A 144,179-nucleotide genomic window follows, 5' to 3' on the forward strand; every position below is an offset into this window, starting at 1 on the left:
GGTTACCATTGTGTGATTTCCCCTTCAACAGAGCGGACACCTGAGGATTCACCCATTTCATACTGACCCTCTGGCTCATCTGCAAATACTGATCTGTGAGATTGGATTGTGCAAAAGCCACAGGTGAGAGAGATTCTCTGGAAATCACCGTTTGAACAGGTGGAGAGATCCTTCCTGGAGGTACGAGTGAAGCTTTAGAGGAACAAACTATAACACATCCAACGCTACTTTGATAAAAGGCAGAATGGGAAATGGAGCCTGCAAGAATACACAAGGACAACCAGAGATTCCACAAAAAGGTACTTGTACACATCATATGTACGACCGTTATGGTGCCGAAGCTATAAGGCAGGTCGAGAATTGGTATTTGTGGACAAAGGGACATGATGAGGAGTTTCCAAGAGATGGTACATTTGAGCGAAGTCGATTGGAAAGATTGGAACAAAGATTGAAAGCCAGGAAGAGACAGAATCTAACGGTAGACTGGCTTGCATTCCATCTTTGGGATGGTGAATCCAGACAACGGGAACAGCAAGAACGGATAACGGATCTAGAACTTAAAATAAAAAGGATACAGGATACAGTGGAGGAGACAAATGCACAACTGCCCTCGAAATTAGGAATGAAAGTGACAGTTGTCCCATCTGATTTCCAGTTGTCTCCCCAAAAAGGACGGTACAGAGAATTTTTTCGTGTTTCAGGAGATAACGAGAGATTGCAGTGGCAACTCAGGGATGTAGAGATGCAGCCCAGCAATACAAGTGCACAGGTGCACAGACCAGGCAACGACAGAAACCGGTGTTTCAAGTGTGGACGGATGGGACATTGGAAAAGAGGATGTCCGTATACCAAAAGGAAGACAAGTTCATAGGGTAAACCAAGATCAAGGGTACCAGTGCTGACCGATACCTCAGACAATGATTAGGCCTTCATTGCGACAAATCCCAAAGGACGATTGGCCTCAACAAATTAGATTACTGGACAAACATGAATAACTGTCGATGATTCTTGGGTCTGAAAAGTTTTCGGAGCAAGAATTATTCATTTTTCTTTTGCTTGTAAGCAAATTGATAATTAATTGATCAAATGCCGAAATTGGATCTTTTATGTTGGGCACAAAATTTTAAATTTACAAAGTTTGGAACAATTGCTTTGCAATTTTTTTTTTTTGGCAAACCAAGTGACAAGAGTCACATCATGATCAGGTGGGAATTTCGGACTATTGTTCCGCACGATTGATAGGTCAGTGGTCGACTGACATACAAATGGGTGGGTAGTCAAATTTGGATCAATTATTGTGGGAACTGAAAGGGTAATGTCAATGTGACGTCATAGGGGTTTTCTAAGAATAAACCTTTTGGTCCATTTGTGTATTAGCGCTTATAAAATTGAAGGACAAATTTTGAGAAATTGAAATAAAGTTGACACCCATCCGGATCTGTAAATAAGGGTTCCAACGCAAACAAATACGCATAATGCATGTGTGTGTGGGTATTTTGTGTGTCAGTGTTTTTGTTTTTGTGTATCAATCTTACAAGATTGTTGACACCGACAGTGTGCCTTGTCTGAAAATAGATAGTTCCATGGGGATGGGATCGCATATCGAGAGAATTCGTAAAATAAAAAATAGAAATATAATTTGATTATGAAAATTATCACTTTTGTCAAGGGAGATGGAGAATAAAGATTTGATTTGCTGAGTTATGAGCAGCTATTCATTAATAGTAAAAATTGGAAGTAATCTTGGGATTCCATTGTGATAGAATTTATATGAGAATCAAAGCTTTTTATGGATATGAGCTTCATAAAAAATGTGGGAGTACAAAATTAGCCAAATTTTGGAGAGGTCTTACACTGACTTCCCAGAGTACTCTGCTCACGGATTTTATATATATATAAACTTGAATTTTATCAGAATATAAATTGGGCTGTATGTATGGATGTGTATAAGGCATAGATGATATGGGAAAATAGTAAAGGAAATTTTGCTGGTTTGAACTATTGTGAGTTTTGAGTTCTGGAGTTTTTTTTTTGTTTTTTTTTTTTTTTTTTTGTATACAAGATCGAGGCTCGTGAAAGAGCGAACATTAATCACACAGAAAGACAAACCGACACATAAAACATATAACATCGGGAGCGGTAGACAAGATGGGGAGAGAGGGGGATGGACACAAACACAACATTTGAGAGCAGGGACCGAGAGACATGGAGACATCGAGAGATCTGAGAGAGGGCGAGGGCTTTGGGGGGGGGGGGCATGGGAAGGGGGCGGTGGGAGAGGTATAAAACATATGGACACTGCCAGGACTTCCAGGAAAGAAGTTGGAATTTCAAACAAGGTGGATCTGGGGTGAATTAGCGGGGGTAGAAAAGATCAAGGTTTTGGATGGGGGAAGATAAGAGATGGTGGTGAACAGCTGTTTTAAAGACCTGGAGGGAGGAGTGGGATTGAAGGGAGTGAGGGAGTTTGTTCCAGAGGCGGGAGAAAAGAGGAATGAAAGAGTGAAGGTGAGCAGAGAGCCGAGATTTCGGCAGTTTAACCATCAGAGGGTTGCTGGCAGATCTTGTGCGACCTGTAGGAATATTTGGGGGACAGAGCACAGAGAGAGCTGGGGGTGCAAGCAACTTTTGTTCAAGCAAAGTCACTGGTTAACAGATGAGAATGGATAGTAAATAAATTCTTCGATGCTGGGTAAATTATGTACGATATTACTAAGACTTATGAGAGCTATTGTTCTTCCTTACAGCAGTGCGAAATTATTGGGAAAAAAAATATATATATATATATATTAGATCCAACATAATGAATCTATAAATGAATGTCAGAGGGATAATATCCTCAATTTGTACTAATTATTTGATTGTGGGTAAAGGAATTAATTTATCATAGTGGATTGTTAACAGCAGCCTGAAAATGTCCTGAGAGTGCATCCATGTAATCAGAAATCCCAGATTTGTTTTTACAAACAACATTTTGGTAGAGGTCTTGTGTGGACGAGCACTTCCTTGGTAGATAAAAAACGGTACTGCATGCTGGCAGCCACTTTTGCGGCCAGTTAGGCCAAACAAATTGAGAGGAAATTGTAGTTAAATACGTAAGTTACACATGGCTATTTGTAAAAAGGAAATTTGTTGAGATGGGAAACATTTTTCGAAGGTTTATTAAAGTGTTATAATATGACATGTGGCAAGGCAAACTATTGGATGGGAAAATTTGATCTGGTTATAGAATAAATTTATTGACCCCTTGAAGTTAATTCTTCGAATCATTGTTTCACTGGCATTTTTTGTTCACATTGGAAATAGTTTGGTAGAGCTTTGTTTAAAACCTTTGGTTGCGGTATCTTGGAACGAAATGATAAACCATAGGAGATTGATAAGAATAGAAAAAAAATATGGACCCAAAATAGAAAGTTGGATTCATGCCTCTCATTGCAAGCAAGCACATGGGGCTAAGGTGGACGATCCCACAGAAAATGAGGCTGCACCTAGCAGCCCAGCAGAACATTCAGTGGCAGATAAATGATAGTCGTGATTTACAGTCATTTGAATTACATTTTAACACCCCTTGCATTGATAAACATTACATTTTCAACATGTGATATTCCTACTTGGGACAGTGACATTTATTTGCCTACATGACATACAATTACCTGCTGATATTAATACAACATGAGTGAAAAAATGTATCACAACTACACTCATGATCAGGGGATTGAGTTCAACCCCGGGAGATAGGGGGATCAGGGTAAGACAAATAATCTGATTTATGTTACATATTAAGGGATTTTCTTTATTTACCTTTTAGGAAGCTTGTTAGTTTGGTATATAATGTTGAATGTCATCGACCTATAATTATGTCATAGGTATGAATATATACAAGGAGTAGCAGACTTGTTTGTTGGTTTAGTAGTTATATTGGCAATTGTTTTAGTGGTGGCTTGCTTGAAAGCCTTAGTGACGGTGTGTTTGAATAAGGTAACCAACAACACGATGATAACGCATGAAGTGACAAATGAGGAAAGAAATGTGGAACCACAAGAGGAAGACTTTTATGGCGACATAAATACTGAGATTAAAAGATTAAATCAAGTGATGTTGCAAATGAATACAGTAGAATTAAGATAATGGCATAACGACAATGTTATGAGTTGTGTCAATTACAATTACAAGATCAGTGAACTCATATCACCACGAGTGACACACTGTAAAAAAAAAAAAAAAAAAAAAAAAAGGGGGAAAAGGAAAAGTGGGGAGGAATTATGGTAATAATACATTATGCTTAATTTGTTGGTTTGGGAAAATTTTTGGTGGGAATTAGATATTCCTGTTTGTGATTGTAATCATATACAATTTCTTTTCTTAGAGTAGTGCTAAAATACCTGCGCGAGTTAATTTTGAACTATATTAACCTGAAAGCAATTGTGGATGCTATTCTTAGTTTAGTAGTCAAATACATACCTGATTGAATATTACTTGTGTGACGCATATAAATGAATATAACTTTTTGAATGTTGTAAGGGAAAACAACAAATTGTTGAATGTGAAACTGTCGGAAGATATACATAATTATGCTGATTTCATGGTAAGATGTACCCTATCTGATTCAGTGTGTGTGGAAAGCAGATTCAGATGTGACTGAGCATAAGGATAAGACGAGATCACATTTGAAGGGGGTGCTAACGGAATTGGGAAGACGTTCGAGAAAGAAAATTTGTGGCTAAAAAAATGAAGTTAATCGTGGCATACACCCTCTTTCTCAAAGAATGATGAAGACATTCTCCCGTGTAACTTGGAGATGGATGCTTACCTTCACCAAGGAAATTTATGTGACCATTTGCCTGGATCACACTGCAACATATGAAAGAAAGGCGATCACTTACTCTTGTTCGAAGGCTTCGAACATTCATCACATCAGAAGTTGCAGGACAACGACATTTTACCTGCAACCTCTGTGAAATGCGGGGACATATGTTATTACTTCACCAACGTCCGGGGAACCAGCATGTAGCTGCAAAAAACGGCTGTGCCCTTGTCACAACAGCTGTGCACGATTCTGCTGGTTGCTCCTGGTATGGACCATGAATGACCTGAACACCATGGTCCCAACATCATTGTGGATGCATCCGGCATCCCTGTTCCACATCTTGCTGGCCAATCAACATTACACCAACACTTGCTGCCCACTCATAATGAGGGAGGAGGCAAGTCGACTACAACTGGGCGAAGGCCTTGTTCAAGGAATCATTATGGTTCACAGCAAGAGTGGCAAGAATGCTACATGGAGAGCAGGGTCAGTCTATGACTCCGCACCGTTACCACAACAGCGAAATCCTACACGAAGTAGTGCAGGTGTTTATAAAGACAGAAGAAAATGTTTCATACCTGAATTCAAACACAAGTGATCAGCCCTTCCTTTCAAACAAAGAATCAACGTTTGTTTGGAGGGAAACGTTTTTGCCAGATGTTGCAGATGCCTTAAAAACTTGAAAATGGTGAAGCAAAATTGTTGTATCTTGGTGATGGTGAAGTGTTGTTTTACAAAGATATTTGTGATGCAAATGAAATAGATTGAATTAACAATATGGAAGGAGTCAATGACCAACGAAATGTTTTGTGATCAGAGTCTTGCAGGATGACGGTGTATGCCTAAGGAAATTGTATTGATGTTTACTTGTAGTGATTGATTGTTTACTTATATTGATGTTTAGATTAATGGTTAATATAAACAAAAAACAAAAAGATGAGGGAATTGTGGAAGTGTAACTCAGTGTAACTCATTGGTTGGAACTGGTAACGAACCAAGGTACGAGCAGGTGGTCGTAAGAATGTCAGGAATGCATCTCGCCCTGTCGAAGCTGGGAGTCCTGTTGTGTAGCTTTAGCACGACCCCGGGCTAACACACATTCCCAAGCCCGTACTATTGTCTTTCATTGGGATGCAAAGAGGATGAAGCAAATTCCCAGCAGGGAGGAGCGAGTTGGTGCCAGGAAGGCGAGCAGGATGACTGAGTAACATTGCTGCGGAGAAGGGATTACGATTTCAGCGCACAGAGGATTAACTGAAGTTTGCCCATATAAACAGAAGAGACTTTGAGTCAAGGAGCACTCATCCTCAGAAGCCCTGCCCAACGGAATGAACGCGTACCACGAGTACGGTGCTGCGGAGAAGACATCGGCCACGAAAGAGGGACTATCAGGATAGAGTTACCTGGTCCATTGAGTTAAACGGTAGTTATTTGGTATTGGAATGAAGTGAACAACCAGTTAATAAAGTCTGGAACTTTGTAAACCTGTGACATCATTGGAGTCTTGAGTCTCACAACACTTCCACGACAGCAGCCTGGCGGAGGCATGCGCTCTAAAAGGTATGCGGTCAGAGGCATGCGCTATAAAAGGTATGCGGTCGGAGGCATGCGCTATAAAAGGTATGCGGTCGGAGGTATGCGACCTCTTCCAAAATCCCTTGCTCACCCTGAAGTAGATATTCTCCTCTATTGGAAGTTCCCCTCACTATTCATGTGTAAATGTAGAAACAAAACAAAAACGATTTAATAAGCCTGCCATCTCACCCTCATTGTCCACCAAATCTCCAATGCAATTCCTCAATGGGCCCACACGTCTGCCTTTATACCTCAATATAATAAACCTACCCTAGACCCTCCACATTTGCTCCTTGATGGTTGGCCATTTCCCTGATGCCGACCACCCACCCTGCTCTGAAATCACTTCTCTTACCCTCAAAGTTTGCCTTCCGAAAATTCAACAGCCTTACACCGTTATCCCAAACTTCACACCTCAACAATACAGTTGCGCTGACTCGTGTTTGCCTGTCACGAGCTAGATGTTCCCCGACCTCCACCACTTCCACCATATTGGCATAATTACTTCAAAAAATGTCTATCACTGCACACCCCCAACCCCCACACACCACGTGAGCTTTTCTACAAACTGTTAAAAACCTTGTCAAAATTGTGCTATCTTACTATAATTCACCAAATGTCTGTCTGTCTGTCCGTCCGTTCCCATGTACCGCAAAAACGGCAAAACCGATCGCAACGAAATTTTGGGTGGGTAATCCTGGGACCCCCTGGAGTAAAATAAGCTATATTGTTTTTCCAATTTCAGGTTTGGTCTCCAGCATTTTCAGGTTTGGACTCCCGCCTAACGTTATTGTCCCGGTTACCACAAAAACAGCTGCACCGATCAATTTCTGATATTTTGCCTTTTCATTTGGGCCTCCCAATAGAAGCCCCACCCGTAGGGCGGGTACCGTTGCTAGTTGAATATAATTTAAAAAGAGCATTAGAACTATGTAAGGAACCATATATTTAAGTTAGTAGGTAAAGATATCACAATTCAAGGCTTCCGAGTCTCCAGGTATGAGGCCTGAAAAGATCTGCCAAAATTAGTTCTGGGAGAAACTGAAGGAAATTTGAGTAAGTTAATTATGAAAGACAATTGTCTGTATAATTTAAACTAGAGAATTTGCTCGTAAGGATTAATGTCCATCAACTGCCAGCCTTGCTCTCTAACCCACTACTCCCACCCCTTCTTTCTTCTCACCAGTGGCCAGAACGTGTGTATCGTTGTGAAGCTGGTGTCACAGCCATTGCCTTCTCCAGTGCAGACCCAAATCTTCTTGCTGTTGGTAGCCATGATGGTATTATCTCCATCTATAATGTCCGGAATGTTGCCGACATGCCTCTGCTTAGCACCAGGTATGCAGAGACCTGCATTCGTTTACCATATATCTTTTGCACAATCTTTAAGACTCATGTCTGTTATTATCTCCTCTATCTCAAGATTCATAGAACACCTTAGTGTTCAAGTATATAATTCAAATGAAACAAAATAATGATTTTAAAAGTACAAACCCCCCCCCCCCCCCCCAAAAAAAAACGAAGTTTAGCGCAGTTGATGCACACTTATTAATAATACCTCCTTAGTTAACATATTCAAGTACTGCAAAACTGGAGGTTTTTTTGGAAACAACAAGAACATGGTTTGTGTTCTATTGTGTTCATGTATATAATTGAATTTAAATAAAACTAGAACGGCACTCAGAAGAGAGCATACCTCCCTCCACCTGGTTGGCCATATCACTCAATGGTGAAGAAAAAAGAAAAAGAAAAAAAAAAACACCCGTAGGGCGGGTACCTTGTGAAGGTCAATGCGAATATATCACTCAATGGTGAAGAATCACTTAAAAATTATATTAGCTGGATCCGGATCCGGATCTTCATCAAAATCAAAGCGAATCGTGCTTGTCAGACACCCAACCGGTCCACCAAATTTCGTCCAAATCTGTCCACAACGTTTTGAGATATCCTGCTATGTATCGTTTTTGGCCCTGTCTCCCAATGGTGAAGAATCAATTAAAAAATTCAAGTAGCCGGATCCAAATCCGGATCTTCACCAAAATCGAATCATTTCGTCCTTATCACATATGCTACATCTCTGCCAAATTTAGTTTCAATCTGCCCACAACGTTTTGAGATATGTTGTTCACAAACAAACAGACAGACAGACAGGTGAAAACGTAAATTCCATCCACCTTAGATGGCGGAGGTAATTAAGCGGTTTAAATTAAATAAAGACAAAACATCGTTTTTTAAAATTGAATTCTCATCATATAATCATTTTGAGTTAATTAGCTAATTATCTCACCATCTGGATGGAAATGTTAAAAAGGGCTCCATTCGTTTTTGTGCATTGATGTCATGAATCATCAGGCCGAGTTTCAAAACGATCTGTTGAGCTGCCACTTCTGACGAGGAGGGGAAAAAAATGAATAAATGTTGATGGACTCACTGATTTCCTGACTTCCTGACTGACTGAAGGACATTGTTAAGGCTTTAACAGCTCGTCTCGACTTCATCGTAGACAGTCAAATCAAATAATAATAACTATAGCATGGATCCGCGGAACATACGCGCAATGTAAAATGTGCCTTCAAGTCCTCAACCCCCCCCCCCCCCTGCCTCACAACCCGCAAGTCATCAACTCCCCCACCTCACAACCCCTTAGGTCCTCAACTCCCCCGCCTGACAAACCCCAACTCCTCAACTCCCCTTCCCAACCCTAAGGCTTCAATCTCCTCGCCTTAAAACTTCCTCCCCAACCTCTCACCACCGCCCACCACAACTCATCAATCCCTCAACCCCACTCCCCCCACACCGACACAGAAACTATGATCAAAACAGAGCAACAGCATGGCTCCTACATGTCATGATCCATCTAGATGTAATGGTCCATCTATGTGTCATGGCCCTTCCCATTTTGGTGCTGGATGTGAGGGAGTACCAGCACATCACTAAATCAGCTCAGACGTTACACCGAAGCATGGTAGCACCTGCCTCTCCCTCCCCGTCATCCCTCCACTCTCAACCCGCACCATTAAATTGTCGATTTGTGTACATACATTATTTCAATCTTGTTTTGTATTGATTTGTTTAATGTTCGTTTCTAATATGTATATACGTAAAGGTTAAATTAAGTTAGGGTGACTAAAAATCTTTCCCTGACAACGCATCTCCCCATTATAACACTATGTATATGGGAAAATCGTATCTCAATAATGTTGTTTTGCATAACGTCGCAGTTTTTACGAATACCTCCACCAACAACAACAACAACAACAACATGCATTTTAAGGCCATTTTCCCTGCTAGAGCGGGGGTTAGCCTTGCGGTCCCCATGACAATCTTCTCCATTTTGCCCTATTTTCTGCATCTCCCCTTGTTAACCCCCTGGCCCGCATTTCTTCTTCCACCATCTTTAGCCAAGTCTTTCTCGGTCTTCCCCATCCTCTACTTCCTTCTACATTCATTTCCATCACTCTTCTCAACCAGTCACTTTCATCCTTCCTCAACACATGACCAAACCATCTCAACCTGTTCATCTTCACAGCATCAATCACAGGCTCTATTCCCATCATCTTTCGCAATTCATCATTTGTCTTTCTCTCTCTCAATGATACTCCACACATCCACCGAACCATTCGCATTTCCACCCTTTCCAGCATTCGTTGCTGCTCTACGTTCATTACCCATGTCTCGCTCCCATAAATCATAACACTTCTCACACATGCAGCATACACCTTTCCCTTCAGCTTCAACGACACTCCCCTCCTCATCAGCACGCCACTCAGTTCCCGAAACTTCTTCCATGCACATCTCACTCTTGCAACCGTTGCCGAGTCTGATCCACCTTCTCCATTCAGCATGTCTCCGAAGTAGCATAATGTTTTCACACCTTCCAGCTTCACGCCGTCTCCAAGATCCAACTCAACATTTCCTCCATCTGCAGCTCCTTCCATGCACACCTTTTTACGAATACATCCACAACGTAAATCGGCAACATGCTTGTGTTACGGATTCGTCACTTCCGTTGTTGTGGTTTTCATCCACTGTAAATATTTTTGATTCCATGTACTATTATTGTTGTCGTTGAAAGGGAGATAGAGTTTACTATTTTCAAAAGGTAAAGAAGTCAACGTTTTGAATGAAACCGGAACCGGAAGATGACGAAGAGGAAGAGGAGGAGAAGAAGGTGGAGCGAGTGAGTCCGGGAAGAAGCCTAGCTGCTTCGAGGTCTGGAGCGAATGATTGGCGAACGAAAGTCACGAGTGATCTTTGGGTTTCCCAGGAAAGGGATTCCTGCGACAGAGTTGTTATCGCTGGGACAGATCAACCTGTGTGTCAGGATTTGCGGTCGATTCCGAAGAGAATCGTTGGAGTGCCATTACGCCACGAGAACCGGCCGTCGGCCATTTTTACCTCATGCAGGACTTGCGTTTCGCTCAAGGTTTCATCTTGCTTCGACCATTTTCACCGCATCCAGACATTGATCTGGTGTGTGTGTGTGTAACGTGGCTTTTGAGTCGAAAATCTACGTGTCGCCGATTTGGAGCCGTGAAACGTGCATACCCGAGGATGTAATTTCCCAGTCGCCTTGAGGGCGCCTTTGCGCAGCTTTGGCAGCAGGACTGTAACTGCCAACCCAACGGGATTCTGGTCTCGATTGAACATTGTTCTGACGATCGCTGGAGCGGATCGACTTTGGCTTGAAGCCGGAATCAACTTTGGCTTGAAGCCGGGATTAGAGACATTGGGAATCTTCTTCTTTTCGCTCACTTGGAGCACAGTGAGTTATATTGTACGAACCTGATGGTACCATCATAGGAAATATATATTGGTTGTACAATTGATTACTTTTATTATTGTTGTTGTTATTCTTGTGTGACGTTAATACAATATTCCTTTGTTGGTAACAATTGGTGTGGTTTCACCATTGTTTTTGACACAGCATAACACGTTTTTCTGCCTTGACTCCTCTCGGGGCTTGGAGGTACACCGTGACCAGGGGTTAGGGAGGAGCACATATCAGAAATTTGGGGCTCGTCTTTGCTGACAAAATTCCCAAAACTCTTCCGGGATAGAATTCCCTAACATCCTTATCCGGGATCGAATTCCCTAACATTCCCAAAATTCCCAATTTTGGAATTTTTCTCACTCCAAATTTTTCAAAAGAAAAAATTGGAAAATTTTTGTGTGAAGGTTAACAGGTGCTAACTAATAGTCACCATGGTGTTTGACGCAGAAAAGTTTGCAGCGTCACCTAATGAGGCACAGTTCCAAGCGTTAAAGAGATCGGAACTCTTGATATTGGCCAAACATTTTAACTTGGAGGTCCGAGCTCATATGAAGAAAGCAGAGATGCAGACATTGGTGGTAGAATCTCTGGTGGGACAAGGAACATGGAAAGAGGTAGCCTTGGATTGGTTACCTGAGGAAAAAGAAAATGTGGAGCTCCGGAAAATGGAGATGCAACTGCATAGCCAGGAAAGGTTAAAAGAGTTGGAATGGAAAGCCGAGGAAAGAAGAGCAGAGGAAAGGAGAGCTGAAAGGGAACTCGAGGAAAGAAGAGCAGAACAGGAACGAGAACTCGAGGAGAGAAGAGGAGAGGAAAGGAGAGCTGAAAGGTAACTCGAGGAAAGAAGAGTAGAACAGGAACGAGAACTCGAGGAGAGAAGAACAGAGGAAAGGAGAGCTGAAGAAGAGCGAATAGCAGGGGAAAGAGCAGAGGAAAGGAGAGCCAAAAGGGAATTAAAGGAACGTGACATGGAGTATCAGAAGGAACTTAAACTCAAGGAGCTGGAATTAATGGGAGAACGGAGAGAAGCAGTATCCATCCCGGCTAGTTCGACAACTAGTCAGAACACTTGGGATGTTGGTAGGCATGTGAGGCTGGTTCCACCCTTCAATGAAAAGGAGGTAGCCAAGTTTTTTTACACTTTGAGAAAGTGGCTCAAATGCTAAAATGGCCTGTGGGGTCCGGGACTATGTTAGTGCAAAGTGTTCTGGTGGGTAAAGCTCAAGATATCTATTCGGCTTTACCGATTGACCAATGTGCAGATTATGAGGTTGTGAAGAAAGCCATTCTCAAAGCCTTTGAATTGGTCCCTGAAGCTTACCGGCAAAAATTCAGGAATGCCAGGAAGAGGGAGAGTGAGACCCATGTGGAATTTGCCAGAATGAAGGAAACCATGTTTGATTGGTGGTGTGACTCGAAGGTGATTGGGAAAGACTTCAAACTGTTGCGACAATTGATCTTGGTGCAGGAATTCAAACAGTGTGCCCACGCGGACATTAAAGTACATCTGGATGAAAAGAAAGTACCAGAGTTGTATGAGGCAGCAACCGTGGCAGATGACTATGCCTTGACACACAGGATGGGGTTCCACAAACCTAACTTCCCACCTAGAGTTAGCCAGGGGAGTTATGGTAAATAAGGTTTGGAGAACAAATATTCATGAAGGCGGCCTAGAGATGACTATGAGGACAAATCTGATACCGCGACTTTTAGGGATCAGAAGACTACAGTTCCAAGACAGACTTATCTTCCGGGGGGCCCAAGGCAGATCACGAGTTTTTCCTCCGGACCTACTTGCGCTTTTTGCAAGAAACCTGGGCATTTGATGTCCCAATGTTACGCCCTGAAAAGGAAAAATCAGGAGCGGAGTCAGACTTGTACAACTCCGAATGCATTGGCCAATGCGAGAAATCGTCCTTGGAGGACAGTGCCTTGTGAAGGTTCCCATACCAGGCATACCAAAGTTACGGCATCACAGAACGACCTTGTTCAAGAGGGTTACAAACCTTTTATTTCAGAGGGTTTGTGTCACTGGATGGAGACTTAATGAACCAGAGACCTGTTAGGGTATTGAGGGACACAGGAGCACATCAATCTTTGATGCTTGAGTGCATTTTGCCATTGTCAGAGAACACGGCAACTGGTGTTAGTGTTCTTTTACAGGGGGTTGGTGGCGATGTTAAAGCTCCACTTCATGTCATCCATTTAAAGTCTGATTTGGTGTCAGGACCGGTCACCGTAGGTTTACAAGCCACTCTTCCTGTAAAGGGAATCTCTTTTGTTATCGGGAATGATTTGGCCGGTGGTCGAGTTTCTGGTAATCCGATGTTTGTTGAAAAGCCTAGTATGGAAAATAACATCGCACAGTTAGAGCAGGAGATTCCGGGTATCTTTCCATCCTGTGCCGCGACTCGTGCTATGGGTAGGAAGCGCTCTGAAGAGAAGGAGAAGGTACTGACGTCACGCTTTGCACAGTCACTTCTTGTCGAGTACCCTGAAACTAAGTGTCAGCACACACAAGTCATGGATGGAGGCAATGTTGGCAAGCTCTTTGTAGGTGGACTGAACTTTGACACAGGTGAAGATGTTCTGGACTCTATCTTTGGTAAATATGGATCACTCTTGGAAGTGCTGCTGATAAAAGACAGGGAGACGCAAAAGTCGAGATGGTTTGGTTTTGTCACGTTTGAAAACACAAATGACGCCAAAGATGCAGAAAAGGATTTGAATGGCAAGGATTTGGATGGTCGGACCATAACAGTAGAGAAGGCAGGCCATGGGCGTCGAGGGGGCTACAGAGGAGGAACACGTGGAGGTAGTTTCAGGGGTGGCTATGGCTCCCCGGTGGGAGTAGTAGTTTTGGTGGCGGCCACAGTCGTGATTACTACGGAGGCTCCCAGCAGCAGGAGCGCAGTTTTGGCAACTCTCGACGGGATGACTATTACGGTGGTAGCCAAGATGGGGACCGCTACTCACGTGACTACAGCACCCGACTTTACAACTGTGATTACGATTTTTATGATCATGAGAAGAGTTGGAAGCACTGAGTGCTCAGGAGCAGCTGAGCCAAGATTCCTACACGGATTAACCCTTGAACTCCACGTACCTAAATGCGTCCATGCAGTGAATACTTCCAGGCCTCACCACCCAACCACCATGAAACCTGGCTCTCAGCTCGGCATCCTTCAAAAAGTGCTGTAGATTTGCTTTGCTTTGGATTACTGATCACAACCCCTTAACCTTCATTCAAAAAATGAAAAAATAAAATCAGAGGTTGATGAGATGGAGTTTGGCTTTGCAGGAGTTCAACTTGGAAATTGAGCATGTAAAGGGCAGGGACAATGTCGTTGCTGATGCTTTATCCAGAGTGAACTAACTTTGGAAATTTCTGTAGGTTGTTTGGAAGTTTTGTTGCTTTATTTTGGGAAATATTAATTATCGTTGCTCATGGGAATTGATGATTTGGGTGTGAGTTTTACTTTTGTTTTTTTAAAGTTTTTGCCTGCAAAGAAAGTTTTCACTATGTTCAAACTTTCTTTCTTGAGGGGAGGGGGGGGGGGGGGGAAGTGTTATTGATTCGTCACTTCCGTTGTTGTGGTTTTCATCCACTGTAAATATTTTTGATTCCATGTACTATGATTATTATTATCGTTTAAGGGAGATAGAGGTTACTATTTTCAAAAGGTAAAAAAGTCAATGTTTTAAATGAAACCGGAACCTGACGATGACGAAGAGGAAGAGGAGGAGAAGAAGGCAGAGCGAGTGAGTCGGGGAAGAAGCCTAGCTGCTTCGAGGTCTGGAGCGAACGAATGGCGAATGAAAGTCACGAGTGAGCTTTGGGTTTCCCAGGAAAGGGATTCCTGCGACAGAGTTGTTATCGCTGGGACAGATCAACCTGTGTGTCAGGATTTGCGGTCGATTCCGAAGAGAATCGTTGGAGTGCCGTTATGCCACGAGAACCGGCCGTCGGCCATTTTTACCTCATGCAGGACTTGCGTTTCGCTCAAGGTTTCATCTTGCTTCGACCATTTTCACCGCATCCAGACATTGATCTGGTGTGTGTGTGTGTAACGTGGCTTTTGAGTCGAAAATCTACGTGTCGCCGATTTGGAGCCGTGAAACGTGCATACCCGAGGATGTGATTTCCCAGTCGCCTTGAGGGCGCCTTTGCGCAGCTTTGGCAGCAGGACTGTAACTGCCAACCCAACGGGATTCTGGTCTCGATTGAACATTGTTCTGACGATCGCTGGAGCGGATCGACTTTGGCTTGAAGCCGGAATCAACTTTGGCTTGAAGCCGGGATTAGAGACATTGGGAATCTTCTTCTTTTCGCTCACTTGGAGCACAGTGAGTTATATTGTACGAACCTGATGGTACCATCATAGGAAATATATATTGGTTGTACAATTGATTACTTTTATTATTGTTGTTGTTATTCTTGTGTGACGTTAATACAATATTCCTTTGTTGGTAACAATTGGTGTGGTTTCACCATTGTTTTTGACACAGCATAACACGTTTTTCTGCCTTGACTCCTCTCGGGGCTTGGAGGTACACCGTGACCAGGGGTTAGGGAGGAGCACATATCAGAAATTTGGGGCTTGTCTTTGCTGACAAAATTCCCAAAACTCTTCCGGGATAGAATTCCCTAACATCCTTATCCGGGATCGAATTCCCTAACATTCCCAAAATTCCCAATTTTGGAATTTTTCTCACTCCAAAATTTTCAAAAGAAAAAATTGGAAAATTTTTGTGTGAAGGTTAACAGGTGCTAACTAATAGTCACCATAGTGTTTGACGCAGAAAAGTTTGCAGCGTCACCTAATGAGGCACAGTTCCAAGCGTTAAAGAGATCGGAACTCTTGATATTGGCCAAACATTTTAACTTGGAGGTCCGAGCTCATATGAAGAAAGCAGAGATGCAGACATTGGTGGTAGAATCTCTGGTGGGACAAGGAACATGGAAAGAGGTAGCCTTGGATTGGTTACCTGAGGAAAAAGAAAATGTGGAGCTCCGGAAAATGGAGATGCAACTGCATAGCCAGGAAAGGTTAAAAGAGTTGGAATGGAAAGCCGAGGAAAGAAGAGCAGAGGAAAGGAGAGCTGAAAGGGAACTCGAGGAAAGAAGAGCAGAACAGGAACGAGAACTCGAGGAGAGAAGAGGAGAGGAAAGGAGAGCTGAAAGGTAACTCGAGGAAAGAAGAGTAGAACAGGAACGAGAACTCGAGGAGAGAAGAACAGAGGAAAGGAGAGCTGAAGAAGAGCGAATAGCAGGGGAAAGAGCAGAGGAAAGGAGAGCCAAAAGGGAATTAAAGGAACGTGACATGGAGTATCAGAAGGAACTTAAACTCAAGGAGCTGGAATTAATGGGAGAACGGAGAGAAGCAGTATCCATGCCGGCTAGTTCGACAACTAGACAACTTGACGATCTCGCGAGATCTCGGAGACGGTGGGAGGGATTTTCGAAGCTCCACACGGTCTCCACGTTTTTCGAAGTTAAGTCTGTTCACAATTGTATTTTGTCGAAACTGTATTTATCTTTCGGTGTGTGAAGTTATTGTGTGCAACTTTGGTTGTTTCTCGGTGTTTATCTTTCATAAATTGATCGTCTGTTTGCCGTGTCGCGAGCAAGGCCTTTGCCGCATCGCGAACGATTTGAAATCGAAGTTAAGTGATTGTTCCCATTTGTATTTTCGTTAAAACTGTATTTATTTATGGTGTTGTACGTATATTGTGTCCCGACGAAGATTTTTCGGTGCAAATCTTTCATACCTGTATTGAAAATCGTGTTAATTCGTGTCGTGTCTTGAGGCCTTGTACAGTGTGCACTGTACAACCTTGAGGCTTTGTTTTTCTCTCAGTGGTCTGTCGTTTGTGATCCAATAACTTTCGTTCTCTGTATTCCCAGTCTTTTCACCCATAGCCTCCTTCCTTGTGTAAATCTCAACTCAAAAAATAAACAAACAAAAAAAAACACATTTCCTTCTCTGTTCTCATTCGTTATTCATCCTTATTCGTTCGTTCGTTCTTCGACCACGTGTTTCTCCCCCATTTCCCCAGATAGTTTTCACTCATTAACCTTCAATGTTTACACTTTCCCCTCAAGTTATGTATTCCGTCATATTTTATAACACCTTTTTCTTCTTCTTCTTTAAAAGGCTGCTTTCGACTTGCTCACCAAATCAATTCATCCCAAAAAAAAATATCCATCTCCTATAGTGCCTTTTTTCTACATTCCCTAAACTCTCCTGCACTCCATCCTCCATCCAGCGTCCTTAAACGTATTTTTAACTCGAAGGTCACAAGAAACTCATTTTGCAATAAATGTTCGTTTCCCATAAATCGTACACTTTCAAAAATCCAATCTCACCCCTCCCCTCCAAATCTTCCCCATAACCCCTCCCCTCCAAATCTTCCCCATCACCCCTCCCCTCCAAATCTTCCCCATCACCCATCCCTTTCAAATCTCCCCCCTTGCCCCCTCCCTCCTAAACTACCCCCTCACCCCTCCCCGCCAAGACGCCCCCTCGCCCCTCCCCTCCTAGACTCCTGCCTCACCCCTCCCCTCCAAATCTCCCCCATATCCCATCCCTTTCAAATCCCTCCCCTTGTCCCTTCCCTCCCAAACTCCCCCCTCACCCCTCCCCTTCAAATCTCCCCACCCTCATTGCTTCTCAATTTCCCCCCTCTCACTCCCCCTCCTCAAAGCGTCCTCCCCGCTTCTTCCCCCTTCAAACTCTCACCTCCATCTCCCCCAACCTTCTGCCTCGCTCTTCCCCCTCCTCAAATAACACCTCATTGTGGCTCACCCAATCACCATCAAACCTTTTGTCCGCCCCATCCTTCCCTTTCTCCGAGCTATTCTGAAATCTCTGACACACCTTCAACAGCTCTCCCTACCTCTTCCACCTCTTCCACCTCTTCCACATCTTACCCTACCCCTCCTCCCCCCTGTTCTGTATCTGATGCTCCCCCTTCCTCTTCATTAACGGTATGGACCTCAAACATCCGGGGCCTTCGTTCAAACTTAACTGATCTCTCCATACAGGTTGCTTCTGTCAAACCAGACGTGATCTGCTTAACAGAAACTTTCCTCCTTTATGATGTCTCTGATTCCATAGTATCTCTCCCGGGCTACTCCCTCCTCCGGTATGATAGACCTGAGCCTCGTCCTGGAGGCGGGGTTGCTATCTTTATCAAAAACTCTCTTCCTCACTCGCCCTGCACTGCACTCTCTCCACCTCACCCCCAGGAATACCTCTGGCTACGGCTTCCCCTTCGCTCCCACCTCTTGTTCATATGTGTGTTGTACCGTCCACCAAACAGTGATGACTCCATCTACATCTCGCTGTCTGATGATATGGACCAACTTCTATCTACTCATCCCAACTCTCTCTTCCTCATATGTGGTGATTTCAACTGTCATCATGCCAGTTGGCTGGGTGTGGGTACCTCTCTCACCAGCCATGGCTCCTCAGCAAAGGACTTCTGCGACTCACTGGGACTGACACAATCTGTCAATTTCCCGACCCGGATCTCAGTCAACAGAACATCTTCTCTTCTGGACTTGGTTATGACTAACTTCCCTGAAAATGTCTGCTGCTCTTCTTCTGCTCCGATCGGATCATCTGATCATGTCCTTGTTAAAGTGGACATCTCTCTGACCATCCTCAGGGAGCCTGCTCAGCGTCGACGAGTCTGGCATTTCACTCAGGCCAACTGGCACGGTCTTCAAGCAGCCATCAATCATCTGGACTGGTCTCCGATCTCTACCACCTCTGACATCAACTCATCCTGGGAATTCTTCCAAAGTAAATTGCTCTCTCTCATGCACAGATTTATCCCATCTCGTCTTCAGTTGTCATACCCTTCCTCCCGTCCATGGTACACGGAATCTTATGGTGAGGCTGTTGCCCAGAAACAACTTGCCTTCGTCTCCTGGAAAGCAAATCCAACGGAAGGAAATCTCATTTCCTTTCACAAAGCCCGAAACAAGTGTGTGTCCACCCTCAGGAGAGCCAGGAAACAATATCTCTCCGTTCTCAAGACCGAACTCTCTTATCTGTCTCCCTCTTCCAAATCCTGGTGGCGTCTGGTCAAATCCGTTTCTGGTGTTTGTTCCCCCTCCATCCCCTCCCTTACCTCAAACGGCTACACAGCTGACTCCGCACGTGAAAAAGCTGAATGCCTCAACTCTGTGTTTGCCTCTAAATCTTGTGTCCCAAACCCATCCCTCTCTGTACCCACCATACCCAGTCGTACCCTGCTGCTCCTGGACTCCGTGTCCTTTCCTCCTGACAAGGTGGAAAAGTTTCTGTCAACCCTCGACTCTGATTCTGCAACTGGACCCGACGGCATCAGCCCACGGGTCCTAAAATCCTGCTCTGCTGCTCTATCTCACCCTCTCTCTGTTCTCTTCACCCTCTCTTTTGCTCAAGGTCAACTGCCATCTGCTTGGAAATCAGCCAACATCACCGCTTTGCACAAAAAAGGTGCAAAAACAGATCCTAGCAACTACAGACCAATCAGCCTTCTCCCAATTATCAGCAAAGTCATGGAATCCATCATTGCTTCGGATATGAAATCTTTCCTCTTCTCCAATGGCTTGATCTCTGATCATCAATTTGGTTTCAGACCAGGTCACTCTACTCTGGACATGCTGCTTCTGCTGTCTCAACAATGGATGGAGGTCCTCAATGCCAAACAGGAAATTAGAGCTGTCTCCCTCGACATATCACGTGCCTTCGACACGGTCTGACACCCCGCTCTGCTCACCAAACTCTCCTCCTTTGGTATCCATGGAAATCTCCACGCATGGCTGGCGGACTTCCTCTCTAGTCGTCGTCAACGTGTGGCCCTGAATGGGTTTCTCTCATCTCCTCTTCCTGTTCAGGCTGGAGTTCCCCAAGGCAGTGTTCTGGGCCCCGTGCTTTTTCTGGTCTTCATCAATGATCTCTCTGACTCTCTCGAAAATCCTCTCTATCTCTTTGCTGATGACTCCACTCTCTGCCGCTCCATTCCTCTTCCCTCAGATCGGCAGTCTGCTGCCTCCTCACTCTCTGAAGACCTGGACAAAATCACAGACTGGTCAAACAAGTGGAACATGTCTTTCAATCCTGACAAATCTCACACTCTTACTATGTCTCTCCGAAAAGATCGACTGGACAACCCTCCCATCTACTTTCTCAACAATCCTCTCCAAGAAGTTCTGTCGCTCAATATTTTGGGTCTCACTATCTGCCATGATCTTTCTTGGGAAAACCACATTTCCAAGCTGGCCTCCAAAGCCAGTCGCCGACTGGGCATCCTCCGTCGTGCGAAGTCCTTCCTCGGCACACCTGAGCTCCTCACCACATACAAGGCTTTCATCCGCAGCTCAATGGAATACTGTTCTCCCCTATGGGCCGGTGCTCCTGCCTCACACCTAGCTCAGCTTCACGCTGTTGAAACCAAAGCTTTCAGAATTATTGGAATCTCCCGCGATGAAGCTATCTCTGAGGGCCTTTCACTCACTCACCGCAGGCAGGTAGGTGGTCTTTCTGTCTTCTACCGACTCCTCTCCGGCCTTGCACCCCCAGCTCTCTCTGTGCTCTGTCCCCCAAATATTCCTACAGGTCGCACAAGATCTGCCAGCAACCCTCTGATGGTTAAACTGCCGAAATCTCGGCTCTCTGCTCACCTTCACTCTTTCATTCCTCTTTTCTCCCGCCTCTGGAACAAACTCCCTCACTCCCTTCAATCCCACTCCTCCCTCCAGGTCTTTAAAACAGCTGTTCACCACCATCTCTTATCTTCCGCCATCCAAAACCTTGATCTTTTCTACCCCCGCTAATTCACCCCAGATCCACCTTGTTTGAAATTCCAACTTTTTTCCTGGAAGTCCTGGCAGTGTCCATATGTTTTATACCTCTCCCACCCCCCCCCCCTTCCCATGCCCCCGCCCCCCAAAGCCCTCGCCCTCTCTCAGATCTCTCGATGTCTCCATGTCTCTCGGTCCCTGCTCTCAAATGTTGTGTTTGTGTCCTTCCCCCTCTCTCCCCATCTTGTCTACCGCTCCCGATGTTATATGTTTTATGTGTCAGTTTGTCTTTGTGTGTGATTAATGTTCGCTCTTTCACGAGCCTCGATCTTGTATACAACAAAAAAAAAAAAAAAAAAAAAAAAAAAAAACACTTGGGATGTTGGTAGGCATGTGAGGCTGGTTCCACCCTTCAATGAAAAGGAGGTAGCCAAGTTTTTTTTACACTTTGAGAAAGTGGCTCAAATGCTAAAATGGCCTGTGGGGTCCTGGACTATGTTAGTGCAAAGTGTTTTGGTGGGTAAAGCTCAAGATATCTATTCGGCTTTACCGATTGACCAATGTGCAGATTATGAGGTTGTGAAGAAAGCCATTCTCAAAGCCTTTGAATTGGTCCCTGAAGCTTACCGGCAAAAATTCAGGAATGCCAGGAAGAGGGAGAGTGAGACCCATGTGGAATTTGCCAGAATGAAGGAAACCATGTTTGATTGGTGGTGTGACTCGAAGGTGATTGGGAAAGACTTCAAACTGTTGCGACAATTGATCTTGGTGCAGGAATTCAAACAGTGTGTCCACGCGGACATTAAAGTACATCTGGATGAAAAGAAAGTACCAGAGTTGTATGAGGCAGCAACCGTGGCAGATGACTATGCCTTGACACACAGGATGGGGTTCCACAAACCTAACTTCCCACCTAGAGTTAGCCAGGGGAGTTATGGTAAATCAGGTTTGGAGAACAAATATTCATGAAGGCGGCCTAGAGATGACTATGAGGACAAATCTGATACCGCGACTTTTAGGGATCAGAAGACTACAGTTGCAAGACAGACTTATCTTCCGGGGGGCCCAAGGCAGATCACGAGTTTTTCCTCCGGACCTACTTGCGCTTTTTGCAAGAAACCTGGGCATTTGATGTCCCAATGTTACGCCCTGAAAAGGAAAAATCAGGAGCGGAGTCAGACTTGTACAACTCCGAATGCATTGGCCAATGCGAGAAATCGTCCTTGGAGGACAGTGCCTTGTGAAGGTTCCCATACCAGGCATACCAAAGTTACGGCATCACAGAACGACCTTGTTCAAGAGGGTTACAAACCTTTTATTTCAGAGGGTTTGTGTCACTGGATGGAGACTTAATGAACCAGAGACCTGTTAGGGTATTGAGGGACACAGGAGCACATCAATCTTTGATGCTTGAGGGCATTTTGCCATTGTCAGAGAACACGGCAACTGGTGTTAGTGTTCTTTTACAGGGGGTTGGTGGCGATGTTAAAGCTCCACTTCATGTCATCCATTTAAAGTCTGATTTGGTGTCAGGACCGGTCACCGTAGGTTTACAAGCCACTCTTCCTGTAAAGGGAATCTCTTTTGTTATCGGGAATGATTTGGCCGGTGGTCGAGTTTCTGGTAATCCGATGTTTGTTGAAAAGCCTAGTATGGAAAATAACATCGCACAGTTAGAGCAGGAGATTCCGGGTATCTTTCCATCCTGTGCCGCGACTCGTGCTATGGGTAGGAAGCGCTCTGAAGAGAAGGAGAAGGTACTGACGTCACGCTTTGCACAGTCACTTCTTGTCGAGTACCCTGAAACTAAGTGTCAGCACACACAAGTCATGGATGGAGGCAATGTTGGCAAGCTCTTTGTAGGTGGACTGAACTTTGACACAGGTGAAGATGTTCTGGACTCTATCTTTGGTAAATATGGATCACTCTTGGAAGTGCTGCTGATAAAAGACAGGGAGACGCAAAAGTCGAGATGGTTTGGTTTTGTCACGTTTGAAAACACAAAGGACGCCAAAGATGCAGAAAAGGATTTGAATGGCAAGGATTTGGATGGTCGGACCATAACAGTAGAGAAGGCAGGCCATGGGCGTCGAGGGGGCTACAGAGGAGGAACACGTGGAGGTAGTTTCAGGGGTGGCTATGGCTCCCCGGTGGGAGTAGTAGTTTTGGTGGCGGCCACAGTCGTGATTACTACGGAGGCTCCCAGCAGCAGGAGCGCAGTTTTGGCAACTCTCGACGGGATGACTATTACGGTGGTAGCCAAGATGGGGACCGCTACTCACGTGACTACAGCACCCGACTTTACAACTGTGATTACGATTTTTATGATCATGAGAAGAGTTGGAAGCACTGAGTGCTCAGGAGCAGCTGAGCCAAGATTCCTACACGGATTAACCCTTGAACTCCACGTACCTAAATGCGTCCATGCAGTGAATACTTCCAGGCCTCACCACCCAACCACCATGAAACCTGGCTCTCAGCTCGGCATCCTTCAAAAAGTGCTGTAGATTTGCTTTGCTTTGGATTACTGATCACAACCCCTTAACCTTCATTCAAAAAATGAAAAAATAAAATCAGAGGTTGATGAGATGGAGTTTGGCTTTGCAGGAGTTCAACTTGGAAATTGAGCATGTAAAGGGCAGGGACAATGTCGTTGCTGATGCTTTATCCAGAGTGAACTAACTTTGGAAATTTCTGTAGGTTGTTTGGAAGTTTTGTTGCTTTATTTTGGGAAATATTAATTATCGTTGCTCATGGGAATTGATGATTTGGGTGTGAGTTTTACTTTTGTTTTTTTAAAGTTTTTGCCTGCAAAGAAAGTTTTCACTATGTTCAAACTTTCTTTCTTGAGGGGAGGGGGGGGGGGGGAAGTGTTATTGATTCGTCACTTCCGTTGTTGTGGTTTTCATCCACTGTAAATATTTTTGATTCCATGTAATATGATTATTATTATCGTTTAAGGGAGATAGAGGTTACTATTTTCAAAAGGTAAAAAAGTCAATGTTTTAAATGAAACCGGAACCCGACGATGACGAAGAGGAAGAGGAGGAGAAGAAGGCAGAGCGAGTGAGTCGGGGAAGAAGCCTAGCTGCTTCGAGGTCTGGAGCGAACGAATGGCGAACGAAAGTCATGAGTGAACTTTGGGTTTCCCAGGAAAGGGATTCCTGCGACAGAGTTGTTATCGCTGGGACAGACCAACCTGCATGTCAGGTTTTGCGGTCGATTCTGAAGAGAATCGTTGGAGTGCCGTTACGCCACGAGAACGGGCCGTCGGCCATTTTTACCTCGCGCAGGACTTGCGCTTTGCTCAAGGTTTCATCTCACTTCGACAATTTTCACCGCATCCAGACGTTGATCTGGTGTGTGTGTGTGTAACGTGGCTTTTGAGTGGAAAATCTGCGTGTCACCGATTTGGAGCCGTGAAACGTGCACACCCAAGGGTGTGATTTCCCAGTCGCCTTGAGGGCGCCTTTGCGCAGCTTTGGCAGCAGGACTGTAACTGCCAACCCAACGGGATTCTGGTCTCGATTGGACATTGTTCTGACGATTGCTGGAGCGGATCGACTTTGGCTTGAAGCCGGAATCAACTTTGGCTTGAAGCCGGGATTAGAGACATTGGGAATCTTCTTCTTTTCGCTCACTTGGAGCACAGTGAGTTATATTGTACGAACCTGATGGTACCATCATAGGAAATATATATTGGTTGTACAATTGATTACTATTGTTATTGTTGTTGTTATTCTTGTGTGACCTTAATACAATATTCGTTTGTTGGTAACAATTGGTGTGGTTTCACCATTGCTTTTTGACACAGAATAACACATTTTTCTGCCGTGACTCCTCTCGGGGCTCGGAGGTACACTGTGACCGGGGGCTGGGGAGGAGCACGTAACAGAAATTGGGGGCTCGTCTTTACTGACAAAATTCGCAAAACTCGTCCGGGATAGAATTCCCTAACATCCTCATCCGGGATCGAATTCCCTAACATTCCCAAAATTCCCACATTTGGAATTTTTCTAGCATTCCCAAAATTTTTTAAAAGATATTTGGAAAATTTTTGTGTGAAGGTTAACAGGTGCTAACTAATAATCACCATGGTGTTTGACGAAGAAAAGTTTGCGGCGTCCCCTAATGAGGCACAGTTCCAATCGTTAAAAAGTTCGGAAATCTTGATATTGGCCAAACATTTTAACTTGGAGGTCCGAGCTCATATGAAGAAAGCAGAGATGCAGACATTGGTGGTAGAATCTCTGGTGGGACAAGGAACATGGAAAGAGGTAGCCTTGGATTGGTTACCCGAGGAAAAAGAAAATGTGGAGCTCCGGAAAATGGAGATGCAACTGCATAGCCAGGAAAGGTTAAAAGAGTTGGAATGGAAAGCCAAGGAAAGAAGAGCAGAGGAAAGGAGAGCTGAAAGGGAACTCGAGGAAAGAAGAGCAGAACAGGAACGAGAACTCGAGGAGAGAAGAGCAGAGGAAAGGAGAGCTGAAAGGGAACTCGAGGAAAGAAGAGTAGAACAGGAACGAGAACTCGAGGAGAGAAGAACAGAGGAAAGGCGAGCTGAAGAAGAGAGAAGAGCAGAGGAAAGGAGAGCTGAAGAAGAAAGAAGAGCAGGGGAAAGAGCAGAGGAAAGGAGAGCCAAAAGGGAGTTAAAAGAACGTGACATGGAGTATCAGAAGGAACTTAAACTCAAGGAGCTGGAATTAATGGGAGAACGGAGAGAAGCAGTATCCATGCCGGCTAGTTCGACAACTAGTCAGAACACTTGGGATATTGGTAGGCATGTGAGGCTGGTTCCACCCTTCAATGAAAAGGAGGTAGCCAAGTTTTTTTTACACTTTGAGAAAGTGGCTCAAATGCTAAAATGGCCTGTGGGGTCCTGGACTATGTTAGTGCAAAGTGTTTTGGTGGGTAAAGCTCAAGATATCTATTCGGCTTTACCGATTGACCAATGTGCAGATTATGAGGTTGTGAAGAAAGCCATTCTCAAAGCCTTTGAATTGGTCCCTGAAGCTTACCGGCAAAAATTCAGGAATGCCAGGAAGAGGGAGAGTGAGACCCATGTGGAATTTGCCAGAATGAAGGAAACCATGTTTGATTGGTGGTGTGACTCGAAGGTGATTGGGAAAGACTTCAAACTGTTGCGACAATTGATCTTGGTGCAGGAATTCAAACAGTGTGTCCACGCGGACATTAAAGTACATCTGGATGAAAAGAAAGTACCAGAGTTGTATGAGGCAGCAACCGTGGCAGATGACTATGCCTTGACACACAGGATGGGGTTCCACAAACCTAACTTCCCACCTAGAGTTAGCCAGGGGAGTTATGGTAAATCAGGTTTGGAGAACAAATATTCATGAAGGCGGCCTAGAGATGACTATGAGGACAAATCTGATACTGCGACTTTTAGGGATCAGAAGACTACAGTTCCAAGACAGACTTATCTTCCGGGGGGCCCAAGGCAGATCACGAGTTTTTCCTCCGGACCTACTTGCGCTTTTTGCAAGAAACCTGGGCATTTGATGTCCCAATGTTACGCCCTGAAAAGGAAAAATCAGGAGCGGAGTCAGACTTGTACAACTCCGATTGCATTGGCCAATGCGAGAAATCGTCCTTGGAGGACAGTGCCTTGTGAAGGTTCCCATACCAGACATACCAAAGTTACGGCATCACAGAACGACCTTGTTCAAGAGGGTTACAAACCTTTTATTTCAGAGGGTTTGTGTCACTGGATGGAGACTTAATGAACCAGAGACCTGTTAGGGTATTGAGGGACACAGGAGCACATCAATCTTTGATGCTTGAGGGCATTTTGCCATTGTCAGAGAACACGGCAACTGGTGTTAGTGTTCTTTTACAGGGGGTTGGTGGCGATGTTAAAGCTCCACTTCATGTCATCCATTTAAAGTCTGATTTGGTGTCAGGACCGGTCACCGTAGGTTTACAAGCCACTCTTCCTGTAAAGGGAATCTCTTTTGTTATCGGGAATGATTTGGCCGGTGGTCGAGTTTCTGGTAATCCGATGTTTGTTGAAAAGCCTAGTATGGAAAATAACATCGCACAGTTAGAGCAGGAGATTCCGGGTATCTTTCCATCCTGTGCCGCGACTCGTGCTATGGGTAGGAAGCGCTCTGAAGAGAAGGAGAAGGTACTGACGTCACGCTTTGCACAGTCACTTCTTGTCGAGTACCCTGAAACTAAGTGTCAGCACACACAAGTCATGGATGGAGGCAATGTTGGCAAGCTCTTTGTAGGTGGACTGAACTTTGACACAAGTGAAGATGTTCTGGACTCTATCTTTGACAAATATGGACCACTCTTGGAAGTGCTGCTGATAAAAGACAGGCAGACGCAAAAGTCGAAGAGGGTTTGGCTTTGTCACGTTTGAAAACACAAAGGATGCCAAAGATGCAGAAAAGGATTTGAATGGCAAGGATTTGGATGGTCGGACCACAACAGTAGAGAAGGCAGGCCATGGGCGTCGAGGGGGCTACAGAGGAGGAACACATGGAGGTAGTTTCAGGGGTGGCTATGGCGCCCCGGGTGGGAGTAGTAGTTTTGGTGGCGGCCGCAGTCGTGATTACTACGGAGGCTCCCAGCAGCAGCAGCATAGTTTTGGCAACTCTCGACCGGATGACTATTACAGTGGTAGCCAAGATGGGGACCGCTACTCACGTGACTACAGCACCCGACTTTACAACTGTGATTACGATTTTTATGATCAAGAGAAGAGTTGGAAGCACTGAGTGCTCAGGAGCAGCCGAGCCAAGATTCCGACATGGATTAACCCATGAACTCCACGTTCCTAAATGCGTCCATGCAGTGAATACTTCCAGGCCTCACCACCCAACCACCACAAAACCTGTCTCTCAGCTCGGCCTCCTTCAAATAGTGCTATAGATTTGCTTTGCTTTCGATTACTGATCACAACCCCTTACCCTTCATTCAAAAAATGAAAAAATAAAATCAGAGGTTGATGAGATGGAGTTTGGCTTTGCAGGAGTTCATGCGTGTCGCTGATTTGGAGCCGTGAAACGTCCATACCCGAGGGTGTGATTTCCCAGTCGCCTTGAGGGCGCCTTTGCGCAGCTTTGGCAGCAGGACTGTAACTGCCAACCCAACGGGATTCTGGTCTCGATTGGACATTGTTCTGACGAACGCTGGAGCGGATCGACTTTGGCTTGAAGCCGGAATCAACTTTGGCTTGAAGCCGGGATTAGATACATTGGGAATCTTCTTATTTTCACTCACTTGGAGCACAGTGAGTTATATTGTACGAACCTGATGGTACCATCATAGGAAATATATATTGGTTGTACAATTGATTGCTATTATTATTGTTGTTGTTATTCTTGTGTGACCTTCATACAATATTCGTTTGTTGGTAACAATTGGTGTGGTTTCACCATTGATTTTTGACACAGAATAACACATTTTTCTGCCGTGACTCCTCTCGGGGCTCGGAGGTACACCGTGACCGGGGGCTGGGGAGGAGCACATAACACTTGTACACTTTGTTAAAAGTAAACAATGACGTATGTTTTCTTTCACAATCTTGTGAGATTCCTGCATCTCCTCAGACAAAGACTTTTAAAATGACATGGGTTTTACAGTCTCGGGTTGAGACGTTTAAGAGAAAATAGTCAGAAACAGTCTGCCTCGCTCTGGTAAATATATAATAATCCAGATTTGAAGCAAAAACATGCCCACTTTCTGTGTGCATAAGTAATACATCGTGATGTATAGCTTGGATCGATTCCCATTGACACCTGAGGCCTAAAGCCTAAGGACTGAAGCATGAGGCCGATACTTGCTGTGGCCTTCACAAGACCAGTGACGCCTATCGGCTTCAACCTTTTGATATTTGATGATCCTTTCAACATTCGCTTTGGACGTTTTACACTGAAGGGAAAACTTATATTGAGGGCATGGCCATTGTCAATATGATAGCTACGAATATGTCTTTGGATTTACACGTCACCAACATGGTGGCCGTAAGATTTTTCAGTGGACAATTGTGGGTGGAGTCAGGCCTGCTGTCCAACCAATGGGTGGAAAGGAATGTTACACATGGACGGATTATTTTTAGACAATTGTATTTATATAGCGCCTTTTGGCAATGCTTATAAGACCAGTGATTATATAATTTGTTAAGCATTGAATTCTTGGTTAAATAAATTTGACTTCTTCAAAATATTGTCAAACAACATGGGCCCCCTAAATCCCCTTATAAGGCAGCCTGCAAAAAAATTAATGCACAGTAGCTATTTATAGCTCTACTACATCCTGACTGATCAATCATCAACAATGTCATCCTTTTTGTGTGTGCAACAGAGAATTACCAGGAAGACACATGGGCACCATATGGGACCTGAGCTGGGTTGATACAGAACTAGAAGCCGACATGGCCAGAGTCGACACGAATGAAGACTTGGTTTCTGTATCTGGAGATGGTCGAGTCACCAAGTGGTTGATTCACAACTCTCTGGACTTAAATGGTGAGTTACTCGTATGTTTTGCAACCACTGTATTATGCAAATGGTATTGCTTTACTTGTACAAGTTGATATTGCAGGTGGAAGATTTGGAATGACGTTTATTTCTTTACATATCCAGTGCGAGCTATTTAGCATTTCCAGCTGAGCACATAGTCAATATTGTTGGGATCTCAGGTTGAGATACCATATGCTGTGACGCTTTGTCCATCTTTACCTCTGCCACCAAAGGTGGATGGAGGTTATGTTTTCACCCCTGTCTGTCTGTTTGCTCGTTTGTCTGTCCGTTTGTGAAGAAAATATATCAAAAAGTTGTGGACGGATTCAGACGAAATTTGGTAGAGATGTAGCGTATGTGACAAGGACAGATTTTGGTGTACAAGGTCATTTTGGACAAGGACAGACAAATGATTTGGTTTTGGTGAAGATCCGGATTCGGTTCCGGCTACTTGAATTTTTAAAGTGATTCTTCACCATTGGGAGATTGGGCTAAAAACGATATATTATATAGCAGGACATCTCAAAAAGTTGTGGACGGATGTGGACGAAACTTGGTGGACCAATTGTGTGTGTGACAAGGATATTGTCACAAGGATATTGTCGCCAAAGCGAGATAGGGCTAAAACCAACATACAACAGGATATCTCAAAATGTTATGGACGGATTTGGACGAAACTTGGTGGACCAATTGTGTGTGTGACAAGGACGAATCGACTCAATGTTGACTCTCTCGCTGCACGTGCTTATTGAGGAGCCAAAGCGGGACTCTCTCGCTGCACGTGCTTATTGAGGAGCCAAAGTAGGACTCTCTCACTGTACGTGCTTATTGAGGAGCCAAAGTGGGACTGTCTCGCTGTACGTGCTTATTGAGGAGCCAAAGCCGGACTCTCTCTCTGTATGTGCTTATTCTCAAAGCGGGACTGTCTCGCTGTACGTGCTTATTGAGGAGCCAAAGCGGGACTGTCTCGCTGTACGTGCTTATTGAGGAACTAAAGTGGGACTCTCTCTCTGTACGTGCTTATTGAGGAACTAAAGTGGGACTCTCTCTCTGTACGTGCTTATTGAGGAACTAAAGTGGGACTCTCTCTCTGTACGTGCTTATTGAGGAGCCAAAGCGGGACTGTCTCGCTGTACGTGCTTATTGAGGAGCCAAAGCGGGACTGTCTCGCTGTATGTGCTTATTGAGGAGCCAAAGCGGGACTGTCTCGCTGTACGTGCTTATTGAGGAGCGAAAGTGGGACTCTCTCTCTGTACGTGCTTATTGAGGAGCCAAAGCGGGACTGTCTCGCTGTACGTGCTTATTGAGGAGCCAAAGCGGGACTGTCTCGCTGAACGTGCTTATTGAGGAACTAAAGCGGGACTCTCTCACTATAATTGCTTTTTGAGGAGCGAAAGTGGGACTCTCACACTATACGTGCTTATTGAGGAACTAAAGCGGGACTCTCTCACTATAATTGCTTTTTGAGGAGCGAAAGTGGGACTCTCTCTGTACGTGCTTATTGAGGAGCGAAAGCGGGACTCTCTCTCTGCACGTGCTTATTGAGGAGCGAAAGTGGGACTCTCTCTGTACGTGCTTATTGAGGAGCGAAAGCGGGACTCTCTCTGTACCTGTTTATTGAGGAGCGAAAGCGGGACTGTCTCGCTGTACGTGCTTATTGAGGAGCCAAAGCGGGACTGTCTCGCTGAACGTGCTTATTGAGGAGCGAAAGCGGGACTCTCTCTGTACGTGTTTATTGAGGAGCGAAAGTGGGACTCTCTCTGTATGTGCTTATTGAGGAGCGAAAGCGGGATTCTTTCACTATAATTGCTTTTTGAGGAGCGAAAGCGGGACTCTCTCTGTACGTGCTTATTGAGGAGCGAAAGAGGGACTCTCTCTCTGCACGTGCTTATTGAGGAGCGAAAGTGGGACTCTCTCTGTACGTGCTTATTGAGGAGCGAAAGCGGGACTCTCTCTGTACCTGTTTATTGAGGAGCGAAAGTGGGACTCTCTCTGTATGTGCTTATTGAGGAGCGAAAGCGGGATTCTTTCACTATAATTGCTTTTTGAGGAGCGAAAGCGGGACTCTCTCTGTACGTGTTTATTGAGGAGCGAAAGCGGGACTCTCTCTGCACGTGCTTATTGAGGAGCAAAAGTGGGACTCTCTCTGTACGTGCTTATTGAGGAGCGAAAGCGGGACTCTCTCACTATAATTGCTTTTTGAGGAGCGAAAGCGGGACTCTCTCTGTACGTGCTTATTGAGGAGCGAAAGCGGGACTCTCTCACTATACGTGCTTATTGAGGAGCGAAAGCGGGACTCTGTCACTATACGTGCTTATTGAGGAGCGAAAGTGGGACTCTCTCTGTACGTGCTTATTGAGGAGCGAAAGCGGGACTCTCTCACTATACGTGCTTATTGAGGAGCGAAAGTGGGACTCTCACTATATGTGCTTATTGAGGAGCGAAAGTGGGACTCTCTCTGTACGTGCTTATTGAGGAGCAAAAGCGGGACTCTCTCACTATAATTGCTTTTTGAGGAGCGAAAGCGGGATTCTCTCACTATAATTGCTTTTTGAGGAGCGAAAGCGGGACTCTCTCACTATAATTGCTTTTTGAGGAGCGAAAGCGGGACTCTCTCACTATACGTGCTTATTGAGGAGCGAAAGCGGGACTCTCTCTGTATGTGCTTTTTGAGGAGCGAAAGCGGGACTCTCTCTGTACGTGCTTATTGAGGAGCGAAAGCGGGATTCTCTCACTATAATTGCTTTTTGAGGAGCGAAAGCGGGACTCTCTCACTATAATTGCTTTTTGAGGAGCGAAAGCGGGACTCTCTCTGTATGTGCTTATTGAGGAGCGAAAGCGGGACTCTCTCACTATAATTGCTTTTTGAGGAGCGAAAGCGGGACTCTCTCTGTACGTGCTTTTTGAGGAGCGAAAGCGGGACTCTCTCACTATAATTGCTTTTTGAGGAGCGAAAGCGGGACTCTCTCACTATAATTGCTTTTTGAGGAGCGAAAGCGGGACTCTCTCACTATACGTGCTTATTGAGGAGCGAAAGCGGCACTCTCTCTGTACGTGCTTATTGCGGAGCGAAAGCGGGACTCTCTCACTATAATTGCTTTTTGAGGAGCGAAAGCGGGACTCTCCCTGTACGTGCTTATTGAGGAGTGAAAGCGGGACTCTCTCTGTATGTGCTTATTGAGGAGCGAAAGCGGGACTCTCTCTGTATGTGCTTATGGAGGAGCGAAAGCGGGACTCTCTCTGTATGTGCTTATGGAGGAGCGAAAGCGGGACTCTCTCTGTACGTGCTTATTGAGGAGCGAAAGTGGGACTCTCTCTGTATGTGCTTATGGAGGAGCGAAAGCGGGACTCTCTCTGTATGTGCTTATGGAGGAGCGAAAGCAGGACTCTCTCTGTACGTGCTTATTGAGGAGCGAAAGCAGGACTCTCTCTGTACGTGCTTATTGAGGAGCGAAAGCGGGACTCTCTCTGTATGTGCTTATGGAGGAGCGAAAGCAGGACTCTCTCTGTACGTTCTTATTGAGGAGCGAAAGCGGGACTCTCTCTGTACGTGCTTATTGAGGAGCGAAAGCGGGACTCTCTCTGTATGTGCTTATGGAGGAGCGAAAGCGGGACTCTCTCTGAACGTGCTTATTGACGAGCGAAAGTGGGACTCTCTCACTATAATTGCTTTTTGAGGAGCGAAAGCGGGACTCTCTCTGTATGTGCTTATGGAGAAGTGAAAGCAGGACTCTCTCTGTACGTGCTTATTGAGGAGCGAAAGCGGGACTCTCTCTGTATGTGCTTATGGAGGAGCGAAAGCAGGACTCTCTCTGTACGTGCTTATTGAGGAGCGAAAGCGGGACTCTCTCTGTATGTGCTTATGGAGGAGCCAAAGCGGGACTGTCTCGCTGTACGTGCTTATTGAGGAGCCAAAGCGGGACTGTCTCGCTGTATGTGCTTATTGAGGAGCCAAAGCGGGACTGTCTCGCTGTACGTGCTTATTGAGGAGCGAAAGTGGGACTCTCTCTCTGTACGTGCTTATTGAGGAGCCAAAGCGGGACTGTCTCGCTGTACGTGCTTATTGAGGAGCCAAAGCGGGACTGTCTCGCTGAACGTGCTTATTGAGGAACTAAAGCGGGACTCTCTCACTATAATTGCTTTTTGAGGAGCGAAAGTGGGACTCTCACACTATACGTGCTTATTGAGGAACTAAAGCGGGACTCTCTCACTATAATTGCTTTTTGAGGAGCGAAAGTGGGACTCTCTCTGTACGTGCTTATTGAGGAGCGAAAGCGGGACTCTCTCTCTCTGCACGTGCTTATTGAGGAGCGAAAGTGGGACTCTCTCTGTACGTGCTTATTGAGGAGCGAAAGCGGGACTCTCTCTGTACCTGTTTATTGAGGAGCGAAAGCGGGACTGTCTCGCTGTACGTGCTTATTGAGGAGCCAAAGCGGGACTGTCTCGCTGAACGTGCTTATTGAGGAGCGAAAGCGGGACTCTCTCTGTACGTGTTTATTGAGGAGCGAAAGTGGGACTCTCTCTGTATGTGCTTATTGAGGAGCGAAAGCGGGATTCTTTCACTATAATTGCTTTTTGAGGAGCGAAAGCGGGACTCTCTCTGTACGTGCTTATTGAGGAGCGAAAGAGGGACTCTCTCTCTGCACGTGCTTATTGAGGAGCGAAAGTGGGACTCTCTCTGTACGTGCTTATTGAGGAGCGAAAGCGGGACTCTCTCTGTACCTGTTTATTGAGGAGCGAAAGTGGGACTCTCTCTGTATGTGCTTATTGAGGAGCGAAAGCGGGATTCTTTCACTATAATTGCTTTTTGAGGAGCGAAAGCGGGACTCTCTCTGTACGTGTTTATTGAGGAGCGAAAGCGGGACTCTCTCTGCACGTGCTTATTGAGGAGCAAAAGTGGGACTCTCTCTGTACGTGCTTATTGAGGAGCGAAAGCGGGACTCTCTCACTATAATTGCTTTTTGAGGAGCGAAAGCGGGACTCTCTCTGTACGTGCTTATTGAGGAGCGAAAGCGGGACTCTCTCACTATACGTGCTTATTGAGGAGCGAAAGCGGGACTCTGTCACTATACGTGCTTATTGAGGAGCGAAAGTGGGACTCTCTCTGTACGTGCTTATTGAGGAGCGAAAGCGGGACTCTCTCACTATACGTGCTTATTGAGGAGCGAAAGTGGGACTCTCACTATATGTGCTTATTGAGGAGCGAAAGTGGGACTCTCTCTGTACGTGCTTATTGAGGAGCAAAAGCGGGACTCTCTCACTATAATTGCTTTTTGAGGAGCGAAAGCGGGATTCTCTCACTATAATTGCTTTTTGAGGAGCGAAAGCGGGACTCTCTCACTATAATTGCTTTTTGAGGAGCGAAAGCGGGACTCTCTCACTATACGTGCTTATTGAGGAGCGAAAGCGGGACTCTCTCTGTATGTGCTTTTTGAGGAGCGAAAGCGGGACTCTCTCTGTACGTGCTTATTGAGGAGCGAAAGCGGGATTCTCTCACTATAATTGCTTTTTGAGGAGCGAAAGCGGGACTCTCTCACTATAATTGCTTTTTGAGGAGCGAAAGCGGGACTCTCTCTGTATGTGCTTATTGAGGAGCGAAAGCGGGACTCTCTCACTATAATTGCTTTTTGAGGAGCGAAAGCGGGACTCTCTCTGTACGTGCTTTTTGAGGAGCGAAAGCGGGACTCTCTCACTATAATTGCTTTTTGAGGAGCGAAAGCGGGACTCTCTCACTATAATTGCTTTTTGAGGAGCGAAAGCGGGACTCTCTCACTATACGTGCTTATTGAGGAGCGAAAGCGGCACTCTCTCTGTACGTGCTTATTGCGGAGCGAAAGCGGGACTCTCTCACTATAATTGCTTTTTGAGGAGCGAAAGCGGGACTCTCCCTGTACGTGCTTATTGAGGAGTGAAAGCGGGACTCTCTCTGTATGTGCTTATTGAGGAGCGAAAGCGGGACTCTCTCTGTATGTGCTTATGGAGGAGCGAAAGCGGGACTCTCTCTGTATGTGCTTATGGAGGAGCGAAAGCGGGACTCTCTCTGTACGTGCTTATTGAGGAGCGAAAGTGGGACTCTCTCTGTATGTGCTTATGGAGGAGCGAAAGCGGGACTCTCTCTGTATGTGCTTATGGAGGAGCGAAAGCAGGACTCTCTCTGTACGTGCTTATTGAGGAGCGAAAGCAGGACTCTCTCTGTACGTGCTTATTGAGGAGCGAAAGCGGGACTCTCTCTGTATGTGCTTATGGAGGAGCGAAAGCAGGACTCTCTCTGTACGTTCTTATTGAGGAGCGAAAGCGGGACTCTCTCTGTACGTGCTTATTGAGGAGCGAAAGCGGGACTCTCTCTGTATGTGCTTATGGAGGAGCGAAAGCGGGACTCTCTCTGAACGTGCTTATTGACGAGCGAAAGTGGGACTCTCTCACTATAATTGCTTTTTGAGGAGCGAAAGCGGGACTCTCTCTGTATGTGCTTATGGAGAAGTGAAAGCAGGACTCTCTCTGTACGTGCTTATTGAGGAGCGAAAGCGGGACTCTCTCTGTATGTGCTTATGGAGGAGCGAAAGCAGGACTCTCTCTGTACGTGCTTATTGAGGAGCGAAAGCGGGACTCTCTCTGTATGTGCTTATGGAGGAGCGAAAGCAGGACTCTCTCTGTACGTGCTTATTGAGGAGCGAAAGCGGGACTCTCTCTGTACATGCTTATTGAGGAGCGAAAGCGGGACTCTCTCTGTATGTGCTTATGGAGGAGCGAAAGCGGGACTCTCTCTGTACGTGCTTATTGACGAGCGAAAGTGGGACTCTCTCACTATAATTGCTTTTTGAGGAGCGAAAGCGGGACTCTCTCTGTATGTGCTTATGGAGGAGCGAAAGCGGGACTCTCTCTGTACGTGCTTATTGACGAGCGAAAGTGGGACTGTCTGACTATAATTGCTTATTGAGGAGCGAAAGTGGGAATCTCACACTATACGTGCTTCTTGAGGAGCGAAAGCAGGACTCTCTCTGTACGTGCTTATTGAGGAGCGAAAGCGGGACTCTCTCACTATAATTGCTTATTGAGGAGCTAAAGCGGGACTCTCTCTGTACGTGCTTATTGAGGAGCGAAAGCGGGACTCTCTCTGTACATGCTTATTGAGGAGCGAAAGCAGGACTCTCTCTGTACATGCTTATTGACGAGCGAATGTGGGACTCTCTCACTATAATTGCTTATTGAGGAGCGAAAGCAGGACTCTCTCTGTACATGCTTATTGACGAGCGAAAGTGGGACTCTCTCACTATAATTGCTTATTGAGGAGCTAAAGCGGGACTCTCTCTGTACGTGCTTATTGAGGAGCGAAAGCGGGACTCTCTCTGTACATGCTTATTGAGGAGCGAAAGCAGGACTCTCTCTGTACATGCTTATTGAGGAGCGAAAGCGGGACTCTCTCTGTATGTGCTTATGGAGGAGCGAAAGCGGGACTCTCTCTGTACGTGCTTATTGACGAGCGAAAGTGGGACTCTCTCACTATAATTGCTTTTTGAGGAGCGAAAGCGGGACTCTCTCTGTATGTGCTTATGGAGGAGCGAAAGCGGGACTCTCTCTGTACGTGCTTATTGACGAGCGAAAGTGGGACTGTCTGACTATAATTGCTTATTGAGGAGCGAAAGTGGGAATCTCACACTATACGTGCTTCTTGAGGAGCGAAAGCAGGACTCTCTCTGTACGTGCTTATTGAGGAGCGAAAGCGGGACTCTCTCACTATAATTGCTTATTGAGGAGCTAAAGCGGGACTCTCTCTGTACGTGCTTATTGAGGAGCGAAAGCGGGACTCTCTCTGTACATGCTTATTGAGGAGCGAAAGCAGGACTCTCTCTGTACATGCTTATTGACGAGCGAATGTGGGACTCTCTCACTATAATTGCTTATTGAGGAGCGAAAGCAGGACTCTCTCTGTACATGCTTATTGACGAGCGAAAGTGGGACTCTCTCACTATAATTGCTTATTGAGGAGTGAATGTGGGAATCTCACACTAAACGTGCTTATTGAGGAGCGAAAGCAGGATTCTCTCTGTACGTGCTTATTGAGGAGCGAAAGCGGCACTCTCTCACTATAATTGCTTATTGAGGAGCGAAAGCAGGACTCTCTCACTATAATTGCTTATTGAGGAGCGAAAGCGGGACTCTCTCACTATAATTGCTTTTTGAGGAGCGAAAGCGGGACTCTCTCACTATAAATGCTTATTGAGGAGCGAAAGTGGGATTCTCTCAATATAATTGCTTATTGAGGAGTGAATGTGGGAATCTCACACTATACGTGCTTATTGAGGAGCGAAAGCGGGACTCTCTCTGTACATGCTTATTGAGGAGCGAAAGCGTACTTCACCCGTTGTTGCTCTCGTATCACAGGCAGGACGGTGGTCTCTGTTTTCTTCCATCTATTCTCTAACATTGCTCCCTCCACTCTCTCAGTCCTCTGACCCTTCCTAACAGCTCCAGGATGTCCCTGTTCTTCAAATACCCCCTCCTAGTATAGTTAAACGTTTAAAATCCAAGCTGACTGCACACCTCAACTCTTTTATTTCTCACTTCTCCAGTCTATATAACCGCCTTCCAAAGACTTTGTCTCATTCTTCCCTCCATGGCTTCGAGCAGGCAGGGCACCATCATGTCCTGTCATCCTTTATCCTGACCCATGATCTTTATTACCCCTTTAACCTTTCCTAACCCAATCCTCTTACTTGCTGATTTCAGTCTTTCCTCCCTTTCTGTGTCTCTCTTTTCCTTTCCTGTTCATTATCCCCTTGCCAATAGTACTCAATTGTTTCCCCACTACTGCACTGTCAACTCAACCTTGCTTATCCATGACCCGCACTCTTGGAGAAAAGAAAATAATATCAGTGTCAAGGAACAATTAATCAAGAATGTAATCTGCTTACTTATTGCAGGCAAATCATTTATTGGATGCATAACGTATATATAGGATGTTGAGTTGGATCTTGGAGACGGCGTGAAGCTGGAAGGTGTGAAAACATTTTGCTACCTCGGAGACATGCTGAATGGAGAAGGTGGATCAGACTCAGCAATGGTTGCTAGAGTGAGATGTGCATGGAAGAAGTTTCGGGAACTTAGTGGCATGCTGATGAGGAGGGGAGTGTCGTTGAAGCTGAAGGGAAAGGTGTATGCTGCATGTGTGAGAAGTGTTATGATTTATGGGACCGAGACATGGGTAATGAACGTAGAGCAGCAACGAAGGCTGGAAAGGGTGGAAATGCGAATGGTTCGACGGATGTGCAGAGTATCGTTGAGAGAGAGGAAGACAAATGATGAATTGCGAAAGATGATGGGAATAGAGCCTGTGATTGATGCTGTGAAGAGGAACAGGTTGAGATGGTTTGGTCATGTGTTGAGGAAGGATGAAAGTGACTGGTTGAGAAGAGTGATGGAAATGAATGTAGAAGGAAGTCGAGGATGGGGAAGACCGAGAAAGACTTGGCTGAAGATGGTCGAAGAAGCAATGCAGGCAAGGGGGTTAACCAGGAGAGATGCAGAAAATAGGGCAAAATGGAGAAGATTGTCATGGGGACCGCAAGGCTAACCCCCGCTCTAGCAGGAAAAATGGCCTTTAAATTGCATGTTGTATAACGTATGTATAGGAAGCATTGCGGCAATTATATATGATGTTCACTATCCAACAATTGTTTGCCTTTTCTCCTACCAGGGTTGTCTAGGATTGTTCCACAATTGCTTTTGCTGTATAATGATAATAATCATAACTTTATTTCCACAATAAAATTAGGTGGCTTACATCTATGATTACCTGTGTTAGCTTTGTAATTTGCAGTTGCTCCTGCTTCGAAGCAAATATATGTATAATACTATCCCAGATAAAAGTTCTGAGATGTCTTTATTGATTGTCGTTGCTGTCAGAAATGATTCAACTGAAGTGCTGTTGCCACAAAACGTCAAAGATTATAACTGGGAATCCGAGACGTCCTGAAGAGACCATATCTCACGTTACTGCTGGCTTCTCCATCAATTTCTATCCTAAGGTGAGTGATGACAACCTAACAACCACCACAACACATATCATCCATATACATCAAGCACCACCCATATCCAATTAATCAGCTCTCAATGAATTAATTTCCTTTTCAGCAATTTTTATTTAGAAGTGAAATCTGAAAGCACTTTACAAAAAAGGAAAAGGTAAGAAGAATAAAAATTACAAGTGCAACTGCATGAAGATTGGATTTTCAAACCTAATCAGTGAGGCTGTGAAAAGTTTAAGAGGCAGAATTTCGACAGTTGAGGAGCATACCTGAAGAATGCTCGATCACCAAAAGTGTTCATCTTCACATGACAAATTAGCAGGAGATTCCCATTGTTAGCCGACAGATTTCTTTCAGGCTGTACGATGTGATTAGGTTACAAAAATAGGCAGAAAGCAATTTATATTTGACAATAAAGTTCATCAGAATTTTTTTTAAAATCAGTGTTGGCATACTGAGTGCCAGTGAAGTGTTTTCTGGTTTATATTGCTGTTTATTGCTTTACACATATACAATGACCTATTTATTATTTCTATCTGAGCACAGGTTCATGATGTTTGTTTTTTGTTTGTTTTTTGTATACAGGATCGAGGCTCGTGAAAGAGCTAACATTTATCACACAAAAATCAAACAGACACACAAAAAATGTTGGGATCCAAGATTCAAATTCCATATGATATATTGTGATTTGTCCATATTACACTAAGAGCCTGGTAGCTTAGCTTAGTGGTTAGGGTGCCGGCTTGGGATCCGAGGATCCCGGGTTTGAATCCCGGTCGATCGCTGAATTAACGCCAGGGGGGTTGACTCAGCCTGTCATCCTTCCGAGGTCGGCAAATTGAGTACCAGTTCACTGGTAATTCCCTGTGTGTTGCAAGAGGTGACCAACAGGGTTGGCGGCAGGAAGGGCATCTGGCTGTAAAACATTGCTTCAAAAAGGGGACAAACGTGCCTGAAAAAGGGAAAAAGGGAAAAAGGAAACATTGCTTCAAAAAGGGGACAAACGTGCCTGAAAAAGGGAAAAAGGGAAAAAGGGCAACCCCTGCTCTGTGGGGAAAATGGCCTCCAAAAGTGGTTCTTCCATATTACACTAATGTCCTTGTAATTGAGTATCCAGTGCCCAACTTGGAGTTTTGAGTTAAAGGCTTAACTTTTTAAGTTGTGCATTTAATAGGGCCGATACAAAGTAACTGATCATAATTTGCAGCATCATAAAGCAAAGGAAAGAAGATAATCAACACATCGATTGTGATTTACAGAATAGTGTAAGTGGCTCCACCTCCAGGCTGTGCTGCTGGCCTAACATTCCTGCTGATATTCACTTCCCTCTAGGATTCTTCCACTTACCTGGTAGGCACCGAAGAAGGTGTGATCCACAAGAGTACATCATCCTGCAATGAACAGTCTGTGAAATATTACTGGGGTCACAAGGTGAGGCCCTTTATCAGAGGAGAAGAGAAATGAGGTGTGGCTGACATTTTAAGAAAACGTACTCTTAACTAGAACGAGCAATCGAAGATTGCAGACCCTCACCTGGACTTGTTTTGTGTGGAATGTATTTTATAGATATAATCACATTCTAAGTGTGCTGTACATACTTTATAGACACGCTCGCATTCTAATTGTACATACTGTACTGTAAAGAGGCACTTCATTGAAACAAAATAACGTGTACTACAGGCTACCACTGGGTGGTGCTTGTGGTCTACGTTAGCCCATTCTGTGCAAACAAACAAACAAATGGACACAAAGGCAATACCCTCTCCTCTGGCAAGAGTAATCATCAATCTTTAGTTGACAAAATCCTTTGTTTGTCTTGTCCACTGATGCAGACAGATACCATTATTCACAGAGAATAGTACACCATTGTCATGTGGGTTTATGATGGACATGGATTGGATTGTTACCCCGTGCGTGGTTGCGCAAAGTGGGGTAAAGCAATTGGTTCACACTGTCTGTCAGTCTATGATTGAGGAACAACTTAATTTCAATTTAATTACATATTTTGAACACTGTCTCCTCAAGGATTTGCCTGTATTTCGTTCCATTCATTCTTCCCTCTATCCTGCCAAGTGGCACACACTATCCTGCCAAGTGCCACAGTCCCTGCTGCTGAAAAGCATCCCCACAGCATGATGCTGCCACCACCATGCTTCATGCTATGGATAGTGTTAGATGCCTGATGAGCTGTACTCAGTTTCTGCCAAATGTAGCACGATGCATTCAGGTCAAAGAGTTCAATTTACATCTCATCAGACCACAGAATATTTTGCCGCATGCTCTGAGCCTTTCATATGCATCATGCAAACACCAGGTGTGTTGTCAGGTGCTTTTTTCTCAGGAGTGCCTTTTGGCCAGCCACTCTTCCATGAAGCTTCAATTTGTGAAGTGCTGCAAAGACTTTTGTCCTTCTGGCAGGTTTTCCCATCTCAACCAGGGTACTCTGTAGTTCTGTCAGAGTGGTCATTGGGTTCTTGTTCACCTCCCTAACCAAGGTCCTTCTTGCCCCGTTGCTTAGTCATTGGACGGCCAGCTCTAGGAAGAGTCTGGGTTGTTCCATATTATTTTCATTTCCTAATGATGGAGCTCACTGTGCTCTTGGGAAGTTTCATCACTCTAGAAATTGTGTTACACTCTTCCCCAGATATATGCTCCTCACAATTCTATCTCGGAGTTCTACAGACAGCTCCTTGGACGTCATGGTAGAGTTTCTGCTCGGACATGCATTGTCAACTGTGAAACCTTATATAGAAAGGTGTGTTTCTTTCTAAATCATGTCCAGTCTATTGAATTGATTCCAATCAAGTTGTAGAGACATCTCAAGGATGATCAAAGGAAACTGAATGCACCCGAGCTCAATTTGGAGTGTCATACATAGTAAGGGAGATGAATACTTATTGACTCAAGACATTTCAGCTTTTTATTTTTAATTTGTTTGCAAGGAATTTTGTAAGGAATTCATCCCCAGAGCCAGCTGCTCTGAGGATGACCATGCATCCGCTTGACATTATGGGGTATTATGTGTAGATCAGTGACAAAACATCTCAATCTAATCCATTTTAAATTCAGGCTGTATTACTACAAAATGTGAAAAAGGTCAAGGGGTCTAAATACTTTCTGAAGTCACTGTAAATGCATATATTTCTCAAAGATAGTTCCAAAATTGACAGTTTCTCTGAGAAGAGTTGGCATAAGGTTCAGCTGTGGACTGTTTCACTTGACCCATCAGCTTTGTATAGTTACCATCATGCCTGCTCTTCAAAGTTCACAAACAAAGATAAGGTAGATCGTGCTAGGAAATGCAAAGCAAGAGTTCGAAAGACACTTACCATATCCACTTTCTCAAGACTGTATGGGGTAAGGTGTTTTATGAACTCTGGAGATGTAATCACACCCGAGTTTCCGTCACACACTCAGAGTCTAGTTTCTCACAATTGTAGTTGGGCAAATGTAACTGACTTGTGATCCATTGGAGACCAATTCACAAGACTACAGTAAATTTAACCATCCAGGAATCCCAAATACAATTGATTGCAAAACAAATTGGCAGCAACATGAGGCAAGCCATTGTTTAAGAAATAAATAAATAAATTATTACACAGAACAAAGTATAAACCCAATTTACAAAACACGAAACCACATCCCCTGTAGCAGTCTACAAGTGTCAGCCTCCTGAGACTTACCAATCGCAGGCCACAAGGGTATTTTCCTCCTGAGGCTCACTAATGAAAGGCCTATACCTGGAGGGTCTCTACTCCCAGGGATTCCACCAATCATAGATCTCAGGGGTTCCACCAATGAGGCCTCATGACTCCTGTTCCGAAGCCTTCATGAATTTCCACCCTACTACACTCACCAATCCCAGCTGAGGCCCTTAGAAATCCCCACCCTGAGGCCTCCACAAATTTCCACTTTGAGGGCATTCACTAATCCCAACTTTAGCAATGAAAAAAATCCCTGTCTCTCTCTCTCCCGTTGATGGAGATCCCTCTGTTGGTGGGGGGAATGTGAAGTGTCGCTCTCAACCTCTCACCCTGCCCCACCCAGTTTTACAAAGGATAACCTGAGACAAGTTACATTAACCGAGCTATCTCTCCAAGCACAACCTCTTATATTCTTTGCAGGGAACATTTTACATTCACTCATTACCTTAAATATACACTTAACACAGGTAAGGAGTTCTAAAGTTGCACGACCACTGCTATTTCCTCATAAACATAATAATATACTCCCATTATAATTTATGCCTTTTCGCCATTACCCTTCCCAACTCTCAATTAATTTCCTGAATTTTTGAAGTATCAATTTTTATGCAATGTTGCTTCAGTCTTTACAATTGAAATTTTCATCCATCCCCAAATTCTCCTGCCCAAGGGTCCTGTATACAACGTTTTATGGTCCCCATTTCAAAAGGACATCTTTGCCAGCTGCTCTGAGGATGGCCATGCATACATATGGCACACAGACAAAGAGCATCCAGTGTTCGATCTCTACACTAAATTTTGTGCCTTGCAAGATATCGCATGGTCAACAGTGAATAGCACTGTACTTGCCACCACCTCACACGATGCTCTTCACCTTTGGGACCTCAACTCCAAGTGAGTGATGGGGATGGGTTGGAGATGGTGAATGTGAAATGAAAAACGGAAATGTAATCTAATTCTGCAAATCAAATAATTACAAGTCTGAATTTTGAGCCACACAGCAGTATATTAACAGGTACATAGAAACTACTATTTGCTTTTTTCAATCTATATATACTTATATACATATATATATATATATAGTCACGTGAAAAAGTAAGTACACCCCATGTAAAGTTTTGACTTTTTCAACATATTTCAACATACAGCTATTTGATCTTCATTTCAACAATATTGATAGATAAAGGTGATATAATATAACAAATATTATGAAACATTTACATTTTGTAGTCCATTGTATAATTTAAATAAACATAAATGCAAATTTCGCATGTGGAAAAAGTAAGTACACCCCTACATTTATCACTTCTTCAAATACCTAAAATTAGAATCAGGTGCACCAGCTCAGGTGCAAATGATTAGAACATCGTCAGAGAGGATCTTGGAGGAAACTATCTTATTTAAACCTCAGACATTTAGTTTGGTTTGCTCTTTGTTGTTGAAGTGTGCGGCGTCACCATGCCTCGATCAAAAGAGCTCTCCGAGGCCTTCAGAAAGAAGGTTATAGATGCCTACGAGTCTGGGAAGGGATTTAAAAAGATCTCCAAACAATTTGAAATCAATCACTCGACTGTCTGGAAGATCATCTACAAGTGGAGAAGATTCCAAACAACTGACAACTTGTTCAGTCCATGCCGCCCCAGCAAGTTCAGCCCGAGAGCAGACCGCAAGATGCTGAAAGAAGTCTGTAAGAACCCCAGAATGTCATCACGGGACCTACAGGTAGCTCTTGCCACTGTTGATGTCAAAGTGCACGAGTCTACCATGAGAAAGAGGCTGCACAAATTTGATCTTCATGGGAGGTGTGCCAGGAGGAAACCTTTGCTGTCCAGAAAGAACATCAGGGCAAGACTTAAGTTTGCCAATGAACACCTAGGCAAAGACCAGCACTTCTGGAACAATGTGCTCTCGACAGACGAGTCAAAGGTAGAGCTATTTGGCCACAGTATCAGAAGACATTTTTGGCGAAAACCAAAGACAGCATTTGACCACAAGAACCTGATACCAATTGTAAATCATGGTGGTGGAAATATTATGGTTTGGGGCAGCTTTGCTGCATCAGGGCCTGGGCAGCTCGCCATCATAGAATCCACTATGAATTCTTCATTGTACCAGAGGGTGCTTGAGGATAATGTGAGGCCATCTGTCGGAAAGTTGAAGCTCAACCGAGGGTGGACCTTGCAACATGACAATGACCCTAAACATACCAGTAAATCCACCAAGGAATGGCTGAAAAGAAAGAAATGGAGGGTTCTGGAATGGCCAAGTCAAAGCCCGGATCTAAATCCCATCGAGATGTTGTGGGGCGATGTGAAACGAGCTGTGCATGCAAGAAACCCCTCAAACATCACACAGCTGAAAGAATTCTGCATGGAGGAGTGGGCAAAAATTTCTCCCAGTCGATGTCAGAGACTGGTAGACAGTTATAAGAAACGCCTACTTGAGGTTGTTTCTGCCAAAGGGGGCAATACCACCTATTAGAGCCAAGGGTGTACTTACTTTTTCCACATGCGAAATTTGCATTTATGTTTATTTAAATAATACAATGGACTACAAAATGTAAATGTTTCATGATATTTGTTATATTATGTCACCTTTATCTATCAATATTGTTGAAATGAAGATCAAATAGCTGTATGTTGAAATATGTTGAAAAAGTCAAAACTTTACATGGGGTGTACTTACTTTTTCACGTGACTGTTTATACAGGGTGAGTCAAAAGTAGCGCCCGATTTCTGTTTCTATATATATATATATATATTTCTGTCAGTTGATTGTTTGTTTGACATTTGTATTACAGTGTACAAAAATATATAAATAAATGAAGGACATGTTTATCTAACCATTTATTCGGGGAAAAATTATTAAGGAAGTGTACCAAGCTGTTTTACTTGCAATTTTCAAAGCGCCCTCCGTCCTGGTCGATGCACAATTGCAGCCGAGCAGGCACAGAGTGGCACACACGCTTGCAGAGTTCGATATCAATTTCCTCAAACTTTGCAGTGATTTGAGCCTTCAATTCCTGAATGGTATGAGGCTTTTCATGATAAACAAGGTCTTTCATGAGCCCCCAAAGAAAGAAATCTGGAGGTGTAAGGTCTGGGGAGCGTGCCGGCCACTCGATCGGACCGCGGCGGCCGATCCACTTTCCGGGAAAGTTTTCATCAAGCCGAAAGCTGATAAACTTTCGAAAGCTGATAAAGATAAACATGTCATTCATTTATTTATACCTTCTTGTGCACTGTAATACAAATGTCAAACAAACAATCAACTGACAGAAATATATATATTGTTACGGATCGCGGATTAGATGTTATTTACCGAGCGGTGGTATTGCCGCGACCTAACAGTTCCCCCGATTCTTCCCCAACTTACCCGATTCCACCCGACGTTGACCAAATCGCGCTATGCTAAATCAATGATTGGAAAGGACACAACGACTGGGATAGATGAAACGACGCAAGGGGTACAGTTCTCAAGACCTCCGGAGGAGGATATAATTAGTGGTGGAGAAAAGGGGTAGATTACAAGGTAATGAGGTAAAGACACAGAAGAGATAGGCACTTAGACACAATCTTATCTAACCCAGACAGACCACAGACAAACGGCACAAGACTGACTTACACAGGGATTGATGGCAGGGAAGGACAGGCAGTCGATAGTACAAGGTGCACCTTGGCTCAGGGACAGGATAAAGCACGGTCCAAAAGATGCAGGGAGGTGTCACAGCGCTCGGTTGGTGGCGTCCTTCTCTCTCCAAGCTCAGCGCGCATCTGACGTCACCTCCCTCTTCCTGCGCATGCTCAGCGGGGAGTGACACGCCCTCGGCTCGTTGGCTCCGCCCCAGATGGGATCGGTCCGCCGCTTCTATTGGGTGCGGGGGTTACCGGGCTCCGCCCTTGACGAGGAGCTGACAGCGAGCCCCTACTTGGTAACCCCGTCGAGCACATGTTCGATGGCGGCTCGTTGGAAAGGCTTGGTGCCCTCCCAACACCCCCTACCAACCAAGCCGGAGTGAGGACGCACACTCCCCGCGCCGCCGCCGCTGTTGTTGTTGTTGTTGCTGAACCGTGAGGAAGAGCTGCGGGGAGGTATTGGGAGGTCCTAAACTTCCTAACGGTGCCATACAATCACATTCTGGTGCAACGAAGAGTCAGAATTAATGGAAACGAGTCCTTAACTGACATAGACTAAGAATAACTAGCAAGATGTCCTATAGTTGTCTACGTGAGATGCGGTGGACCTGGATGCGACATTTAATGGGGGAAATAGGGGGAGGTCGGGTCTACAGAGTGTTGTTAACAGAAAATGGGACTAAGGAATGGGGGATTGGGGATAGTTGGGAAGTATTGAGGAAATAGGGGAATATTTACAAGCGGATATGGATGGATGTAAATCCCATATCCGCAACATTGCACCCTTCTCTACCTCGGGGCGTCCCGACCCGATAAATTTTTACCTACTTTAGTGTGGCACTCAGATGTAGTTCCCTCTACTATTAACTCAACCCTGAGTGCGACAGTTTTACAGATGTTCACAAATGAGTAAATATGTCCCCCTGTGACGTTGCACCCTTCTCCTAACAGAAACACACCCACAGGATAACCGAATCGCGGAAAGCATCCTCAAACTAAACATACAGCCGGTAGGGAGCATTATTTACACAAGACTACACTGATATTTACACTACGATCCAGGACCTGTTCTTTGAGGAACACATGCAGATGTTATGCACAGAGAGAGAGCACGCATGCCAGCATCGATACACCAACCCACGAGTGCCCTGTGGCCCTACGGCCTTTAATAATGTGCAGAGCACCCCGTCCAAGCACCAAAAGCACCACCCCATTACACACAGTCAGCACCATCCGGTGCACCAATAAAGTGTTCAATAAAAACAAAAGCACAATCAAGTGTCCATGGTCACTGGTGGTGTCGCAGCCGGCCGATGTTCTGCCGCTGGTCTTGCCTTCCTGGAGTGCACTTGGCCTTCTGGCTTCTTTCGAAATAAAGAAAGGCGCCAACCGCGTCCATTTCTGAATTGTGGCCATCAGGGGGGCCAACTAAAAGTGGTTCACCTGTATGGCATAGGTGCCACGTTGACCCAGAGGTCCATCCACGGGTGGTGCTTGCCCGCAAAAGAACTGCGGTCCATTGTGGGCGGCCACCAAAATTGCGGTCCATATGGTGTATCGATCCAGGCAGCAAGCAGCGGAAGTACAGGCCCACAACTGCAGAGCCAGCACCTCTCTCTCCTCTCTCTCTGCCCCAAAGCCAGATCCTCGGAGGTGGGAGACAAAATAAGACAAATGAGCAAGGTGGTAAGGGCGCAAAAGTGCATGCAATACAAGGTAATGCACACTGGGGGCACATGGGAACCAGGTGAGACAGGTACGTTCCTACCGTACGCCCCCCCCCCCCCCACCAGGTAACCTACATTGCCCATCCCTTACCCCTTACTGTATCCACAAAACACAACACTACCCATAAACATCTACTTTACACATCAACAAACGTCCCTACTGTCTTCCCCGTTCCTCATAAACCAAATTCGTCTTCTCTCCCTCCTAACCAATCAAATTTGCCATTTCCAACTCAACATCAAAATTTGCCATCACCAATTCATCATCAGTCCCTCCTAAGGAGGGAGAGATGGAATCACCCCAATGTCTCATCCACGTCGTGATGCGTCTCACAAATCCACCCAGCAATTCTCCTTTCCTGCAACACAGAACAAAGGAACACAGGTGTGGAGTCATCATCATCACCTCAGGTAAGTGGCTGCGTATGGTGCGACAGGTTCATCAATCCTAACTATTTCCTAAATGACTTTAACAACTTTACATTACCCGGGGTCTTTCCCTGCCAATCCATTGGCCAACTTACACTATGGGTTCTAAAAACCAATTCCCATTGACCAAACTGTGGTGCTTCTCAAGTTGGGGTCTCACTCCCCCGATTCATCACTCGGTGCCCCCGCACAATTTCGGTGGCTGGGTCGTGTGACGCTCCTAGCTGGTCCGCCCACCTGCACACCTCCACCACTGTAGTTGCCACCCGAGCTTACCTGCTCCTCACCCTAACCTAACTAACTGGGGAAGGCCCTCTCGCACTCTCACCCCCTCAGTGCCCTCTCTGGCACGGGCTGCCCGATCCACACCCGGGATCCTCAGGCACCCACTGACACTAACGGCTCCCAGAGCCCACCTGCGGCCTCACCTGGCCGACATCCTCACAGTGGTGGAGTGCCCAAACCAACTACACACACTAACAGGCTACACGCCCAGCCATTTCCACAACACTAATGCACCCATCCACAATACCATTCTGCAACCGCACCACAAATGCCAATATCCAACCACAATTTACCTATACCCTCTACCTAACACTTACACTACCCGCCCCGGGTACTCGTGAAAGGGGTCCACTCTTCCCCCATCCACACCTTCGCACCATGCACACCACTCCATACCACTTACTCCATGTATTCCACACACCTGTACTTGCACACCTGTGCTCTCATACTTGGTGCCGCCTGCACCCTTCTCTCCCCCAAGCGCATTCGCGCTGATCCACAACACTCACTACTCCCTCACTGCTCCACACACCTGTCCAGTTCTCACACAGCATCATCTCATCTAACTACTCCCCTCTGAAACTTGCGCTTCCCAGTCGTCCCTTTAAACTATTGCGCTCCCTCGTCATTATCAAACACTAAGCTACTACGTCCCCACTACAGGTATCAGTCACTATCTAAACCTTAACGTTACCTAATGTCATCTTCGCTAGATCCCTACACACAATATCCTAACCCACCCGGGCTAGTTTTCACTGCCATACACCCCATAATCTATAGCGCATTTGCCCCCCCTTCATGGGAAGGGTGGCAGGGATGCCACCCTTACCCACCGGGCCCATCGCTCATCAATCCCCCAGTCCTCTGGCACTAATAAGCCCCCCTTATTCAGAGGTACTGGGTCCCGCCTCGGCATTTAAAGCCGAGGCAATCCACGGGGGCGCCTGCTCGCCGGTGTAAGGCCTTATCCGGTCGGCGTGGACGATCCGAGGGAGGGCTCGTGGCCCCATTTTGATTTTTACTACCACGTCACAGACTTGCGACAGGACGACCCCCGGGCCTTGCCAGGGAGAGGTGAGTTTCGGGCACCTACCCTTCCTCCTCCGGGGATTGAAGAACCAAATCTTCATCCCCGGAGTGTACTGACTCCCCTGGCTCCGGTGGTCGTACCTGCGCTTCATCTTTTCCCCCGCCAGATGGAGTTGGCGGCGGGCGAAGGCATGGACTAGCTCCATGCCTTCCTCTAGGTGACGTGCGTACCCCTCCCTCGGCGGGTTAACCAATGTGTCTGGCACGGGACCGCATAGCAAGTCGGCGGGAGCCCGTAACTCCCGCCCATACATAAGCAACGCTGGACTGCATGCGGTGGCCCCGTGCTGGCTGGTTCGGTAGGCCATGAGCAAATAAGGGAGATGTTCGTCCCAGTCATCCTAACGGGTGGCGGTGAACAGTGCCAGTTGTTGGATTAGAGTTCGGTTGAATCTCTCCACCATCTCGTCAGATTGAGGTCTTAAAGGCGTTGTTCTTGTTTTCCGAATTGACAGGAGACTGCACACATCTTTTAGCAATTTGCTCTCAAAATTTCGTCCCTGGTCGGTGTGCAACTCCTGTGGAATCCCATGCCGGCACACAAATCCTTCCATGAAGGCCTGCGCTACCACCCCTGCTTCTTGGTTGGGGAGGGCGTAGGCCTCCGGCCACTTGGGGAAGTAGTCCATCACAACGAGGATGTACTTATTACCTAGGCGGGTGCGGGGTAGTGGGCCTAGGATATCCATGGCCACCCGCTCTAGGGGGGCCCCCACCTGGTGTAATTGAAGGGGGGCCCTCATCCTCCGTGCTGGTCCCTTTTTGGCAGTACAGGCGTCGCATCTCCGACACCAGTCCTGTATGTCGCGCCCCATATTCACCCAATAAAACCTCCGGCGTACCTGCGATGTCGTCTTTGTCCTGCCCAAATGGCCGCCGGGGCGGGTACCATGCACCTGTTGCAATATATCGGTCTTAAATTTATTTGGGACTACCACCAGCCAGGAAGTTTTATCAGAGGGAACCTCCACCCACTTGCGATACAAGATGTTATCCTTCAATTCCAGGGTTTTCCACTGAGCCCAATATGCCTTGGTCTGTGCCCCGAGGGGGGTGACCTCTTCCCCATTAGGTCTTTGCCCCAATCTCACCCATTCGTGCACCGGCCCCAGTACGGGGTCCTCCCGCTGGGCCGCGCTCCAAGCCAAAGTTCCGAATTCCTCATCTGTGGTTAGTGGCAAAATTGGCCCTCTCACCCGGGTTGCCCGGACGACGAGATTCGGGGCGGAATCGCCCAATTGCTCCCTCTCCTCGTGTCTCGCACAAAATTTACAGTTTTCCCCCAGACAAGGACGCCGAGAGAGTGCGTCCGCATTACCATGGGCCTTCCCGGCCCTATGGGCCACATCAAAATCGTACTGCTGCAACTTTTCCAACCACCTTGCAATTTGGCCCTCCGGTTCCTTGAACCGAAGGAGCCATTGCAGGGAGGAATGGTCAGTTCTAACCAAAAATTTCCGCCCGTACAGGTACGGGTGGAAATGGTTCATGGCAGCCAGCATAGCCAATAACTCTTTGCGAGTGACACAATAATTTCGCTCGGGCCTACTTAAGGCCCGACTATAGTAACCAATCACTCTCTCCACGCCCTCCTGTGTCTGAGACAAAACTGCGCCCAATCCTTCCTGGCTCGCATCCGTGTCCAGGGTAAATGCCCCGTTGCTAGTGGGGTAAGCTAGAAGGGGTGCGGATGTTAGACACCCCTTCAATTTTTGGAAGGCCTCGTGGCACTCCCGTGTCCAATTAAATCGCGTCCCCTTCTCCGTAAGCCGGTGGAGGGGACGGGCCAACTCCGCAAATTTCGCCACAAAGCGCCGGTAGTAGGAGCAGAGTCCCAAAAATCCCCGCACCTCTTTGATGGTACGTGGTGCGGGCCACTCCTCTACCGCTTTAATTTTGTCTGGGTCCGTTTTTACCCCCTCGCAACCGATGACGTGGCCTAAATAGGCCACCTCCTTGGCAAACAAGGTGCACTTACTCGGGTTCAGCTTCAACCCTGCCTGTCTGAGGCACCCGAACACCTGGTCCAAATTAGCTACTGCCTGGGGGAACGTTTTGGCATGTACTAGGACGTCATCCAGGTACACCAGGCATGATTGCCATGGCATGCCGCCTAGTACATGTTCCATCAATCTTTCAAAGGTGGCGGGGGCGTTACACAAACCAAACGGCATCACAGTAAACTGATACAGTCCCTTACCTGTGGAAAATGCCGTTTTCTCCTTCCCTGCCCTATCCATCTCCACCTGCCAATACCCACTCTTGAGGTCCAAAGTTGAGAACCAATTTGAGCCCGCAACGGCATCGAGGGTGTCATCAATCCTTGGCAGGGGATATGAGTCCTTGAGTGTCACGTTGTTTAGCTGGCGATAGTCCACGCAGAACCGCGTGGTCCCATCCTTCTTTTTGACCAGCACAACAGGTGACATCCAAGGACTTCCCGAGGGCTCGATCACGCCTGCGTCGAGCATTTTTTCAACCTGCTCGTCAGCTTCCGCCCTCTTGCTCCAAGGGAGCCGTCGGGCGGCCTGACGAATAGGCCGGGCCTCACCGGTGTGGATCTGATGTTTCACCAGGCCCGTACGTCCAATATCCTCGGTGGACAGGGAGAAGAGGTCCAAATGGGACCCAACCAGTTTGTGTAAGGCCTCCCTCTGGGTACCTCCCAACTCTACGCTACTACGATTTACCATCTCGCAAATGGGATCGGGCCAATTCCTACTTCTTATTGAAGGCTCCCCCCGGGGCCGGCTCGGCTGGACGTTCTCGCCCCTCACTGTCGCGACTTCCTCAACTGGGGTGCAGCCAGCTACCCTCGTGCCCCTTACTATAGTGCGTGGTTCTGTATTTATATTTATTACTCGGACGGCCACTACCGGTCCGTCCGTTTTTACAAGGGTGCGGCCCACGATTAAACCCGGTATGGACTGCGCTGCCACCGGTTCGACCAGGCCGCAGGACTCCTGCCATGTTGGGCGAGCTGCCCACCGGGCCGGCACTATCGCCTCGGTCCTTGGGGGAATGGTCACGGCCTCGGAAGCCTCCAGCTCCGCTCTCTCAGCCGTGCTCACTCCCCCTAACGGCAGCTCTTCTACTCCCACCTGCAGGATCCCCCGGCACAAGTCGATTTTACAACCGCTGGCAGTCAACAAATCCAACCCTATTAAACATGGGTCGCACACCTCCGCCACCCAAACATCTATCTCCCTCCTTACCGACCCTAACTTGAGGGTCACAGAACCACGCCCTATGATCGGGGCCATTACCCCGGTAGCAAGTTGCAAACTATAATTTTGCAGGCGCTGGATCTTATCCCAGCCACCTGCGCTCGAATCAAGGACCACAGGGCTGATGATCGTGGCGCTAGCTCCTGTGTCCACTACGGCGTCTACCCCCACGCCGGCAATTTTGCATCTGATTGTCAGGCTACCGGTTCCAATCTGGCCACAATAAATGACCTGTCGCATCAATGAGGGCTCTCCTCCATCCTCTTCTGCCGAACACCGCCCTACGTGCCCGACACCTTCTAGTTTCCCGGGGTCTGGCGGGGGGGTGTCTGGGGTCGGCTAACCCGCTCCCCCCTGGGCGGAGTTGAGGACCTCAACCGCCGGGGATCATCCCGGCGCGTGGCTCGACAGTGCCGCGCCAGGTGACCCAGACGGTTGCAAGTATAGCACCTCACCTGATAAGGTGCTTGTCTCCGGAATTCCAAATTTCCCCCCCTGAAGGTCCGAATTGGATTACCCGCTCGTGGTCCACCGCGGGCCACCTCCGGGGCCACCTGCCATGGTCCAGGTCCCGCCAGGCGCTGGTCCACCAGCCTCCGGACCATGCCCGCCAGGTCAGGACTCACGTCGGGGGCAGGCCCCCTAAGGGGTCCGCCCTCCATCGGGGGTCCCACCTGGCGGACCGCCATTGCGTGACGCTCGCTCACCCGGGCCAGGGGCCTCGCTGCTTCCCAACGGGCCGCAGCGTCAGCCGCCTGGCTCAGAGTCTGCGGGCGCCACATGGCGAGCTGTTGCCGGAGCTCAATATCCGGGAGGGCCTGGATAAAATGGTCCAGCGCCAGGCTTTCCCGGGAATCCGCTGCCATGCTAGCATGTGCGATCCCCACTGTGCGGCGAATGTCGTGGGCAAGTTCCCCGATGGCTTCCTGGGGCTTGCGTTTTCGCAGCGCGAGCTGAGCTTTAACAAGCTCGCTCTGCTGTTCAATGCCGAATCGATTAATTAGGGCGTCGCGGAGGGCTGGCAGGGTGAGAGCACCCGGTGGTAATGCTGTCAGCACCTCCGCCGCCGCGCCGCGCAATGCGGCCACCAGGTGTACTCCACCTTCGTTCTCACCCCAACCGTTGCCCTTACACACACAGTCAAACTGCGTCAGGTACGCGCGTAGATCACTCTTGCCGTCATATGGCGCGAGTGGGACCTTGTGGGACCACCTCGTATGCGAGTCGTTGCCCGCCTGCCGGACCCCGTGCGTCGCCCCTTGCGGGGTCAGCGCAGGGCCGAACCGGCCGGGCCCCCACAGTACATTACCCCCAAGGGGCTCTCGTGCCTCCCCTGTCCCTCTAAAAATTACCCCTGTTGGTGTCGATGCATGGGTCACACTTCCGCAACCCGCTACCCATTCCATACCACCACAACCTTGCTCACTCACACCTCGCACCTCTCCGATCACCGGACCCTCTCGCTCGCACCCTCGTTCCATACCCTCCGGACCAGCCATACACCTCACTCTTGGCCTCTCACGAACATCCGGGTCCATCTCGACCCCCAAGCTTATTAAATCACCTGGCGCATCATACGCACGACCATATTGGTCACCACTTACACCGGGTCCTCTTTCTCTTCGCTTCTCCTCCATCACCTGCGAATCCCTCATCCGGTTAATGAGCACATCATCACGATCCGAACACAGACTTTGGACCAATTCTTTTACTTCCTCCTTTATCTCTTTCTTATCCTCTCTCCGTCGCTTCTTAATTTCGCTCACCCCTTCTTCCACTTCTTCTAATTTCTGCTTCACCTCCTTCATCTCCTCGTGCGCCCCCTTAAGTTCTTCCTCTAACTCCACCTTATTTTTTTCTATGTGCTCCCGCACCTCCCGCTCTTTAACCTCCATCACCTCTACCACCTTGTTCATTTTCCTCGTCAGGTCCTCATGTATCGTCTGACACTCTTTTTTAATTACCCCTACGTCCTTTTTCATCTCCTTCTGTGTCGATTTTAAACCCTCTATTACCGCTGTGTTCTTCTTTACCTGGTCCCCCAACTCCTTTTGTCCCACTGTCAGTTGTTCTACTCCCAGCGTCAACTCCTCTATACCACCTTGCAATTTTACAGGCCCCTTTCTCACCTCCTTCTCCATGCGCTCCTTACAGTGCCTCACCTCCTCGCGCACTCCTCCGACCTCCTCACTCACACCTCTTCTGATCTCTTCTCCCATCACCTGCATCTCCTGCCCAGATGCCACCCTCATCTGCTCCATTTCCTCCCTGTGAGCATCCAATTTAGTTTCTACCCCCATTCTGACCCCCTCTATCTGCTGCCCCATTTTTTTAACTTCCCTTTCCGTTTGGTCCCTCATGTCCCTCAATTTGCCTTCCATACTGTTTTCTAACCCCTCTAACCCCTTTTTCATCCCTTCCATTTGATTCTCTTGAGCGGCCATTCTGTTTTCTACCCCCGTTAACCCCTCCTGTATTTCCCCTAATCTATTGTCTAATCCCTCAAATTTGTTGTCTAGTCCCTCAAATTTGTTTCCTAATCCCTCTATTCTACTCCCTAACCCTCCGATCTGGGCCCCCATGTCCTCCCTCAATTTCTCGCTATTGGACCCCATCCTTTGTTCGAACCGTTCGCTATTCTGGGCCATAAGGGCCTTCATTTGTATAAAAAAAAGGTTCAAATCCACCAGCGGCGCTGCTACGGTCGCGGGCGCGGCAAAATTTGGTGCCGCTACACCCACGTGCGCGAGGACGCCACTTTGCGCGCCTGAAGCCTCGTGCGCGAGGACGCCATTTTGCGAACCTGCCGCCCTCACTGCTTCGCTCTCCTCTTGTCCCTCAATTTGGTCCTGGATCGACCCTGCCTCACTCTCCTCTACCGGAACCCAGCCGTCTTGATCTGCCATAGCGCGACTTTCAAAATTCGGGTTTTTATTTTAAAACAAAACAAATTTCACACTGCTTGTAATTTTGAACGCGTTAAGCGCGCTTCGGGTCCAATCTCACTCCTCGACACCAATTGTTACGGATCGCGGATTAGATGTTATTTACCGAGCGGTGGTATTGCCGCGACCTAACAGTTCCCCCGATTCTTCCCCAACTTACCCGATTCCACCCGACGTTGACCAAATCGCGCTATGCTAAATCAATGATTGGAAAGGACACAACGACTGGGATAGATGAAATGACGCAAGGGGTACAGTTCTCAAGACCTCCGGAGGAGGATATAATTAGTGGTGGAGAAAAGGGGTAGATTACAAGGTAATGAGGTAAAGACACAGAAGAGATAGGCACTTAGACACAATCTTATCTAACCCAGACAGACCACAGACAAACGGCACAAGACTGACTTACACAGGGATTGATGGCAGGGAAGGACAGGCAGTCGATAGCACAAGGTGCACCTTGGCTCAGGGACAGGATAAAGCACGGTCCAAAAGATGCAGGGAGGTGTCACAGCGCTCGGTTGGTGGCGTCCTTCTCTCTCCAAGCTCAGCGCGCATCTGACGTCACCTCCCTCTTCCTGCGCATGCTCAGCGGGGAGTGACACGCCCTCGGCTCATTGGCTCCGCCCCAGATGGGATCGGTCCGCCGCTTCTATTGGGTGCGGGGGTTACCGGGCTCCGCCCTTGACGAGGAGCTGACAGCGAGCCCCTACTTGGTAACCCCGTCGAGCACATGTTCGATGGCGGCTCGTTGGAAAGGCTTGGTGCCCTCCCAACACCCCCTACCAACCAAGCCGGAGTGAGGACGCACACTCCCCGCGCCGCCGCCGCTGTTGTTGTTGTTGTTGCTGAACCGTGAGGAAGAGCTGCGGGGAGGTATTGGGAGGTCCTAAACTTCCTAACGGTGCCATACAATCACATTCTGGTGCAACAAAGAGTCAGAATTAATGGAAACGAGTCCTTAACTGACATAGACTAAGAATAACTAGCAAGATGTCCTATAGTTGTCTACGTGAGATGCGGTGGACCTGGATGCGACATTTAATGGGGGAAATAGGGGGAGGTCGGGTCTACAGAGTGTTGTTTACAGAAAATGGGACTAAGGAATGGGGGATTGGGGATAGTTGGGAAGTATTGAGGAAATAGGGGAATATTTACAAGCGGATATGGATGGATGTAAATCCCATATCCGCAACAATATATATATATATATATATATATATATATATATATATATATATATATATATATATATATACATATATACATATACATATACATATATACATATACATATATATATATACATATATATATACATATACATATACATATACATATACATATACATATATATATACATATATATATATATATATATATATATATATATATATTTATATATATATATATATATATATATATATATATATATATATATATATATATATATATATATATATATATATATCAGTCAATATGCGACCTTCATATCATCAGTGGAGAACCGCCAACAAGGTGTCCCATACAGCTGCTGCTGCACCTTGCTGGGAGCGATACGCACCGCCTGCCACGCGGTGACGTTATCTCTGGTATCCACTCATCATATGGAGTCGACCTGGTTGCGGTTGGGAGTTACTAATAATGGTATCTGTAATCTGGTTCTCCAACCTAATGAGCGGACAACATGACGTCATCGCCATGCACGTCCGCCTTGCCTGCAAAGTTCCAGAGGAACCATCTAGCAGTGCGTCATTACGGATTATAAATACAGATAAATGGTGATAATGATAAATAAAGAGATAACGTCACCGCGTGGCAGGCGGTGCGTATCGCTCCCAGCAAGGTGCAGCAGCAGCTGTATGGGACACCTTGCTGGCGGTTCTCCACTGATGATATGAAGGTCGCATAGTGACTGATATAAAAACCGAAAGGGTCACAGAGTTACAAGTGTATGGAAAGCCTCACTGCGTTGCCCTGATGAAGCCCCAACAAGGGCGAAACCAGGTCGGTAACTGTGAGTTTTGCATGCACTTGTGACAGTATCTGTATTTATAATCCGTAATGACGCACTGCTAGATGGTTCCTCTGGAACTTTGCAGGCAAGGCGGACGTGCATGGCGATGACGTCATGTTGTCCGCTCATTAGGTTGGAGAACCAGATTACAGATACCATTATATATATATATATATATATATATATATGTATATATATATATATATACATATATATATATACATATATATATAAACAGAAATCGGGCGCTACTTTTGACTCACCCTGTATATAATATATATACCATGTCTGTTACACCCTGAAACAGGGAAAATTGCCTCACATGAGGAAAATTTTTTTTAGCTAAAGTTGCTTCAAATTAATCCAAACCAATGGGAAAATTATCATTATTTCAATCAGACTGAAAATTGAACTTGGGCAGTGTATAAGGGAACAGACCACTGTTTCGATCACTCCCCAAAATTTTTTATTTGCTGTTAAGAAATAAGTCCCGATATATTTGCTGTTAAGAAATATGATGATTTTGGAATTTCAATAATATAATTTATATAATTTTCAATAATAATTTAATACACTAATGTCTGTTTGTTCCCTCCCCCATCCACTCACCCCCCTCCCCCCCCCTCCCCCCGAAATACAGAAATGCTCCTCGGAGACAATAAATGACATACAAGTTGCTTCAAATGAATCCAAACCTATGGAAAAATTATAATACTGCCTCATTTGATCTCTTTCAACCAGCTCAAGAATAAAAGGCTTCCCTTTATTTTTATTTTTCAATCGTGATATTTTTACCGCAGGCTTCCAGGCAGTATAATACGAATGACGACACTTGATACTTCTTTAATATTGAAAGAAATGACTTTTTAAGGCAAATATGAAAAATAGCCTCAAAACATTTTGTGTAAATTTTAAATGCAATTTATATTGGAAATAAATAATTCAGTGGAGGATGCATTATTTTGGCATAAATAAATCTAGACTCAGGGTATAGTTAAATTACAGAGGGCAGCAGGTTCACAGACTGACACGAGCTCAAAGACGAACAGGTAGATATATAAGCCTTGGGACAGATAGGGTCATTGTGCACCCTCTTCCCCCACAACCAAACAACATTGTATTTCTCTGAAGCCTTGGGATGTTCTGAAGCCTCTGAAGCCTTCTCTGAAGCCTCTGAAGCCTTGTTTGCAGCCGAGCAGGCACAGAGTGGCACACACGCTTGCAGAGTTCGATATCAATTTCCTCAAACTTTGCAGTGATTTGAGCCTTCAATTCCTGAATGGTACGAGGCTTTTCATGATAAACAAGGTCTTTCATGAGCCCCCAAAGAAAGAAATCTGGAGGTGTAAGGTCTGGGGAGCGTGCCGGCCACTCGATCGGACCGCGGCGGCCGATCAACCAGTTCCCCAAGGCAGTGTTCTGGGCCCTGTGCTTTTTCTGGTCTTCATCAATGATCTCTCTGACTCTCTTGAAAATCCTCTCTATCTCTTTGCTGACAACTCTACTCTCTGTCACTCCATTCTTCATCCCTCAGATCGGCAGTCTGCAGCCTCCTCACTCTCTGCAGACCTTGACAAAATCACAGACTGGGCAAACAAGTGGAACATGTCTTTCAATCCTGACAAATCTCACACTCTTACGATGTCTCTCCGAAAAGACCGACTGGACAACCCTCCCATCCACTTTCTGAATAATCCTCTCCAAGAAGTTCTGTCACTCAAGCTTTTGGGTCTCACTATCTGCCATGATCTTTCCTGGAAAAACCGCATTTCAAATCTGGCCTCCAAAGCCAGTCGCCGACTGGGCATCCTCCGTCGTGCGAAGTCCTTCCTTGGCACACCTGAGCTCCTCACCACATACAAGGCTTTCATCCGCAGCTCAATGGAATACTGCTCTCCCCTCTGGGCTGGTGCTCCTGCCTCACACCTAGCTCGCCTTCACGCTGTTGAAACCAAAGCATTCAGAATCATTGGAATCTCCCGCGATTAAGCTAACTGCAAGGGCCTCTCACTCACTCACCGCAGGCAGGTTGGTGGGTTTTCCGTCTTCTACCAACTCCTCTCTGGCCTTGCCCCCCCAGCTCTCTGTGGGCTTTGTCCCGCAAATATTCCTACAGGTCGCACAAGATCTGCCTGCAACCCTCTTTTGGTTAAACTGCCAAAATCAAGACTCTCTGCTCACCTTCACTCCTTCATTCCTCTTTTCTGCCGCCTCTGGAACAAACTCCCTCACTCTCTTCAATCCCACTCCACCCTCCAAGTCTTTAAAACAGCTGTTCACCACCATCTCTTATCGTCCCCCATCCAAAACCTTGATCTTTTCTACCCCCGCTAATTTCACCCCAATTCCACTTTTTGAAATACCAACTTTTGTCCTGGAAGTCCTTGGTGTCCTTGTGCTTTATACTTCTCCCTCCCCCCCTCCCCCTTCCCACGCCTCCTCCCCCCGGGCCCTCTCCCTTCCACACATCTCCCTGCTCTCGGATGTTGTGTGTGTGTGCTTCCCCTTTTCTCCCCATCTTGTCTTCCGCTCCCTCTTTTTGTACACCGCTCCTTTCCTATGCCACCTCCAGGCATTGCAAATCGTCATTGCCGGGCACCGAAGGGGGCTTGGCAGTGACGCACGCTGAAAGAGAGTACTCAGTTTTCACTCTGGTTTCTTGTTTGTTGTACACCGCTCCTTTCCTATGCCATCTCCAGGCATTGCAAATCGTCATTGCCGGGCACCAAAGGGGGCTCGGCAGTGACGCACGCTGAAAGAGAGTACTCAGTTTTCACTCTGGTTTCTTGTTGTACACCGCTCCTTTCCTATGCCATCTCCAGGCATTGCAAATCGTCATTGCTGGGCACCGAAGGGGGCTCGGCAGTGACGCACGCTGAAAGAGAGTACTCAGTTTTCACTCTGGTTTCTTGTTTGTTTTCTTGCTTTCTTTCTTGTTTGTTGTACACCGCTCCTTTCCTATGCCATCTCCAGGCATTGCAAATCGTCATTGCCGGGCACCAAAGGGGGCTCGGCAGTGACGCACGCTGAAAGAGAGTACTCAGTTTTCACTCTGGTTTCTTGTTTGTTTTCTTGGTTGTCCGGACGATATCTCAGCCATCCTTTGAGCTAGGAAGCTGAAATTTCGGCACAGTAGTGAGCAGGTCCTTTGTCAAATACGGTATTTTTTGTTTTTTGAATAATCAATTAATTGAGGAGTTATTTAATTATTAGCGTTTAATTAAGTACTTATTTAATTAATTAAATTTCATTTCTCTTCTGACCATTAACTCAGGCACCTTTTGAGTTAGGAAGCTGATATTTGGACATGCCAATGACCAGGTGATTTGGCTGCAAAGGATATTTTTGATTTATTAATTAATCAATTAATCGATTAATTATTTAATTATTCGATTAATGACAAAAAAATTTTTTTTTTTAAAGTTACAGATTCTGATGAAATAGTGGTAGTTTATGTGTTCTCTGACCAAATTGATTAATAATTTAATTTTTTTATGATTATTATTTATTTATTTTCATTATTAATCATTTATTTATTTTCTTTCTCATTTGGCCAATATCTCAGGCACCTTTTGAGCTGGGAAGCTAATATTTGGACATGAGTGACCAAGTGATGTGGCTATCAAGGATATTTTTGATTTATTGATTAATCATTTCATCTATTAATTATTTATTGATTAATCGATTAATTATTTATTGAGTAATCAATTAATTATTTAATTTTTTATAAATGACTTATTTAATTAAATTTCTAAAAGATACATCTTCGGATGAAGCACTAGTGGTTTAGTTATGCGATTAGCCAATTGATTATGAAAATATTTTGTGATAATCTTTTATTGATTTTAATTATACAATTAATCAATCAATTAGTGTACACGTCTCCCTCCCAATGCAGCCTCAATGAGCTGCACTGCGGTATTGCCGGGCGCCTGAGGCGCCCCGGCAATGCCGCGCTGCAGCATATTTAATTATTTGGCATGGGGCGGTGTACTTTGAATGTATTTGTACTTGTGAAAATATTTTGTGATAATCTTTTATTGATTTTAATTATACAATTAATCAATCAATTAGTGTACACCTCTCCCTCCCAATGCAGCCTCAATGAGCTGCACTGCGGTATTGCCGGGCGCCGGAGGCGCCCCGGCAATGCCGCGCTGCAGCATATTTAATTATTTGGCATGGGGCGGTGTACTTTGAATGTATGTGTACTTGTTTGTTTTCTTTCTTGGTTGTCCGGACGATATCTCAGCCATCCTTTGAGCTAGGAAGCTGAAATTTCGGCACAGTAGTGAGCAAGTCCTTTGTCAAATACGGTATTTTTTTTTTTTTGATTAATCAATAAATTAAGGAGTTATTTAATTATTAGCGATTAATTAAGTTCTTATTTAATTAATTAAATTTCCTTTCTCTTCTGACCATTAACTCAGGCACCTTTTGAGTTAGGAAGCTGATATTTGGACATGCCAATGACCAGGTGATTTGGCTGCAAATGATATTTTTGATTTATTAATTAATCAATTAATCGATTAATTATTTAATTATTCGATTAATGACAAAAAAAATTTTTTTTTTTAAAGTTACAGATTCTGATGAAATAGTGGTAGTTTATGTGTTCTCTGACCAAATTGATTAATAATTTAATTTTTTTATGATTATTATTTATTTATATTCATTATTAATCATTTATTTATTTTCTTTCTCATTTGGCCAATATCTCAGGCACCTTTTGAGCTGGGAAGCTAATATTTGGACATGAGTGACCAAGTGATGTGGCTATCAAGGATATTTTTGATTTATTGATTAATCATTTCATCTATTAATTATTTATTGATTAATCGATTAATTATTTATTGAGTAATCAATGAATTTTTTATAAATGACTTATTTAATTAAATTTCTAAAAGATACATCTTCGGATGAAGCACCAGTGGTTTAGTTATGCGATTAGCCAATTGATTATGAAAATATTTTGTGATAATCTTTTATTGATTTTAATTATACAATTAATCAATCAATTAGTGTACACCTCTCCCTCCCAATGCAGCCTCAATGAGCTGCACTGCGGTATTGCCGGGCGCCGGAGGCGCCCCGGCAATGCCGCGCTGCAGCATATTTAATTATTTGGCATGGGGCGGTGTACTTTGAATGTATGTGTACTTGTTTGTTTTCTTGTTTGTTTGTTTTCTTTCTTGGTTGTCCGGACGATATCTCAGCCATCCTTTGAGCTAGGAAGCTGAAATTTCGGCACAAGAGTGAGCAAGTCCTTTGTCAAAAACATTATTTTTTTTTTTTGATTAATCAATAAATTGAGGAGTTATTTAATTATTAGCGATTAATTAAGTACTTATTTAATTAATCAAATTTCCTTTCTCTTCTGACCATTAACTCAGGCACCTTTTGAGTTAGGAAGCTGATATTTGGACATGCCAATGACCAGGTGATTTGGCTGCAAAGGATATTTTTGATTTATTAATTAATCAATTAATCGATTAATTATTTAATTATTCGATTAATGACAAAAAAATTTTTTTTTTTAAGTTACAGATTCTGATGAAATAGTGGTAGTTTATGTGTTCTCTGACCAAATTGATTAATAATTTAATTTTTTTATGATTATTTATTTATTTTCATTATTAATCATTTATTTATTTTCTTTCTCATTTGGCCAATATCTCAGGCACCTTTTGAGCTGGGAAGCTAATATTTGGACATGAGTGACCAAGTGATGTGGCTATCAAGGATATTTTTGATTTATTGATTAATCATTTCATCTATTAATTATTTATTGATTAATCGATTAATTATTTATTGAGTAATCAATTAATTATTTAATTTTTTATAAATGACTTATTTAATTAAATTTCTAAAAGATACATCTTCGGATGAAGCACTAGTGCTTTAGGTATGCTATTAGCCAATTGATTATGAAAATATTTTATGATCATTTATATATTTAAATTTCACAATTAATCAATCAATTATTGTACTCCTCTCCCTCCCAATGCAGCCTTAATGAGCTGCACTGCGGTATTGCCGGGCGCCGGAGGCGCCCCGGCAATGCCGCGCTGCAGCATATTTAATTATTTGGCATGGGGCGGTGTACTTTGAATGTATTTGTACTTGTTGTACACCGCTCCTTTCCTATGCCATCTCCAGGCATTGCAAATCGTCATTGCCGGGCACCAAAGGGGGCTCGGCAGTGACGCACGCTGAAAGAGAGTACTCAGTTTTCACTCTGGTTTCTTGTTTGTTGTACACCGCTCCTTTCCTATGCCATCTCCAGGCATTGCAAATCGTCATTGCCGGGCACCAAATGGGGCTCGGCAGTGACGCACGCTGAAAGAGAGTACTCAGTTTTCACTCTGGTTTCTTGTTGTACACCGCTCCTTTCCTATGCCATCTCCAGGCATTGCAAATCGTCATTGACGGGCACCAAAGGGGGCTCGGCAGTGACGCACGCTGAAAGAGAGTACTCAGTTTTCACTCTGGTTTCTTTCTTGTTTGTTGTACACCGCTCCTTTCCTATGCCATCTCCAGGCATTGCAAATCGTCATTGCTGGGCACCGAAGGGGGCTCGGCAGTGACGCACGCTGAAAGAGAGTACTCAGTTTTCACTCTGGTTTCTTGTTTGTTTGTTTTCTTGGTTGTCCGGACGATATCTCAGCCATCCTTTGAGCTAGGAAGCTGAAATTTCGGCACAGTCGTGAGCAAGTCCTTTGTCAAATACGGTATTTTTTGTTTTTTGAATAATCAATTAATTGAGGAGTTATTTAATTATTAGCGTTTAATTAAGTACTTATTTAATTAATTAAATTTCATTTCTCTTCTGACCATTATTAACTCAGGCACCTTTTGAGTTAGGAAGCTGATATTTGGACATGCCAATGACCAGGTGATTTGGCTGCAAAGGATATTTTTGATTTATTAATTAATCAATTAATCGATTAATTATTTAATTATTCGATTAATGACCCAAAAAATTTTTTTTTTTAAGTTACAGATTCTGATGAAATAGTGGTAGTTTATGTGTTCTCTGACCAAATTGATTACCAATTTAATTTTTTTATGATTATTATTTATTTATTTTCATTATTAATCATTTATTTATTTTCTTTCTCATTTGGCCAATATCTCAGGCACCTTTTGAGCTGGGAAGCTAATATTTGGACATAAGTGACCAAGTGATGTGGCTATCAAGGATATTTTTGATTTATTGATTAATCATTTCATCTATTAATTATTTATTGATTAATCGATTAATTATTTATTGAGTAATCAATTAATTATTTAATTTTTTATAAATGACTTATTTAATTAAATTTCTAAAAGATACATCTTCGGATGAAGCACTAGTGGTTTAGTTATGCGATTAGCCAATTGATTATGAAAATATTTTGTGATAATCTTTTATTGATTTTAATTATACAATTAATCAATCAATTAGCGTACACCTCTGCCTCCCAATGCAGCCTCAATGAGCTGCACTGTGGTATTGCCGGGCGCCGGAGGCGCCCCGGCAATGCCGCTCTGTAGGATATTTAATTATTTGGCATGGGGGCGGTGTACTTTGAATGTATGTGTACTTGTTTGTTTTCTTGTTTGTTTGTCCGGACGATATCTCAGCCATCCTTTGAGCTAGGAAGCTGAAATTTCGGCACAGTAGTGAGCAAGTCCTTTGTCAAATACGGTATTTTTTGTTTTTTGAATAATCAATTAATTGAGGAGTTATTTAATTATTAGCGTTTAATTAAGTACTTATTTAATTAATTAAATTTCATTTATCTTCTGACCATTATTAACTCAGGCACCTTTTGAGTTAGGAAGCTGATATTTGGACATGCCAATGACCAGGTGATTTGGCTGCAAAGGATATTTTTGATTTATTAATTAATCAATTAATCGATTAATTATTTAATTATTCGATTAATGACAAAAAAATTTTTTTTTTTAAAGTTACAGATTCTGATGAAATAGTGGTAGTTTATGTGTTCTCTGACCAAATTGATTAATAATTTAATTTTTTTATGATTATTATTTATTTATTTTCATTATTAATCATTTATTTATTTTCTTTCTCATTTGGCCAATATCTCAGGCACCTTTTGAGCTGGGAAGCTAATATTTGGACATGAGTGACCAAGTGATGTGGCTATCAAGGATATTTTTGATTTATTGATTAATCATTTCATCTATTAAGTATTTATTGATTAATCGATTAATTATTTATTGAGTAATCAATTAATTATTTAATTTTTTATAAATGACTTATTTAATTAAATTTCTAAAAGATACATCTTCGGATGAAGCACTACTGGTTTAGTTATGCGATTAGCCAATTGATTATGAAAATATTTTGTGATAATCTTTTATTGATTTTAATTATACAATTAATCAATCAATTAGTGTACACCTCTCCCTCCCAATGCAGCCTCAATGAGCTGCACTGCGGTATTGCCGGGCGCCGGAGGCGCCCCGGCAATGCCGCGCTGCAGCATATTTAATTATTTGGCATGGGGCGGTGTACTTTGAATGTATGTGTACTTGTTTGTTTTCTTTCTTGGTTGTCCGGACGATATCTCAGCCATCCTTTGAGCTAGGAAGCTGAAATTTCGGCACAGTAGTGAGCAAGTCCTTTGTCAAATACGGTATTTTTTGTTTTTTGAATAATCAATTAATTGAGGAGTTATTTAATTATTAGCGTTTAATTAAGTACTTATTTAATTAATTAAATTTCATTTATCTTCTGACCATTATTAACTCAGGCACCTTTTGAGTTAGGAAGCTGATATTTGGACATGCCAATGACCAGGTGATTTGGCTGCAAAGGATATTTTTGATTTATTAATTAATCAATTAATCGATTAATTATTTAATTATTCGATTAATGACAAAAAATTTTTTTTTTTTAAAGTTACAGATTCTGATGAAATAGTGGTAGTTTATGTGTTCTCTGACCAAATTGATTAATAATTTAATTTTTTTATGATTATTATTTATTTATTTTCATTATTAATCATTTATTTATTTTCTTTCTCATTTGGCCAATATCTCAGGCACCTTTTGAGCTGGGAAGCTAATATTTGGACATGAGTGACCAAGTGATGTGGCTATCAAGGATATTTTTGATTTATTGATTAATCATTTCATCTATTAAGTATTTATTGATTAATCGATTAATTATTTATTGAGTAATCAATTAATTATTTAATTTTTTATAAATGACTTATTTAATTAAATTTCTAAAAGATACATCTTCGGATGAAGCACTAGTGCTTTAGGTATGCTATTAGCCAATTGATTAAGAAAATATTTTATGATCATTTATATATTTTAATTTCACAATTAATCAATCAATTATTGTACTCCTCTCCCTCCCAATTCCGTCTCCATGTGGCTGCCATATATACCCCTGCCACCGAAGGTGGATAGAGGTTGTGTTTTTGCCCATGTATGTCTGTCTGTTTGTCTGTGAACAAGATATCTCAAAAAGGTGTGGACGGATTCGGACGAAATTTGGAGGAGAGGTAGCATATGTGACAAGGACGAAATGATTAGAATTTGGTGAAGATCCGGATTCGGATCCGACTGGTCGAATTTTTTTTATGATTCTCCACCATTGGGAGATAGGGCCAAAAACGATACATAGCAGGACATTTAAAAAAGTTGTGGACGGATTCAGACAAACTTGGTGGAGAGGTTGGATGTCTGACATGGAAGAAGTGATTCAATTTTGATGACGTTTCGAATCCGGATATGGATCAGATAATTTTAAAGTGATTTTTCACCATTGAGTTGTCGGGCTAAAATCGATAGATATCGATAAACACGATATCTCAAAAACGTTATGGACGGATTTGGACGAAAATTGATGGACAGGTTGGGTGTGTGACAAGACAGAATCGATGCGATTTTGGTGAAGATGTGGATATGGATTCGGATACAAGTATTATTTAATTTCCGAAGTAATTCTTCACCATTGAGAGATCGGACCAAAAGCGATATATAACATGATATTAAAAAAATTATGGATGAGTTATGTCTAAACGAGGTGGATGAGTTGGTTCGGAGACAAGAACAAGCCGATTCGATTTTGGTTTAGGTCCGAATCCAGATCTCGTCTATCAGTGCATACAAACATAAACTGTTTAGCCTGGCGGGGGTCGTTCGACCAAGTGCCGTTCTCATTCACCATATTTTGGATAACGCAGCCTTCGGCTCAGGCATTAAACATGGAAACGCAAATCGATTACAACTCGCCACGGAGGGAGGCAAAACGCTGATGCACATGACGCCGGAAAGGACATTAATGACACCACCCAGTCGTAGCCATGGTGAAGCTCGTGACTGAAACACGCGAGGATATTGTGGGAAATTGTGAGACTGCAGCCAAGACGCAGGCTTGTCATCGACTACGGAAAAGGGGTTTCCTGCAACAATTGTCTTCAATTAGGTAAATTTATTTGTTTTCTTTCTTGGTTGTCCGGGCGATATCTCAGCCATCCTTTGAGCGAGGAAGCTGAAATTTCGGCACAAGAGTGAGCAAGTCCTTTGTCAAAAACGGTATATATTTTTTTGGATTAATCAATAAATTGAGGAGTTATTTAATTATTAGCGATTAATTAAGTACTTATTTAATTAATCAAATTTCCTTTCTCTTCTGACCATTAACTCAGGCACCTTTTGAGTTAGGAAGCTGATATTTGGACATGCCAATGACCAGGTGATTTGGCTGCAAAGGATATTTTTGATTTATTAATTAATCAATTAATCGATTAATTATTTAATTATTTGATTAATGACCAAAAATTTTTTTTTTTTAAGTTACAGATTCTGATGAAATAGTGGTAGTTTATGTGTTCTCTGACCAAATTGATTAATAATTTAATTTTTTTATGATTATTATTTATTTATTTTCATTATTAATCATTTATTTATTTTCTTTCTCATTTGGCCAATATCTCAGACACCTTTTGAGCTGGGAAGCTAATATTTGGACATGAGTGACCAACTGATGTGGCTATCAAGGATATTTTTGATTTATTGATTAATCATTTCATCTATTAATTATTTATTGATTAATCGATTAATTATTTATTGAGTAATCAATTAATTATTTAATTTTTTATAAATGACTTATTTAATTGAATTTCTAAAAGATACATCTTCGGATGAAGCACTAGTGGTTTAGTTATGCGATTAGCCAATTGATTATGAAAATATTTTGTGATAATCTTTTATTGATTTTAGTTATACAATTAATCAATCAATTAGCGTACACCTCTCCCTCCCAATGCAGCCTCAATGAGCTGCACTGCGGTATTGCCGGGCGCCGGAGGCGCCCCGGCAATGCCGCGCTGCAGCATATATAATTATTTGGCATGGGGCGGTGTACTTTGAATGTATTTGTACTTGTTTGTTTGTTTTCTTGTTGTACACCGCTCCTTTCCTATGCCACCTCCAGGCATTGCAAATCGTCATTGCCGGGCACCGAAGGGGGCTCGGCAGTGACGCACGCTGAAAGAGAGTACTCAGTTTTCACTCTGGTTTCTTGTTTGTTTTCTTGGTTGTCCGGACGATATCTCAGCCATCCTTTGAGCTAGGAAGCTGAAATTTCGGCACAGTAGTGAGCAAGTCCTTTGTCAAGTACGGTATTTTTTGTTTTTTGAATAATCAATTAATTGAGGAGTTATTTAATTATTAGCGTTTAATTAAGTACTTATTTAATTAATTAAATTTCATTTATCTTCTGACCATTATTAACTCAGGCACCTTTTGAGTTAGGAAGCTGATATTTGGACATGCCAATGACCAGGTGATTTGGCTGCAAAGGATATTTTTGATTTATTAATTAATCAATTAATCGATTAATTATTTAATTATTCGATTAATGACAAAAAATTTTTTTTTTTTTAAGTTACAGATTCTGATGAAATAGTGGTAGTTTATGTGTTCTCTGACCAAATTGATTAATAATTTAATTTTTTTATGATTATTATTTATTTATTTTCATTATTAATCATTTATTTATTTTCTTTCTCATTTGGCCAATATCTCAGGCACCTTTTGAGCTGGGAAGCTAATATTTGGACATGAGTGACCAAGTGATGTGGCTATCAAGGATATTTTTGATTTATTGATTAATCATTTCATCTATTAAGTATTTATTGATTAATCGATTAATTATTTATTGAGTAATCAATTAATTATTTAATTTTTTATAAATGACTTATTTAATTAAATTTCTAAAAGATACATCTTCGGATGAAGCACTACTGGTTTAGTTATGCGATTAGCCAATTGATTATGAAAATATTTTGTGATAATCTTTTATTGATTTTAATTATACAATTAATCAATCAATTAGTGTACACCTCTCCCTCCCAATGCAGCCTCAATGAGCTGCACTGCGGTATTGCCGGGCGCCGGAGGCGCCCCGGCAATGCCGCGCTGCAGCATATTTAATTATTTGGCATGGGGCGGTGTACTTTGAATGTATGTGTACTTGTTTGTTTGTTTGTTTTCTTTCTTGGTTGTCCGGACGATATCTCAGCCATCCTTTGAGCTAGGAAGCTTAAATTTCGGCACAGTAGTGAGCAAGTCCTTTGTCAAATACGGTATTTTTTGTTTTTTGAATAATCAATTAATTGAGGAGTTATTTAATTATTAGCGTTTAATTAAGTACTTATTTAATTAATTAAATTTCATTTATCTTCTGACCATTATTAACTCAGGCACCTTTTGAGTTAGGAAGCTGATATTTGGACATGCCAATGACCAGGTGATTTGGCTGCAAAAGATATTTTTGATTTATTAATTAATCAATTAATCGATTAATTATTTAATTATTCGATTAATGACAAAAAAAATTTTTTTTTTTAAGTTACAGATTCTGATGAAATAGTGGTAGTTTATGTGTTCTCTGACCAAATTGATTAATAATTTAATTTTTTTATGATTATTATTTATTTATTTTCATTATTAATCATTTATTTATTTTCTTTCTCATTTGGCCAATATCTCAGGCACCTTTTGAGCTGGGAAGCTAATATTTGGACATGAGTGACCAAGTGATGTGGCTATCAAGGATATTTTTGATTTATTGATTAATCATTTCATCTATTAAGTATTTATTGATTAATCGATTAATTATTTATTGAGTAATCAATTAATTATTTAATTTTTTATAAATGACTTATTTAATTAAATTTCTAAAAGATACATCTTCGGATGAAGCACTACTGGTTTAGTTATGCGATTAGCCAATTGATTATGAAAATATTTTGTGATAATCTTTTATTGATTTTAATTATACAATTAATCAATCAATTAGTGTACACCTCTCCCTCCCAATGCAGCCTCAATGAGCTGCACTGCGGTATTGCCGGGCGCCGGAGGCGCCCCGGCAATGCCGCGCTGCAGCATATTTAATTATTTGGCATGGGGCGGTGTACTTTGAATGTATGTGTACTTGTTGTACACCGCTCCTTTCCTATGCCATCTCCAGGCATTGCAAATCGTCATTGCTGGGCACCAAAGGGGGCTCGGCAGTGACGCACGCTGAAAGAGAGTACTCAGTTTTCACTCTGGTTGTTTGTTTGTTTTCTTTCTTGGTTGTCCGGGCGATATCTCAGCCATCCTTTGAGCTAGGAAGCTGAAATTTCGGCACAATAGTGAGCAAGTCCTTTGTCAAATACGGTAATTTTTGTTTTTTGAATAATCAATTAATTGAGGAGTTATTTAATTATTAGCGTTTAATTAAGTACTTATTTAATTAATTAAATTTCATTTCTCTTCTGACCATTAACTCAGGCACCTTTTGAGTTAGGAAGCTGATATTTGGACATGCCAATGACCAGGTGATTTGGCTGCAAAGGATATTTTTGATTTATTAATTAATCAATTAATCGATTAATTATTTAATTATTCGATGAATGACAAAAACTTTTTTTTTTTTTAAAGTTACAGATTCTGATGAAATAGTGGTAGTTTATGTGTTCTCTGACCAAATTGATTCATAATTTAATTTTTTTATGATTATTATTTATTTATTTTCATTATTAATCATTTATTTATTTTCTTTCTCATTTGGCCAATATCTCAGGCACCTTTTGAGCTGGGAAGCTAATATTTGGACATGAGTGACCAAGGGATGTGGCTATCAAGGATATTTTTGATTTATTGATTAATCATTTCATCTATTAAGTATTTATTGATTAATCGATTAATTATTTATTGAGTAATCAATTAATTATTTAATTTTTTATAAATGACTTATTTAATTAAATTTCTAAAAGATACATCTTCGGATGAAGCACTACTGGTTTAGTTATGCGATTAGCCAATTGATTATGAAAATATTTTGTGATAATCTTTTATTGATTTTAATTATACAATTAATCAATCAATTAGTGTACACCTCTCCCTCCCAATGCAGCCTCAATGAGCTGCACTGCGGTATTGCCGGGCGCCGGAGGCGCCCCGGCAATGCCGCTCTGTAGGATATTTCATTATTTGGCATGGGGGCGGTGTACTTTGAATGTATGTGTACTTGTTGTACACCGCTCCTTTCCTATGCCATCTCCAGGCATTGCAAATCGTCATTGCCGGGCACCAAAGGGGGCTCGGCAGTGACGCACGCTGAAAGAGAGTACTCAGTTTTCACTCTGGTTTCTTGTTTGTTTGTTTTCTTGGTTGTCCGGGCGATATCTCAGCCATCCTTTGAGCTAGGAAGCTGAAATTTCGGCACAATAGTGAGCAAGTCCTTTGTCAAATACGGTAATTTTTGTTTTTTGAATAATCAATTAATTGAGGAGTTATTTAATTATTAGCGTTTAATTAAGTACTTATTTAATTAATTAAATTTCATTTCTCTTCTGACCATTATTAACTCAGGCACCTTTTGAGTTAGGAAGCTGATATTTGGACATGCCAATGACCAGGTGATTTGGCTGCAAAGGATATTTTTGATTTATTAATTAATCAATTAATCGATTAATTATTTAATTATTCGATTAATGACAAAAAAAATTTTTTTTTTAAAGTTACAGATTCTGATGAAATAGTGGTAGTTTATGTGTTCTCTGACCAAATTGATTAATAATTTAATTTTTTTATGATTATTATTTATTTATTTTCATTATTAATCATTTATTTATTTTCTTTCTCATTTGGCCAATATCTCAGGCACCTTTTGAGCTGGGAAGCTAATATTTGGACATGAGTGACCAAGTGATGTGGCTATCAAGGATATTTTTGATTTATTGATTAATCATTTCATCTATTAAGTATTTATTGATTAATCGATTAATTATTTATTGAGTAATCAATTAATTATTTAATTTTTTATAAATGACTTCTTTAATTAAATTTCTAAAAGATACATCTTCGGATGAAGCACTACTGGTTTAGTTATGCGATTAGCCAATTGATTATGAAAATATTTTGTGATAATCTTTTATTGATTTTAATTATACAATTAATCAATCAATTAGTGTACACCTCTCCCTCCCAATGGAGCCTCAATGAGCTGTACTGCGGTATTGCCGGGCGCCAGAGGCGCCCCGGCAATGCCGCGCTGCAGCATATTTAATTATTTGGCATGGGGCGGTGTACTTTGAATGTATGTGTACTTGTTGTACACCGCTCCTTTCCTATGCCATCTCCAGGCATTGCAAATCGTCATTGCTGGGCACCGAAGGGGGCTCGGCAGTGACGCACGCTGAAAGAGAGTACTCAGTTTTCACTCTGGTTTCTTGTTTGTTTTCTTGCTTTCTTTCTTGTTTGTTGTACACCGCTCCTTTCCTATGCCACCTCCAGGCATTGCAAATCGTCATTGCCGGGCACCGAAGGGGGCTCGGCAGTGACGCACGCTGAAAGAGAGTACTCAGTTTTCACTCTGGTTTCTTGTTTTCTTGTTTGTTGTACACCGCTCCTTTCCTATGCCATCTCCAGGCATTGCAAATCGTCATTGCCGGGCACCAAAGGGGGCTCGGCAGTGACGCACGCTGAAAGAGAGTACTCAGTTTTCACTCTGGTTTCTTGTTTGTTTGTTTTCTTTCTTTCTTTCTTGGTTGTCCGGACGATATCTCAGCCATCCTTTGAGCTAGGAAGCTGAAATTTCGGCACAGTAGTGAGCAAGTCCTTTGTCAAATACGGTATTTTTTGTTTTTTGAATAATCAATTAATTGAGGAGTTATTTAATTATTAGCGTTTAATTAAGTACTTATTTAATTAATTAAATTTCATTTCTCTTCTGACCATTATTAACTCAGGCACCTTTTGAGTTAGGAAGCTGATATTTGGACATGCCAATGACCAGGTGATTTGGCTGCAAAGGATATTTTTGATTTATTAATTAATCAATTAATCGATTAATTATTTAATTATTCGATTAATGACCCAAAAAAATTTTTTTTTTAAGTTACAGATTCTGATGAAATAGTGGTAGTTTATGTGTTCTCTGACCAAATTGATTACTAATTTAATTTTTTTATGATTATTATTTATTTATTTTCATTATTAATCATTTATTTATTTTCTTTCTCATTTGGCCAATATCTCAGGCACCTTTTGAGCTGGGAAGCTAATATTTGGACATGAGTGACCAAGTGATGTGGCTATCAAGGATATTTTTGATTTATTGATTAATCATTTCATCTATTAATTATTTATTGATTAATCGATTAATTATTTATTGAGTAATCAATTAATTATTTAATTTTTTATAAATGACTTATTTAATTAAATTTCTAAAAGATACATCTTCGGATGAAGCACTAATGGTTTAGTTATGCGATTAGCCAATTGATTATGAAAATATTTTGTGATAATCTTTTATTGATTTTAATTATACAATTAATCAATCAATTAGTGTACACCTCTCCCTCCCAATGCAGCCTCAATGAGCTGCACTGCGGTATTGCCGGGCGCCGGAGGCGCCCCGGCAATGCCGCGCTGCAGCACATTTAATTATTTGGCATGGGGCGGTGTACTTTGAATGTATGTGTACTTGTTTGTTTTCTTTCTTGGTTGTCCGGACGATATCTCAGCCATCCTTTGAGCTAGGAAGCTGAAATTTCGGCACAGTAGTGAGCAAGTCCTTTGTCAAATACGGTATTTTTTGTTTTTTGAATAATCAATTAATTGAGGAGTTATTTAATTATTAGCGTTTAATTAAGTACTTATTTAATTAATTAAATTTCATTTATCTTCTGACAATTATTAACTCAGGCACCTTTTGAGTTAGGAAGCTGATATTTGGACATGCCAATGACCAGGTGATTTGGCTGCAAAGGATATTTTTGATTTATTAATTAATCAATTAATCGATTAATTATTTAATTATTCGATTAATGACAAAAAAAATTTTTTTTTTTAAGTTACAGATTCTGATGAAATAGTGGTAGTTTATGTGTTCTCTGACCAAATTGATTAATAATTTAATTTTTTTATGATTATTATTTATTTATTTTCATTATTAATCATTTATTTATTTTCTTTCTCATTTGGCCAATATCTCAGGCACCTTTTGAGCTGGGAAGCTAATATTTGGACATGAGTGACCAAGTGATGTGGCTATCAAGGATATTTTTGATTTATTGATTAATCATTTCATCTATTAAGTATTTATTGATTAATCGATTAATTATTTATTGAGTAATCAATTAATTATTTGTTTTCTTTCTTGGTTGTCCGGGCGATATCTCAGCCATCCTTTGAGCTAGGAAGCTGAAATTTCGGCACAGTAGTGAGCAAGTCCTTTGTCAAATACGGTATTTTTTGTTTTTTGAATAATCAATTAATTGAGGAGTTATTTAATTATTAGCGTTTAATTAAGTACTTATTTAATTAATTAAATTTCATTTCTCTTCTGACCATTATTAACTCAGGCACCTTTTGAGTTAGGAAGCTGATATTTGGACATGCCAATGACCAGGTGATTTGGCTGCAAAGGATATTTTTGATTTATTAATTAATCAATTAATCGATTAATTATTTAATTATTCGATTAATGACAAAAAAATTTTTTTTTTTAAAGTTACAGATTCTGATGAAATAGTGGTAGTTTATGTGTTCTCTGACCAAATTGATTAATAATTTAATTTTTTAATGATTATTATTTATTTATTTTCATTATTAATCATTTATTTATTTTCTTTCTCATTTGGCCAATATCTCAGGCACCTTTTGAGCTGGGAAGCTAATATTTGGACATGAGTGACCAAGTGATGTGGCTATCAAGGATATTTTTGATTTATTGATTAATCATTTCATCTATTAAGTATTTATTGATTAATCGATTAATTATTTATTGAGTAATCAATTAATTATTTAATTTTTTATAAATGACTTATTTAATTAAATTTCTAAAAGATACATCTTCGGATGAAGCACTAGTGGTTTAGTTATGCGATTAGCCAATTGATTATGAAAATATTTTGTGATAATCTTTTATTGATTTTAATTATACAATTAATCAATCAATTAGTGTACACCTCTCCCTCCCAATGCAGCCTTAATGAGCTGCACTGCGGTATTGCCGGGCGCCGGAGGCGCCCCGGCAATGCCGCGCTGCAGCATATTTAATTATTTGGCATGGGGCGGTGTACTTTGAATGTATGTGTACTTGTTTGTTTTCTTTCTTGGTTGTCCGGACGATATCTCAGCCATCCTTTGAGCTCGGAAGCTGAAATTTCGGCACAGTAGTGAGCAAGTCCTTTGTCAAATACGGTATTTTTTTTTTTTTGATTAATCAATAAATTAAGGAGTTATTTAATTATTAGCGATTAATTAAGTTCTTATTTAATTAATTAAATTTCCTTTCTCTTCTGACCATTAACTCAGGCACCTTTTGAGTTAGGAAGCTGATATTTGGACATGCCAATGACCAGGTGATTTGGCTGCAAATGATATTTTTGATTTATTAATTAATCAATTAATCGATTAATTATTTAATTATTCGATTAATGACAAAAAAATTTTTTTTTTTTAAAGTTACAGATTCTGATGAAATAGTGGTAGTTTATGTGTTCTCTGACCAAATTGATTAATAATTTAATTTTTTTATGATTATTATTTATTTATATTCATTATTAATCATTTATTTATTTTCTTTCTCATTTGGCCAATATCTCAGGCACCTTTTGAGCTGGGAAGCTAATATTTGGACATGAGTGACCAAGTGATGTGGCTATCAAGGATATTTTTGATTTATTGATTAATCATTTCATCTATTAATTATTTATTGATTAATCGATTAATTATTTATTGAGTAATCAATGAATTTTTTATAAATGACTTATTTAATTAAATTTCTAAAAGATACATCTTCGGATGAAGCACCAGTGGTTTAGTTATGCGATTAGCCAATTGATTATGAAAATATTTTGTGATAATCTTTTATTGATTTTAATTATACAATTAATCAATCAATTAGTGTACACCTCTCCCTCCCAATGCAGCCTCAATGAGCTGCACTGCGGTATTGCCGGGCGCCGGAGGCGCCCCGGCAATGACGCGCTGCAGCATATTTAATTATTTGGCATGGGGCGGTGTACTTTGAATGTATGTGTACTTGTTTGTTTTCTTGTTTGTTTGTTTTCTTTCTTGGTTGTCCGGACGATATCTCAGCCATCCTTTGAGCTAGGAAGCTGAAATTTCGGCACAAGAGTGAGCAAGTCCTTTGTCAAAAACGGTATTTTTTTTTTTTGATTAATCAATAAATTGAGGAGTTATTTAATTATTAGCGATTAATTAAGTACTTATTTAATTAATCAAATTTCCTTTCTCTTCTGACCATTAACTCAGGCACCTTTTGAGTTAGGAAGCTGATATTTGGACATGCCAATGACCAGGTGATTTGGCTGCAAAGGATATTTTTGATTTATTAATTAATCAATTAATCGATTAATTATTTAATTATTCGATTAATGACAAAAAATTTTTTTTTTTAAAGTTACAGATTCTGATGAAATAGTGGTAGTTTATGTGTTCTCTGACCAAATTGATTAATAATTTAATTTTTTTATGATTATTATTTATTTATTTTCATTATTAATCATTTATTTATTTTCTTTCTCATTTGGCCAATATCTCAGGCACCTTTTGAGCTGGGAAGCTAATATTTGGACATGAGTGACCAAGTGATGTGGCTATCAAGGATATTTTTGATTTATTGATTAATCATTTCATCTATTAATTATTTATTGATTAATCGATTAATTATTTATTGAGTAATCAATTAATTATTTAATTTTTTATAAATGACTTATTTAATTAAATTTCTAAAAGATACATCTTCGGATGAAGCACTAGTGCTTTAGGTATGCTATTAGCCAATTGATTATGAAAATATTTTATGATCATTTATATATTTAAATTTCACAATTAATCAATCAATTATTGTACTCCTCTCCCTCCCAATGCAGCCTTAATGAGCTGCACTGCGGTATTGCCGGGCGCCGGAGGCGCCCCGGCAATGCCGCGCTGCAGCATATTTAATTATTTGGCATGGGGCGGTGTACTTTGAATGTATTTGTACTTGTTGTGTATTTTGTTTGTCTGGTCGATTTGTTTGTGAAGTTAATGTTAGCTCTTTCACGAGCCTCGATTCAGTATACAAAAAAAAAAAAAAAAAAAAAAAAAGTGCCGAGCATGGAATAAAATGTTATTATTGAAAATGTCTTCTACCGACTCCTCTCCGGCCTTGCTCCCCCAGCTCTCTCTGTGCTCTGTCCCCCCAATATTCCTTCAGGTCGCACAAGATCTGCCTGCAACCCTCTATGGTTAAACTGCCAAAAATCTAGGCTCTCTGCTCACCTTCACTCTTTCATTCCCCTTTTCTCCCGCCTCTGGAACAAACTCCCCCACTCCCTTCAATCCCACTCCTCCCTCCAGGTCTTTAAAACAGCTGTTCACCACCATCTCTTATCTTCCCCCATCCAAAACCTTGATCTTTTCTACCCCCGGTAATTCACCCCAGAGTCCTTGCAGTGTTCATATGTTTTATACCTCTCCCACCTCCCCCCAAGTCCTCCCGATGTCCCTGCTCTCAAATGTTGTGTTTGTGTCCTTCCCCCTCTCTTCCCATCTTGTCTGCCGCTCCCCTTGTTTTTTGTGTTTTGTGTGTCGGTTTGACTTTTTGTGTGATAAATGTTAGCTCTTTCACGAGCCTCGATCTTGTATACAAAAAAAAAAAAAAAAAAAAAAAAAATAGAGATGCACGAGCTATTGAGTCCTTTCAAGGCAGGTACCCTAAAAAGGTGAATTAAGGCTCTGCGTCGAATGTGAATTCCGAAGCATCGCAAACCTGCTTCTTGGGAGTCTCAAAATGTTTGAATACCCACATATTATACAGTATATCAAATTAAAGCTTATTTCCTTCTGCTTCATTGTACATGTTTTGTAGGTTGATATCATGTCCATTGATTCAGTCAGTGTACTTTGAGCGGGAATACCCCAATTTTCTATATATACCTAAGGCGGTTCACTCAAATTTTCAATATTATTTATTTTCCACGTGGACATTTCAGAGATAATACTAGAATGGCACTCAGTAGAGAGGTTGGCCATATCACTCAATGGTGAAGAATCACTTTAAAAAATTAAATAATTCTCATATCCGAATCATATTCAGATCTTCACCAAAATCTAATCGATTCTTCCTCGTCACACACACAACAGGTCCACCAAGTTTCGTCCAAATCCGTCCACAACGTTTTGAGATATCCTGTTATGTATCGTTTTTGGCCCAATCTCCCAATGGTGAAGAATCACTTAAAAATTCGAGTAGCCGGATCCGAATACATATCTTCACCAAAATCTAATCATTTATTCCTTGTGACATACGCTACATCTCTGCCAAATTTCGTCCGAATCCGTCCACAACGTTTTGAGATATTTTGTTCACAAACAAACAAGCAAACGGACAAACAGACAGGGGTGAAAACATAACCTCCATCTACCTTAGGTGGCGGAGGTAATAACAGCTATTCAGAACAGCTTATTTGGACACAATAAACAATAACGATTGTGAACAATCTTTACCAGGTGCATGTACAAACAAGAACAGCACTGGTTAGAGTGCATTCCTCCACCAGATTGAACCTTTTACATTTGATTTCAAATGGACCTGATCCGGACCTGAACTAAAATCGAATTGGCTTGTTCTTGTCACCTACCCAACTCATCCACCAGGTTTGCCATAATCCGTCCACAAATTTTTTCAATATCATACCTTACAATAAATCCTTTTTGGCCCCATATCTCAGTGGTAAAGAATCACTTGACATTTGGTATCCGCATCTCTGGTATCCAGTACTATTGTTGTAGCAACAAAAAACTCTGGTATCCGGAACTGAATCTTCACCAAAATCGAATCTATGTGTCCTTGTCACACGCCCAACCTGTCCACCAAATTTCGTCCAAATCCATCCTCCATCCACAACTTTTTGAGATATCCTTCTCACAGACAAACATACAAAGGTGAAAACATAACCTCCATCCACCTTTGGTGGTGGAGGTGACAATTTCTGTTGTCTCTATGACATGTTGGTAAAACTACAACATTAGTACTGGACACACCAATCAACACTCTTGAGTACTACTGTAAGTCATTGCCACCGTATGTACAATTCAATCAAAATTACTATCACTGTCCTCTAGAATACTTTGTTCCTTCAGGAAGTTTGACATCATCATTATCAGAATCCTCATTATAATTGGCATCTACGGATACTTCAGCAATATCTGCCAACTGATTTGATAGCACATCTCCATTACCATAGAATTTCAAGTTTGCCATCCCTCATGGTGCACTCATGACCACGACTAGCATCAGTTGACCCTCTCGATTGATTGTTCCAGACTCTTCCGGCAAGGTGTGAGTGTTTCCATGTCAACATTATCTGATGGGTGGAGAGAATCATCTTTGGAACGCAAGGAGGTACGTGTTAGAGGTCTTCCATATGTGTCACATGTGAACTCATTGATCTCATCCATCAGATTATTAGGAACCTGTCATGTATCTTCAAACTTTGAGAGAACTGGCACAGTCTTGGGCATCTTCAGAAGAGTCTTGAGTGGTTTGCTTTTCCCAGGGTCTGCCACAACCAGTATATGCATGTAGAGCCATGAGTGATGTTGAGTGTTTCTGTGAATAATCCTGAGCTATTTCAGTGACATTGATCAGTCTCATTTTACTCCCCATCCCACTGTCAAATAGGACTGTGATGTTCTGCATTACAAAGACTGCATAGTCCAGGAGGATGAAGAACACATCATCGCCTGTACTTTTCACCCTCACATCGTGGTTTCTCCGACTCCTACCATATTCACAATACCGGATAACACGGCTATCCATTTATTCCTGGGATGACTTGAGTGTGGACATTTCTGATGTACGCGTTGTCTAGCCATCATTCGTTGAGTATATATATGCAGAGCCTTCACAAATGGCTGTCACTTGCCTCCTTTGGAGATCATTCGCGTAGGTGTCCCAGCTCCAGAGGCGACAAAAAAGCTTGAAGAACTGTTGGTTGTTTTCATCATTGGCCAATAACATCTTCCCGTCAGCAGGTTTCTTCATGTTCTCACTATTTATGAGGAGATTTTCTCCACATCCTCTCCTCATTCGTCTGGTCGATACAGTGGAGTTGGCCAGGTAGCTAGCTGTCTGCACTGAACAAATAGTTACTTTCCCCTCAGAGGATTTCTTAAGACTGCCACACTGGACACTGTATGATGCAAGTGAGAGAGCTTTTATTGCAACTTCTAGGAGAGTTTTTAGTTACTCAAGGTTGAAATTAACTTGAGTAACTTTATATAGCTCATTTAGATGTTTTGCCTTTCACAGGGCTTTCCTTCATTCGTGTTTCTTTTTTATTTTGAAAATGTACCTTATTCTTTGGCTGATATTTTTTTTTGCACCTTTACATTTTTCTTGTGCCCTCTTTTGTCTGTGCAATTCAGGTGTTGAAGTCCTGCCCCTCTTTTTTATTTTTCCCTGCAGGCTGTACCCAGTCCACGTGATCCCAGCTAGCGAGAGTGCTGCTTTATCTCGCCTGCTATTTGTTCCTGGCTCCGATGTCCTGCTCGTAGGAGATTGTGATGGCCAGGTCTCTGTGTATCACATGCTTAATCTGAACACCCAATCGCCAGATCCACAGGTATACATCGATGAGCAACAAGTATAAAGTATACAAACATGTGGGCATTTGCTTGTTACGGGGTTAGGCACACATTTCTTTTTTGTATACAAGATCGAGGCTCGTGTAAGAGCTAACATAGATCACAAAAAGACAAACTGACACATAAAACATATGATAAAGGGAGCGGGAGACAAGATGGAGAGCAGGGACATCGGGATATCTGTGGGAAGGAGAGGGTTGGGGGGAGGAGGCATGGGTGGGGGGGGGGGTGGAGGAGGCATGGGTGGGGGGGGGGGGGGTGGAGGAGGCATGGGATGTGGGGGGGGGGGGCGAGAGGTAACAAGAACACATGGACACTGCCAGGACTTCCAGGAAAGAAGTTGGTATTTCAAAAGAGTGGATCTGGGGTGAATTAACGGGGGTAGAAAAGATCAATGTTTTGGATTGGGGAAGATAAGAGATGGTGGTGAATAGCTGTTTTTAAAGACCTGGAGGGAGGAGTGGGATTGAAGAGAGTGAGGGAGTTTGTTCCAGAGGCAGGAGAAAAGAGGCCTGAAAGAGGGAAGGTGAGCAGAGAGTCTTGATTTTGGCAGTTTAACCATAAGAGGGTTGCTGGCAGATCTTGTGCGACCTGCAGGAATATTTAGAGGACAGAGCACGACGAGAGCTGGGGAAGCTAGGCTGGAGAGGAGTCGGTAGAAGATAGAAAGAACACCAACCTGCCTGCGGTGAGTGAGTGAAAGGCCCTCGGAGTTAGCTTCATCGTGGGAGATTCCAATGATTCTGAAAGTTTTGGTTTCAACAGCGTGAAGCTGAGCTATGTGTGAGGCAGGAGCACCAGCCCAGAGGGGAGAACAGTATTCTATTGAGATACATTATATTTGAAATTACATACATCATAGTTGATACATGCTGTTGCGGATCCCGGGTTCGTCAACGTACAAAGGGGGATTTATGCCCCGTTCCCCCACGAACTCCGGTTCTGCTGATGCCGCCGACCACGACTACTAAACTCGTGATTGACGGATTGCTAAGCAATTCCGATCGCCAATTTCCCAGTCATGCATTGAAGAGTTTACTGGTCAATATTCCCAAATACCTTCAAGACACGTGCCCGGAGAAACCAGGGATCGAACCCTCACTTTCACACACCTTATTCAATTGCGTTCCGAGTGGATTTGCACGGTGTGGAAAGCGGCGTTACCTGACGTGATTTATGAACCCGATTCGAGCCAAATTCGGTCTCAGATGATGCTAGGCCAATGGAGAAAAGACTTATCCGAACAGGTGAAAGTAACCAAATGTACAGCCTTTTATTTTGAAGGCACAGAGAATAGACAAAAGATACAGCTTATCAAGTCTTACCTACTATAAACCCCACTGGCACCTTCACACTCTCACACACGCAGGGGAAAAGACACTGGTTATTATCGTACCGATGTACGTGCTTGGATTGCCTCGCTGGGGGCCACGTGGTCTGGTGTGCGCAGCTCGCAGCTCGATCGTGACGTGCAGCCTGGACGAGGTCAGGTCCGATGGACGAACCGCCACCTCGAAGTCGGCACGGACGAACTTCAGCACAGGTTGGACAAGCAGGAGTCGTCGTCGAAACACCAATGCAAAGGAGTGTCCTCAAAAAATGTAAGAGGGATCGGCGAAGAGCGATGGGCCTTGGGCGTTGCCGCAAAAAGCAAGAGAGTACAGAGCAGGAGGTCGTCAACCTGGCGAGGCGAAAATGCAAGAGCACTATGGTCGGCGAGGCAGAGTCCAAGAGGGGTGTCGTCCTGTGTGCTGTGAAATCCAAGAGGTCAAAAATGCGATCCGCGTGGGCTTTTACCAGATCCGCCCACGCATGCAAAAATGTTCCACAGCCTCCCATAGGCTGAGGCTTGTCGCATCATGGCGACGGGTTCCCGGCTCGCCATTGGTCACGTGGGCCGTGCTTTTGGCCATGCCTTTCCGCCCATTAGTAATGGCTTCCCTTACCCAATGAAGGTTTGAAGATCCTGCCTAACTCTCAACGCATATTTGGTTCTGATTACTACACAATGGAAAGGGGCTAATTTTTACATTCAATAAGAAATAACTAACTACTGCAGGCTATATGTTGTTGTGAAATTGGCTATAGGGGGTTTGCCTTTATGGCAAAACCGCAACAATACATTATATTTGAAATTTCCACTGCAGCCTTTTGTTTACTTATTACCTCCCCAAACCCTGGTTACGGTGCACCCCAGAGTCTGGAGCGGGGACATGGCAGAAAGATTTGTTATTTTGAGTGTTCTAATAAACCATGGTAAAAGCACACCAATGCAATTAGAGAACAAAACAAGTGATTGTGTTAAGAACTCTCACATACACAATAACAACACTATTAAAGAAAGTACAATGAAAATGTCACTTGCATCAAACGAACAATACATACAGTGCATTCAGAAAGTTTTCAGACCCCTCCACTTTTTTCACATTTTGTTATGATGCAGCCTCATGCTGAAATCGTTTAAATTCATTTTTTCCCTCATCAATCTACACTCAATACCCCATAATGACAAAGAGAAAACAGGATTTTAGAAAGTTTTGCAAATTTATTAAAAAGAAAAAACTGAAATATCACATTGGCATAAGTATTCAGACCCTTTGCAATGACACTTGAAATTTAGCTCAGGTGCCTCCCATTTCTCTTGATCATCTTTCACATGTTTCTACACCTTGATTGGAGTCCACCTGTCGTAAATTCAATTGATTGGACATGATTTGGAAAGGCACACACCGGTCTACATAAGGTCTCACAGCTGGAAATGCATATCAGAGCAAAAACCAAGCCATGAGGTCGAAGGAACTGCCTGCAGAGCTCAGAGACAGGATTGTGTCGAGGCGCAGATTTGGGGAAGCCTACACAAAAAATTCTGCTGCATTGAAGGTTCCCAAGAGCACAGTGGCCTCCATAATTCTTAAATGGAAGAAGTTTGGAACAACCAGGACTCTTCGTAGAGCTGGCCGTCCGAAAAAACTGAGCAATCAGGGGAGAAGGGCCTTGGTAATTGAGGTGACCAAGAACCCAATGGTCACTGGCTGAGCTCCAGAGATCCTGTGTGGAGATGGTAGAAACTTCCAGAAGGACAACTATCACTGCAACACTCCACCGATCTGGCCTTTATGGCAGAGTGGCTAGACGGAAGCCTCTCCTCTGTGAAAGACACATGAAAGCCCGCTTGGAGTTTGCAAAAAGGCACCTAAAGGACTCTCAGACTATGAGAAACAATATACCTAATTAGACCTACTTAGAACTACCCTTAGACCTTCAACCCCCCCCCCCCACCCCGTGTGAAGAACACATAAACAACCTTAAGCTCACAGTTTTTCTATTTAAATACATCGAGATTGGCTCCTACGCATCCACGATCCATGCTACCCTACACAGTTCTATCCGCACATCCACGAACATTACCACACACAATACCTCATTGTTCATTTTAAAAATAACAGAATGCTATTCTGTTCGATGAACCAATCGATTAGGAAAGGGATTTAAAATGTATCAATTCACAACCACTAAATACCGTCAATACGTCAATCCAGGCATGTCACTGATCAAGCACGATAAACACTTAATGTGCGAAATGATGTAATTATTTAATTCTTTTATAATCGGAAGCGGTAGTAGAATCGGCAGATTTTTTTTTTTCTCATCAGTTGTCGGTTATAGTCAAATTTCCTCATCGGCACAGCACTAATATACAGAATGTATAATATCTATATCATATATAATGATATCTCCAAAAATTTGGACTAAACTAGGTGGGTGAGCCGGATCCGAGACTTTTGAAGTGATTATGCAACAACGACAATTGGATAAACAACAACAACACAATAGCTATCGGGGATGCCTCTTTGCGGTGGTTGTACCCCCCAATGTATCGGGGGGCCAAATCTTCCCCATTCTACCATGCTGCCCGGATTCGACAGGGCATCGTGGTCATGGTCAGAGAGCCAATCGGTCCACATGGACTGGCCCTTTCCCTCTATCTTTTCTCTCGCTCTCTCTCTTTCTCGCTCGCTCTCTAACTCTGTCGTGGCCCTGACTTCGTAAAGGCAAGGAGGGGTGGACCATCCTGGATGTGGGAGAAATCTGGATCGCTCCTGGGAGATCAATTGGCTGTCTCCGCGCCGAGAGAGAACTGTCTGGGGTTATACAGCAACAACAACAACAACAACACCACAATATTTATAAATACAGATCACGTACAGTATACTTAGCTTTTGAAGAAGTTCTGATGGTGCTGAGAAAACTGGATATACTCAAAAAGAAACCATAACCAGAAGTATTTTTTTTCTTGGCCGCTGCTTTAATAATGGCAGAAGCTCTCGTGGCAGTGAATTGATGGCCATAAATGAAAAGAAGCAAAATAAGTAAAATACATATTTCAACACTATGTGAAATATTTCACATCCCAATGCTCTTTGCTTAGTTTTGAATCTTATATGTTTGCTTTGAATCCTGAATGAATGGCTAATCAGCTTAACATTACCATTGGCCCTCTTGTTTCTGTTTAGGGGGAAGTGCTTGCTGAGCTTATACAGACTACATTAACAAGGCAACTACAGCTGCCAGTGTCATCAAAAGGCTCGGCATAGTCAACTGTGCGTTTGATTTCCTGCCGTCAATACCTTTGTGCCTAATTGTGTCATCTTTTCCTTTCTTTGCACTTTCTCTTCCATTCTCTTGTTTAGCCTCAAATAAAGCTCATTCTTTATGCATTAGCATTTTTATTCTACTGCTAATCTCTATTATTCACTGAAAATAACACTAGATTATAACTGTCTTTACTGTAATTGTTGCACTCTGCTAGACCATAATTTCCTCGCCTTCTTCAAACCAATACCTACGAATGAAGTTGGCAGTAATGAAAACAACTTGAACTTGTGTCAAAATATTCTGCATACCCTACCAGATTGTTTTTGCACAGAAGCTTTTCAACACGTTACAGGAGGCTTTTTCGACTTCAGCAGCTGATTTTAAAGGATTTCTTTCAAGGTTTTGCTCAGACTTGAATTGTGAACTTGTGAACTATAATTTGGCAAATAGGATAGGTGAGGCAGAACGTACTGGTTCCAAAAACGGAACATCATATATATACAGACTTGGCATTTAATATGGAATATTATTTTTTTCTTGACTTGGGTTTACTTTCTGAACTCAGTATAGCAATCTGGTGAGTTTCTTTTACCCTTCGGTGATGTCTTTGTTGAAAGAACTGATTGTTGAACTGATTGTTGAAAGAACTGATTGATCACTGATTGTCTTTCGCAGCAAGAAGTCAATAACAGGATTATATCACAGGTGGCGTGACAAAATGTAAGGACAGGTACATTTGACGATTGGCTTCACAATCGGGTATATAAGGGTTGTTGCATTCTGTGTTCGTGGAAAACAACTGCTGCACGTCTACAAAAGTTATTGCCGCTTCCTCTGGAGATGGTCCGTCAACGTGACAATGCTGTTTGTCATGGAGTGGTGGCTTTACGAAATTCTGGCATGAAACAGCGTGCTATTGCTCGGCAGTATGGCATCACTCAAGGTCAGGTGTCAAAGATCCTGAAACGAAATGCTCAGAGGGGTGTCCCTACTCCAATACCGAGGCCAGGACGTCCACGCAGAACCACAAGGAGAGATGATCGCCAGCTGCACCGGTTAGTCTGCAATGGCCGTACCAAGTCAGATAATCGGCTTAGGGCTGAGTGGCAGCAACTGACAAATGTGCATGTATCCAGAAGGCTAGTCAACCAACGACTGGTTCAAGCAGGCTATCGTGCCAGGCGTCCCCTGAGAAAGCCACGCCTGACCAGACAACACAGCCAGCGCCGATTGCAGTGGGCCAGAAAGCACCGTCAATGGCAGCCAGGACACTGGAATCACGTGACCTTCAGTGACGAGTCTAGATTTCTGGTCTATCGTCAAGATGGCCACGTCCGAGTGCGCAGACAAGTGCATGAAGCCCACAACGAAGATTGTATAGTGCCAAGAGTCCAAGCTGGAGGTGGTGGGGTGACCGGTTGGGCTGCTTTTCATGCAGGGGGCAAAACTGACCTGGTTGTTCTGAATGGAAACCTGAACCAGTTCAAGTACAGTGTCATTCTGGAAGAAACATTGCTTCCATTTGCTCGTGCAGCCTTTCGAGGAAACTTTGTCTTCCAAGATGACAATGCACGGCCTCATCGTGCTTGCATGATCAACACTTTCTTGCTAACCGTGGTGTAGAGCATATGGAGTGGCCTGCCATGTCCCCGGATATGAATCCGATAGAGAACTTGTGGGCAGAATTAACGCGTCAAATCGACAACTTGGACCAGCAGCCGACCTCTGTGCGTGAATTGCAGCAGGCTATTGTCACTGCATGGCAGCCGACTGTCCAAACCTTGGCAAATCTCGTGAACAGCATGCCTTGACGTGTACGTGCTCTCCTGAATGCTCGTGGGGGTTACACGAAGTACTGAAGTGTAATTTTACTGTCTGTAATCCTAGTCATAATTTCGCTTTTGTTTTTGTTGAATATTTTTTTTGGCTAATGTGCAAAATAAAGAGATACTTCTGGAAAACGTACAGAAGTTTAACACAGTACTGTCCGTGAATTGAGGTCGATATCAGTTTACATCACTTTCAAGGATCATTTATTTGCTTCGAAATGTCAAATGTGGTTTTTGTTTCTTTTAAAGGTCACATTAAAAAATCTAGAATAATTTCAACATAATTCCAATGAACTTTTGGTTCTAAGTAATCTTGAAAAGTAAGTTCACCCCACAAAAAGAATATTCCATATTTAATGCCAAGTCTGTATATATATATTATATATATATATATATATATATATATATATATATATATATACATATATATATATATACTAGCAGAAGTACCCGCATTTCCGGGCGGGGGGAGGGAGGAGGAAGAGGAGGGGAGGGGAACGGGGGGGGGAGGGGAGGAGAGGGGGGGAGGGGAGAAGAGGGGGGGGGGAAGTACCCGGCATTCCGTGTATAAACGTGAGGGAGAAGAGGGGGGGAGTGGGAGGGGGGGGGAGTGGGGGAGGGGGAGGAGAGGGGGGAGAGGATGGGAGGGGAGGGGGAGGGATGGGAGAGGGGTGGGAGGGGCAGGGGGAGGGGAGGAGGAGGGGGAGGGGGGGAGGGCGTGCGAATAGTCGAATCAGCGCGCTGCTCTGCCACCGATTCAGAATCCGTGTTTAATATTCCTCGCTGAAAAAAAATATGGATCTAAAGATGAAAAAAAAAGAAACCTATGTGGTGTGAATGGCAATGTTCCTCGCTCAAATGTGAAAAAACGCAATCGCGCGGCAGGAACATCACGTGATCGCTCTGAGCGATCGATTGCAACTCTGCATCGTGTCGTGGGCGTGGCCAACATGGCCTCATGCTCCCAGGTGATTGGCTAACTCGAGCTCGAGAGAGCCATAATGCGCTACGTTATGGCAAAAAATATGGATCTAAAGATGAAAGAAAAAAAACCTATGTGGTGTGAATGGCAATGTTCCTCACTGAAATTTGAAAAAACGCATTCGCTTTTCGCTCTGAAATACGTGCGAACGCATAACTGAGTTAATGGCGGCAAGGAACATCACGTGATCGCTCTGAGCGAATCAGCGCGCGGCTCTGCCGTTCTGGTCATAATATTCCTCGCTGAAATGCGCTGAGGTAAAAATATGGTAAAAAAATATTATGAAATAAATTTTTAGGTCGGCCATGTTCTTCCCAGGCTCAATGGCCATGTTTGTGCCAAATATCAAGTACGTGAGCCTCTCCGTTTAGGAGTCTATCGGTAACATTACACACACACACACACACACACACACACACACACACACACACACACACACACACACTCACACAAACTGTGTTTTATATATATAGATGTGTGTGTGTGTGTGTGAGGACGCTGGAAGAGTTTGTTGGTCAGAAAACTTAGAAAACCATTACAAGCAAGAAACTTATTGTTTTTTAGGGACGTCATAATGGAAACAAACAACAGGCACGATTAACTAATTTTACGTGTTAAATAAGGTGGTTTAAAAGAGGGTGCTTTTAAATCAGTGGTGGTAAACTTCCAATTCAATACTTGTTTTTTCCTACAGCCTCTAAAAACCTACATTTTATTTAAATTGGATTATATTTTTGAACACCCGGGAATACAAATTGCCTTGTTTGCACTTCCAAAAACTTGTACTTTAGCAGTAATTGAGCAAAATGTTATGCCAGCTTGACCAATCAAATTTGCTGGTTGGTGGGGTGACCGGTTGGGCTGCTTTTCATGCACGGGGCAAAACTGACCTGGTTGTTCTGAATGGAAACCTGAACCAGTTCAAGTACAGGGTCATTTTGGAAGAAACATTGCTTCCATTTGCTCGTGCAGCCTTTCGAGGAAACTTTGTCTTCCAAGATGACAATGCACGGCCTCATCGTGCTTGCATGATCAACACTTTCTTGCTGACCGTGATGTAGAGCATATGGAGTGGCCTGCCATGTCCCCGGATATGAATCCGAGAGAGAACTTGTGGGCAGAATTAACGCGTCAAATCGACAACTTGGACCAGCAGCCGACCTCTGTACGTGAATTGCAGCAGGCTATTGTCACTGCATGGCAAGCGATTCCTGTCCAAACCTTGGCAAATCTCGTGAACAGCATGCCTCGACGTGTACGTGCTCTCCTGAATGCTCGTGGGGGTTACACGAAGTACTGAACTGTAATTTTACTGTCCGTAATCCTGGTCATAATTTCGCTTTTGTTTTTGTTGAATTTTTTTTTTGGCGAATGTGCAAAATAAAGAGATACTTCTGGAAAACGTACAGAAGTTAACACAGTACTGTCTGTGAATTGAGTTCGATATCAGTTTACATCACTTTCAAGGATCAATTTATTTGCTTCGAAATGTCAAATGTGGTTTTTGTTTCTTTTAAAGGTCACATTAACAAAATCTAGAATAATTTCAACATAATTCCAATGAACTTTTGGTTCTAAGTAATCTTGAATAGTAAGTTCACCCCCACAAAAAAATATTCCATATTAAATGCCAAGTCTATATATATATATATATATATATATATATATATATATATATATATATATATATATATATATATATTGTTATAGATCGCGGTTAGGATGTTATAGACCGAGCGGTGGTTTAAAACCGCGACCTAACAAAACTCACCCGATTCCACCCGAACGTTGGTTGTATCGCACCCTAGCTGCTCAATGAGGGAAAAGACAAAAGCGACGCAATGCAAGAGGAAAACGGAGACAAAAAAAAGGTTTGAAATATTACTACTGAATTTATTTCTACTATTTACACACAAGCAACAAAAAGCAATTCAGTTTATTTACAAGTACAAGACGCAGGTGACACAGTGCAAATTTAGCTTATCTACAGACTTAACTTATTAGCCAGGACAGAACAAACAAAGACGACTCACACGGGGAATTGCAGGAATCGCAGGATGTGGATGGCTGGAGGGAGAGGGAGAGGTCCAAGGGGGGGTCCCGCTGCACAACCGGCGCGTTCAGCAGCCGCCGTTCCTGCCCCCTTTTGCGGTTGCCGGGTGTCGCTGCTGCGGCGGCCTGCAGTTGCCTTGCCAGGCCTTGTCTTACTCGCTTCTCACCACCGACTTCTCACCACCGCAACCAACTGTGACCACTGACCCTCCTTTTTGGCACCCGACTCAGACCAACTCTTCTCTCTCTCTTTCTCTCTCGGTGCAACCAACTCCTCCTCTCTCTCTCTTTCTCCGACCAACCCAGAGTGCATCTCCCCCTTCTTCTTCCGGTTGCGCCCTTTTATAGCGCCCCCAGCAAAACGCCCCCGGCGCTTTGGACACGCCCATCGGGGGTGCTCACCTCGGCCCTGGTTGGTCGCGCGACCCTCGGGCTCCGCCCTGGATGACGACGGGCGGGCGCGCCCCTCCTCCCCTCTGACGAGGGGGGTTACGCCTTTCTTCTCCGAACCTGTCTCGTGTTCAATGGCGGTTATTGGAGGGGAGGGAAAGGGAGATTTTTGGGGATGGGAAGGAAAGGGGGTCTATTCTCTTTCACTGGTGCAATGGAGTATTTCAATTAATGGGAGACACAGCCTTATCCTAAAACACAGAATAAGATATAACTATCGAACATGAATATCCTATGATTGGCTGACGTGTATGCTTGTGGACTATGGGACGCCCTTTTGATCTTACACAGCTCCGGAGGCAGGAGGCACAGCACAACAACAATAATAATAATCATACAGCACACAATAAAAAAATATATATACAGTCCTCATATCCACAACACTGCACTCTCCTCCTCTTAGGCACGTCCCGGGCCTACAACTTTTAGCTTTAGCGTGACACGTAGGTGTAGTTCCCTCTATTTTTAACCTGACCCTGAGTGCGACAGTTTAAACATAAATAAATGTGTCCCGCTGCTCCATTGCACCCTGCCTAACAGACTTTCGCCCACAGTTAACCGAATTGCGGAATGGTCTTCAAACTATACACTGACGGTGGGGAGCATTATTTACAATGACTCTGCTTTTATTTACAAAACTAACCCAGGACCTGTAATTGTTCTTTCTGGGGGGAGGACAGTCTGCTCTGCATCAATGCACCATTAAAGCACCCAAAAACGCACCAATACACACCCAAGCACCAATCGGTGCAGTCACCATTGTTCAATGAATAAAATAAAACCAACAACCCCTAACCCTGCAGGTGTCTCTGGCTCTTCGGCTCCCTCTGCTGGTTATTAATATTTCTCTTCCAGATGTTGTCATTTCCTTTGCTTTGCTTACTGGCGGCCTATTTTCAATAAAACTTGCACCCAATGTGTCCTTTTTATTTATTTATGGCCCACCAGGCCGACTATGTGTATGGTTCACCTGTGGGGCATTGGTGCCCTGTGGCCAAGGTCCGCCAGCAAGATTTCGGGCCCTCATGGCCGGTTCCAGCAGAGGGGCCATGCCCCAACCCATGGGGTCCATAAGTGGTGCTCGGCCACTGACATGTGGTCCATAATGTGGTGCATCGATGCAGACAGCTGGTTCTGGGAATTTCGGGCGCACAATGGCCGACCCACGCACGCTCCCCTCGGCGCCCAACGGCGCACAGGTCATGTGGGAGACAAAAGGGGGACAAGACAAATGAGCGAGGGGTAAGGTCTCAAGGGTACACATCAAAAAGGCAATGCAAGGCGAAATGCGTACGGAGGGCGCAGTGAGAAAGCTCGTCCCTACCGTACGTCACCCCCCTGTTACCTAGCCCACCCTTGCCCTTACCCCATATGTACAAAACCTACACATCACCAATTCGTCACTACTGTCACGTCTTCCCCATATTTCCCCTATATCAAATTCGTCACCAATATCCCTCTACTTCAAAAATTTGCCATCATCAATTCATCATCAATCCTCATAAGGAGGCAGAGATGGAACATCAAAGCACAATGTCACACCCACGTCATGATGCGTCTCACAATCCAAACATTTGCATCATAAAAATAATTAAACCATGGCATGGTGTGGAGTACCTGTCACCTCAGGTGAGTGGATGCAGATGGTGCGAGGAGACTTCATCCTAACTACTTTCTAAATGACTTTAACACACTTTACACTACCCGGGGTCTTTCCCCTGCCAATCCATTGGCCACTTACACTATGGGTTCTAACAACCAATCCCCATTGACCAAACTGTGGTGCTTCTCAATTTGGGGTCTCACTCCCCCGATTCATCTCCCGGTGCCCTCGCACAATTTCTGGGCCGCGACGTGTAGCTCTCCCAACAGGTCTACCCACCTGCACACCTCCACCACTGTAGTTGCCACCCGAGCTTACCTAGCTCCTCACCCTAACCTATCTAACTGGGGGCAGCCCCTCTCCTGGCTCTGTCACCCCATGGTGCCCTCTGGCACTGGGCTACCCGGGTCCGTCCTCCGGATCCTCGGGCCCCATCCACAACAACTACTACCGGCTCCCAGAGCCCACCTGCAGCCTCACCTGGCCGACATCCTTACAGTGGTGGAGTGCCCAAACCAACTACACACACTAACAGGCTACACGCCCAGCCATTTCCACAACACTAATGCACCCATCCAAACATCATTCTTCCAACCGCACCACAGATGCCAATATCCTACCACAATTTACCTGTACCCTCTACCTACCACTTACACTACCCGCCCCGGGTATCCGTGATGGGGGTCCACTCTTCCCCCATTCACACCTTCGCACCATCCACTCCACTCCACAATTTCCACCATTCTCACTCCACTACCATCCATTCCAATACTCCATACCATTTATTCCATACACCTGTCTTTCATTCACCTGTCGTTGCACACCTGTGCAATCCTACCTGGTGCCACCTGCACCCTCCTCCTCTTCCTGGACCAGTTGGTCAACACAACACACAATCACCATCACTCACTCATACACTGCTCCATTCACCTGTTCAGTTGCACACCTGTGCAATCACACCTGTTCAATTCTCAACCAGCATCATCTCATCTAACTACTCCCCTCTGAAACTTGCGCTTCCCAGTCGTCCCTTTAAACTATTGCGCTCCCTCGTCATTATCAACCACACTAATCTACCTGCGTCCCCACTACAGGTATCAGTCACGAACTAAACTTAACGTTACCTAATGTCAATCTCTTCTAGATCCCTACAATATAACCTAACCCACCCGGGCTAGTTTTCACTGCCATACACCCCATAATCTAGTGCTCCTTTGCCCCCACAATGTGAGGGATGATGGATTTGCCATCCCCCCACATTGGGGAGGTCCTACTATCAATTTCGTACACCTAAATCCAACCAACCAAAAATTTTCCATTTACTGCCAATTCTATTCACTTTTCTAAATTTTGTATCAAATCACTACTATCATTATCACCATCACCCGTCTACTTATTAGGTCCTCTCGGTGCGCCAATTCACATCTACAGCCCGGCTTCGTACAGCCGAGCAATGAACGCGGGTCGTTTTGTGCCAGCGGCTGGATACGTCCCGCATTCGGGGCAGGGACGGGGGCTTACCCGGGCCGAGATCCCACGCACCACCTCGGCGTGGAGCCATCCAATGTCCCGATCTCGACCTGCCGGCACGTCTCAATAGAAAGTGGTCGCCATGACGACCCTTCCTATCGGGCTGCCCGCTCCGCCCAGTGGAGCCCGGACGCGGCCGTTCCACGCGAGGCCCAGCGTGGATCGCGCACGGCGGTTCTTTCGAAACCGCCGTGGTTCGTTCGGATCCCCGCCGGTTCTCGCGGCACGCGAAGCCCGGCACGCACCGAGGGCCCGAGTCGGCTATAAGTCGTTCTAACCTTTAACCCGGTTATCGTCGACGCTTCACCTGCAGGCTTACATGCATACGCTACCCCTTTCGTGCTCATACATGCACTCGGTACACTCATTCCGCTCACCGACTTGGTCACACACCTGACCACCGAACACCTTGGCACACATTCGTCGCTCGCACACCTCACCAATACACCTCTTCGCGCCCCTTTCTCGGTCACCTCCTTTGTGACAATCACAGGTGTGCTCTCACCCGCACACCCAACCACGTGTCTCACTACCAATTCCAGCGTGCATTCCCACTCACGCTCTACCATTCCAGGTGTGCATCCTTCTATTCCAGGTGTACATCCTCGCTCACCTGCCACAACCAACTCACTCTCCTTGTCACTCTCACTACTCTCACCACCACTCTTGACAGCGCACTCACCCCTCGGCGTGCACTTTTTCCTCACACACCCCATGGTCGGACATTCTCGCACACCTCTTTTTTCGCACACCTGACCTGTCACACACTTCACCAACGGCCTTTCACGAACACCCGGATCCAAACCAATCCCCAAGCCGACTGAAGCTTTCCTCACATCATATACATTGCCACTCACCTTGGCACCTCGTCCCCGCACCTCCTTTGCCACCTGCAAACTTTTTATTTGGTTAGTGAGCACCGAATCATGATTTGAACACAGACCTTGTACATATTCCATGACTTCCTCCTTTATCTCCCTCTTAGTTTCTGTCCGTCCCTTCTTAATTTCACTCACCTCTTCTCCCACTTCCTCTAATTTTTGTTTAACCTCTTTTATTTCTCGGTGCGTCTCCTCAAGTTCGTCCTCTAAGGCTACCGTGACCGTTTCTACGTGCGTCCTTACCTCCCGGTCCTTCGTCTCCATTATCTCTGTCACCTCGTCCACCCTCATTGTCAGTTCCCCACGTACCATCTGACATTGCCTCTGCGTCGCTATTAATTCGTTTTTAATTTCTTTTTGTGTCGCCTTTAACCCTCCTAGTACCGCAGTGTTCTTTTGAACCTGCTCCACTAACTTAGTTTGTCCCTCTGTCAGCTGCTCCACCTCCTCCGTCAGATCTTCTATTCCCCCTTGTAACTTAACCGTATTATTCCTCACTTCTTTCTCTATACGCTTTTCGCCTCGCTTTACCTCCTCGCGCAGCCCCGAGACCTCCTCACTCACCCCTCGTCGTATTTCCTCCATCTGGTTCCCCATCTGTTCGATTTCCCGGGCGGATTGTTCCCCTATTTCCCGCAATTTGTCCTCCATCCTATTTTCTAACCCCATTAACCCATTTTTCACCCCCTCTAACTGATTCTCCTGGGCAGCCATTCTATTTTCCACCCCCGTTAACCCATGTTTCACCCCTTCTATCCCATTGTCTAACCCCTCAAATTTCTTGTCTAACTCCTTAAAATTATTGTCTAACCCCTTAAAATTATTGTCTAACCCCTCAACGGTACCCCTTGCTTCGTCCCTCATTACCCCCATTTGGCCCTCCAATCGCTCACCCTGAGCATCCATCCGGTTCCCCATTACCCCCATTTGGTTTCCCATTACCCCCATTTGGCCCCCCATCCTATCCATTTTTGCATTCAGTTGGGTCAAGAATAATCTGAGGTCAAACCCGGTTTGCCCAGCGTCCCCAGCCGCCACCGCAGGCTCGCCCTCCGCGGCGCCGCTATTTTGGGACCCTTCAACCACGTGAGCGAGCGCGCCATTTTGCGCGCCTGATATTCCCGCAACCACATTGCCATTTTCCTCCTCCCTTTCTTCCCCGAAGTCCTGGGTTACTTCTAACCCCTCTATCTCTCCCACCGGCATCCCGTCGCCTTGGACAGCCATGGCGCGATTTCAAAATTCGGGCTTTTCCTTTAAAACAAAACAAATTTCGTACTTTATAATTTTGAGCGCGTGAAGCGCGCTCCGGGTCGATCTCACTCCCCGACACCAATTGTTATCGTACTAACACAATTGGTGTCCAAAATTTGGGCTAAATAAATTTAGTCCCAGGTTCGAATCCCACCTCCTGACTACCAATTGTTATAGATCGCGGTTAGGATGTTATAGACCGAGCGGTGGTTTAAAACCGCGACCTAACAAAACTCACCCGATTCCACCCGAACGTTGGTTGTATCGCACCCTAGCTGCTCAATGAGGGAAAAGACAAAAGCGACGCAATGCAAGAGGAAAACGGAGACAAAAAAAAGGTTTGAAATATTACTACTGAATTTATTTCTACTATTTACACACAAGCAACAAAAAGCAATTCAGTTTATTTACAAGTACAAGACGCAGGTGACACAGTGCAAATTTAGCTTATCTACAGACTTAACTTATTACCCAGGACAGAACAAACAAAGACGACTCACACGGGGAATTGCAGGAATCGCAGGATGTGGATGGCTGGAGGGAGAGGGAGAGGTCCAAGGGGGGGTCCCGCCGCACAACCGGCGCGTTCAGCAGCCGCCGTTCCTGCCCCCCTTTTGCGGTTGCCGGGTGTCGCTGCTGCGGCGGCCTGCAGTTGCCTTGCCAGGCCTTGTCTTACTCGCTTCTCACCACCGACTTCTCACCACCGCAACCAACTGTGACCACTGACCCTCCTTTTTGGCACCCGACTCAGACCAACTCTTCTCTCTCTCTCTTTCTCTCTCGGTGCAACCAACTCCTCCTCTCTCTCTCTTTCTCCGACCAACCCAGAGTGCATCTCCCCCTTCTTCTTCCGGTTGCGCCCTTTTATAGCGCCCCCAGCAAAACGCCCCCGGCGCTTTGGACACGCCCATCGGGGGTGCTCACCTCGGCCCTGGTTGGTCGCGCGACCCTCGGGCTCCGCCCTGGATAACGACGGGCGGGCGCGCCCCTCCTCCCCTCTGACGAGGGGGGTTACGCCTTTCTTCTCCGAACCTGTCTCGTGTTCAATGGCGGTTATTGGAGGGGAGGGAAAGGGAGATTTTTGGGGATGGGAAGGAAAGGGGGTCTATTCTCTTTCACTGGTGCAATGGAGTATTTCAATTAATGGGAGACACAGCCTTATCCTAAAACACAGAATAAGATATAACTATCGAACATGAATATCCTATGATTGGCTGACGTGTATGCTTGTGGACTATGGGACGCCCTTTTGATCTTACACAGCTCCGGAGGCAGGAGGCACAGCACAACAACAATAATAATAATCATACAGCACACAATAAAAAAATATATATACAGTCCTCATATCCACAACAATATATATATATATATATATATATATATATATATATATATATATATATATATATATATATATATATATACTAGCAGAAGTACCCGGCATTGCCGGGTGGGGGAGGGGAGAGGGAAGAGGAGGGGAGGGGAACGGGGGGAGGGGAGGAGAGGTGGGGGGAGGGAAGGAGAGGGGGGGAGGGGAGGAGAGGGGGGGAGGGGAGAAGAGGGGGGGGTGAAGTACCTGGCAATCCGTGTATAAACGTGAGGGAGAAGAGGGGGAGGGGGGGGGAGGAGAGGGGGGAAGGGGAGGGCGGGAGGGGGAGGGATGGGAGGGGGAGGGGGAGGGGGGAGGGCGTGCGAATCGTCGAATCAGCGCGCTGCTCTGCCACCGATTCAAATTCCGTGTATAATATTCCTCGCTGAAAAAAAATATGGATCTAAAGATGAAAAAAAAAGAAACCTATGTGGTTTGAATGGCAATGTTCCTCGCTCAAATGTGAAAAAACGCAATCGTGCGGCAGGAACATCACGTGATTGCTCTGAGTGATCGATTAAAACTCTGCGTCGTGTCGTGGGCGTGGCCAACATGGCCTCATGCTCCCAGGTGATTGGCTAACTCGAGCTCGAGAGAGCCATAATGCACTACGTTATGGCAAAAAATATGGATCTAAAGATGAAAGAAAAAAAACCTATGTGGTGTGAATGGCAATGTTCCTCGCTGAAATTTGAAAAAACGCATTCGCTTTTCGCTCTGAAATACGTGCGAACGCGTAACTGAGTTAATGGCGGCAAGGAACATCACGTGATCGCTCTGAGCGAATTAGCGCGCTGCTCTGCCATTCCGGTCATAATATTCCTCGCTGAAATGCGCTGAGGTAAAAATATGGTAAAAAAATATTATGAAATAAATTTTTAGGTCGGCCATGTTCTTCCCAGGCTCAATGGCCATGTTTGTGCCAAATATCAAGTACGTGAGCCTCTCCGTTTAGGAGTCTATCGGTAACATTACACACACACACACACACACACACACACACACACACACACACACACACACACACACACACAAACTGTGTTTTATATATATTATATATAGATGTGTGTGTGTGTGTGTGTGTGTGTGAGGGCACTGGAAGAGTTTGTTGGTCAGAAAACTTGGAAAATCATTACAAGCAAGAAACTTATTGTTTTTTAGGGACGTCATCATGGAAACAAACAACAGGCACGATTAACTAATTTTACGTGTTAAATAAGGTGGTTTAAAAGAGGGTGCTTTTAAATCAGTGGTGGTAAACTTCCAATTCAATACTTGTTTTTTCCTACAGCCTCTAAAAACCTACATTTTATTTAAATTGGATTATATATACACAAAGAATTAAGTTAAGCACCCCCCCCGTTTTTTTACAACCTCGCACATTACAAGTTTGTTGTCGTCAAAACAGTGTAATATACCCATGATATTGCTATATTTTCTGGAGAAGTGATATTATGGTCACATAAAAACATAACAATCATGCCGTTTTCAATATTTTATTCTGAATAATTTAAGGTGAAATTTTTTGGGAATTTTAGGCATATTTTCACCTCAATTTAAGTATGGAGCTATAGGTCCATCACGGACAGTGTGGATGACGTTTATGTTTTCTAACGTACAGTCATTGTTCTGAGAAGACCTCTAGCGATCTTTGCGTCAATAACGTGTGTAGGACCCACGTGATCGGATCACTGACTCAACCCTACGTCTCATAGACCCTGTAAGCCGTCGTATGCGTTGCTGTGGCAGGTTGAACCCCCTCGAGCACGTTTGGGACATGTTGGGACGACAAATTGCGAAGATGGTCCCTCCAATAGCCAATCTGGATGAATTGGAACGTGCATTACATCGGGAATGGAACAACCTGCCACAGCAACGCATACGACGGCTTACAGGGTCTATGAGACGTAGGGTTGAGTCAGTGATCCGATCACGTGGGTCCTACACACGTTATTGACGCAAAGATCGCTAGAGGTCTTCTCAGAACAATGACTGTACGTTAGAAAACATAAACGTCATCCACACTGTCCGTGATGGACCTATAGCTCCATACTTAAATTGAGGTGAAAATATGCCTAAAATTCCCAAAAAATTTCACCTTAAATTATTCAGAATAAAATATTGAAAACGGCATGATTGTTATGTTTTTATGTGACCATAATATCACTTCTCCAGAAAATATAGCAATATCATGGGTATATTACACTGTTTTGACGACAACAAACTTGTAATGTGCGAGGTTGTAAAAAAACGGGGGGGGGTGCTTAACTTAATTCTTTGTGTATATTTGAACACCCGAGAATACAAATTGCCTTGTTTGCACTTCCAAAAACTTGTACTTTAGCAGTAATTGAGCAAAATGTTATGCCAGCTTGACCAATCAAATTTGCTGGTTGGTGGGGTGACCGGTTGGGCTGCTTTTCATGCACGGGGCAAAACTGACCTGGTTGTTCTGAATGGAAACCTGAACCAGTTCAAGCACAGGGTCATTTTGGAAGAAACATTGCTTCCATTTGCTCGTGCAGCCTTTCGAGGAAACTTTGTCTTCCAAGATGACAATGCACGGCCTCATCGTGCTCGCATGATCAACACTTTCTTTCTGACCGTGATGTAGAGCATATGGAGTGGCCTGCCATGTCCCCGGATATGAATCCGAGAGAGAACTTGTGGGCAGAATTAACCCGTTAAATCGACAACTTGGACCAGCAGCCGACCTCTGTGCGTGAATTGCAGCAGGCTATTGTCACTGCATGGCAAGCGATTCCTGTCCAAACCTTGGAAAATCTCGTGTACAGCATTCCTCGACGTGTACATGCTCTCCTGAATGCTCGTGGGGGTTACACGAAGTACTGAACTGTAATTTTACTGTCCGTAATCCTAGTCATAATTTCGCTTTTGTTTTTGTTGAAATTTTTTTTTTGCTAATGTGCAAAATAAAGAGATACTTCTGGAAAACGTACAGAAGTTTAACACAGTACTGTCCGTGAATTGAGTTCGATATCAGTTTACATCACTTTCAAGGATCAATTTATTTGCTTCGAAATGTCAAATGTGGTTTTTGTTTCTTTTAAAGGTCACATTAACAAAATCTAGAATAATTTCAACATAATTCCAATGAACTTTTGGTTCTAAGTCATCTTGAAAAGTAAGTTCACCCCCACAAAAAAAATATTCCATATTAAATGCCAAGTCTGTATATACGAGTGTGTATATATATATATATATATATATATATATATATATATATATATATATATATATATATATATATATATATATATATTGTTGTGGATATGAGGACTGTATATATATTTTTTTTATTGTGTGCTGTATGATTATTATTATTGTTTTTGTGCTGTGCCTCCTGCCTCCGGAGCTGTGTAAGATCAAAAGGGCGTCCCATAGTCCACAAGCATACACGTCAGCCAATCATAGGATATTCATGTTCGACAGTTATATCTTATTCTGTGTTTTAGGATAAGGCTGTGTCTCCCATTAATTGAAGTACTCCATTGCACCAGTGAAAGAGAATAGATCCCCCTTTCATTCCCATCCCCAAAAATCCCCATTTCCTTCACATCCCCCTTTCGTGATTGCCGACCCTCGATTGCCATATTACATCCCCTCTCGTCATTGCTGAGCCTCGATTCCCAATCACCTCCCCTCCAATAACCGCCATTGACCACGAGGCTCGAGTCAGGGAAGAAAGGCGTGTCTCCACCTCGTCAGAGGAGGGGAGGGGCGCGCCCGCCCGTCGTCGTCCGGGGCGGAGCCCGAGGGTCGTGCGACCAGCCAGGGCCGAGGTGAGCGCCCCGATGGGCGTGTCCAAAGCGCCGGGGGCGTGATCGCTGGGGGCGCTATAAAAGGGCGCAACCGGAAGTGGAGAAAAAAAGAAGAAGAAAGGGAGATGCACTCTGGGTTGGTCGGAGAAAGAGAGAGAGAGGAGGAGTTGGTTGCACCGAGAGAGAAAGAGAGAGAGAAGAGTTGGTCTGAGTCGGGTGCCAAAAAGGAGGGTCAGTGGTCACAGTTGGTTGCGGTGGTGAGAAGTCGGTGGTGAGAAGCGAGTAAGACAAGGCCTGGCAAGGCAACTGCAGGCCGCCGCAGCAGCGACACCCGGCAACCGCAAAAGGGGGCAGGAACGGCGGCTGCTGAACGCGCCGGTTGTGCGGCGGGACCCCCCCTTGGACCTCTCCCTCTCCCTCCAGCCATCCACATCCTGCGATTCCTGCAATTCCCCGTGTGAGTCGTCTTTGTTTGTTCTGTCCTGGGTAATAAGTTAAGTCTGTAGATAAGCTAAATTTGCACTGTGTCACCTGCGTCTTGTACTTGTAAATAAACTGAATTGCTTTTTGTTGCTAGTGTGTAAATAGTAGAAATAAATTCAGTAGTAATATTTCAAACCTTTTTTTTGTCTCCGTTTTCCTCTTGCATTGCGTCGCTTTTGTCTTTTCCCTCATTGAGCAGCTAGGGAGCGATACAACCAACGTTCGGGTGGAATCGGGTGAGTTTTGTTAGGTCGCGGTTTTAAACCACCGCTCGGTCTATAACATCCTAACCGCGATCTATAACAATTGGTTGTCAGGAGTTGGATTCGAACCTGGGACTAAATTTATTTAGCCCAAATTTTGGAACACCAATTGTACTATTAGAATAACAATTGGTGTCGGGGAGTGAGATCGACCCGGAGCGCGCTTCATGCGCTCAAAATTATAAAGTACGAAATTTGTTTTGTTTTAAAGGAAAAGCCCGAATTTTGAAATCGCGCCATGGCTGTCCAAGGCGACGGGATGCCGGTGGGAGAGATAGAGGGGTTAGAAGTAACCCAGGACTTCGGGGAAGAAAGGGAGGAGGAAAATGGCAATGTGGTTGCGGGAATATCAGGCGCGCAAAATGGCGCGCTCGCTCACGTGGTTGAAGGGTCCCAAAATAGCGGCGCCGCGGAGGGCGAGCCTGCGGTGGCGGCTGGGGACGCTGGGCAAACCGGGTTTGACCTCAGATTATTCTTGACCCAACTGAATGCAAAAATGGATAGGATGGGGGGCCAAATGGGGGTAATGGGAAACCAAATGGGGGTAATGGGGAACCGGATGGATGCTCAGGGTGAGCGATTGGAGGGCCAAATGGGGGTAATGAGGGACGAAGCAAGGGGTACCGTTGAGGGGTTAGACAATAATTTTAAGGGGTTAGACAATAATTTTAAGGAGTTAGACAAGAAATTTGAGGGGTTAGACAATGGGATAGAAGGGGTGAAACATGGGTTAACGGAGGTGGAAAATAGAATGGCTGCCCAGGAGAATCAGTTAGAGGGGGTGAAAAATGGGTTAATGGGGTTAGAAAATAGGATGGAGGACAAATTGCGGGAAATAGGGGAACAATCCGCCCGGGAAATCGAACAGATGGGGAACCAAATGGAGGAAATACGACGAGGGGTGAGTGAGGAGGTCTCGGGGCTGCGCGAGGAGGTAAAGCGAGGCGAAAAGCGTATAGAGAAAGAGGTGAGAAATAATACGGCTAAGTTACAAGGGGGAATAGAAGATCTGACGGAGGAGGTGGAACAGCTGACAGAGGGACAAACGAAATTAGTGGAGCAGGTTCAAAGGAACACTGCAGTACTCGGAGGGTTAAAGGCGACACAAAAAGAAATTAAAAACGAATTAATAGCGACGCAGAGGCAATGTCAAATGGTACGGGAGGAACTGACAATGAGGGTGGACGAGGTGACAGAGATAATGGAGACAAAGGACCGGGAGGTAAGGATGCACATAGAGATGGTCACGGTAGCCTTAGAGGACGAGCTTGAGGAGACGCACCGAGAAATAAAAGAGGTTAAACAAAAATTAGAGGAAGTGGGAGAAGAGGTGAGTGAAATTAAGAAGGGACGGACAGAAACTAAGAGAGAAATCCAGGAGGAGGTGATGGAATATGTGCAAGGTCGGTGCTCAACTCATGATGTGATGCTCACTAACCAAATAAAGAGTTTGCAGGTGGCAAAGGAGGTGCGGAGACAAGGTACGAAGGTGAGTGGCAATGTACATGATGTGAGGGGAGATTCAGTCGGCTTGGGGATTGGTTTGGATCCGGGTGTTCGTGAAAGGCCGTTGGTGAAGTGTGTGACAGGACAGGTGTGCGAAAAAAGAGGTGTGCGAGAATGTCCGATCATGGGGTGTGTGAGGAAAAAGTGCACGCCGAGGAGTGAGTGTGCCGTCAGGAGTGAGCCGGTCGAAGCGCGTGTGCGAGGGGGTACATGGAAGCGCGGTGTGGTGAGTGTTCCAGAGGATGTAACGGGAGGGTGTGCGCGAGAAAGGTGTGTAACGGACGGGTGCATGAGGAAAGAGTGTGCGGTCGAGAGTAAGGGTGAGTGCGCGACCGAGAGTGGAGGTGAGAGTAGTGAGAGTGAAACGGAGCGTGAGTTGGTTATGACAGGTGAGCGAGGATGTACACCTGGGATGGCAGGATGCACACCTGGAATGGTAGAGCGTGTGTGGGAAGGCACATTTGAGTTGGTAGTGAGGCACGTGGTTGGGTGTGCGAATGAGAGCACACCTGTGATTGTCACAGAGGAGGTGACCGAGGAGGGGGCGCGAAGCGGTGTATTGGTGAGGTGTGCGAGCAACGAATGTGTGCCAAAGTGTTCGGTGGTCAGGTGTGTGACCAAGGCTGTGAGTGGAATGGGTGTACCTGGGTGTGTAAGGAAAGGTACGAGGAGCATGGGCACAGCTGGATGTGTGAGCAAGGAACGGGCTGCGGGGTGTAAGCGTCCAGGTGAAGCATCGACGTTAGACGGGGTAGAGTTTAGAACGACTTATAGCCGAATCGGGCCCTCGGTGCGCGTCGGGCAGCTTCGCGTGCCGCGAGGATCAGCGGGGATCCGAACCACGGCGGTTACGAAAGAACCGCCGTACGCGATCCACGCTATGCCTCGCTTGGAACGGCCGCGGCCGGGCTCCACTAGGCGGAGCGGGCAGCTGGATAGGGAGGGTCGTTATGGCGACCACGTTTTGTTGAGACGTGTCGGCAGGTCGAGATCGGGACATTGGATGGCTTCACGCCGAGGTGGTGCATGGGATCTCGGCCTGGGTAAGCCTCCGTCCCTGCCCCGAATGCGGGACGTATCCAGCCGCTGGGACAAAAGAACCCGCGTTCATTGCTCGGCTGTACGAAGCCGGGCTGTAGATGTGAATTGGCGCACCGAGAGGACCTAATAAGTAGACGGACAGTGATGATGATGGTAGTGATTTGAAACGAAATTTAGAAAAGTGAATAGAATTGGCAGTAAATGGAAAATTTTTGAATTGGTTGGAATTTGGTAAGCAAAATTGATAGTGAAAGACCTCCCCAATGTGGTGGGATGGCAAATCCATCATCCCTCACATTGTGGGGGCAAATGCGCAATAGTTTATGGGGTGGCTATGACAACCGAGCCAGGGAGGGCTTGGATAATGATAGGGATCTAGAAGAGATTGACATTAGGTAACGTTAAGTTTAGTTAGTGACTGATACCTGTAGTGGGGACGCAGGTAGTTTAGTGTGGATGATAATGACGTGGGAGCGCAATAGTTTAAAGGGACGACTGGGAAGCGCAAGTTTCAGAGGGGAGTAGTTAGCTGAGATGATGCCGTGTGTGTGAGGATTGAACAGGTGAGAATGGAACAGGTGTGATTGCACAGGTGTGCAACTGAACAGGTGAATGGAGCAGTGTATGAGGGAGTAGTGGTGATTGTGTGTTGTGTTGACCAACTGGTCCAGGAAGAGGAGGAGGGTGCAGGTGGCACCAGGTAGGATTGCACAGGTGTGCAACGACAGGTGAATGAAAGACAGGTGTCTGGAATAAATGGTATGGAGTATTGAAATGGATGGTCGTGGAGTGAGAATGGTGGAAATTGTGGAGTGGAGTGGATGGTGCGAAGGTGTGAATGGGGGAAGAGTGGACCCCCCATCACGGATACCCGGGGCGGGTAGTGTAAGAGTTAGGTAGAGGGTACAGGTAAATTGTGGTTGGATATTGGCATCTGTGGTGCGGTTGGAAGAATGATGTTTGGATGGGTGCATTAGTGTTGTGGAAATGGCTGGGCGTGTAGCCTGTTAGTGTGTGTAGTTGGTTTGGGCACTCCACCACTGTAAGGATGTCGGCCAGGTGAGGCCGCAGGTGGGCTCTGGGAGCCGGTAGTAGTTGTTGTGGATGGGGCCCGAGGATCCGGAGGACGGACCCGGGTAGCCCAGTGCCAGAGGGCACCATGGGGTGACAGAGCCAGGAGAGGGGCTGCCCCCAGTTAGATAGGTTAGGGTGAGGAGCTAGGTAAGCTCGGGTGGCAACTACAGTGGTGGAGGTGTGCAGGTGGGTAGACCTGTTGGGAGAGCTACACGTCGCGGCCCAGAAATTGTGCGAGGGCACCGGGAGATGAATCGGGGGAGTGAGACCCCAAATTGAAAAGCACCACAGTTTGGCCAATGGGAATTGGTTTTTAGAACCCATAGTGTAAGAGGGCCAATGGTTTGGCCGGAGAAAGACCCCGGGTAGTGTAAAGTGTGTTAAAGTCATTTAGAGGATAGTTAGGATGAAGGATCTCCTCGCACCATCTGCACCCACTCACCGGAGGTGACAGGTAACTCCACACCATGCCATGTTTTATTATTTTTTATTGTGCAAATGTTTGGAATGTGAGACGCATCATGACGTGGGTGTGACATTGTGCTTTGATGTTCCATCTCTGCCTCCTTATGAGGATTGATGATGAATTGATGATGGCAAATTTTTGAAGTAGAGGGATTGTGGTGACGAATTTGATATAGGGGAAATATGGGGAAGACGTGACAGTAGTGACGAATTGGTAATGTGTAGGTTTTGTACATATGGGGTAAGGGCAAGGGTGGGCTAGGTAACAGGGGGGTGACGTACGGTAGGGACGAGCTTTCTCACTGCGCCCTCCGTACGCATTTCGCCTTGCATTGCCTTTTTGATGTGTACCCTTGAGACCTTACCCCTCGCTCATTTGTCTTGTCCCCCTTTTGTCTCCCACATGACCTGTGCGCCGTTGGGCGCCGAGGGGAGCGTGCGTGGGTCGGCCATTGTGCGCCCGAAATTCCCAGAACCAGCTGTCTGCATCGATGCACCACATTATGGACCACATGTCAGTGGCCGAGCACCACTTATGGACCCCATGGGTTGGGGCATGGCCCCTCTGCTGGAACCGGCCATGAGGGCCCGAAATCTTGCTGGCGGACCTTGGCCACAGGGCACCAATGCCCCACAGGTGAACCATACACATAGTCGGCCTGGTGGGCCATAAATAAATAAAAAGGACACATTGGGTGCAAGTTTTATTGAAAATAGGCCGCCAGTAAGCAAAGCAAAGGAAATGACAACATCTGGAAGAGAAATATTAATAACCAGCAGAGGGAGCCGAAGAGCCAGAGACACCTGCAGGGTTAGGGGTTGTTGGTTTTATTTTATTCATTGAACAATGGTGACTGCACCGATTGGTGCTTGGGTGTGTTGTTGCGTTTTTGGGTGCTTTAATGGTGCATTGATGCAGAGCAGACTGTCCTCCCCCCAGAAAGAACAATTACAGGTCCTGGGTTAGTTTTGTAAATAAAAGCAGAGTCATTGTAAATAATGCTCCCCACCGTCAGTGTATAGTTTGAAGACCATTCCGCAATTCGGTTAACTGTGGGCGAAAGTCTGTTAGGCATGGTGCAATGGAGCAGCGGGACACATTTATTTATGTTTAAACTGTCGCACTCAGGGTCAGGTTAAAAATAGAGGGAACTACACCTACGTGTCACGCTAAAGCTAAAAGTTGTAGGCCCGGGACGTGCCTAAGAGGAGGAGAGTGCAGTTTTGTGGATATGAGGACTGTATATATATATTTTTTATTGTGTGCTGTATGATTATTATTATTGTTGTTGTGCTGTGCCTCCTGCCTCCGGAGCTGTGTAAGATCAAAAGGGCGTCCCATAGTCCACAAGCATACACGTCAGCCAATCATAGGATATTCATGTTCGACAGTTATATCTTATTCTGTGTTTTAGGATAAGGCTGTGTCTCCCATTAATTGAAGTACTCCATTGCACCAGTGAAAGAGAATAGATCCCCCTTTCATTCCCATCCCCAAAAATCCCCATTTCCTTCACATCCCCCTTTCGTGATTGCCGACCCTCGATTGCCATATTACATCCCCTCTCGTCATTGCTGAGCCTCGATTCCCAATCACCTCCCCTCCAATAACCGCCATTGACCACGAGGCTCGAGTCAGGGAAGAAAGGCGTGTCTCCACCTCGTCAGAGGAGGGGAGGGGCGCGCCCGCCCGTCGTCGTCCGGGGCGGAGCCCGAGGGTCGTGCGACCAGCCAGGGCCGAGGTGAGCGCCCCGATGGGCGTGTCCAAAGCGCCGGGGGCGTGATCGCTGGGGGCGCTATAAAAGGGCGCAACCGGAAGTGGAGAAAAAAAGAAGAAGAAAGGGAGATGCACTCTGGGTTGGTCGGAGAAAGAGAGAGAGAGGAGGAGTTGGTTGCACCGAGAGAGAAAGAGAGAGAGAAGAGTTGGTCTGAGTCGGGTGCCAAAAAGGAGGGTCAGTGGTCACAGTTGGTTGCGGTGGTGAGAAGTCGGTGGTGAGAAGCGAGTAAGACAAGGCCTGGCAAGGCAACTGCAGGCCGCCGCAGCAGCGACACCCGGCAACCGCAAAAGGGGGCAGGAACGGCGGCTGCTGAACGCGCCGGTTGTGCGGCGGAACCCCCCCTTGGACCTCTCCCTCTCCCTCCAGCCATCCACATCCTGCGATTCCTGCAATTCCCCGTGTGAGTCGTCTTTGTTTGTTCTGTCCTGGGTAATAAGTTAAGTCTGTAGATAAGCTAAATTTGCACTGTGTCACCTGCGTCTTGTACTTGTAAATAAACTGAATTGCTTTTTGTTGCTTGTGTGTAAATAGTAGAAATAAATTCAGTAGTAATATTTCAAACCTTTTTTTTGTCTCCGTTTTCCTCTTGCATTGCGTCGCTTTTGTCTTTTCCCTCATTGAGCAGCTAGGGTGCGATACAACCAACGTTCGGGTGGAATCGGGTGAGTTTTGTTAGGTCGCGGTTTTAAACCACCGCTCGGTCTATAACATCCTAACCGCGATCTATAACCGGTTTATATAATCTATAACCTATCTATAACCTAATCTATAACCGGATCTATAACCGGTTTTTGTTTCTTTTAAAGGTCACATTAACAAAATCTAGAATAATTTCAACATAATTCCAATGAACTTTTGGTTCTAAGTCATCTTGAAAAGTAAGTTCACCCCCACAAAAAAAATATTCCATATTAAATGCCAAGTCTGTATATACGAGTGTGTATATATATATATATATATATATATATATATATATATATATATATATATATATATATATATATTGTTACGGACGCGGTTACAGATGTTATATTTGCTGAGCGGAGGCTCCGCGACCGAACAGTTATTCCCCGACTCTAACACCCGATTTACCCCAAACGTTTGCCGGATCGCGCCACCGCTATTCAATCGGGAAAACTCTAAAGCGACCGAATGCAAAGAGGAAAAGGAATTAAGACGAGACAAGGGTTGAAAATACTACTAAATTTATTGCAGATTTTACCCAGCCGTCTGCACTCGAATTAAGGACCACGGGGCTGATGATCGTGGCGCTGGCTCCCGTGTCCACCACGGTGTCTACCCCCACGCCGGCAATTTTTACACCGAATTGTCAAACTACCTGTTCCAATTTGGCCACAATGAATGACCTGTCGCGTCAACGAGGGCTTCTCCCCATCCCCTACTGCCGAACACCGCCCTGCATGCCCGGCACGTTCTAGTTTCCCGGGCCCTGGCGGGGGGGTGTCTGAGGTCGGCTAGGCCGATCGATACGGGGCGGAGTTGAGGGCATCGGTTGGCGGGGAACGTCCCGGCGCGGAGCTCGACACTCCCACGCACGGTGACCCATCCGAGCACAATTATAGCACCTCACCTGGTAAGGTGCTTGCCTCCGGTATTCCAAATCCCCCCCCCCCCCTGTATGTCAGAATTGGGGTACTCTGTCGGGGACTACCGGGTGCCACCACTGGAGCCGCCTGCCATGGTCCAGGTCCCGCTAGACGCCGATCCACCAGCCTCCGAACCATGCTCTCCAGGTCAGGGCCCCCGTCGGGGGCCGCCCCCCATCTCGGGCCCCACCTGACGCACCGCCACTGCATGGCGCTCGCCTCCCCGGGCCAGGGGCCTCGCTGCTTCCCAACGGGCTGCAGCGTCGGCCGCCTGACTCATGGTCTGCGGGCGCCACTTGGCGAGCTGTTGTCGGAGCTCCAGATCCGGAATGGCCTGATTAAAGTGATCCAGCGCCAGGCTTTCCTGGGAACTCGCTGCCATGTCCGCGTGTGCAATCCCTACCGCGCGGCGAATATCGTGAGCAAGTTCCCCGATGGTCTCCTGGGGCTTGCGTTTACGCTGCGCAAGTTGAGCTTTAACAAGCTCGGTTTGCTGCTCAATACCGAAACGGTTAATTAAAGCCGCACGGAGAGCTGGCAGGGTGAGAGCACCCGGTGGTAAAGCTGTCAGCACCTCCGCCGCCGCACCGCGCAGTGCCCCTACCAGGTGTACTCCACCTTCGTCCGGATTCCAACCGTTGCCTTTACACACGTACTCAAACTGCGCCAGGTACGCGTTCAAATCACTCTTGCCATCATACGGCGCGAGTGGGACTTTGTGGGCGCCCGAAGGACGGACCCCGCGCGTCACTCTCTGCGGGATCAACGCGGGACCAAACCGCTCGGGCTCCCACAGTACGCTATTCCCGGGGGGGTCCCGCGCGTCCCCCGTCCCTCCAAACACTACCCCCCGTGGTGTCGATGCCTGGGTCGCCCTGCCGCAACCCGCTACCCACTCCATACCCGCACACCCTTGCTCACCAGCACCCCCCTCACTCCCCATAGCCAGACCTCCTCGCACACCTCCTCTTTCCATGTACTCCGGACCAGTCATACATCTCACCATTGGTCCCTCACGAACACCCGGGTCCACACCACCCCCCAAGCCGCCTGAATCTCCCCTCACACCATATGCATTTCCGCGTATATCGTCACTCACCTCGGTACCTCGTCGTCGCACCTCCTCTGCCACCTGCAAACTCTTTATTTGGTTAGTGAGCACATCATCATGATTTGACAACAGACCTTGCACATACTCCATCACTTCCTCCCTTATCTCCTATTTAGTTTCCCTCCGTCTCTTCTTAATTTCACTCACCCCTTCTTCCACCTCCTCTAATTTTTCCTTTACCTCCTTCATCTCCCTGTGCGCCCCCTCTATCTCTTCCTCTAACGCCACTTTAACCGTTTCTATGTGCGTCCTCACCTCTCGGTCCTTCGTCTCCATTACTTCTGTCACCTCTTCCAACTTCTTCGTCAACCCCTCATGTACCATCTGACATTCCTTCTGTGTCGCTATTAATTCGTTTTTAATGTCCTTTTGTGTCGCTTTTAACCCCCCGATTATTGCAGTGTTCTTTTCCACTTGGTCCACTAGTTCCTTTTGTCCCACTGTCAGCTGTTCTACTCCCTTCGTCAGAACCTCTATGCCCCCCTGTAACCTAGCCGTATTATTCCTCACCTCTTTCTCTATACGCTTTTCGCCTCGCTTTACCTCCTCGCGTACCACCGAGACCTCCTCACTTACACCTCGTCGTATCTCCTCTTTCATCTCCTCCATCTCTTTTGTAGATGCCACCCTCATCTGTCCCAATTCATCCCTCTGAGCATCCAATTTACTTTCTAACCTTATTTTCACCTCCTCTATCTGGTTCCCCATCTGTTCGATTTCCCGGGCGGATTGCTCCCCTATTTCCCGCAATTTGTCTTCCATCCTATTTTCTAACCCCATTAACCCATTTTTCACCCCCTCTAACTGATTCTCCTGGGCAGCCATTCTATTTTCCACCCCCGTTAACCCATTCTTTACCTCTTTTATCCCGTTGTCTAACCCCTCAAATTTAGCTTCTAGCCGTTCCCCCATTTCTCCCATTTTGCCCCCCATTTCGCCCCCCAATTGCTCACTATCAGCCCTCACTTCGTCCCTCATTCGCTCACTATCAGCCCTTGCTTCGTCCCTCATTACCCCCATACTGTTTATCAAACCTCCAATTTGGTCTCCCATTCGGCCTTCCAATTGCTCACTATTCTTTTCCATAAGGGCCTTTATTTGTATCATGAAAAGATTCCAATCCACCGGTGGCGCTGCTCCGGTCGCGGGCGCGGTCGCCGTGGCCATGTGCGAGGCGCCATTTTGCGCGCCCATAACCTCGTGCGCGAGAGCGCCATTTTGTGCATCTGATACCCCCTCAACCACATTGCCAATGTTCTCCTCCTCTCTTTCATCCACATACATTTCCCCTAGGTCCTGGGTCGATTCCACCCAGTCTATCTCTAGCATCCGATCGCCTTGACCAGCCATGGCGCGATTTCAAAATTCGGGTTTTGCTTTAAAACACAAATTTTCAGCAGCTCGTAATTTTGAGCGCGTTAAGCGCACTTCGGGCCTCGTATCCCACTCCTCGACACCAATTGTTACGGACGTGGTTACAGATGTTATATTTGCCGAGCGGAGGCTCGGCGACCGAACAGTTATTCCCCGACTCTAACACCCGATTTACCCCAAACGTTGGCCGGATCGCGCCACCGCTATTCAATCGGGAAAACTCTAAAGCGACCGAATGCAAAGAGGAAAAGGAATTAAGACGAGACAAGGGTTGAAAATACGACTAAATTTATTTACTATTTACAGGCTCAAAATAACCAAGGAAGAAGGAAGGATAAGAAAATAATTTACAGAAGATATTAGAGACACAGTGCAACGCTAGCTTACCTACAGTCTTAATTAACCCTGGGACAGAACAAACAAGGACAGACTCACGCAGGGAATGATGATAGGACTGGCAGGAGGTGAATGGCTGGAGGGAGAGGAAGGTCCACGGGTACTGCCGCACGATCGGCTCGTTGGGCAGCCGCCATTCCTTTGCGGCCCTGCTCCAAACTGCCGTCCAGGCCCACGCTGCTGTGGCTGCAGTTTCGGTGGCTCGAGCTGCTGTAAACGCTGTTTCGGTGGCTCGAGCTGCTGTAAACGCAGTTTCGGTGGCTCGAGCTGCAGCTCAACTCTGGACTTCTCTCGGACTCAACTCAAAGCGCCTCTCTTGGACTCAACTCAAAGCGCATCTCTTGGACCCAACTCAAAGCGCATCTCTTGGACCCAACTCAAAGCGCATCTCTTGGACCCAACTGCTTGGATTCCCTCTCGTCTCCCTGTAAAAGCTCATCTGCTTTGGGAAACGCCCTGCCGTGGGTTATATAGGCCCCGCCCCTCAACCTTTTCGAACCTCCCCGATCGCTCTTCCTCCGCCCTCTCTAGCCAAACCCCTGGCTCATGGTTGGTCGAGTGGGGCTGGCTCACTCCTCCCCTCTATGACGAGGTGGAGACACGCCTTTCTTCTCCGACCCTGCCTCGTGGTCAATGGCGGTTATTGGAGGGGAGGTAATTTCCAATCGACGAAAGGGGGAATGGAGGTTTTGGGAATGGGAATGAAGGGAATCTATCTCTTTCACTGGTGCAATGGAGTATTTCAATTAATGGGAGACACAGCCTTACCCTAAAACACATAATAAGATATAACTATCGAACAGGGGTATTCTATGATTGGCTGACGTGCATGCTTTTGGACTAATTATGGGACGCCCTTTGACCCTTACACAGCTCCGGAGGCAGGAGGTGCAGAATAAACAATAATAATAATACACACAATAAAAAAAATACAGTCCTCATATTCGCAACAATATATATATATATACATATATATATATATATATATATATATATATATATATACATATTATATATATATATATATATATATATATATATATATATATATATATATATACATATTATATATATATATATATATATATATATAAATATACATATATATATATATATATATATATATATATATATATATATATATATATATATATATATATATATGTGTGTGTGTGTGTGTGTGTGTGTGTGAGGGCGCTGGAAGAGTTTGTTGGTCAGAAAACTTAGAAAATCATTACAAACAAGAAACTTATTGTTTTTTAGTGACGTCATAATGGAAACAAACAACAGGCACGATTAACTAATTTTACGTGTTAAATAAGGTGGTTTAAAAGAGGGTGCTTTTAAATCAGTGGTGGTAAACTTCCAATTCAATACTTGTTTTTTCCTACAGCCTCTAAAAACCTACATTTTATTTAAATTGGATTATATATTTGAACACCCGAGAATACAAATTGCCTTGTTTGCACTTCCAAAAACTTGTACTTTAGCAGTAATTGAGCAAAATGTTATGCCAGCTTGACCAATCTTATTTGCTGCGTGCCCTGAGCGGAGTAACAGCAAGATTCAGAGAAAATGGCGGCGCATAGCGATGCAACGACAGAACCAATTTCATCCAAAAATCTGTTTGTTTAGTGAACCCTTTTCTCAAAGATCGTTCAAACATCATCAGTTTCTTCAAGAGCAGTTGGTAAAATGTTCAGCTCTCGACTGTTCCATTTGACCCATCGACCTTGTCTGGTTGCCATCACGCCTGTTATTCAAAGTTACCAAACAAAGCTAATGCAGATTGTGCTCAGAAACACAAAGCAAGTTTAAAAGACCCTTCCATGTCTTTTTCTAAAGACTGCATGGGGTAAGGTGTTCCATGTACTCTCTCATTTTATAATTATAAGGATGAAATAATGAAAGGATGTTTGCTTATAGTCTTCTATCATTTCGTATGAAGCATGTGTCTGCAGGTTTGCATTGATAAATGTGGATTTTGTTTTGCTCATCTTTTGCGTAAGTCTGACAAAATGTCCTACTGTCCTACATAAACAATGACATCTTTCCTCGTGTGTGTATTGATTTGCAATGGTCAGCACTTTAAAATTGGATGCTTGTTATCAATTAATAAGCTCTGAAAATATCATCATCATCATACTAAAATACGCAATTTGGCGTCTGTCTGTCTGTCTGATGATGTTTTGACCGTGATACATTCCATCGTTACTTATCCAATCTCAACCAAACCTGACAGGATGACCAGGGGTTACATAATGAAGGTTGTAGCGCATTCATTTGCCCCCCTCCCCAAGGGGGTTTTCTCCCCCGAGCGTGGTTTCCACGCCATTGCCGTCAATGAGGTTGCGTGTTGAGGTGTATATCCATGTTAAGTTAGCTTTATCGTGGTGTTTTTTCAAGGCCGCTCTAATAACAAAACTAACGATAATAGCATAATATTAATGTTATTACAAAACAATATTAATACCAATAATATCCCACCTCACCAAGGGATTTTTCCTCCTTGAACAATCGTCGAGTCAACAACGGCCTCCACCAGAAGTAAAAAATATTATAAACCACAAACACGTATGATTAGCTTTTTTAGCAGTTGCTAATGCTGCTTATACCACTAAATAAAGAAATTTGGAGGAATCCCGACATCCGTGAGGTAAGTTTTACTGCCAGAACTGAGCAAAGATCTACCGTACTCTATATACCCCACAAGGGTTGGTTTAATAACATGACCCTTCCTGTCGCTAACGTGGCGTTTTTCGACGCGAACTTTTGAAACTCGCTCCTGCTGTTTAACACGAAACTGAAAGGGAGGAAGCCCGGGTTGTGCTCATTTGCCAAGCAGCTAGCTAGCGCTTGCCAAGCCAGCCGTTCCTTAAGGGTTTTGAATGGAATGCTTGCTCGAATGCTTCAACCACTTGGCGATCTCTCCACAAGAAACTTGGAAAATGAACACACACCCAATGTTCTTGAGACCAGACCATAGATCGACTGTAATCTATATATCCCAAAGAGGAATTGACCCTTCCGCCGCTCCCGTAGTTAGCCGGTGTACTAGTATGATTAAAACCCCCCCAAAAAATAAATGGAGTAAGAACCACCAACATATATTTCAAATGCAGTAAGAACAAGCAAATGTTTAGTCACTGTATTTTGCAGCTACCTAAAGTTTTATATCAGAGGCCGTGAACATGCAGAAAATCAAGAAATTTGACAAGTCCTTTGTTTGGTTGGGTGCATGTTTGTAAATGGAAAATGTTCAGCAAATATCCATGTCCGCAACATGTTCATATCATGCTCATTAAATACAAAAAAACACTTTTACATAGAATACAAAAACTAGGGCAATGCAACTGTGTCACCAATATGCCTCCGCATAGTCCCACAAGGGGCAGATGCCATCGTTCACTGTCCTAAAAATAAGTTTGATTTAAATCCCTTCAGCTGTTTTCAAGTATCACATTTACACCAGCCATGACAGGTTTCACATCGATCGGCGAAGCAGTTGCAGAGAAGGGTTTTTAAAATAATATTGGCTTCCACGTGACATATGACCTTAAACTATAGTGTTACAAAATGTACAATCTGCATATGTGTGGGTATGGGGTCACGTTTGTGAAGTTTTGTGTTGATAAGATAAGGTTAGTTTTTCTATCCAAGATGGCTGCCAAACCATGTGACCTATGACATCATCATTTTCAAACTATCTGCAGCAATGGTGCGAGATGATATTTGTAAAAATTCGCATCTATAGGGTAAGCGGTTTCAGAGATATAATTATTTACTATTTTCCTTCAATGCAATATGGCTGCCACACCAGGTGACCAATGATGTTTTCTTGATAATCTTTTAATCGCCATGCCGAGTCAATGACACACGCAAAGTTTTGAGTCAATCGATTTGGTGGTTTGGGAGAAGTTGCTTTTTTATGGTTTTAGGTTAAATTTAATATGGCTGCCAAACCATATGACTGATGATATCATAAATTTAATATTTCAATACAAATGGGTCATAGATCTTATGCATGCAATTTCAGATTTTTAGGATAAGGAATTTGATTAAAACATTTTTGGCTGGTATACCATTTCACCTATGATATCATCATTATCATGCTTTTGTTTCCCATTGGGAGTACTTGACAATGTGGCAAGTTTCAAATTTTTCCATTCAGCGGTTTCCGAGACATAATTTTTTTACTATTTGCATTTTATCCAAGATGGCTGCCATACCACGTGACCTATGACATCACAATTATCAAAAAAAAACCATTCTGCATGGGTGTCACTCCTACCCTGAAAGTTTCGTCAACTGGACATGTAGTTCCTGAGAAAAACGAGGTTTAGCCCGGACAGACGGATGGACGGACGGACAACCCTAAAACATAATGCCTCCGGCGACCTTCCTGGCAGAATAGTTAGGTCAAAATATGAAATAAATGAGCAAAGCCCAAAAAAATTCCTAGAAAACGTTTTATGGTGTTTTCTTGTAGTATTTGGTCCAGAGAACAACATACCAAAAGTAGGCTGAAATAGGACTATCGCAAAGGGTCTAAATGTGACGTCAAAAAAAGATGACCGCCTCTATTAAAAAGTGCCTTATATCTGCTCATATCCTATCAATATCCTATCAATGTAGCTGTTTTTACCCATTTACGTGTGAAAATAAACTCTTCAAACCAGTATATCAGTGAATTCATCATTATGTAGTATTGCCCAATGTAACCAAGTGATGTAATGACGTCATCCATGATGTAATGACGTCATCAATGATGTCATGACGTCATCAATGATGTCATGACGTCATCAATGATGTAGCTTTTCATTATTTCAAGTTTTTGTGGCAAATTAAAGATGGAAGATGGTACTGACATTTTAGCTATTAAATTTTGTGTAGGAAACTCCAGTCATGCCAGAAAAACAGTGAGCAGATGAGTGCATTAGCATATTTTGCCCTGGTGAGGCAGTCCATAAGTGTAGTGCTGCCATCTATAAACATTTCTTCTCCAGAATAAGACAAAAGATTCCAATCAGATTCACATTTCTCCAAATTTTACCTAATCAAAGTGTTTCATTATGATATAGAAAAGGACACAATGTATTTAAGCTAATAAAGATCATACAGGTAAGAGAAAACAACTTTTCAATGGCCATTGTTTTCTACTTTCTGACTTGATAATAATCACTTGGTGAACATTGCATGTTGAGGCCATGACTTGACTTGACTGTATGAACCCTCCTATTCAAGGAGCCTCCAGGTTATACTGGCATAACATAAAAAGTTAACTTGGAGGCAATCTATGGGGAAAATGCTGTCATACACATGATGACTGGAAAGGCTGTGCAGCGTGCACTTCGTGGGCATCTCCTAGTTGACCAGTGTCTCACCAACCAAATCATCTCCAAGATCATTGAAAGTGAACCAGGATTTGAGAGCATCATACAAGAACTTGAAGAATTATACTGTCAAGCAGAGAAAGCTGAAATAGATGTTGACAGAGTGATTGTATCTGATTGTATGGAAAAGTTTGCTAGTGCAGTAACCTCAAAAAAGGCTGAATTGTCTGACAATTCCAAAACAAGCAAACTGTGGTTGAACTATCTGCGAATGTTGGGATTTGCACGGGAGCTTATTGAGGCTGATCGCACGGGATCATGGCAAATGCACCTCCATGCTGTCTCAGATTGTTTGCCTATATTTGCTGCCGCGGGTCACCCAAATTACCTCAAGTCTGCCTATCTGTATCTCCAAAAGATGATGTCGTTGGAGATTGAAAACCCAGAAGTGTTTCAGAAATTCATGCGTGGATACCATGTCATCCGGCGAAGCAACAAATTCTGGGTTGGTCTTGGATGTGACTTGGTCATAGAACAGACACTTATGAGGTCACTCAAAAGTACAGGGGGTTTAACAATGGGTAGTGGGATGTCAGAACACCAAAGGGCCATCTGGACAATGTCTTCTCCCATATCATGTACGTACAACTATGCCATGCAGGAATTTTGTGATATGCAGTATACAACTGGCGAACAGCACAAAGAAGCAACTGGCGCAAGAATAGTCAGGGATAAAGAGGATCTCACCAAACTTGCCACAATGCTTGGACTCTATACCCCATTCTCAGATTGAACGACATTGCGGAACATTATAACAGGAATAAATGCTGATGATGACGTAAACGTGCATGACCGTTTCACTGTTGGCAGGGACACTGTTAGCAAAATGGAAAGTCAGTTGATATTTTCGTATTCACACAAACGCAACACTAAAGTGAAGACATTGGCACCAGCAAGGGCTGTCAAGGTTGCTGAAGACAGAACCATTGATCCAGCACTGTTATTTCAGAGGTTCCTGGTAGTGTCACAGTCTGGAGAGTTGAGCTTATACGAGGTGATGAAGTCCGAACTTTGCCCGTATCCACCCTCCTTGTTCGAAGCCAAACATCGACTACGAAAGCCAGACAAACCTGCACTTCTCGAGGCTATACGGAACCATGCTACTTCTGTGGATGATGCCGTCCTTCAGTCTATTCCCAATACTGAGCACTACGTCTTAGATGGGGGTTCCCTCCTACATCGGCTGAAATGGACCGAAGGGAGTACGTACAGTTCAATTGCTGATGCTTACGCATCTTTTACAACAGAACAGTATGGAAAAGCAACCATCGTCTTTGACGGATATGGAGGACCCAGCACAAAGGACAACAACCACCAGCGACGAAAGACAACAACTGTGAAAAATACTGTCAATATTACGGAGACAACAAAATTTGTGGGAAAGAAGGATGATTTCCTTTCGAATGAAAACAATAAAAAGTCACTAATTGACATGATTACGGTGCGCCCGAGGCAAAAAGACTGCCATGTTGTACAGGCAGAGGGGGACGCAGACTTGGATATAGTGAAAGCAGCTCTCGCTATGGCTATGTCAACCACCAAATCAACCACCCTTATCGGAGAAGATACAGATCTCCTCATATTGCTTCTGTACCATGGGAAAATAGACAGTAAAGAACTCTACTTTCGTTCGGACAAAGGGAAACCAAATGTGTACAATATCAGTTTTGAAGAAGTTACTTGGGGATAATGTCTGCACAGATTTGTTGTTTGTCCATGCATTCACTGGGTGTGACACTACATCTAGAGTCTTTGGTGTTGGGAAAAACTCAGTGTTTCAAAAAGTCATCAAGGGTGATTCTGTCTTGCGTACCTGTTCAAAGATTTTTTGTGCTCCAAACACAGGTCAAGTTTCTGTAGAAAGTGCTGGGTGTAAGGCAACGGTGTCTTTGTTTAACGGGACACAGTCTGAATCTCTAGCATCAATGCGGTACAGTTACCTCTGCAGAAAGGTGGCGACAGCAAAGACATTCGTAACACCAGAGCGATTGCCCCCCACAACCTCGGCAACAAAATATCATGCACAGCGAAGTTACCTTCAAGTCATGCAATGGATGGGCCACAGTGACAACATGCACCCTGCAAAATGGGGCTGGGATATTCAAGAGGACAAACTCACACCAGTAATGATGGACAATAACCATGCTCCTGGCATCCTGCTAAAAATGATTCACTGCAACTGCTCAGCTGGATGCAACACGCTTAGATGTAGTTGTAAGAAGTACGGATTTGAGCGCACCGGGGCTTGTGGACCTTGCCAGGATGGCAACTGTGAAAATATGAACCATGCACCCATTTTAGATGAAAATGAGGACTGATAATATTGTGACTAGTGTGTAGTTGGTGGTGGTGAGTAGTAGAGTAGTGGCCATGGTGGTGGTGAGTAGTAGAGTAGTGGCCATGGTGGCGGTTGTAAAGTAGAAATGGTTCCCCACCTGGAATGACATCCTGGGTACCAACTAATTAAGAAAAGGTGGACATTGGTTTTATTTGTGTATGAGACTGTGTGTTAAAAGAGTGTGGAGCATTTTGGCATCATCAGCGACTTGATGATGCCATCTCACACAGATATACAGGACAAAAACTAGTTCAATTTAATTTCATGTGAATCTCAGTTTCATAAATTGGAATTTACCATCAGATTAAAAAATTAGGTCATGACGTTATTTCATGACGTCATGACATAACTTAGAGACACTTCTGTTGACTGCAAGACTTCTAAGGTCAAAAGCTTTATGAATAATTTTCACTTTTAAAGTGGTCTAGTACTGCCCTATTTCAAAAGAAATGTGAAGATATTAGGATTTTTGGTCAAATGGCGGCCATTTTGATTGACGTCATATTTAAACCCTTTGCGGTTCTCATATTTTGGCCTACTTTTGTGATGCTGTTCTCTGGCCACAATATTACTGAAAAACACCATAAAATATTTTCTAGGAATTTTTTTGGGGTTAGTCTGCATAATGATCCTACTAGAAAGGCCACTGTGCTCTTGGGAACCTTCAATGCAGCAGAAACTTTTTTTGTAGGCTTCCCCAGATCTGTGCCTCGACACAATCCCGTCTCTGAGCTCTGCAGGCAGTTCCTTCGACCTCATGGCTTGGTTTATGCTCTGATATGCATCGTCAGCTGTGACACCTTATATAGACAGGTGTGTGCCTTTCCAAATCATGTCCATTCAATTGAATTTACCACAGGTGGACTCCAATCAAGGTGTAGAAACATCTCAAAGATGATCAAGAGAAATGGGAGGCACCTGAGTTAAATTTCAAGTGTCATAGCAAAGGGTATGAATACTTATGTCAATGTGATATTTCAGTTTTTTCTTTTTAATAAATTTGCAAATCTTTCTAAAATCCTGTTTTCTCTTTGTCATTATGGGGTATTGAGTGTAGATTGATGAGGGAAAAAATGAATTTAAACGATTTCAGCATAAGGCTGCAACATAACAAAATGTAAAAAAAGTGAAGGGGTCTGAATACTTTCTGAATGCACTGTAAGTGATTCATGCATAACACTTGGTGTCCACCAAATTCACAATAATTGTTGTCAATTTCATTTTCAAATCACGAAGGACTCGTGAAATGAACCAGGTGTGTCGGTTAAGAAGTACCTGAAGAAGAATGCCTTTGGTGCTTATTCAATCGATCAATCAGAAAGTTAATTTTTTTCCGCGATAGTCTTGTCGTATTTTTTTTCATGTCTGCCCCGTTATGCACCAATCACACCCCAGCAAAAGTGAAAAAAAATTCGTATCGCTCGAAACTTGATTATGTGTAACGTTGGTCCCGTTTGTTGTGATAGCAAAGCAGTCACTCGCTGGCAGACGACCACGCGTTTACAGATGACGTCACAACTTGTTTTCGTGTCCATATCCTCCGGTGCTGCATTATGCACGAATACAGCGTGCAAAGTGCACTCTCGTTTTCATTTTAGTGAAAACGAACATGTAGCATGTCTGATGCTTTAAACTCGGATACTCCAATATATACAGAACAACATAACATAGCATATTTGCTGTTTCCTGAAACTTTATTTTTCCACTCAGATGTAACACTTAGTGCTCTCAGTATTGTCGCCATGCACATATACATAAATATATACACTGCCGCCCTTCCTACCCTTACCAAGGGGAGATTAAGCCCCTTGTTCTTTCTGGGCCGCGTAACCGAGACTTGAAACGCCCCTCCCGGGCAAACGCAAGGTAGGGTTTTGGGACAAGTCTCGCACGTACCTAAATACCTGCGCCACCGCGGAAGCGGGGAATCAAGCCTCGCACGAGCCACGTGTAATTTGGGTACACCGAGCGGATTGCATACCATGTGGTCCGTGCAGTTACCGTTAGTATTGAAACCCGATTCGAGCGGTTCTATTCGTACCACGCTTAGTCAATGATGGAAAACACGAGATGGTTGAATAAAGGAAGAACATTTTAATTACTATTTACACAAGTATGTACAAGTCGATAGAAAGCAGAGAGACACAGAGCAGCCTTAATCAGTCTTATATTAAGCCCAGACACGGGCCCGATCACACTCACAAAGGGGAAATGCAGGTAGGATGAGGTTCACGCGCTGCCTTGGTCGTCCAGGAATGGCTTCTCCCGGCGTGGCTCTCCACGGTCACAGCACGTCCCACGATGAAGGCAAGCAGGTGGTGGAAGGGACCCTTGTATCGCGTCTCTCGAACAAAGGGCAGCAAGCAGGCGGTTTCCCACAGCGCGTTGAGTTACCGGCGCGCTATCACTCGCGTAACCTAATAGATGCTCGGCCTCAAGCTCAACCGAGCATCCACTTTGGTACGAGCGCTTATAGCTGGGTTCACGCGCGTCTTTTCTCAGAACTCGTAACTCTCTCAGAACTTCGTCAAGCGCCTCCCTTCGCAGAACTGTGGTGGGGGCTTCGCGCAACGGGTTTTATTGCCGCGCCCTTAGCCTTCTCGAATGTTCCAACCACACCCTGTGACGCAGTGCCGCAGCCACTCCCTTTGAGCCCTGATTGCCGGCTCGCGCTTACCGTCAGCCTCTCCGCCACCCTCATTCAGTCCTGTCTCGATTTGCCAGGCCTGCCTCGTGTTAATTCGCGCCAAAAAGCCAAAGACAGCATAAGGAGGCATAAGGCGGCATAAGGCAATGGAGGTGGCATAAGGCAATGAAGGACCTACTCTCATTATTCTACTCAACACAAAACTAACACAGGAAAATGACTATTCTCACACATACTATGAAATAACTGAAATATCGCGAGGCTACGTGTTGTTGTGTGACTAAACTATGAGGGGGAAATTTAACCTTTATTGTACAAACTCAAAACCGCAACAATATATATGTATACGTATTTATATATATATATATATATATATATATATATATATATATATATATATATATATATATATATATATATATATATATACACACACACATATATATATACAGACTTGGCATTTAATATGGAATATTTCTTTGTGGGGGTGAACTTACTTTTCAAGATGTCTTAGAACCAAAAGTTCATTGGAATTATGTTGAAATTATTCTAGATTTTCTTAATGTGACTTTTAGAAGAAACAAAAACCACATTAGACATTTCAAAACAAATAAATTGATCCTTGAAATTGATGTAAACTGATATCGAACTCAATTCATGGACAGTACTGTGTTAAACTTCTGTACGTTTACAAAGAAGTATGTCTTTATTTTGTACATTAGCCCAATTTTTTTTTAACAAAAACAAAAGTTAAATTACGACTGGGATTACGGACAGTAAAATTACAGTTCAGTACTTCGTGTAACCCCCACGAGCATTCAGGAGAGCACGTACACGTTGAGGCATGCTGTTCACGAGATTTGCCAAGGTTTGGACAGGAATCGCTTGCCATGCAGTGAAAATAGTCTGCTGCAATTCACGTACAGAGGTAGGCTGCTGGTCCAAGTTGTCGATTTGACGCGTTAATTCTGCCCACAAGTTCTCTATCGGATTCATATCCGGGGACATGGCAGGCCACTCCATATGCTCTACACCACGGTCAGCAAGAAAGTGTTGGATCATGCGAGCATGATGAGGCCGTGCATTGTCATCTTGGAAGACAAAGTTTCCTCGAAAGGCTGCAGGAGCAAATGGAAGCAATGTTTCTTCCAGAATGACCCTGTACTTGAACTGGTTCAGGTTTCCATTCAGAACAACCAGGTCAGTTTTGCCCCCTGCATGAAAAGCAGCCCAAACGGTCACCCCACCACCTCCAGCTTGGACTCTTGGCACTATACAATCTTCGTTATGGGCTTCATGCACTTGTCTGCGCACTCGGACGCGGCCATCTTGATGATAGACCAGAAATCTAGACTCGTCACTGAAGGTCACGTGATTCCAGTGTCCTGGCTGCCATTGACGGTGCTCTCTGGCCCACTGCAATCGGCGCTGGCTGTGTTGTCTGGTCAGGCGTGGCTTTCTCAGGGGACGCCTGGCATGATAGCCTGCTTGAACCAGTCATTGGTTGACTAGCCTTCTGGATACAGGCACATTTGTCAGTTGCTGCCACTCAGCCCTAAGCCGATTAACTGACTTGGTATGGCCATTGCAGACTAACCGGTGCAGCTGGCGATCATCTCTCCTTGTGGTTCTGTGTGGACGTCCTGGCTTCAGTATTGGAGTAGGGACACCCCTCTGAGCATTTCGTTTCAGGATCTTTGACACCTGACCTTGAGTGATGCCATACTGCCGAGCAATAGCACACTGTTTCATGCCAGAATTTCGTAAAGCCACCATTCCATGACAAACAGCATTGTCAAGTTGACGGACCATCTTCAGAGGAAGCGGCAATAACTTTTGTAGACGTGCAGCAGTTGTTTTCCACTAATACAGAACGCAACAACCCTTATATACCCGCTTGTGAAGCCAATCGTCAAATGTACCTGTCCTCACATTTTGTCACGCCACCTGTGATATAATCCTGTTATTGACTTCTTGCTGCGAAAGACAATCAGTGACATGGTTCTTTCAACAAAGACATCACCGAAGGGTAAAAGAAACGCACCAGATTGATATACTGAGTTCAGAAAGTAAACCCAAGTCAAGAAAAAAAAAAATTCCATATTACATGCCAAGTCTGTATATATATATATATATATATTGTTGCGGATATGAGGATTGTGTTTTTTTTTTGTGTTGTATTGTATAGTAAATTGTTGTGAAATATTGCTTTATTCTGGACCCTCCTCACTCCAGTGTTGTATAAAGGTCAAAGGGCGTCCCATAATTAGGTTATAAACAATCACGTCAGCCAATCATAGATACCCCTGTTCAATAGTTATATCTTTATTATGTGTATTAGGGTAAGGCCTTGTCTTCCATTAAGATGACACTCCATTGCACCAAGTGAAACAAGCTAGATCCCCTTTCATTCCCATTCCCAAAACCTCCATTTCCCCTTTCGTCATTGCCAAGCCTCGATTGCAAATTACATCCCCTCCAAAACCACCATTGAACATGTGCTCGGGTCGGGGAAGACGGGTGTGCCTGCCCGTCGTCATCAAGGGCGGAGCCAGAGGGTCGCGCGACCAACCAGGGCTGAGGTGAGCACACCGATGGGCGTGTCCTGAAGGCCGGCGGCTTGATGGCCGGAGGCGTTATAAAGGCGCGCGCGCAAGAAGCAAGGTGGCGTTGAGTGGTCGGTAGTTGTCGGTGGTGAGGAGTGATTGGACCAAGAGAAAGAAAGAGTGGTTGGACCAAGAAAGAGACATAGAGAACATCCAAGGAGAGGACACCCCGGAAAGCACAAAGCCTGCTATTCGTCGCCTTGCTCGCCTAGGTTGGACTGAGCAGTAGTTAACAGCAAGAAGCCTGTTGTAGTCCTGGCAAAGCGCGCGACGTCCACCGCAGCAGCAGCAGACAACAGCAGCAACAACAGCCGCGTGGGGCCTGGACGGCGGTTTTGAGCAAGGCCGCGAAGGAACGGCGGCTGCTAAACGCGCCGATCGTGCTGCAGGACCCCCTTGGACCTTCCTCTCCCTCCAGCCATCCACCTCCTGCCTTTCCATCCTCTTGGGTACATGAGTTTGTTTTGTTTGTTCTGTCCTGGGTATTTAATTAAGCTTGTATAAGGAATTTGCACTGTGTCTCTGATATCTTCTGTATATTATTTTATTATCTTTCCTTCTTCCTTTAGTGGGGCGGCTTAGCCCAAATATTCAAAAGAATTGTGCATTTTGTGATACAAGCTCCAAATTTGGCACAAATGTACATTAATATGTTACGAACATTTTCAGATATTGGGCCACTTGAAATTCCGTAATTTTTTTTTTCAAATTTTTTCAAATTTCGTAATTTCAAATTTTTCGGGTGACACCGTCACAATTTCGGTCTTCGAGGCCGGCCGATAGGCAAAGTGTGACCGGAAGGGACGAGGTTCTCCTGACCACGTGGCCCTCGATCTGGGAAGCGAGAGGCGTTCCATTAGTGGACGCGCCCCTCACGCCCGACTTTTGGGCGGCCCCGGCAGGCCGTTTGTTTTGACGTTCCGTGACAGGCCCCGCACCCCCACCTCCGGGCCGACCGGAAGCTTGTGCTGAGTACATCATACCTGAACAACTCAGTGAGACAGAACACAGCAGTGCACACCAGGGTGACCCCTTCAGTGCATAAACCAATTAACCTGTCCACTGCAGGGCATATAGAAATGAAGTTATTTTCTGCATATAATAATAATATAAGTTCAGTTCTATATAACAATTTCTGTTATCACCACTACCACTACAACTACCACTACTACAAGCTTTGTCTGGAATTTTGTGGACTAACAGACAAACAGACAAGCTGGGATCAAAACATTACCTCCTTCCACCATTGAGTGTAGAGGTAAACATCATGGAAATTATATCATGCCCTAGATTTAATTCATGCTTACCCGTGTATTTGCTTCACTGGTTCACAAGGTCTTTTGCATACATGTAATTCAGACTCTCGTCTTCATTGCTGACCACACAATGTTTGCAACATATTAATGTACATTTGTGCCAAATTTGGTGCTTGTATCACAAAATGCACAATTCTTTTGAATATTTGGGCTAAGCCGCCCCACTATATCGGCCGGCCTCGAAGACCGAAATTGTGACGGTGTCACCCGAAAAATTTGAAATTACGAAATTTGAAAAAATTTGAAAAAACAAATTACGGAATTTCAAGTGGCCCAATATCTGAAAATGTTCGCAACATATTAATGTACATTTGTGCCAAATTTGGTGCTTGTATCACAAAATGCACAACAGGTTTGCTATGCTGCTACACTACTTGGTTATTTTGAGCCTGTATATAGTAGGAATAAATTTAGTAGTATTTTCAACCTTTTTTTTCGTCTTCTTCTTCTTCTTCTTCTTCTTCACATCCGTGTCGCTTTTGTCTTTTCCATATTGAATAGCTGTGGCGCGATCCGGCCAATGTTTGGGGATCGGGTTAATCGGTGTAACTGTTAGGCCGCGGTGCCATCCGCTCGGCAAACCAACATCCTTATCCGCAGGCCGTAACAATTGGTGTCAGGAGTGTCGGATTCGGACCTGGGACTAAATTTATTTAGCCCAAATTTTGGAACACCAATTGTACTATTGGCGGTAACAATTGGTGTCAGGAGCGGGGTCGGACCCGAAGCGCGCTTAACGCGCTCAAATTACGAGCTGCCAAAATTTTGTTTTGTTTTAAAGAAAAACCCGAATTTTGAAATCGCGCCATGGCTGGTCAAGGCGACGGGATGTCGGTGGGAGAGATAGACGGGGTAGAATCGACCCAGGACCTTGGGGAAATGTATGTGGAGGAGGGCAATGAGGATGTGGTAGAGGAGGTTTCAGGCGCGCAAAATGGCGCTCTCGCGCACGTGGTTACGGCGGCGCCAAATGTCGCCGCGGCCGCGACCGTAGCAGCGCCGCTGATGGACTGGGGCCTATTCATGCTGCAAATGCAGGCCCTCATGGAAGAGAACAGGGGGCTGGGAGACCAAATTGGGGCAATGAGGGACGAAGCGAGGGGTACTAGTGAGCAATTAAGAGATGGGTTAAACAATATGGGAAATAAATTTGAAGGGTTAGACAACGGGATAAAAGAGGTGAAGACTGGGTTAACAGGGGTGGAAAATAGAATGGCTGCTCAGGAGAATCAGATAGAAGGGGTGAAACATGGGTTAACGGGGGTGGAAAATAGAATGGCTGCCCAGGAGAATCAGATAGAGGGGGTGAAAAATGGGTTAGAGGGGTTAGAAAACAAGATGGAAAACAAATTGCGGGAAATAGGGGAGCAGTCCGCCCGAGAAATTAAACAAATGGGAGAGCAGATAGAGGAGGTGAAAATCGGGTTAGAAGGTAAATTGGATGCTCAGAGGGATGAATTGGGACAGATGAGGGTGGCATCTACTAAGGAGATGGAGGAGATGAAAGAGGAGATACGACGAGGTGTAAGCGAGGAGGTCTCGGGGGTACGCGAGGAGGTAAAGCGAGATGAAAAGCGTATGGAAAAAGAGGTGAGAAATGGGACGGCAAAGTTACAAGGGGGCATAGAGGACCTGACGGAGGAGGTGGAACAGCTGACGGTGGGACAGACTGAGTTAGTGGAGCAGGTTCAAAGGAACACTGCGGTACTAGGAGGGTTAAAAGCGACACAAAACGACATTAAAAATGACTTAATAGCGACACAGAGGCAATGTCAGATGGTACGTGAGGGACTGACAACGAGGTTGGACGAGGTGACAGAAGTAATGGAGACGAAGGACCGGGAGGTGAGAACACACATAGAGACGGTCAAGGTAGCCTTAGAGGACGAGATTGAGGAGACGCACCGGGAGATAAAAGAGGTGAAGCAAAAGTTAAAGGAGGTGGAAGAGGGGGTGAGTGAAATTAAGAAGAGACGGACAGAAACTAAGAGAGAGATAAAGGAGGAGGTAATGGAATTGGTACAAGGTCTGTGCTCGAATCGTGATGATGTGCTCACTAACCAAATAAAGAGTTTGCAGGTGGTGAAGGAGGTGCGGAGACGAGGTGCCAAGGTGAGTGGCGATATACGAGGAAATGTATATGATGTGAGGGGAGCTTCAGTCGGCTTGGGGGTTGATTTGGATCCGGGTGTTCGTGAGAGGCCGTTGGTGAAGTGTGCGACAGGTACGGTGTGCGAGGGGAGGAGGTGTGCGAGAATGTCCGACTCTGGGGTGTGTGAGGAAAAAGTGCGCGCCGAGGAGTGAGTGTGCTGTCGAGAGAGAGTTGGTCGTAGCGCGTGTGCGAGGGGGCACATGGAAGCGCGGAGTGAGGAGTGTTACAGAGGATGTAACGAGAGAGTGTACACCTGTGGTGAGTGTTACTGTTACGGAGGAGGTAACGAGAGAGTGTGCGCGAGAAAGGTGTGTAACGGACGGGTGCATGAGGGAAGAGTGCGCTGTCAAAAGTAAGGGAGAATGCACACCTGTGGTGAGTGTTAAGGAGGAAGTAACGGGAGAGTGTGCGCAAGAGGATGCGCGAGGAAAGTGTGTAACAGAGGAGTGCATGAGGAAAGAGTGCGCTGTCAAGAGTGGTGGTGAGAGTAGTGAGAATGACACGGAGCATGAGTTGGTTGTGGCAGGTGAGAGAGGATGTACACCTGGAATGGAAGGATGCACACCTGGAATGGTAGAGCGTGTGTGGGAATGCACACTGGAATTGGTAGTGAGGCACGTGGTTGGGTGTGCAAGTGAGAGCACACCTGTGATTGTCACAGAGGAGGTGACCGAGGAGGGGGCGCGAAGAGGTGTGTTGGTGAGGTGTGCGAACGACGAGTGTGTGCAAAGGTGTGCGGTGGTCAGGTGTGTGACCAAGTCTGTGAGCGAAAGAACGAGTGCAATAACGAAGTATGCGGGGTGTACGGGCGGCGTTGGAGCACCGGGCTCGGTGAGGGTGAAAGGGGTAGCGTATGCGTGTGAGCATGCAGGTGAAGCATCGACGGTAAGCGGGTTAGCGGTTAGAGCGACTTATAGCCGAATCGGGCCCTCGGTGCGTGCCGAGCAGCTTCGCGTGCTGCGAGGACCAGCGGGGATCCGAACCACGGTGGTTTCGAAAGAACCGCCGTACGCGATCCACGCCGGGCCGCGCTTTGAATGGCCGCGTCCGTGCTCCACTAGGCGGAGCGGGCAGCCCGATAGGAAAGGTCGTCATGGCGACCCCTTTTTGTTGAGGCGTTCCGGCAGGTCGAGATCGGGCCATTGGACGGCTCTGTGCCGAGATGGTGCGTGGGATCTCGGCCCGGGTAAGCGTCCTTCCCTGCACCGAATGCCGGACGCATCCAACCGCTGGCAGCAAAGAACCCGCATTCATTGCTCGGCTTTACGAAGCCGAGCTTTAGAAGTGAATTGGCGCACCAAGAGGCACAAGTGAGAAGACTGATGACGAGGATAGTGGTTTGGACCCGAAATTAGAAAAACAAAATTTGATGATTGGCAGTAATGATTGGCAGATGATGGGTAGTGATTGGCAAATTTTTGTTTGGTTGAATTTGGACGAGCAAAATTTATAGTGGGAGATACCCGATGTGGGGGGGTGGCAACTCTGACATCTCTCACAGCGGGGGCAAAGGAGCACTAGATTTATGGGGTTTGGCAGTGAAAACTAGCCCGGGAGGGTTAGGATAAAATGATAGGGACCGAGAAGATGACAATAGGTAACGTTAAGATTAGTTAGTGACAATGATACCTGTAGTGGGGACGCAGGTAGATTAGAGTGGATGATAATGACGTGGTATGTGCTTACTTTAAAGGGAAGACGGGGAGCACTAAGTTAGCACGGCAACAGGTAGATTAGATGATGCCGTGTGAGTGTTGGAAGTGTATTCAGAAGTGTATTGTGAAAAGTGTGTGAGGAACAGGTGTGATTGCTCAGGTGTGCAACTGAACAGGTGGATGGAGCAGTGTTTGAGTGAGTGATAGTGATGTGAGTTGTGCTGACCAAATGGTCCAGGAAGGAAGGAGGGTGCAGGTGCAACCAGGTGTGATTGCACAGGTGTGCAACAACAGGGGTATGGAGAATGGAGTATGGTGAAAACTATGGAGTGGAGTGGATGGTGCGAAGGTGTGAATGGGGGAAGGATGGACCCGCATCACGAATACCCGGGGAGGGTAGTGTAAGTGTTAGGTAGAGGGTATAGGTAAATTGTGGTTGGATATTGGCATCTGTGGTGCGGGTGAAAGAATGGTATTTGGATGGGTGCATTAGTGTTGTGGAAATGGCTGGGCGTGTAGCCTGTTAGTGTGTGTAGTTGGTTTGAGCACTCCACCACTGTGAGGATGTCGGCCAGGTGAGGCCGCAGGTGGGCTCTGGGAGGCCATAGAGTTGTGGTGGATGGGGCCCGAGGATCCGGAGGACGGACCCGGGTAGCCCAGTGCCAGAGGGCACTGAGGGGTGACCGAGCCAGGAGGGGCCTTCCCCAGTTAGATAGGTTAGGGTGAGGAGCTAGGTAAGCTCGGGTGGCAACTACAGTGGTGGAGGTGTGCAGGTGGGTAGACCTGCTGGGAGAGCTGCACGACCCAGCCTGGAAATTGTGCAAGGGCACAGGGAGTTGAATCGGGGGAGTGAGACCCCAAATTGAGAAGCACCGCAGGTTGGTCAATGGGAATTGGTTTTTAGAACCCATAGTGTAAGTTGGCCAATGGATTGGCAGGGAAAGACCCCGGGTAGTGTAAAGTGTATTTTTTTTTTTTTTTTTTTTTTTGTATACAAGATCGAGGCTCGTGAAAGAGCGAACATTAATCACACAGAAAGACAAACAGACACACAAAACAAATAACATCGGGAGCGGTAGACAAGATGGGGAGAGAGGGGGAAGGACACAAACACAACATTTGAGAGCAGGGATCGAGAGACATGGAGACATCGAGAGAACTGTGGGAGGGAGAGGGCTTTGGGGGGGGGGGCAAGGGAAGGGGGGGGTGGGAGAGGTATAAAACATATGGACACTGCGAAGACTTCCAGGAAAGAAGTTGGAATTTCAAACAAGGTGGATCTGGGGTGAATTAGTGGGGGTAGAAAAGATCAAGGTTTTGGATGGGGGAAGATAAGAGATGGTGGTGAACAGCTGTTTTGAAGACCTGGAGGGAGGAGTGTGATTGAAGTGAGTGTGGGAGTTTGTTCCAGAGGCGGGAGAAAAGAGGAATGAAAGAGTGAAGGTGAGCAGAGAGCCGAGATTTCGGCAGTTTAACCATCAGAGGGTGGCTGGCAGATCTTGTGCGACCTGTAGGAATATTTGGGGGACAGAGCACAGAGAGAGCTGGGAGAGCAAGGCCGGAGAGGAGTCGGTAGAAGACAGAAAGACCACCTACCTGCCTGCGGTGAGTGAGTGAAAGGCCCTCAGAGATAGCTTCATCGCGGGAGATTCCAATGATTCTGAAAGCTTTGGATTCAACAGCGTGAAGCCGAGCCAAGTGTGAGGCAGGAGCACCAGCCCATAGGGGAGAACAGTATTCCATTGAGCTGCGGATGAAAGCCTTGTATGTGGTGAGGAGCTCAGGTGTGCCTAGGAAGGACTTCGCACGACGGAGGATGCCCAGTCGGCGACTGGCTTTGGAGGCCAGCTTGGAAATGTGGTTTTCCCAAGAAAGATCATGGCAGATGGTGAGACCCAAAAGCTTGAGCGACAGAACTTCTTGGAGAGGATTGTTGAGAAAGTAGATGGGAGGGTTGTCCAGTCGATCTTTTCGGAGAGACATAGTAAGAGTGTGAGATTTGTCAGGATTGAAAGACATGTTCCACATGTTTGACCAGTCTGTGATTTTGTCCAGGTCTTCAGAGAGTGAGGAGGCTGCAGACTGCCGATCTGAGGGAAGAGGAATGGAGCGGCAGAGAGTGGAGTCATCAGCAAAGAGATACAGAGGATTTTCCAGAGAGTCGGAGAGATCATTGATAAAGACCAGAAAAAGCACAGGGCCCAGCACACTGCCTTGGGGAAACTCCAGCCTGAACGGGAAGGGGAGATGAGAGAAATCCATTCAGGGCCACACGTTGACTACGACCAGAGAGGAAGTCCGCAAGCCATGCATGGAGATTTCCATGGATACCATAGGAGGAGAGTTTGGTGAGCAGACCTGGGTGCCAGACCGTATCGAAGGCACGTGATATGTCAAGGGAGACAGCTCTGATTTCCTGTTTGGCATTGAGGACCTCCATCCATTGTTGAGACAGCAGAAGCAGCATGTCCAGAGTAGAGTGACCTGGTCTGAAACCAAATTGATGATCAGAGATCAAGCCATTGGAGAAGAGGAAAGATTTCATATCCGAAGCAATGATGGATTCCATGACTTTGCTGATAATTGGGAGCAGGCTGATTGGTCTGTAGTTGCAAGGATCTGTTTTTGCACCTTTTTTGTGTAAAGCGGTAATGTTTGCTGCTTTCCAGGATGCTGGCAGATGACCTTGAGCAAAAGATAGGGTGAAAAGACCAGAGAGAGGGTGAGATAGAGCGGCAGAGCAGGATTTTAGGACCCGTGGGCTGATGCCATCTTAGTGTAGGCTGTTATGTCATTTCGTGTTTTTTTTTTGTTAAAAGCAAAATTCCACTTGATTCCTTGTCTTTGGGGTGTCACATGGTCGAAAAAATAGGTTGTTAATTTTTTTAAACGGATTAAGGGTGTCAAATCCAATATGGCCGCCAAAATATATAAATTCCATTAAAACTGGTATTCTGAACACAGTATGAGGTCCAAATTAATGATAATACCCATAATTTCAATACCAAGGAGTTAAAAAACAATTAATTTCAATATGGCAGTCAAATTCAAAATGGTGGAAAAATCCAAGATGGCCGCCACTTCTTAAATAACCACAGTACAAAAACTTAATGTTCTTGATAACACAAATTGTGAATGATGAAATAGGTCCATTTTGGTGGTAATGCCCACATAAGTAATGCTAGGCCGTTGGGGAAACATGTTACTGATTCGTTGAAATCGGTGGATGCCAGCCATAGTGAGAAATAGTGAGAAAATCCAATATGGCTACCACTGTTTTACACAAAGGTCCACATTGCTATAACAATGATAGCGTAATGTAATTTCCTGTTTGACCATATTTAAATATTCCTGTCTCACAATCATCCGTTTTCCCTTACAAGTCCTCGTGTTCATCTCCCACAATGTTCTGAGCTGATTGTTCATTGTTGCTACAGCCGTAGTTCAAACAGCTACAGACCTCTGTGCATGGGAGTTTATTGCTGCGGCAACTACAGGAGTTTCCTTTGCATCCTGATTTGCAGCCACATTTTACCAGCTTAGTCACGGCCTCTGGTGCTGGAGGGTTCAAACACATCACCGGAAGAAATCTATTTTCCTCTGACTTCCATCCGTAGTCAGTGGGAGAAGGAAGGGACGGTTGACTTTCGCATGCCTGCATCCATATCATTGCAATATAATGTGCTCGCAGAATGTGTGGTGTCAATGATCCAGAGGTTGGAGGCAGACTCTCTCCCTCGGCCTGTCGATTTGAGTACAAGAACCATCGTAGTGCATTTACTTTGGTGTGTGTTTTGGATCTGTACAACAAGCAAACGAACCTTTCCAGTTGGTCAATTGCGTTTGGAGAGGGTGTAGCAGCAGATTTGCAAAGTGAAGCAAGTGAATCCAGTATCATATCATCGCAGGACATGAACACCTTCATACACCAGTCCTTTGTCCTGCCGGCGAACCTGCCACACATATCTGATCCTGTGAAAGAATGAAACCCGAGAATATCTGAGGCGCGGTTAACTCCTAACTTTTCAAAGATAGGTTTGACTGCAATTTTCCTATTCAGTTTTCCTTTTCCGGTAAGGAAATATGTCTCAGCAGGTAGCTGTGGATACATGTGGATCATCAGCAAGAAGACATCGGTATCTGGAGAGTCTATTACAAGTTCTACATCGCCGTTAACTGTTAGGGCATGGAGCAAGAGTAACGTATCCGCTTCTTCATGACCGTGTTTTACCAATTCATCAGGCACACTTACATTGCCTTTTGTCTCAGTGCTGAAGGTTACCATGAACTTCTTCAATTTGTTGGCAGAGCTGTTGCTGTGATCCAGAGTCTTTGCAGCTAAATACTCTATACAAGTTCTGCCTTGGTTTTGACACTTGAAAGGAAGTCCTTCAAGGAAATATTCTGGATCAGTGTACTATCTTGGATGTGATAGTAGGTCGAGTTTCCCTTTGTTCTCTTTTTTCTCATTTTCTCTTTCAGAGAACTTTCGACGTATCTGTCAAATACCAGTCCTACTTCGTCGTAGTTAGCTGCAATCCTGATAAGCTTTTCAAGAAATGACATGGCAAAAATCACTGCATGTTTTCATTTTGTCTGTCTTGGAGATGGAGTTAACGAGGGCCATGCCATCTATGACTACAACTTTAAATTTCTCAGACATGTCGGACATGTCAGTTGAAGCTTCTTGCTCAGGCTGCGCTTCTTGTACTTCAGGCGCCTCGGCTTGGGGTGGTACTTCAGTTTGGGAGTTTTCACTCAATACTTGGTCGCCAGAAACACTCGGTATGGCATTAGCTGGATCGCTTGTGGCTTCTGTTGGGCTAGGTTGCTCCTTGGTAACTAGCGCTTCAAGATGATGAAGGACCTTAGCCTTGTCATATGCTAGGAGAAGTGACCCATCCGAAGCGAAAAGGGCACGTGGAACAATTCCAAATTCATACTTCCCAATACAGTCCTTTAGATCAAGGTCTGGACGGCTTCTTGATGCTACTATAAACCTCTGTAGGAGTCCTCGTTCTTCTTTGACTTTAATGAGTTTGTCACCTGCTTTCACTTTCTTCACTGTGTTGGCACTTTTGAAAGTGCCTATGTTCTTTCTCTTCATTGGATCCCACACTGAAAGTTTTGCTTCTGTAAGGTGTTCTTTGACAAATGTCTGGAACAACTGTTGTCTGATGGCATCGGGGTCTACTATGTCCTTTGTTACCTTTTCATCAATTACTTTCTTGGTAAGAAGGTTACACAGGTCACTCTCATCGGTTACGAATGGGTCTCCATGAACAACAAATACCTGTCAATCTAGCGGAATTTCTCATTACTCGGGTGGACTTTCCCCCTGTGATCTCGTGGTGTTGGTCTCTGGTATCAGCACCTTCCATGCCATATTCTCTTTGAAACTCCTCTACTAGATTAGACAAGTCAGGTGCAATCAGGAAGAAACGGTCTAGAGCTCTCTCAATTTGGGTTATTCCAGTAATGCCTCCAATGACCTTGAATTTGCGGTTCTCCTGCTCAATTCCGTGATCTGGACCTATTGAAGTGAATGCAGCAATCCCCTTCGTCACACAGAAATTTCCTTTCAGGAGTTCTGCCCAGACATCTGGAAAAACTTGTTCTGTTTGCTGCATTGTTGACAGGTACAAAGGGAGCAAACGTGCGTAGTTCAGATGGTCGTGAGCAAAGAAGTACTTGATAAGAGCTTCAGTAAGATAAGCTTGATAAGAGCTTGATATTTTGAATTTGACTGCCATATTGAAATTAATTGTTTTTGAACTCCTTGGTATTGAAATTATGGGTATTATCATTAATTTGGACCTCATACTGTGTTCAGAATACCAGTTTTAATGGAATTTATATATTTTGGCGGCCATCTTGGATTTGACACCCTTAATCCGTTTAAAAAAATTAACAACCTATTTTTTCGAACATGTGACACCCCAAAGACAAGGAATCAAGTGGAATTTTGCTTTTAACAAAAAAAAAACACGACAGCCATTTTTAAGACATAGCAGCCTACACTATCTAGTCCAGTTGCAGAATCAGAGTCGAGGTTAGACAAAAACTCCTTCACCTTGTCAGGAGAGAAGGTCACAGAGTCCAGGAGCAGTTTGGTTCGACTGGGAAAGGTGGCAACAGAGAGAGATGGGTTTGGGACTAAGGATTTTGAGGCAAACACAGAGTTGAGGCATTCGGCTTTGTCACGTGCGATGTCAACTGTGTGGCCATTTGAGGTAAGGGAGCGGATGGAGGGGGAACAAACACCAGAAACGGATTTGACCAGACGCCACCAGGATTTGGAGGAAGGAGACAGGTTTGAGAGTTCATTCTTGAGTGAGGAGAGATAGTGCTTCCTGGCACTCCTGAGGGTAGAAACACACTTGTTACGAGCTTGGTGGAAGGAACTGAGATTTCCTTCAGTTGGATTAGCCTTCCAAGAGGCAAAGGCAAGTTGTTTCAGGGCAACTGCCTCACCACAAGATTCAGTGTACCATGGACGGGAGGAAGGGTAAGACAACTGAAGGCGAGATGGGATAAATCTGTGCATGAGAGAGATCAGTTTGCTTTGGAATAATTCCCAGGAAAAATTGATGTCAGAGGCAGTGGAGATTGGAGACCAATCCAGACGAATGATGGCTGCTTGAAGACCGTCCCAGTCTGCCTGAGTGAAATGCCAGACTCGTCGACGCTGAGGAGGCTCTCTGAGAATGGCCAGAGAGATGTCCACTTTGACAAGCAAGACAACCAGAGAGATGTCCACTTTGACTTTGACAAGTATTAAAGTCATTTAGAGGATAGTTAGGATTAAGAATCTCCTCGCACCATCTACATCCACTCACCTGGGAAGACGTACCTCCACACCATGCCAGGTTGTTTTAATTATTTTTGATGCAAATGTTTGGATTGTGAGACGCATCATGACGTGGGTGTGACATTGTGCTGATGTTCCATCTCTGCCTCCTTATGAGGATTGATGATGAATTGGGTGATGGCAAATTTTGGTTAGAGGGATTGTGGTGACGAATTTGGTATAGGGGAAATATGGGGAAGACGTGACGGTAGTGACGAATTTGTAAATGTGTAGATTTTTGTAAATATGGGGTAAGGGCAAGGGTAGAGTAGGTGACAGGGGGGGTGACGTACGGTAGGGACGAGCTTTCTCACTTCGCTCTCCGTACGCACTTCACCTTGCATTGCCTTATTGATGTGTACCCTTGTGACCTTACCCCTCGCTCATCTGTCTCTTCCCCCCTTTGTCTCCCACATGAGGACCTGTGCGCCACTGGGCGCCGAGGGGAGCGTGCGTGAGTCCGCCATTGTGCGCCCGGAACTCCCAGAACCAGCTGTCTGCATCGATGCACCACATTATGGACCACATGGCTGTGGCCGAGCACCACTTATGGACCCCGTGGGTTGGGGGCAGGGCCCCTCTGCTGGAACCGGCCATGAAGGCCCGAGATCTTGCTGGCGGACCTTGGCCACAGGGCACCGATGCCCCACAGGTGAACCACACTAGTCGGCCCTGTGGGCCATAAATAAAATAAAAATGGACACGTTTGGGCAAGTTTTATTGCAAATAGGCCACCAGCAAAGGAAGATGACAACACCAGGAAAATAATAATAGCCAGCAGAGGGAGCCGAAGAGCAAGAGACCACCAGCAGGGTTAGGGGTTGTCGGTTTATTTTTAATATTGAACAATGATGACTGTGCACTGATTGGTGCTTGAGGGTGTGTTGGTGCGTTTATGGGTGTTTTCATGGTGCATTGATGCAGAGCAGGCTGTCTCTCCTCCCCCCCCAAAAGAACAATCACAGGTCCTGGGTTGCGTATTGTAAATAAAGTAAAGCCATTGTAAATAATGATCCCCACCATAAATGTATAGGTTGAAGACCATTCCGCAATTCGGTTAGCTGTCGGCGTGAGTCTGTTAGGTAGGGTGCAATGGCGCAGCGGGACATATTTATTTATGTTTTAAAACTGTCGCACTCAGGGTCAGGTTAAAAGTAGAGGGAACTACACCTACGTGTCACACTAAATTAAAGTTATAGGCCCGGGACGTGCCTAAGAGGAGGAGGGTGCAGTGTTGCGGATATGAGGATTGTGTTTTTTTTTTGTGTTGTATTGTACAGTAAATTGTTGTGAAATATTGCTTTATTCTGGACCCTCCTCACTCCAGTGTTGTATAAAGGTCAAAGGGCGTCCCATAATTAGGTCATAAACAATCACGTCAGCCAATCATAGATACCCCTGTTCAATAGTTATATCTTTATTATGTGTATTAGGGTAAGGCCTTGTCTTCCATTAAGATGACACTCCATTGCACCAAGTGAAACAAGCTAGATCCCCTTTCATTCCCATTCCCAAAACCTCCATTTCCCCTTTCGTCATTGCCAAGCCTCGATTGCAAATTACATCCCCTCCAAAACCACCATTGAACATGTGCTCGGGTCGGGAAAGACGGGCGTGCCCGCCCGTCGTCATCAAGGGCGGAGCCAGAGGGTCACGCGACCAACCAGGGCCGAGGTGAGCACACCGATGGGCGTGTCCTGAAGGCCCGCGGCTTGATCGCCGGAGGCGTTATAAAGGCGCGCGCGCAAGAAGCAAGGTGGCGTTGAGTGGTCGGTAGTTGTCGGTGGTGAGGAGTGATTGGACCAAGAGAGAGAAAGAGTGGTTGGACCAAGAAAGAGACATAGAGAACATCCAAGGAGAGGACACCCCGGAAAGCACAAAGCCTGCTATTCGTCGCCTTGCTCGCCAAGGTTGGACTGAGCAGTAGTTAACAGCAAGAAGCCTGTTGTAGTCCTGGCAAAGCGCACGACGTCCACCGCAGCAGCAGCATACAACAGCAGCAACAACAGCCGCGTGGGGCCTGGACGGCGGTTTTGAGCAAGGCCGCGAAGGAACGGCGGCTGCTAAACGCGCCGATCGTGCTGCAGGACCCCCTTGGACCTTCCTCTCCCTCCAGCCATCCACCTCCTGCCTTTGCATCCTCTTGTGTACGTGAGTTTGTTTTGTTTATTCTGTCCTGGGTATTTAATTAAGCTTGTATAAGGAATTTGCACTGTGTCTCTAATATCTTCTGTATATTATTTTATTATCTTTCCTTCTTCCTTGGTTATTTTGAGCCTGTATATAGTTGGAATAAATTTAGTAGTATTTTCAACCTTTTTTTCGTCTTCTTCTTCTTCTTCACATCCGTGTCGCTTTTGTCTTTTCCATATTGAATAGCTGTGGCGCGATCCGGCCAACGTTTGGGGATCGGGTTAATCGGGGTAACTGTTAGGCCGCGGTGCCATCCGCTCGGCAAACCAACATCCTTATCCGCGGGCCGTAACAATATATATATATATATATATATATATATATATATATATATATATATATATATATATATATATATATATATATATATCAGGAAATTTGGAAGAGCTTGACCCTAGCCTTTCCCTTGCGAGGGCAAGGAGGAACTTAACGCTTGACACTTGACACTTGACACTTAATGTTAGCTCTTTCACGAGCCTCGATTCAGTATACATATATATATATATATATATATATATATATATATATATATATATATATATATATATATATATATATATATATATATAGTGTTGCGGTTTCGAGAATTTTTTTAAATATTTTATTTTTGTATACAAGATCGAGGCTCTTGAAAGAGCGAACATTAATCACACAGAAAGACAAACAGACACATAAAACAAATAACATCGGGAGCGGTAGACAAGATGGGGAGAGAGGGGGAAGGACACAAACACAACATTTGAGAGCAGGGACCGAGAGACATGGAGACATCGAGAGAACTGTGGGAGGGAGAGGGCTTTGGGGGGGAGGCATGGTAAGGGTGGGGGTGGGAGAGGTATAAAACATATGGACAATGCCAGGACTTCCATGAAAGAAGTTGGAATTTCAAACAAGGTGGATCTGGGGTGAATTAGTGGGGGTAGAAAAGATCAAGGTTTTGGATGGGGGAAGATAAGAGATGGTGGTGAACAGCTGTTTTAAAGACCTGGAGGGAGGAGTGTGATTGAAGTGAGTGTGGGAGTTTGTTCCAGAGGCAGGAGAAAAGAGGAATGAAAGAGTGAAGGTGAGCAGAGAGCCGAGATTTCGGCAGTTTAACCATCAGAGGGTGGCTGGCAGATCTTGTGCGACCTGTAGGAATATTTGGGGGACAGAGCACAGAGAGAGCTGGGGGAGCAAGGCCGGAGAGGAGTCGGTAGAAGACAGAAAGACCACCTACCTGCCTGCGGTGAGTGAGTGAAAGGATGATCCCCCTCGTAGGTAGACACACCACAACATGAACCTCGCGATAGTTCAGTTATTTCTTCGTGAATGTAAGGTAGTCTCCTTTCCTGTGTTAGTTTTGCGTTGAGCAGGCCCACGAGTAGGACGGTCTTTTGGCGCTAGCATGCCACGTGGCAGGCCTGAACAAGTCCGGCAAGGCTGAAGGGAGGCGCTGCAGGAGGGAGTGGCCAGTAAGCGCGAGCCGCCAAACAGGGCTCGAGGGGAGTGGCTATCCACAGCGATGAGAGGTGGGGTTTGGAACATTCGAGTAAGGCCGGGGCGGAGCCATAAAACCCTGCCCCGAGCCCCCCACCTCAGTTCGAGTCACGAGTTCTCAGTGGAGATGAGTTGAGAGTTGCGCCTCAGTCAAGTTCAGCGTCGGAGCCCCTGTGAGAGTTGAGTTGAGTTAAGAGTCGCGCAGCCCATGAGTTGGAGTTCCGTTCAGAATCAGAGTGTTGGACCTGATCACTGAAATAGCCGTGCGGTACACAAACTTGCCCCGTGCCCTGCGCTCTGCGCTGTATTAATCGCGCGCTCGAGAAGACGACCCATGCCGGGCCACAGACGCACGATCTCCTCCTGCCTGCCTTCTCCTGCATACGTGCCATGACCGCCAGAGGGGTACACCACGAGCGAGCTGTCCCGGAGTGACCGACGGCAAAGCGCGTTTGGCGCGCGAACATTCTTCCTCCATCTCCCCGTGTGCGTGAGTGAGCCCTGTGTCTGGGTTTTGTTAAATTGGTTAAGCTTCTGCTCTGTGTCCCCTTTCCTTCATCCTGATTATTGTACATTGTAAATAAATTGTGTTATTCCTTTATTTATTTGACCGTTCCTGTCCCTTCAATTAATTGGCCTCGCATGGTACGAATAGAACCGCTCAATCGGGTTCAATAAAAAGTAACGGCACCAGTCACGTGATATGCATACCGCTCGGGCGTAATCGATTAGCGTGGCTTGTGCGCGGTCTGACCCCCGTTTTCGTAGCAGCATGGGTACCAAAGGTACGTGCGGCGTCGACCCGATACCCTTTCTCACACTTGCTGCAGAAGTGACGATTCAGCCTCGTGGACACGAAGACCCAAGGGGAAAAAGGCGTTTAATCCCCCCTTTGTAATGTGAACAGGCTTCGGGAGATCCGCAACAAATTGGTGTCAGGAGTGGGATATTTGGACCTAGAGTGCGCTTCACGCACTCAAAAATTACGAGTGGACGAAATTTCGTTTTTAAAACCAAATTAAATTCGTACCATGGCTGGCCAAGATGGTCAAATGCCGGTGGGAGTAATGGAGGCGAAAGTAGAGGAAGAATTAATGGCCCAGGACCAACAGGGACAGTTGGTAATGGAGGAAGCTGAAGATAGGGCAGCAGCAGGAGTAGAAAATGGCGGCGCCTCGCACGTGGCAGCGGCAGCCAAACCCGCTGTGCGAGCCGCATTTGACATTGAATTGTTCCTAATCCAGATGTATGCAAAAATGGACGCATTGGGGGAGGAAATGAAAGAAATGTGGGACAAACCAAGAAGGGAAATGGAAAAATGGAGGTGTGACATGAAAAAGATAAGGGAGGAATCCAGGTGCAACATGGACACAATGGGGGAGGAGATTGGGTGCAAGCCGAGCGGGGA

The 144,179-nt window shown here is 44.7% G+C and overlaps 1 protein-coding gene across 1 annotated transcript; it reads left to right on the top strand.

The window, feature by feature from the left end:
• The first annotated feature begins 29,308 nt into the window (after positions 1-29,308).
• On the top strand, positions 29,309-87,314 carry LOC137421368 (dynein axonemal intermediate chain 4). Its single transcript, XM_068107402.2, has 6 exons — positions 29,309-29,453; positions 39,351-39,472; positions 40,805-40,903; positions 43,847-44,070; positions 82,541-82,697; positions 87,234-87,314. The coding sequence occupies exons 1-6, from the start codon at positions 29,309-29,311 to the stop codon at positions 87,312-87,314; spliced, it is 828 nt and encodes a 275-aa protein (XP_067963503.2).
• The last annotated feature ends 56,865 nt before the right edge of the window (positions 87,315-144,179 follow it).

The sequence above is a fragment of the Myxine glutinosa genome, chromosome 1 (assembly GCF_964187855.1).
Source record: "Myxine glutinosa chromosome 1, kmMyxGlut1.1, whole genome shotgun sequence".
Lineage (NCBI taxonomy): Eukaryota > Metazoa > Chordata > Myxini > Myxiniformes > Myxinidae > Myxine > Myxine glutinosa.

What these genes read in the sequence shown, in the direction of transcription:
- LOC137421368 (XM_068107402.2), top strand. Translation starts at nt 29,309, where the DNA reads ATGGGCACCATATGGGACCTGAGCTGGGTTGATACAGAACTAGAAGCC. An exon ending in AATATTACTGGGGTCACAAG is followed by an intron (nt 40,904 to 43,846) that starts GTGAGGCCCTTT and finishes CTCCTGCCCAAG; the next exon opens with GGTCCTGTATACAACGTTTT. An exon ending in CCCAATCGCCAGATCCACAG is followed by an intron (nt 82,698 to 87,233) that starts GTATACATCGAT and finishes GTTTCTGTTTAG; the next exon opens with GGGGAAGTGCTTGCTGAGCT.